This window comes from Plecotus auritus (assembly GCF_963455305.1).
Source record: "Plecotus auritus genome assembly, chromosome: 1".
Taxonomy (NCBI): Eukaryota; Metazoa; Chordata; class Mammalia; order Chiroptera; family Vespertilionidae; genus Plecotus; species Plecotus auritus.
Genome location: NC_137770.1, coordinates 137,316,879 through 137,461,057, shown reverse-complemented (window position 1 = coordinate 137,461,057; position 144,179 = coordinate 137,316,879). Strand labels below are relative to the sequence as shown.

General features: G+C 40.5%; 1 protein-coding gene and 1 pseudogene across 2 annotated transcripts; one reads left to right on the top strand and one right to left on the bottom strand.

The window, feature by feature from the left end:
* Window positions 1–48,747: 48,747 nt before the first annotated feature.
* On the bottom strand, window positions 48,748–125,253 carry SEC23A (SEC23 homolog A, COPII coat complex component). Its single transcript, XM_080661531.1, has 20 exons — window positions 124,961–125,253; window positions 115,604–115,845; window positions 112,819–112,876; window positions 112,524–112,610; window positions 111,393–111,629; window positions 109,065–109,144; window positions 107,724–107,868; window positions 105,600–105,758; window positions 101,719–101,834; window positions 93,020–93,143; window positions 91,606–91,686; window positions 90,486–90,575; window positions 88,616–88,722; window positions 81,275–81,428; window positions 77,835–77,912; window positions 63,263–63,424; window positions 61,021–61,107; window positions 57,641–57,796; window positions 55,871–55,936; window positions 48,748–50,157 (listed from the first exon to the last, which is right to left on the bottom strand). Exons 2-20 carry the CDS (start codon window positions 115,822–115,824, stop codon window positions 50,068–50,070), a joined length of 2,298 nt encoding a protein of 765 aa, XP_080517657.1. The 5' UTR covers window positions 115,825–115,845; window positions 124,961–125,253; the 3' UTR covers window positions 48,748–50,067.
* On the top strand, window positions 65,306–66,051 carry LOC308245023 (ras-related protein Rab-2B-like; annotated as a pseudogene). The gene has a single exon. The product of its transcript is annotated as a ras-related protein Rab-2B-like (transcript).
* Window positions 125,254–144,179: the final 18,926 nt, after the last annotated feature.

Genomic DNA, 144,179 nt, shown 5'->3' with positions numbered 1-144,179 from the left:
AACCAAAGGTGACTTTAATTTGGGATAAGAACATTTAATTTTAAAATACCTTCACTACAAATGACATCCTAATGAAGGTATAAGGAAGTATACCATCTGGTTTCTAGAGGTAAATACAATGCATCTATTTTAATCTGTGTCCCCAGAACAAAGCATTCCAATGGGACTGTGTCTGGTTTCACACTGAAACATGGCCCCTCATAACAGTGGGTAACCGAATGGTGCTCCAGCCATTTGAAGGTAAGGATCAGTTATTGGAAGGCCTGCAGTGGAGCTCACGCAGCTGCATGGAAACATCCTGGATGCTCCCCAGGGGTCAGGCACAGTTCCAGCAGCTTGATGTCCTTACTCTCTTTATAACTCCGAGTGACACAGCAGCACATAAAGAGTGCCCTCATTTTTCTAAAATAGAATGTTATGCCCTAACCAGTTTGGCTCAGTGAATAGAGCGTCGGCCTGCAGACTCCAGGGTCCTAGGTTCGATTCCGGTCAAGGGCATGTACCTTGTTTGTGGGCACATCCCCAGTAGGGGGTGTGCAGGAGGCAGCTGATTGATGTTTCTCTCTCATCGATGTTTCTAACTCTCTCTCCCTCTCCCTTCCTCTCTGTAAAAAATCAATACAATATATTAAAAATAAATAAAATAAAATAGAATGTTATGTTTATGTGCATACAAAAGACTCAGGAAAAATAAACACCAAAATATTAATAAAATTTCTGGGTATTCTTAGCATAAGTGAATAACTTTACTGTATTTTCCAACCTTTTACATCAAATACTTATTAATATTCACCCCCACAAAAAAGAGGGTTAAAATAGCTACTGGAAAGAGTAAAGTTCTGTTGTGCAAGTTTTTCCTGATCTTGTTGCCAATTACTTCCCTACTCACTCCTCAGGGGAGAGGGGAAAAGGGGTCATTGAGAGAGAGCACCGTTAGCAGCAAATTAGCAAAGTTCATAGGTCAGAACATAAAAGGCTGCATGAACAGTTGAGGAGTAATGATTAAATTGATGACAGGACTCTAGTGCCTTTTTTTGTGTTACTGATATTACCATCGGTTATGTTAGATACACTGTTAGATAAAGGCAAGGTACTAGAGAAATTCTGTTAAGTCTATCTGAAATCTGTGCCAGGTTCTTAAGAATATCACTTTGGAATGACGGACGTAAAGAAATCATGTTCATCTGTTTCAGAAGAACAAGGCAGAGCATCATTCAAATATGATTGTGTGTAAGTAACCAAATAACTCAATTCTCCATTTTAGAAAAGCCAGAATGTTTTACATCCAAGTAGGTATTTCTTAGTTTCCAGGGAAACCAATGTAAAGTTATCTGAAATAAAGACATTACAAGCAAACTTTCTTGTACTTGTACTTTATATTTGGTATTCTCACCATGTTTCTATGGAAATGTACTAATAGGCAAATGATGAAATTGAGATTTCTCATGTCACTTAAGTGAATGCCCACCAAAATTAAAAACGAATTGAAATGAAACTCAAACTATCATCTATATATATAAACAGGGAATATGCTAATTAGCCAGGTGTCATGACTGCTCAGGAGGAGGCTGTATCATGACCACTAAGGAGGAGCTGCGCTCACAGATGGGTGGGAGGGGACTGTGTGGCACCCCCAGCCCCAGCTGTGGTGCGGGAGGGGGGGGCGCGGGGGAATTGGGGCTGGAGCTGTTGTGTCCCCAGCAGGGACACAACACACAGAACACACAGGAGCGCCTGCCCCCACTCCAGCGGACACAACACAGTGGCCTGCGCTACATGGGTCAGGCGCGGGTCCTGGCCCCCCCACGGGGTGCCTCCTCGCACGGCGGGAGGCAGGCGCCTCCTCCCGCGATTTCAATAGTGCGCTGGGCCTCTAGTATTAAACATAAAAAGGTAAGTTCTACACTTATGAACTCCATTTTTTTCAACTTTTCTGATTTAACATGACTTCTTATAGGTTTATGCTTAATCCTTATTACTTGACCTGCCCTCTTACCAGCTTCTGGCAACGTTCCTCTATGTCCAGAGCACTGTCACTTCAATTGGAGGCCATAAAAAAAAATCTTTAAAATATATCAACTCGATAACCTGGTAAATTAATGCTGTTTCCTGACTTCTACTTTTAGTCTTATCCCTGGTAACAAATTTATGCACATGGGATGGAGTGGTAATTGTTGCTTCTGAATTGTATACATACAATAATTTCTAATGGAAATAATCAAGACTGGAGCAAGTTAAATAGATTCACTTTGTGGAGAGTTTATAACATATAGGCTGCATTCTAAAGAGCGCTGTATGCATCACCAAATTGAATTTGGCACATCTATCACCTGCATATCAGCCTCTCCTGTTCAGCAGCTGGTTACACAGTCGGTTCACATCTCGAAGTCTCAGTTTCTTCATCAGTAATAGAGGGAGAATATACATGGGCCTTCTTTGCAGTTAGAAATCAGTTGTAAATCTTTAAAGAAGTATATAAAGGTCCTATTTTGGTCTCTCTCCAACACTACCCATCTACTAACTGCTTTATAAAATCACGCAGAGAGAGGCACACCTTACAGCACCAAACAGAGTGAACAGAAGTTTCCACAGGTCCTCACTTGCATTGTGTTTAAAGGTACAATTCATTAATTCACATAATTTATTCACTTTTTCACACTATTTGAATATTCTGAACAAGGAGTACTTTTCCATTACAAAGCTATGTCCACCATTCAGGTGAATCCCCAGGCTTAATTATTCTAACTTTTAAAAAATTAAAAGCTCCTCTAGAGTTTGAATAGAGTAAGAGCTATAATGCGTTTTCTCTATGAAACAATGAAATAATCTCTGCCATTTAAATTAAAAATAAAATGGGCCAAAGGGGCTTTAACATCTTAGTAAATGTACGTTTTCTACTTTAAAAAGACAAAAACAAAACAAACAAAAACACACCACCACAGTCTTCATTAGTTACATTATTATCCAGAATTATTTTAAATCAAGTATTTCCTCTCTTCTCCCTCTTCTCCACTCATGTCCCCCCCCCCCCCCCCCCGCCCATGCTTCAGGCATCTGGTCTTTAGAATGTTCACCTCAACATTCTTACAGTTAAACAGGAATCTACAGCAGGAGGGGAGAGGATGGAGAGGGAGCCATGGAGACAAACCGACAAACATTGTTGTGCACCATCTGGAATCTCACCTCCCAAGACTTTATGTCACCAATTAAAGTTTACATGTATGTGTTCTCTTTGGAAATTTTTGACCAACACTCTTGTGAACCACCCACTCCTCCTTAGAACAAGCAATGTGACAGGGAAGTCTGTTAGGTCACTGAAGTAAGACTGAAGACATGCATGTGCCTAAGTGGACATATTAATCAGACTCCCTGGGTTCATCTTTGTGTAAAAATCAAACAAGCAACTATTTGCTGTAGGACTGGCAGTAACATTTCACATCATTCAGAAATTCTGAGTTCCCTCTCCCACCATTTCCTTCTGTGTTCAAATAATAGTTGGAAGGAGTAAACAGCTTCTATCCAGGCAACTGAAAACAGTCTACTTAAGAACACCATATAGGTTCTATGTCAGCTATCTATTTCAAATTTACAAAACAAACCCTAAACTCTTTGCAGCTGAACTGTCCCCAGTATCAACTAACTTAACAGGAAGAAACAAGGGTTTCACAGGCCCTACTGGTTCCTTCACTAAGAACCATATGGCTGGGTAAGGATAGGGAGATGGGATGGAAACTCTGCAGTCGGTGTATTAAAGATTTCATTGAGAAAAAGGAGAAAATATACCCAAAAGCCTTCATGGAGTCCCACGAGACATTAAACAGAGCCATGATCAGGAAGGGCCAAGGACTGCAGTGTTTCAGGCTGAGTTGGGATGGAAGAAAGAACACGGGGTGTTTGGGTAGTGAACAGGGAAAGAAACTGGCCAGACATGAAGGGAAAATAAGGGGTGGGGACGCCAGGAAGAGCCAGCTCTTAGAAAGCTGCCCCAGGCAAGGAGGAGCCTGCAGTGGTGGTGCCCATCTAGGGATCCTGGGGTCAGCAGAGCCCAGAGGTGTGACTGAGATCTGCGAACACCTGCCACCTCCTTACCTTGGGGCAATTGCAGGTCACTGAGGCGCAGCACAGGGCAGTCTTTGGTGAATAGGAAATCCAAGAACTCAAGATCCTGATCATCTCGGTCTGCCTTACGGTCATGGTCCGACTTAGGGGCCGGATGCACCGTCTCAGATTCCCGGCCCCGCCTGGGGCTGGCATTGGGCTTCAGGCAGCAGCAGGTGAGTTTGTTCCCCATGAGGAACCTCTACTCCTCGCTGCTGTCACTGCCTTCGCTCAACTGTCCCCCCAACCCACCCTCTCCCCCCAAAATGGCAAACCCAGTGGCCGCTGGGCTGCCAGGCCCTGGGCAGGGCTGAGGGCCTGGCCACGCCCCTGCTGCCCCCCGCACCCCCGCACAGCTGTCAGCCGCTGCCGCCTCCACTGAGTTGACTATCTGTGAGGACAGCCAGCAGTCTCACTCAGCTAAAAGGTGTGCTGATCAGGCAACTGCTGAGAATCACAACCACTGCAAGAAGAGAGCACAGCCGAAGCTCCACCGCCTGCCACAGCTGCTTCTCAACTGAAGGCAGGGCTCCTGGCTGGCCCCAGCCAATCAGAACACATTCTGTGGTCACCTGGTTACGAGGGACAAATCACAGCAGAGTTCGCTCCATGTACCCACCTTTCAGAGAAGGCAGTGGGTCAGAATGCTGGCCCTCCCTGCCCTGCAGCCCCTCCACCCCCTTTCCCAGCACACACATGTGGCCCAGTCTCGGGTTCCATACAGAATTTCCTAAACACAGTCAAATGTCAGGAGGGCAGGAAACCTACAAATGCCTTTGATGATCCAACTGGGTAAAGAGTGAACAGGAAGAGAGAAAGTGAGGAAAGCAACCGAGGGCTTCTCTTCCCAAACCTTTGGCTGAGAAGAGAGTTGTGGTGGTAGTTAGAAGGAAATACAGCTTTAGGGTTTTTTATTGTAAGATAAATAAATGTGAGTATATTTATGTTAAAGGGGAAGAGCCAAAGGAGAAAGAAAAAGTGTGAAGTTAGAGGAGAAGGGAGACTGAATGGAGCAAGACCCCCCAAAGAAGCAGCAGTGGATGCCCTCCAGAGCAGAGAAAGATTTGCTTTGGAAAGATAGAAAAGCAAGGAGGGAGGAGAAAGAAAGGTGGTTGCCAATGGGAAGGCAGACTGCAAGATAGTGTGTGAGTGAGAGAACAAAGGGAGAGTGTGTGGTCTCACGGGGAGTGTTTGTTGGTGAGTTGAGGGACAGCTATACACCAAGAGACTGTGGGAAACGGCCGGACAGGGTGCCCCTGACCAGGCAGCCCCCACTGCTGCTGGGTTCTCTCCCAGAGCGACCAGCTCTGACACGGAATCCACAACTACGGCACCCAACCAGCTGTGAAACGCGAGAACACCAGTTCCCAAGTGACACGAGCATGCGGATTCAGAGGAGCTCTGCAACCCCTCATGGAAAGGTCAGATTTCACCTGGGATAAGGTGAGGTCTGTGGTCCCAACAGGGGAAAAAAACGAGCACTGTGGGAGCTGGAGGACCTGGGGAACTCTGCGACCAGAAAAATCTGTGGCCTTTGGGGCTAGCATGATCCGTGAATATGGAAGAGGGTCTGCAAAGCTGCTAACAGAAGGGAACTTTAAAAAGCACCCATAGCTGAACTGGGCGCAAAAGGACAGCCTTAAAATTTTTAAAGTGTGCCGGCTGCTTAGACCCATGGGGAAAAAAGACTGCACAGACTTGCACGCAGCGCTGGAGTTCACACACTTACTCTGGCTCTTTTCTCTCTCCCTTTTTTTTTCTTTTCTGTTTAAATCTTTCTTTTTATTACTAAGCCCAATACATAGCAATACATAGGATCACCCAATTGGGGACACTCTAAGAGACTGCAGGGGAAAGTTGTTTTTGTGGAACCTGGGGATCAGAGCGGGAAATAACGATCAGAGAACCAGCTCTGGGGCAACCCATTCCCCCAAACCAGTATTAAGTGCCACAGGGAAAACAAAATATAAACACTAGCTAGAGAGGACCTATAGACCCGGAGGTCAATCCAGAAACTGCCACACAGAGGTTGAATCACAAATTGACTCTTGTGTAAACACAAATAAAGGAGTATAAGAAATAAAGATGTACTGCCTGCTTGAAAATCAGGACTGTGGCCTACAACACTGAGGAGCAGTGGAATAAATGGAACTTCAATACTGTCCTGACTAGGAAACAGGTGTGCCAAACAGAACAGTAGAGAAAGTGAATCACCTTCACTACTGCACTTTTTTTTTCATCTTTTACTTAAGAAACTAAATTTATTTCCTCACTTGATTTTACCTTTTTAATTATTACATTTTTATTTTCAACCAGTATTATTACTACTACTATTTTATGTTTTCTAAAAAAAAAAAAAGTGTCATTTTATTTTCTCTTTATTTTACTTTGGGATTAGTGTCCTACATTCTATTTTCATCTTTCCTTTGCATCATTTTGCTCTATCTCAACTTTACCTTTATGCCAACACTCTCCTCCTCACTTTTCCCCTTTTGTTGTCCTGTTTCTCTTACGCTATTCCTGCTTTAGATTTTCCCTATTCCTTCTTTTTAGCCCGTTAAAATTTCACCCTACTTACATAGCTAACTTCCAATCCCCTGCTCCAAGTCCATACATAATGCTCTCTTTTCTTCTTCACTATCCAAATTTTTTTTCCTCTCTGTCCTTTTGTTGTTGTTTGCTTGATTGTTGATTATATCGGTTTTTTTATGCTGGTTTGTAAGATTGTTTCACTTTTTCTTTTTGTTTTTTTGTTTGTTTGTTTTTTGCTTCTGTTTTCCCTCACCTCACTTGATATTAGTTGTTGTTTGTAGTTTGCATTCATCTCTAGGTATTTGTTGCTGGCATTTTTTGGGATTAATGGCTGTTCTATTGGAGTTTTCTCCCCATATAAATAGTTTTTTCCCCCTCTTCTTTCTTATTGTCTTTCTTTCTCTCTTACTTTATTTTCCCTTTCCCAATTTCATTGTTGCACTCCTTTTTTTTCTTCTTCTTCTTTCTTTCTTATCCTCTAATTTGCCTTTCTCTGGTGGTCACCTTTATTTGGGGTTATTAATATTGTGAATACATTTGTGTTCAGTGCCTTATGCGTTGTGCCTTGTTGTGTTGTATTTTGTGCATTGAAATCAACACAGAAGAGAGAGAACTACATAACCAAACACCCGGAGAAGAGCGATCATGGGGAGACAAAGAAAGAGCCTGCATATGAAAAAAAACAGGCATCACAAGAAAACGAAGTAAACGAAATGGAGACAAGCAACCTGTCAGAGAAAAAATTCAGAGAAATGGTCATAAGATGGATGAAAAGAATGGAAGACAAATTCAACAATATGTGTAAGAATCAAGAGGAAATGAAGAAGAACCAAGAAGAAATGAAAAATGACATTGCTGCTATAAAAAACTCAAAAGAAAGAAACAACAGTAGACTAGAAGAAGCAGAGGACCGCACCAATGAGCTAGAAGACAAGGTAGGAAAAAATACCCAAGTAGAGCAGCTTCTAGAAAAAAAAAATTAAAAAGCAGGAGGAGAGCCTAAGGCAGCCATGAGCAAACTACGGCCCACGGGCCGGATCTGGCTGTTCTATCCAGTTCTCTTGCCCTCCCCTCCGCTCCTTTACTTTGAATTTATATTAGTTCACACAAACATTCCATCCATGCTTTTGTTCCGGCCCTCAGGTCCAGTTTAAGAACCCATTGTGGCCCTCGAGTCAAAAACTTTGCCCACCCCTGGCCTAAGGGAACTTTGTGACAACACAAAACGAAACAACATCCGCATAATAGGGGTGCCAGAAGGAGAGGAAACTGAGCAAGGAATAGAAAACCTGTTTGAAGAAATAATGACAGAAAACTTCCCGGATATAGGGAAGAAGAAATCCACACAAATCCAAGAAGCTCACAGAGTCCCAAGCAAAATGAACCCCAAAAGACTGACGCCAAGGCACATCATAATTAAATTGGCAAACACCAACAACAAAGTAAGAACCTTAAAAACGGCCAGAGGGAGACAGAAAGTTACCTACAAAGGATCCCCCATCAGACTAGCAACTGATTTCTCAATAGAAACACATCAGGCCAGAAGGGAATGGAATGAAATATACAAAATCATGCAAAGGAAGGATCTGAATCCAAGAATACTGTACCCAGCAAAGCTATCAATCAAAATTGAGTGTGAAATGAGGAGCTTCACAGACAAAAAAGGACTAAGGGAGATTATTACCACCAAACCAGCAATGCAAGAAATGCTAAAGGGTCTGCTGTAAAAAGAAGAAATAGGAAGCAAAGAAGGAACACAGGGGTAAAGTACCTATCAATAAAAACTTTAAATGTAAATGGATTAAATGCCCCAATCAAAAGACATAGGGTAACTGAGTGGAAAAGAAAACATGACCCATATATCTGCTGTCTACAGGAAACCCACCTCAGAAAAAAAGACGCACACAGACTGATGGTGAAGGGATGGAAAAAGATTTTTCAGGCGAATGGAAATGAAAAAAAAAAGCTAGGGTAGCAATACTTATATCTGACAAAGTAGATCTCAAAGTAAAGGACATAAAAAGAGATAAGGAAGGCCACTTCATAACACTAAAGGGAACAATCCAACAAGAAGAAATAACTGGTAAACAAATACACACCCAATACAGGAGCACCCAGATACATAAAAAAACTCCTGGAGGATATCAAGGGAGAGATTGACAGCAATACAATCATAGTAGGAGACTAATACCCCACTATCACCATTGGACAAATCCTCTAAACAAAAAATCAGCAAAGAAACATCAATCCTAAATGACTCACTAGACCAGATGGAATTAATTGACATCTTCAGAACATTTCACCCAAAAGCCACAGAATATACATTCTTCTCAAGTGCACATGGGTCATTTTCAAAGATAGACCATATATTGGGTCACAGGCAAGGTCTCTTCAAATTCAAGAAGATAGAAATCATATCAAGCATCTTCTCAGATCACAATGGCATGAAACTGGAAATCAACAACAATAAAAACACTTAAAAAATTCAAACACTTGGGAGACTAAATAGCATGCTATTAAACAATGACTGGGTTACCAGAGAGATCAAAGAAGAAATAAAAAAACATCATGGCCAAAAACAACAATGAAAACACAACAATCCAAAATCTATGGGACACAGCGAAAGCAGTCTTGAGAGGGAAGTTCATAGCTCTACAAGCCCACTGCAAAAAAAAAAAGAAAGAAACAATGGTAATAAATTATTTAACCCTACAACTCAAAGAGTTAGAAAGAGAGCAACAAGAAAAGCCCAGTGTAAGCAGAAGGAAAGAAATAATAAAGATCAGGGCAGAGATAAATGACATAAAGACCAAAAAAAAAAACCAACAATACAAAAGATCAACAAAACCAAGAGCTGGTTCTTTGAAAGGATAAACAAGATTGATTAACCTCTAGCCAGACTCACCGAGAAGCAAAGAGAGAGTACCCAAGTAAACAAAATCATAAATGAAAGAGGAGAAATACCAACAGACCCCAAAAAAATACAAAGAATTGTTAAAAAAAATACTATGAACAATTCTATTCCAACAAACTGGGCAACCTGGAGGAAATGGACATATTCCTAGAAAAATACAACCTTCCAAAACTCAATCAGGAAGAATCTAAACATCTCAATAGGCCAGTAACTATGGAAGAAATTGAAGCAGTTTTCAAAAAGGTTCAGCAAACAAAAGCTTGGGGCCAGACAGCTTCACAGGGGAGTTGTACCAAACATTCAAGGAAGAACTAAAACCTATCCTCCTCAGACTATTCCAAAAAATTCAAGAGGAAGGAACACTTCCAAGCTCATTCTATGAAGCCAGCATTACCCTAATACCATAACCAGATTAAGGCAACACAATGAAAGAGAATTACAGGCCAATATCCCTCATGAACATAGATGCCAAAATCCTCAACAAAATTCTAGCAAATCGGATCCAGCACTACATCAGAAAGATCATACACCATGACCAAGTAGGATTTATCCTGGGGATGCAAGGATGATACAATACCCGCAAATCAATAAACGTGATACATCACATAAACAAACTGAGAGATAAAAATCACATAGTCATATCAATTGATGCAGAAAAAGCATTTGACAAAATCCAACACCCTTTCTTGATAAAAACTCTCAGCAAGGTGGGAATAGAAGGATCATACCTCAACATAATAAAAGCCATATATGAAAAACCCACAGCCAACATCATACTCAATGGGAAGAAACTAAAACCATTTCTCCTAAGAACAGGAACAAGACAGGGATGCCCACTCTCACCACTCCTGTTTGACATAGTACTGGAAGTATTAGCCATTGCAATTAGAGAAGAAGAAGAAATAAAAGGCATCCAAATTGGAAAAGAAGAGGTAAAGCTGTCCTTATTTGCAGACGACATGATATTGTACATAAAAACCCCATAAGACTCCATCAAAAAACTATTAGACTTAATAAATGACTTCAGCAATGTAGCAGGATACAAAATTAACGCCAAGAAATCTATGGCAATTCTATCCACCAAATGTGAACTTACAAAAAGAGAGACTAAAAAAGCAATACCATTTACCATTACACCAAAAAAATTAAGATACCTAGGAATAAACTTAACTAAGGAGGTGAAAGACCTATATGCGGAAAACTACAGGACACTGAAAAAAGAGATAGAGGAAGACATAAACAGATGGAAGAACATACCGTGTTCATGGATTGGTAGAATCAACATCATTAAAATATCCATGCTACCCAAAGCAATCTATATATTCAATGCACTCCCCATTAAAATACCAATGGCATATTTCACAGACCTAGAAAGAACTCTCCAAAAATTCATCTGGAATAATAAAAGACCTCGAATAGCCACAGCAATCCTGAGAAAGAAGAATAAAGTAGGTGGGATCTCAATACCAGACTTCAAGCTGTATTACAAAGCCACTGTTCTCAAAACAGCCTGGTACTGGCACAAGAACAGACATATAGACCAATGGAATAGAATAGAGAACCCAGGTATTGACCCAAACCACTATAACCAATTAATATTCAACAAAGAAGGCATGAACATGCAATGGAGTCAAGACAATCTCTTCAATAAATGGTGTTGGGAAAATTGGACAGATAATGCAAAAAAAAAAATGAAACTAGACCACCAACTTACACCATACACAAAAATAAACTCAAAATGGATACAGGACTTAAATATAAGACGAGAAACCATAAAAATACTAGAGGAATCCACAGGCAGCAAAATCTCAGACATATGCAGAAAGAACTTTTTCACTGATACTGCCCCTAGGGCAATGGAAGCCAAAGAGAAAATAAACAAATGGGACTAAATCAAAATAAAAAGCTTTTGCACAGCAAAAGAAACCATCAACAAAACAACAAGAAACCCCACTGTATGGGAGAACATATTTGCAAATGTTATCACTGATAAAGGTTTAATCTCCAACATCTACAGGCAGCTTATACAACTTAATAAAAGGAAGATAAATGATCCAATAAAAAAATGGGCAACGGACCTAAATAGAATCTTTTTGAAAGAAGACAGAGGGAAGGCCAAGAGACACATGAAAACATGCTCAAAGTCACTAATTATCCGAGAGATGCAAATCAAAACGACAATGCGATACCATCTCACACCTGTCAGAATGGCTATCATCAACAAATCCCCTGCCGGCCATCTTGTGCCAGCCATCTTATGGTGGCCAACTTGTGGCAGCCATCTTGTGATGACGTGAGGGTGTCGCACGAAGACCACCTAGGCTTTTATTAATATAGATACTCAATTGCCTTAGTAGTCACAGAATTGCAAATAAGAACAGTAACATCACTCCATCTGTTGCATCAGATTAGAAAAAAAATGATAAGGTCAGAAAATATCAAGGGACAGCAAGAATGTGGGGATAACAGCTGGCAAGAATGTAAACTAGCACAGCCATTGCAGATAATCTGGCAGTACTTGATGAAATTATGTACATGCCAGAGAGGGTTCTATAGGGGGGAAGGGTGATAGGAGATGAAGGGCAAAAATACAATAAAATGGTCTCGGCCAGTGTGGCTCAGTGATAGAGCGTAAGCCCACACACCTAAGCGTTTCCAGTTAGATTTCAGGCAAAAAGTGAGTACTTGGGTTGCAGGTTTGTTCCTGAGTGGCAGCATGCTGGAGGCAACCACTGGTCTAGTTCTCATATTCACCGGAATGAATTGCATGCATGTTAAATGATTACCATTTTGAAAATTCCAAAATATAAAATTTTGATCCTATTCAAAATGCTTCTAAACATATTAAAATAAAATTAATTCATTTCCTCATTGCCAACATTACAGCAATTCCTCCCCTAAACTTGATAAAACATCTAATCTGCACCCTGATTAGCCATCCAAAAAAGAAGTCAACAGTGACCAGACTTACCAGGAACTGAGCTAAATTCAAACCATGAAAAGAGCACAGAGATCCAAATAGAACCTCCACAAGTTAAATCAGAGCCATATTAAGAAGAGGAAAAAACTATTGTGAATGTCAACAGTAGAAGCTTGACAATCTTAGTCCATAGCTCCATTATCTTTTTTTTCACTAGATCAACTCCAGATTTTTACATCACTTCAACAAACCTCCAATTGCAAAAAAAAATAAAATAAAATAAAAAAATTGTTACAACACTCAGAACTATTTCTCAAAGATTCAAATTGCAGGGAGAAACCAAGATGGCAGCATAAGTAAACACCTGAACTTTCTGCCTCACACAACCACTTCAAAACTACAACTAAAAGACAAAACGGACATCATCCAGAACCACAGGAAGGCTGGCTGAGTGGAAATTCTACAACTGGAAGGAAAGAGAAAAGCACACTGAGACTCAGAGGAGGTGCAGAAGTAAAGTGCAGAGGTACAGAGGCGAGCGCAGGGAAAGGGCTGGCAACTGAGTACGCTGTTGTCTTTTTCAATCGGGAGGGAGACACAAGCTCCCAACTGCTCTGAACTCATTCTGGGCAAGACTCTGGGGACCCAGACTCATACGGGGAGAAATTGGACTATCTGGCATCGGGCAGAATTCGAGGGCAGCTTTCTCTCAGAGGTGCTTGCAGCAATTACCATGGGACACTGAGACCCAGGGGCCACTTAGGGCAGGGCTGAAGGTCAGCCATTGCTGTTTGCTCTGCCTTGTTGATTCCCTGAGACCCTGCCCTCCCAAGCTGTGCACAGAGGCTTTTGCATATGAATGGCCTGGCCCTTTACAATCCATATTTACCTAACAAACTGCAGCTGGGTCAGAGAGCCCCAGGACTTCCAAAAGAAGGCCCAAGGCTCCACAGCAGCTTGCATTGCTTCACAGCTGGGCCTAATCTAGGCACCTCCAAACCCCAAACAAAGAAGAGGAATCTGCAGATCTCTCCATAGCTCCTGCTGGGTGGCCTCAGGCAGAGGCTAAATCTGCACCTCCTTGGAGATCCAAGAGCCAGTATACCCAGTGGTCAGAGTGGGAACATCCAGATTACAAATCCTCAGATCCATAAGAAACACACACAGGGGGCAGACTCAGTGAGCACCAAAGCCCCAAAGATGCAAGTCTTGCCCCATAAGGGTGTCTCCAGCACAGAAGTTCACCCATCATAGACACAGCTGATTCTCACAGCCAATTGGTCTGGAGGTCAATTCCTCCAGTGATACCAACAGCAATCAAGGATTGACTACAACAAGACTGTGCACACAGCCCACAAAGGGGTGCACCAAGAGTGTCCACCTCAGGTAATTGGGGAGGCTGAGCCACTGGGCCCTATAGGACACCTAGCACACAAAGCCACTCTATCAACACAGGGAAGCAGCCAAAATGCAGAGACAAAGAAAGAGGTCACAAATAACAGAAATGGAGGAAAGCAAACTACTGGATATGGAGTTCAAAGCAAAACCACGGTTATAAGGTTACTCAAGAATCTTCTAGAAACCTCTGAGAAATTTAGTGAGACCCTTGAGGATATGAAAAAGGACCAATCAGAAATTAAGCATACACTGACTGAAATAAAGAATAATATACAGAGAACCAACAGCAGGCTAGAGGATCGCAAGAATCAAGTCAAAGAATTGAAATACAAAGAAGCAAAAAAACACCCAACCGGAAAAGCAAAAAGAAAAAAGAATCCCAAAGTATGAAGATAGCATAAGGAGCCTCTGGGACAACTTCAAGTGTACCAACATCAGAATTATGGGGGTGCCAGAAGAAGAGAGAGATCAAGATACTGAAAACCTATTGGAAGAAATAATGACAGAAAACTTCCCCCACCTGGTGAAAGAAATAGACTTACAAGTCCAGGAAGCAAGCACAGAGAACCCCAAACAAAAGGAATCCAAAGAGGACCACACCAAGACACATCATAATTAAAATGCCAAGGGCAAAAGACAAAGAGAGAATATTAAAAGCAGCAAGAGAAAAACAGTTACCTACAAGGGAGTACCCATATGACTGTCAGCGGATTTCTCAACAGCAACTATGCAGGCCAGACTGGAGTGGCAAGAAATATACAAAGTGATGAATAGCAAGAACCTACAACCAAGATTACTCTAACCAGCAAAGCTATCATTCAGAATTGAAGGTCAGATAAAGAGCTTCACACACAAGAAAAAGCTAAAGGAGTTCATCACCACCAAACCAGTATTATATGAAATGCTGAAGGGTATTCTTTAAGAAGAGGAAGAAGAAGAAAAAGGTAAAGATAAAAATTATGAACAACAAATACATATCTATCAACAAGTGAATCTAAAAATCAAGTGAATAAAAAATCTGATGAACAGAATAAACTGGTGAATATAATAGAATCAGGGGCATGGAAAGGGAGCAGACTGACAATTCTTGGGGGGAAGGGGTTGTGGGGGGTGCGGGAAGAGACTGGACAAAAATCATACACCTATGGATGAGGACAGTGCGGGGGGGGGGTGGGGGCGGGGGGGGTAAGGGAAGAGGGGGGGGTGGGAACCGGGTGGAGGGGAGCTTGGGGGGGGGGGAAGAGGAACAACTGTCATAATCTGAACAATAAAGATTTATTTTTAAAAATAAAATAAAAATTAAAAAAAGATTTCAAAAAAAAAGATTCAAATTGCTTTCAGGAAAGTAAGGACAAGAAAAAGTCCTTTATTTTCCTTTTCTGTGGCCATTCACAATTTATGAGAAGCACCTGGTAATTAAACCCCAAAATTGTTAGCTTCTCTGATTCAAACAGCCCCTCATTCAAACTGTAAGACAAGATAAGCTTCTCTCAATGCTGCATTTTTTTTAAAAAAAAAAAATACATTTTTATTTATTTCAGTGAAGAGGGGAGAAGAAGAGATAGAAACATCAATGATAAGAGAGAATCATTGATCTGTTACTTCCTGCAGGCCCCCTAATGGAGACTGAGTTGAAAACCGAAGCATGTTCCCTGACTGGGAATGGAACTGTGACCTCCTGGTTCATAAGTCCACACTCAACCACTGAGCCACACAAGCCAGCATCAAGGCTACATTCTTGCATCCACCTCCTCTTTGCTGTTTTCACAACTCAGGAATAATTCTCACCAAAGAGAAACTTCCCTTCCCCCTCACCTTCAAACAAGCCTTGTTTTGAACTCTTCACCACTTTTGCTCTAAGCCTGTTTTACAGGCTTGGGAAAATACTGATAAGACATTTCCCTAGGACATCTGCTGGACTGTATCCTGGAAAGGAAGCAAACTGTAACTTTTCAAGACAGTGCTTGGTGTCTGCTCAACTTCAGCCCCAAATCCTCCTCTCTTCCTTGTCACCTAGCAACAGAAGCCATCCTAGCTAATAAAGAGGTAATATGCAAACTGACCATCACTCCAACACACAAGATGGCTGCCACAGATGGCCAGCAGGGGAGGGCAGTTGTGGGCGATCAGGCCAGCAGGGGAGGGCAGTTGGGAGGGACAGGCTGGCAAGGGAGGGCAGTTAGGGGCAATTGGGCCAGCAGGGGAGGGCAGTTAGAGGCAATCAGGCTGGCAGGGGAGCAGTTAGGCATTGATCAGGCTGGCAGGGGAGCAGTTAGGCGTCGATCAGGCTGGCAGGCAGGCGAGCAGTTGGGAGCCAGCAGTCCTGGATTGTGAGAGGGATGTCCGTCTGCCTGTTTAGGCCCAATCCCAGTGGGCTGGCAACACTGGTGGGACCCCTTGAGGGGTCCCAGATTGGAGAGCATGCAGGCTAGGCTGAGGGACACCCCCCAATGCACGAATTTCGTGCACCAGGCCTCTAGTTACTCTATAAAAGTGGAAGCAGCTTTTTGTTCCCTGCCTTGTACTGACTGGAAGTACTTGGCCTTTTCTCTTCTATAAAGTAAACTTCTCTACATCTCTTCTTTTAGTTGTAAATACTTTTATAGCCCACCTCACTGGCCAAACCCTATCAGTAAACATATACTAGTAGTACATAGCCACTGTCTTTCTAAGACCATGTTTTGTCATGAGTAAAGCTAACCAGATGCTTTTACCACATATACTACAGCAAAAAGTGCTAAAGCTGTCCCTGTCTCTTACCTACCCTAGTCCTTTACAGCATCCTAAGTCCCCTGCTCTTTTCAAAGGAATATTTAGACCAATAGCCTTCTTTCCTCCCCCACACAAGTTCTTAGGCAGGAGCAGTAGAGGGCTATGCATATTCAAGTTTGCCTATTTCTAGTGGGGCCTTTTCTAGGGGGTGGAAGACCAGAGTATCAGTAGTAAGTATGTTTACACACCTACCAGACTAGAGCCTACCATGTGCCTAATACTCCTTTAAGCTATTCACTTGCATATTCAACTCATTTTACAAAGTTCAGTATTCCACTTAATTATTTAAATTAAAAACAAATTTGAAGATTAAATAGGTGACTAGCCCGAGTCTGGACAGCTATAAGCCTTCGTGAGAATGCTTACTCACTCGATTAAAGTTGTCAAGGTTGCAGAGAGTACTGGGAAGCCCACACTCAGGCAAGTCTTAATATGCTTGGCTCCTTACAACCACCCACCTTCCTATGCTCACACTCACCCAAGGGCTGGCAGCATTGGTGGCAGCTACTTTTCTAGAAGGAATGTCACCTGTGTAGATTCCTCCTCCCAATAACCATCAAATTCCCAGAGGATCACAGTTGTGTCCAAGAAAGGGTTTAGCAAAGCTCTTCTTCCCACATAGATGTCAGTGGAACCAAAATAAACACATACCAGCCACCTAAAGACCTTCCCATTTACATTCCTCCTCAGCCTTTAAAAAGTCCAGTGCTTTCTGCAAAACATCTCACAGATTGCAATCATCCTAACTAGTCCTTATTCTCCACTAACACTGCAACTCCGACACCTAAAACAGGTAATGCTTTTTATCCAAGCAACAGCTATGTTTTCTCATCTCATGCCAGAGGACAAAGCATAACAAGTATTTGCATGAAAGTGCAAAAGAGACATTGGAAGGCCAATGGACTTTGATAGTCAACAGGGCTGAATATCAGCACAAGTTTGCTCCTGCTGCGATTGCAATGGCTCCAGTCCATTTCCTGACCTGATCATCTTTACATTGTATACCAAACTTTACCTTTGATCTGCCTGTATGCATTGCCAAAGGGAAAATGTGTCTTCAAATTCAATAAAAAGCAAATGGGACCTGGCCTCGGTGTTCCTCTTCATGCAAGAGATTTCTACCTGGCCCCCCAATGCCTTCAAAATTCAGATTTCTTGTATAGTGTACTCATTGTGTCATCGGCCCTCCTGCAAGTCAGCCTGAACCCATGAAGGTCGCGGCAATCTCCCTTCTCACACAACCTCACCAAGCTATCCTTGGAACAAGCAAGCTTGAGGAACAGCTCCTACCATCAGCAGGGTTCATAAATGAGGCAGGGTGATAATCATGCTCTCCTAAGAGATTAGGAAGATATAAATGAGCATTCAAGAAAAAAAAAAATACAAAACATTTACATGCCTGATAAAGACCAATAAATCCACATTCTGGTCTCCTGACCACAAGGAGAATCAGAGAGCTTTTCAGTAGAAGTTATTTCTAAAATTACCAACAATTTCCTTCACTTTAAATTAAGCTGTTGTTTCCTTCCATCCAAATAATCTCACTTAATAAAACAGACTTAACTCACCAATTGCAATTCTTTCAAGCACAATTACAACAGAAACAGTCATAGAACATTTCTACCTTTGTCAGTGAAATGCTACAAGGAAAAAAAAAGTCTGAAATTTCCAAAAAGCAGAACCCAGAGCACCATCTAGTGGAAGTCCAGAAGAGGCAGAGATCCCAAGTTAAGAACACAGGCAAGTACTTGGTAAACAGCCTAAATCTCCTTCCAATTGCCCACACATCCAGAGAGATGTGGCCATCAGATGAGAGGCCTCATTTTCCATACAAATTAACAGGATAAAGTTTCTTTATGGGAATTTTTCTTGGGTGCTAGAAATTTTAACTTGTTAGGAGAGGAAAGATTTTAAATAGAGATTTTCACTTAGAACACTCAGTTTTGTTTTGTTTTGCCTGTGTATAAAAATAACTCATGTACATGTGATCAAATGGGTATGCAGAAGCTTGCTTGATGGTGGGGACCTTGCTGGGTCCTGGATTTAAATCCAGGATGGGTACAAAATCGAGTAGGAGTCCAGTAACCTGGACTTCTTTTGTCTCTCAGGTCTTGCGTTTATGTACCTGTAAAATGAACAAGATAAATACTATCTTGCCGGGGGTCTTATCCAGCATCTAGAAGGGTTCAGGAATCTGGAGCGGGGTAGGGGGGGGGGGGGCCTGGAGTAAATTATTAAAGAGTCTAGCAATGAAACATAATTTTGGAAGGCATTTTGGAGAGCCAGAGAAGACTTAGCTAAAGAAACCAATTCCTCCTGTCTCTCTGGACCCCTTGCTTTTTAATAATACAAATTATCCTAAGGCAAGGCAGATATATACATATCAAAGGCAAGGTTTAGTACACAGAATCCATTGTCAGATTAGGGGAACTGCCTATGGCTGTTCAGGTGTTTGGCCAGCAGGAGGCAATAACATGCCCTCAGCTAGCTGTCTGGCAGCAAGCAAACATTTATGCATCCTTTTCAGGTTTGGGAAAATGCCCTAAACCATTTCCAGCAGGCAATAATATATATTTTCCAGCCCTTGCTAAAGGCTCAAGGTCCACCAACCTTTTGATGAACTTCTTTCATTTATGACCTGCTGGAATTAGCATCTGGCACTACCTGCCTCTGGGAGGGGAGTAGGATAATAAATTTGACCCCAATCTTTGAGATTCTCAATTATAGTAAAAGACCTACATGGAAATACTAGTTTGTACAAGAGAGTGCACCTGGAAGGGGACACTGCCCCAAGAGTCCTCACTGTGCCATTACTGCTGAAAGGTGGTGACCTGCACCATTTCTCTTGTGAACAAAGGGTGAATGAAAAAGGTTACGTTAAACACGTCAAACAAAATGTAACAGCTATTCAAAGTGCTTCTTTATAAGTAAATCAAATCATAGTTAATTGCCTAGGACGTGTCTGCAAAGTGTTACTGCATGATCAGCAGGTGCAACCCTAAAACCCAGAGATTGTTTTCAACGAGGCTTTTTAAAAAACAAGTTTGAAAGCTGTGTATAAAATTAGAAGAAAAAAAAAAGTCATTCTACTCTCACCCAAGAGAGTGACAGAAACAAGGTCCCACCCCACAACCCTCACAAACCTGCATAGGCATTCCTTCCTCATCAGCACCCCCACGTCCCATTGTTATCCCCTTCACCCTGTCCCCCACTTCAGGGCAGACAAAGGTGAGTCACCTCCTTTCATCAACTTGTCATTTGAGAAAAAGCCCTCAAACAACTTCAGTTAAAGGCTGCTTTTAATTTTAAAGATAATAAGGAAGTACTGTTAATGTGTAAATCTCACTGCAAAGCGCCTTTATCCCAAAAATGTGTGATTAACACTTCCGAAGTAGAGACACCTTTCTCAATTAAAAGAAAAAGCCTAAGTAACTTAAAGCTACTATCAATGGGTACTTTTCTCTCCGGTGCCTGACTCTGCCTCAACTCCCAGGTTTTCCCTCCACCTGCACCCCCTCCCGCCCTCCTTTGGGCCCAGCCCCCTTGCCCGGGGTCCTTCGAGGTCCCCAAGGGGCCCCACTTGCCGCTGCTGAGGCCCCAAGCCCTCCCATCCCCTCGCCCGGCCCCGCCCCCAACTCTCCCGCGGATTTTGGGAGAAAGAGCCTCGAGGGGGGCGGGGGGCTCCGGGTGACTCCTCCAGGCACCCGAGCATCTGGGGGAGCAGATCCCACCGCCCGCACCGTGCCGGGTGCTACCATCGCACTGCAGCCCCGGCGCCCTGTTACCTGCTCCGGGCTGCGGAGGCCATGGCAGGCGGGCTCGCCGTGGGCCCTGCAGCCCCCGGTGGGGAGGCCAGGAGACAGATGGCAACAGGCCGCTGCACAGGATGCACAGGTAGGTGCCCTGGGTGCTGAAAGCAGGGTCCCAGCCCCAACCTCCAGCCCAGATAGTAACGGACTCAAAGCCCCTCGGCAGGGCGGGTCAGTGAGGGGCGGGGCCACGGTGGAGGGGGCGGGGCGGGGCCTCATCCCTCTGGGTGTGAGCCCTGGGGGACCCCTTGTAGGAGCCCTGCTGATACTCTGCCTTAGGGATAGGCATCTGGGGCTTGAAGACAGCCTGGCCACAAGGCTGTCTTGCTCAGTAAGAGAAAATAAAGCAGAGCCCTGATTGGTGACAGCTCTGTAGCCCTTCTCTACTTTCAATCATGGGAAACTCCGCCTCCACTCCCTTAATCCCTAGGTGGCAGCAGAGCAGGCTGTGGCTAATGGACCAGCCACCTACCTGCACAGAACCCTGGACACCCAGGTTCCTTTGTCAGATGTGAGCCTCCTTACCCTACAGCGGTTCTTTGGTTGGGGTATGAACTTGGTGAATAACAACTAATCTTGAACATCACTTGGATTTTGAGAAGTCTCCTGGGCATTTTTTTAAATGTTGCATAAGATTCAGAGGGAAATTGTCATATGCAAATAAAAGGCATAAAATGTTTCACCCTGGTAAGATTATGTGGCTTTATTACCTTTCTGTGTTCTGTATGAAGCTTGTATCGCTTTTATAATATAAAGAAAATGAGTAAGGTGCCAAGAATGGTAAAGGCAAACTTTTGAGGCTATTGGGAACTAATTATTCCACAATAGAAGAAAATACAGTAATATACGCAACAGCTGAGTGTCATAAAAATATGTTTTGATATCAGCCCCTTTCAGATCTCTTCCAGAACTTTGCAAATATGACTGAGGTACTTTCTCTTTCCTGATTAACTACCATTTATCCAACACATATTGTAGAATGCATTACATTGTAAACAGATCTTCCCCGACAGGAGGAATTTAGAATCCAAAATACTAAATAAAGTTTTAATCAAAAAAATTAGACAACAGACAGAAATTCAGAAGATATAAATAGGAAAACTCGGCCAATGCAAGGAATTATGAGAAAGGAATGTGACAGAGTTTCAAGATGGGACTCACACTTTGAAAATTGAAAGCGGGAGGGAGAAGGAGGGAGTTGAGGTGATTATCAATGATACACAGTTAAGTAATCTAAACTCCAGACCACATCAGCCAAGCCCCAAGTCAACATATCTTACCTGGGGACCACAGGCACTTAACTGTCTGGCTGTCTTACTATACTATTTGTTCTTGTCATTCTCATGAGGTTCTGAAATATGCTATTTTAAAGGAAGCACTTCTCCCAACAATTCTATAATTTAATAGCAGTAAAATAAAAATGGAGGGTTACAAAAACCAAACCTACGGAAGGAAAGGAATGTTCAGGTAAACATGAACTTGTAAAGAAGTAAGAACAAAAAACCGGACACAAAGACTAGGATAAATCCTCTTTTCTCTCTTTTCCCCTGAGAATAGGTAAATCTCTTTAAAGGACAGTAACCTCATTACCTAACAAATACTTTAGAGAACCCTTGTAATACATGGACTCCTAAACAATAGTCTGAAAATGTGTTCCAGAGTTTGCTAAGCAAGTAGCTTAGTGTGAAGATCCAATTATGCTTAAACATATAAGAAAAAAAGGCCTGGCTGGTTAGTTCAGTTGGTTAGAGCATTGTCACATACACTAAGATTTTGGGTTCAATCCCCAGTCGGAACATACAAGAATCAACCAAGGTATGCATAAATAAGTGGAACAACAAATCGATGTGGTTGTTTTTTTTTTCTCTCTCTCTTCTCTAAAATCAATAAATAAAAGAGAAAAAGAAAACAAGAGATGATAAGTTGAACTTACACCATTAGCAGGCTTATAAGGGAAGAGATCCAGAGCCACTAGGGAGAGCCAATTCAAGGGAATGCTGGGAATGTCAGAGTATCTCACAACATCCAGCTAGTAGTAGCCAGTGAATCAAAAGCAGCAACTAAATAGATTTTTAAAATAAGTTAAAAATGTAATCTTTAAAATATATGTCACAATGCTTCAAAGCCACTGGAAAGTAATATACGCACCCCAATAATAGAGTTTAAAAGTTAATTATATTTATCTTTCTCTGACTGGCTATTTCGCTTAGCATAATGCTCTCCAGTTCCATCCATGCTGTTGCAAATGGTAAGAATTCCTTCTTTTTTACCACAGCGTAGTATTCCATTGTGTAGATGTACCACAGTTTTTTAATCCACTCATCTGCTGATGGGCACTTAGGCTGTGGAATATAATGAACAACATAAACTGATTAACAAAAACAGATCCAGAGACAGAGAGCATCAATCAGATGGTCAAACCTCAGAGGGAAGGTAAGGGAGGGTGGGAGTATGGGGGAGAGATCAACCAAAGGACTTGTATGCATGCATATAAGCCTAACCAATGGACACAGACTGGACACAGACACTAGGGGGATGAGGGCATGAGTGGGGGATGTGGGGAGGGGCAATGGGGCGATAAGGGCACATATGTAATACCTTAATAAATAAAGGAAAAAAATTTTAAGTTAATTATAAAGATAGAAAGGTGTTGTACAGAATCCAATGGCAAAAATAAGTCAGTCCTCAGGAAATCAGGAGCCAGGAACAGAAAAGCCATGAGGATCTCAGCTGAAGTTTTCTCTATTTTCAAACCTGTCACTATCTACCATTCTGCTCTATTTTTCTCTGGGAAACAATTTTCCTAAGTCCATGAATCAGAGTAAAGCTACCCCCTCCACACAAATAGATTGAATCAACCCCACTGACTGAATCCCAAATTCTATAGAGAGAAAATATTATTGGCCCAGCCTGGTCTACAAGTTTGGGGAATCTTTTTTTCTCTTAGCTAAAAATACAGGCTTGATCTTGCTTATAAATTAAAGAAAAAACTGTCTAAAGGAAGGGAGGGAGGTTACCATGGTATCCCCAGTGGCATCACCAGCCCTGGCACCTAGCAAGTGCCCAGTGAGCATTTGTTAAACTAATTAATTTGTAACTTCTTTTAAAATGGGTGAGTTTTGACCCACCAGTTTGTACCTGAGCAAGAAGCATTTATTTGAACTACTAGTAGTGACTGTTGTCCATTCTATTTATTTCTGTCTATTCAGGAACTCTTCAAGTTTGGATTTTTTAAAAATATTTTTTATTGATTTCAGAGAGGAAGGGAGAGGGAGAGATAGAAACATCTATATATATAAAAGGCTAATATGCAAAGTGTCCCCTCAGGAGTTTGATGAGGAGATCGGGAGTTCGATCACTTGCTATGACGTGGAATGAAGTAAGGCCCCAATCTGCCCTGATTGCCAGCAGGCCTAGGGACCCTACCTGTGCACAAAGTTCGTGCACTGGGCCTCTAGTCAATGATAAGAGAAAATCATTGATTGGCTGCCTCCTGCATGCCCCCCCACACACACTGGGGATTGAGCCCACAATTGGGGCATGTGCCCTGCCTAGAAATCAAACCGTGACCTCCTGGTTCATAGGTCAACACTCAACCACTGAGCCATGCCGGCTGGGCTCACGTCTGGATTCTAATGCAAGTGGCAATTGGCTGCCTCTTCAAGGAAGTGTGTGTAAATTGCCTAATAACTCTGAGGAACAGGGATGAGGAATGATAGCATGGTATTGGGGTGTCTGAGCCTTAATTACCTGTGACCCATGCACACCTTTGTACACACCTGTTTGTGGGCCTCAGCATAGTATATTACCACATGTGTTATAGTTAAACAGTCAAGAATCTCTGTGATGATAAAAACACATTAAGAAGGCTGATAGTTGCTTAAATGCTAGTATGCTAACCTGAGGAGCCTCCACTTGTTCATGATCTAGTCTTTCTTACTCAAACTAGATGTGCCTTGCATATGTCCACCTGACTGTAATCTATATATATCTAGATAGATAAATGTAAAACTTAAAAGTTTTTCATGCTAAACCAAATTAGTCTCCATCCTCCCGCTTGCCCATGTCTGAAAAGCTATAAATTTTGAATAGTTTGATGTCGTTTCAAAACACTCTTCATGAAGGATTAAAAATGGCAGCAGAGTAAGTGGATGCTGCACGGACATGCTCCCAGGAACAAACTGATATTACAAGTAAAATACAGAACAAACTTCCTGAATAATCAATGGAAAACTCACAGGAGAGAACCCTGACACCTAAGGACCAAAAGTGGAGACTGCATAGAGACTGCTAGGAAGGGTGGAAGCATGAAAGGGCTGGCCAGGCACCCACAGACGGCAAATGAAGTCCCAAAGAGATATTTCAACTGTGGGGGGATACCACTGAGAACTCTGGGATCTAATTCCCAAGCTGAGCCACCCAGCAGAGAGCACCAGAACTGAGGAGGGTACTCACATAACATCTGGCTGTGAAAAGCCGTGGGGTGCTCTCTGCTAGGGAGTAATAGCTGGAAATTCTGGCACCCTTTTAAAGGGCCAGCGCACAAACTTCCCTGTGGAGCCATGCACCTTGTGCTCTGGCAAAGGGAGGGTGAAGTGGACTGAAGCTGTGAGGGCAGAAGCCAGGACTGGGGGACTCAAGGGATAGAGCTCAGAAGACAGACACCCCAAGTTTCCTGGGCTGAATCATTCCCTCATGCAGCAGAGGACATCTTTCCCACACAGACATTTGCCTAGCCTTGGGGGAGGACAGTTGACAGCTCTATTGGAAAACACCTTGCCCTGAGGCCACATAAGTGATTAAAAATAACAATTAGCCTCCAGGCAGTAGCAACTTCCCCACCCTATTGAAAAAAAAGAGTCACACCTGAGAACATTGCCTGGGGAGCAATTCAAGTAGCAATCCTATCAGACTGTAGGCAGAGTTGAAAATATCAATCAAGAAAACCAGAAAGAAAAAAAAAATTAAAAAATAGGAGTACAGCTTAAGGGAGATGTGGGACAATGTGAAACATAACAATATTAGAATAGCAGGTGTGCCAGAAAAGGCAGAAAGGGAGAAGGGCATAGAGAAAGTGTTTGAAGAAATAATGGCAGAAAACTTCCCTAACCAGTAAAGGAAAAGTTCAGGAGGCACAGAGAACCCCAAACAAGAAGAATCCAAACAGACACATGCCCAGACACATCATAATTAAAATGCCAAAAATTAAAGACAACAAGAGAATATTAAAGGCAGCAAAGTAAATGAAAACTGTTACCTACAAAGGAGTTCCCATAAGGCTGACACCTAATTTCTCATTAGAAACTCTACAGGCCAGAAGGGATGGCATGACGTACTCAAGGTAATGGAAAGCAAGGATCTGAGGCCAAGATTACTATATCCAGCAAGGCTATCATTCAAAATAGATGGTCAAATAAAGAGCTTTGCAGACAAAAAAAAAGGCTAAAGGAGTTCATCACCACCAAGCCAGCATTACAAGAAATGCTAAAGGGACTGCTGAGAAGAAACAGAGAGAGAAACCTAGCCATACACAAATAAAATAGCAATAAATAAGTACCTATCAATAATAACACTAAATGTAAATGGACTAAATGCTCCAATCAAAAGGTGTAGGGTAGCAGAATGGACACAAAAACATGACCCAATGATATGCTGTCTACAAGAGACCCACCTCAAAACAAAAGACACACACAGGATGAGACTGAAGGGATGGAAAAAAATTTTCCATGCAAATGGAAAGGAAAAAAAAAAAAGCTAGAGTAACAATACTCATATCCGACAAAATAGACTTTAAAATGAAGGTCATCACAAGAGACAACAAAGTTCACTACATAATACTAAAGGGATCAATCCAAAAAGAGGCTATAACCCTGGTAAACATATATGCACCCAACATAGGTGCACCTAAATCCTATATAATAAAGAGGTAATATGCAAGTTAACACTCACGCCCTCACAAGATGGCTGCCTACAACCAGGATGGCAGGAGGGTTAGTGAGGGATGACCAAACAACTGAACAGCAGGCTACGTGGGGCGACCAGGCCAGTGGGGGGGCTGTGAGGGGCAACCAGGCTGGTGGGGGGGGGGCAGTTGGGGTGACCAGGCCAGCAGGGGGGCAGATGGGGGCAATTAGGCTCACAGTGGGGACAGTGAAGGGTGACTAGGTCAGTGGGGGGGGGGGGCAGTTGGGGGCAACCAGGCTGGCAGGGGGGGGGGCAGTTAGGGGCTACCAGGCCAGCAGGGGGGGTGCAGTTGGGGGTGACCAGGCCGGCAGTGGGGGGGAGGTTAGGGGCAATCAGGAAGGCAGGCAGGTGAGTGATTAGGAGCCAATGGTCCATGATTGTGAGAGGGATGTCTGACTGCAGGTTTAGACCCGATCCCGGGGATTGGGCCTAAACCGGCAGTCGGACATCCCCCAAGGTGTCCTGGATTGGAGAGGGTGCAGGCTGGGCTGAGGGACACCCCTCTCTCCCGTGCATGAATTTTGTGCATCGGGCCTCTAGTATATTGAAAAAAAAAATAAAACTTCTAGAGGACTTTAACAGAGAGATCGACAATAATGCAGTCGTAGTATGTGACTTTAACACCCCTCTGACTTCACTGGATAGATCTTCCAGCCAAAAACTTAACAAGGAACCAGACACTCTAAAGGACACACTGGATCAGATAGATTTAATTGACATTTATAGTACATTTCACCCCAACGCAGCAGAATATACATTTTTCTCAAGTGCACATGGATCCTCACAAAGATAGACCACATGTTAGGATGCAAAACAAGTCTCTACAAATTCAAGAAAATTGAAATCATATCAAGCATCTTCTCAGAGCACAGTGGAATGAAATTAGAAATAAACTACAGTAAAAACACCCAAACACATTCAAACACATGGAGGATGAATAGCATGTTATTAAACAACTAGTGGCCCAGTGCATGAAATTCGTGCACATTAAAAGGGAATTAATTGGAGGAAATATTTTAATATTGCTATATGCCCTTTCGCTATAATAGAAGTTTCAGAGATGAAAGGAAATGAGTAAAATGTATGTGAAAATAATATAAGAATTTATTAATAAATAAACAAAAACAAAATAATATAACAACAAAGACATGATATAAAAATGATAAAAACATGATATCAAAACAACAAAAACATAATATAAAAATAACATTGATGCAAACAATGACTGATAAAGTGATTAAACTTATTCTAATATCTTCCTGTATACCACATTAAGAGTGAAAACACTTCCAGAGTGCTTGACTAATTTCCCTTGTGATGAAGTATTTACAACTTTAACTTTAAGGTCACATGCTCTTCAAACTCAAGAGAAAGCAACATATAACTGACCATGTCCGAAAATGAGTTCAGGTAGGAATATTCCTACTCTGTCTAGAGTTTGTCATTGTGATTTGTTAATAGTCATCACAAATGCTGGCATCACAGGAAACTGTCTTTGAATCAATTTAAATGGGAGGCCAGTGTCAGATGGGGACAAATCAATTCTTGGAATCAGAAAAATCTCTCCTTCCGCAGACCCTGTTAATACTTCAGCTTTGATAATGTTAGGTCGTAATCTTTTGATAATAAATCTAATGTTAAGATTTCTCAATAGCATGATGATTGCACCCACTTTCAATTTTAATTTATGACACAGCATTCCTGAAGGTGTAATACTATTAAGAAATTTGATGGGAAAATTTTCCTTTTCAGCATCATCTGTTGAGTCAATGGAATCATCACTCAAATATGTGTGAAAATCACCATTGAGTATAACCAAAATTTCTTCATTTAATTTTTGAACGAGCTCATTTTTTAGACAAAGAATCTCACGTTTAGATATATTTTTAATATTATCTACTAGAGGCCAATGCATAAAGATTTGTGCAAGAATAGGCCTTCCTTCCACTGGCTGCCAGCACAGCCTTTGTTCTGGCGGGAGCCGCCTTTCCACCTTCGCTCCGGCCCAGAGCCACCTTCCACCTCTCGCCTTGTCACGTCAATTTGCATATTCCCTTCTTATTGGCTGTGGGCGCTTCCACCTTTGTTGTGGAGTTATGGTCAATTTGCATATTCCATCTTTATTAGATAGGGTATATATACTATTTCCAAAGGTAGCTTTAATAATAGATCTGTTACAAATCATTTTACGGGGGATTTCAATAATATCTATTCCTAAATGAAAACTGCTATCAAGTTTGTCATCTCCAGGTTTTACTAACCATTCGCTATAAACAGAATCCTCTGATCTCATATTTGTTTTAAGAGACAACTTTCTGAAACATCTCCAAACTTTACATTACGTTAAACTCGTGTGCGCATAGCATGTGGCACAACACTGAGACATTGTCGAAAATCCCCTCCAAGAAGGAGAACTTTCCCACCAAATGCAACATTCAAATTCATAATTTCTCTTAGTAATTTGTCTATGGTGTTTATAGCATGACTGGAGGCCATGGTGCATTCATCAATAGTGAGAAGTTCAGCCTTTTTAATGGTTTTAGCAACTTCATTCTTTATATTGAGTCTAGAAATTGAAGTTTCATTTAATGGAATTGGTAATTTATATTGGGAATGAAAAGTTCTTCCAGGAGAAGTTAATTTTCAGCAACTCCTGTAGACGCTGTGGGTAAAACAGTACCACCATGACCTCTAATATAATGTATTAAAACTTTATACAGATATGTTTTTCCACTACCACCTGGACCATCCAAGAAAAAGCACTGGGAGTGTACAGTTTGATCTTCGATGGCTGAAGTTATAGTCTGAAAGGCTGCCAACTGTTCATCATTCAGAGAATTTATCAAAACCTGTGCCTGTTGTCACTCATATGATTCATCACATGTATTTGCATTCATTAATGAAGGATAGTTCAGAAGTTTGAAATGTGAACATTTCATTCCATGAAATGTGAATACCTCCTGAATTTTGTTAAGGGCATGCATTTCACAGTTCACACAGGCACCTTCTCTTCGGTGCAATTTCCAACAGAAATCTTCAATAAAATGAGATTTATTCTCATCCCATAATTTGTCTGCAGCAGAAAGACATCCAAACACACATATGTATGCAAAAAGTTGATGTAGTTGTTTGGGCATATTAAGGATGATTGCATCATCAATCGTATCTTTCCAGATAGTGTCGTCAAGTAATAATCTTTAGTGTTTAGCAGCTTCATGAAATGTATCATAAATTATACCTCCTACAGTTCTCAGATCCTCAAAACTTATCACACTTTTACATGCAGAAACAAACGTCTAAGGTAATATCGTTCTGGTTCTCTAAAGCTCACAGTGAACAGTCTACTTAATACTTTATTTCCACCCTTTTGGTGCTGCCATCTTGTGTTATGGGAACCCCTGCCTCCGCTGTGGGTGCAGCCATCTTGTGTTATGTGATCCCTGCCTCTGCTGTGGGGGCCACCATCTTGTTATGGCATGATGGTCAATTTGCATATTCCCTCTTTATTAGATAGGATGAATAGGTTACCAAAAGATCAAGAAATAAATAAAAAACTTCCTGGAAACAAATTAAGATGAACACACTATAACCCAAAATCTCTGGGACACAGCAAAAGCAGTCCTGAGAGAGAAGTTCATAGCACTACTGGCATACCTCAAAAAAATAAAAAGAAGCAATAAGCTATTTAGATCTTCTTACAACTTAAAGAACTAGAAAGAGAACAAGAAAAGCCCAATGTAAGCAGAAGGAAGGAAATAATAAAGATTAGAGCAGAAGTAAATAACATAAAGACTAAAAAACAATATTAAAAAATCAATGAAACCAAGAGCTGGTTCTTTGAAAGGATAAACAAAATTGATAAACCATTAGCCAGACTCATTGAGAAACAAAGAGAGAGGACCCAAATAAATAAAATCAGAAATGGCAGTGGAAGAGTAACCACTGACACCACAGAAATAGAAAGGATTGTAAGAAAATACTATGAACAACTATATGCCAACAAGCTGGACAATGTGGATGAAATAGACAAATTCCTAGAAAAATACGAACTCCCAAAACTGAATCAGGAAGAATAAAAAAATCAAAATAGGCCAATAACTGATGAAAGAGAAGCAGTAATAATAAAAAAAAAAAACTCCCGCCAAAAAAAGCCCAGGTCTGGATGGCTTCACATTGGAGTTTTACCAAAAATTCAAGGAAGAACTAACACATATATTCCTCAATCTATTTCAGAAAATCCAAGAGGAAGGAACACTTCCAAACTCTTTTTTTGTGGCCAGCATTATCCTAATTCCAAACTCAGATAGACACAACAAAGAAAGAGAATTAGAGGCCAATATCATTGATGAACATAGATGCTAAAATCCTCAACAAAATATTAGCAATTTGCATCCAGCAATATATTAAAAAGATCATCATGATCAATTTGGATTTTCCTAGGGATGCAAGGCTGGTACAATATTTGCAAATCAATAAATGGGATACATCACATAAAGAAATTGAAAGACAAAAATCACAAAGTCATATCTATAGATGCAGAAAAAGGATTCAACAAAATCCACCACCCATTTTTGATAAAAACTCTCAGCAAAGTGTGAATAGAGGGAGTATATCTCAACATAATAAATATATGACAAACATCATAATCAATGGGCAAAAACTAAAACCATTTCCCCTAAAAAGAGGAACAAGACAGAGATGCCCGCTTTCACCACTCCTCTTCAACATAGTACTGGAGGTGCTAGCCATAGCAATCAGACAAGAAGAAATAAAAGGCATCCAAATTGGAAAAGAAGAAGTAAAACTGTCATTATTCACAGATGACATGATATTGTGTAGACAGCGCCTGGGAAGGAACATGGGCATTCCTTAATTATTGTCAGCTGAACCCAGTGGCATCGGCAAAGCCATGCCCTGGGAACACACCTTGCTGAAAGGGCAAGGGTGTTGTCAGCTTGACCTTCATTTCAGCCCGTGGTGTGGGGAAATGGTTTTAATATCTAAATCCAGCCTAGCACCAGGCATGCTCAGGGCCTACTCAAGAATGAAAATAATCTCCTTTTGTCTTGACCTTTTGGTGAAACTTCCTGGTATTTGGAATATAAAATAAACTCGTTGAATTGGCTCTGGGTCACTGTCCCTGTCTCTCCATCAGAAGAGGACAGTGGTCCCACCCAGTCCCAGCTTTTTCCTTCTATCTCTGTGTCTTGTCTCTTTGTTTTATTTCTCAATCTGCAGCCACCCCTACTCAGGAACTGGACCTGCTCTCTAGCTGCCCTGGATGGGGAAAGAGAGAAATACCTACATTTGTCGCCCTGGAACAGGGACTGAGTACAGGGGTACTCACAAAAGTATAAGTCAGGCGAGGGGATCGCTCCAAGAACTGTGCGCGCCACAGATTTAAAGAAGTAAGGTAAGGAGTGGATTGTTGCAAGTTGTATTAACTGGGTGTAAAATATGGGTAATTCAGGGTCTTGGGAAAGAGATTTCTACTCTCAAATGCTTAAAACTATGCTCAAAGCTCAAGGATGCTCTGTTAAGCAGAGTCAGATTCCTGATTTCTTGTTTTGTTGACAAAACATGGGAAATGGTCGGAAAGCAGTTGTGTGACTGATACACAGCAAAAGGTCCAGAGAAGATTCCTATTCCTACTTTAATTCATGATGGCCTTGATCCAGCACAGGAAAGTTTAAGAATGTCTAAGTGGGATATGGCCACGGCCTTACAGCCTGCAGTGGACGGGTGTGAATCTCTAAGAATACCAGCTCCCCCCTCTGCTCCTCCTCCACCTCCACGTGTCACTCCTGTGACCGCAGTCAAAAGCCCACCGGATAAAGATTTATCTCATAATTATGAGCAGGGGCTAGAGTTTGAGGCAGAGTGGGACAAGCATCACTGTGAGCCGGATAAGAAAGGTTTTGCTCGCAGCTGCCCAGCCTTTATGGCTAGATGCAGGCGCTTGGCTGAAAGTGACTTCATATTTCATTTTGTTGGAGCCTCAAACTAATTGTATTAGGCTGAAACCAAGTAGAAAGGATTAAATGAATTTCTCAGCAACTGCCAATGATTCTTTTTTTTTTAAAATATATTTTATTGATTTTTCACAGAGAGGAAGGGAGAGGGATAGAGAGCTAGAAACATCGATGAGAGAGAAACATCGATCAGCTGCCTCCTGCACACTCCCCACTGGGGATGTGCCCACAACCAAGGTACATGCCCTTGACCGGAATCGAACCCGGGACCCTTCAGTCCGCAGGCTGATGCTCTAGCCACTGAGCCAAACTGGTTTCGGCGCCAATGATTCTTTATCTTAAAAAAATCCTTTTCTTTCCTTAAAAAAATAAAAATTAAAAAAAAATAAAAGTAAAAATAGTAGACGCAGAGGATCCAAGATGGCGGTGTAGGTAAACACCTAAACTGATGCCTCTCACAACAATTTCAAAACTACAACTAAAAGACAAAACGTCTATCACCCAGAACCACGGGAAAACTGGCTGAGTGGAAGTTCTACAACTAGAAGGAAAGAGCAAACAGCATTGAGAGGTGCACAAGCACTGAAAAGCTGAGGTACGGAGGTGCGCAAATCAGGCTGGCGACGGGCGACTGGGAGAGCTGCTTTTTTCAACCAGAAGGGAGACAAGCTCCCGATTACTTCAAACTCCAGTTTCTGGGGAGATGTGGGGGACCTAAACTCCTATGGGGAGAAGCTCGACTGTCTGCCGTGGGGTCGGAAAGTGAGGGTGGCTTGCTTGCAGGACTGCACACAGGAATAATTGTTTACTGTGCTGGGTCAGAGACTCAGAGCCGGCTTACTGGCAGCCATCGCTGTTTGCCATGCCCTAGCTTAGTCACGCCCTGAGACCCCGCCCCGCACAACCTACAAACCCACCCAAGCTCCAAGCAGCAGCTTTAGCATATGAATGACCTGCCCTATCGCAGCTTAACCTAGCAAACTTGCAGCCTGGGTCAGATAGCTCCAAAACCTCCAAACCCCAAGCAAAGAGGAGAAAACTGTAATTCTCGCTGTAGCTCCTGTTGGGTGGCCTCAGACAGTAGCTGACCTGCACCCCATTGGAGATCCAGAAGCTAGTGGTCAGTGTGAGACACCAGAATTCAACTCCTCACATCCATAAGTGACACATTCAAGAGGCAGACTCAGTGAGCACCGAAGCCCCACTGAAACAAGTCCTGCACCATAAGCGTGTCTCCAGTGCAGCAGTTCTTCCATTATAGACACAGCGGGTCCTCACAGCCAATTGGCGTGGAGGTCAATTCCTCCCAGTGTACCAACAGCAATCAAGGCTTAACTACACCAAGACATTGCACTCAGCCCACAAAGGGGTGTACCCAAGGCGTCCACCTCAGGTGATTGGGGAGACTGAGCTACGGGCCCCTATAGGTCACCTACCACACAAAGCCACTCCATCAACACAAGGAAGCAGTAAAATGCGGAGACAAAGAAACATGTCACGAATGAAAGAAATGGAGGAAAGCAAACTACTGGACAACATAGAGTTCAGAACCACATTAATAAGGTTACTCAAGAATCTTCTAAAAACTGCTGAGGAACTTAGTGAGACCTTTAAGGGTCTTAATGAGAATGCCAAGAAAATGGAAAAGGACCAGTCAGAAATTAAGCATACATTGTCTGAAATAAAGAATATACCGAAACTCAACTGTAGATCAACGTACCCCAAGAATCAAACCAAAGATCTGAAATATGAGGAAACAAAACACACCCAACCAGAAAAACAAAAAGAAAAAAGAATCCAAAAATATGAAGATAGTGTAAGGAGCCTCTGGGACAACTTTAAGCATACCAACATCCGAATTTTTGGGGTGCCAGAAGAAGAGAGAGAGCAAAATATTGAAAACCTATTAGAAGAAATAATGACAGAAAACTTTCCCTACCTGGTGAAAGAAATAGACTTACAAGTTCAGGAAGTGCACAGAACCCCATACAAGAGGAATCCAAAGAGGACCAAACCAAGGCACATCATAATTAAAATGACAAGGGCAAAAGACAAAGAGAGAATTTTGAAAGCAGTAAGAGAAAAACGGTTAGTTACCTACAAGGGAGTACCCATACGACTGTCAGCTGATTTCTCGGCAGAAACTATGCAGGCCAGAAGGGAGTGGCAAGAAATATTCAAAGTGATGAACAGCAAGAACCTACAACCAAGATTACTCTACCCAGCAAAGCTATCATTCAGAGTTGAAGGTCAGAGAAAGAGCTTCACAGACAAGAAAAAGCTCAAGGAGTTCATCACCACCAAACCAGGATTACATGAAATGCTGAAGGGTATTCTTTAAGAAGAGGAAGAAGAAGAAAAAGGTAAAGATAAAAATTAGGAACAACAAAATGACATCAAATACATACCTACCAACAAGTGAATCTAAAAATCAAGTGAATAAAAAATCTGAAGAACAGAATGGACTGGTGAATATAATAGAATCAGGGACATAGAAAGGGAGTGGACTGACAATTCACAGGGGTAAGGGGGTGTGAGGGGTGTGGGAAGAGATTGGACAAAAACCTTACACCTATGGATGAAGACAGTGGTGGGGGTAAGGGCATGGGGTGGGGTGGGGAATCAGGTGGAGGGGAGCTATGGGGGAAAAAAAGAGGAACACCTGTAATAATCTGAAGAATAAAGATTTATTTAAAAAAAAATAGTAGACGCCAGACCATTACTGTATTTTCTCCCAAAGCAAGAAGGAGGTGTTGGAAGGGAGACACGTGGCGATCCAATATGGATGCCCACTTCCCCAGAAAGCCATTTTAAAAGGTCTCATCCTCACCATGTTTTTTTCCAGCTAGTGACCTCTTTGCCATGTTACAGTATCAAATCCAAAAGGTTTTTAGCCTCAGAAATAGATAGTAATTTTGCATGTGAATAGCTACGGAATTGCTTCTTGACTTCCCCAGCAGAAAAGTTATAGTCATTTTTGAAAGTTAGCGGCTGGAGGGAGGAAAAATGGCGGCGGAATAGACAGACGTGTTCCGAGCCTTGTCCCGGAGTAGAAAGAAAGAACAGCTGAGGGTCGCACGAAGAGTGTTTGTTGGCAAGTTAAGGGACAGCTAAACTCCAGAAGAAGGTGGGGGACTGCTAGACGGGGTTCCCCTGACCTGACAGCCCCCACTGTGGCTGGGTCCCCTCCCGGAGCTGCGGGCTTGGACGCAGAGTCTGCGCCATCTTGAACAGGAAAGTGGAGCTTATCGGAATCCTGAGAATCCACAACTGCAGCACCCACAGAACATCTGCGAGCCCCAGAACACCGGTCCCCAGTTGGCGCAAACACGGAGATTCAGAGGAGCTCTACACTCCACCACGGAAAGGTCAGATTTTGCCTGGGATAAGGTGAGGTCTCTGGTCCCGGCGGGAGAGAGGAACGCGTGTTTTGTGGGAGCTGGAGGACCAGGGAAGTCTGAGCCTAGAAAGATCCGTGGCTGTTGGGGCTGGCGTGATCCGTGAATGTGGAAGGGTCCTCAGAGCTGCTAACAAAAGGGGTCTCTAAAAAGCAACCCATTTTGATCTGATGTGCAGGGACAGCCTAAGAATTTCAAGGTGTGCCGGCTGCTTAGACTTACGCGCAGCCCCCGAGTTCGCACACTTGGGCTTTTTCCTCTTGAAATTCTTGCTTCTGATTACTAAGCCCAATACATAGGATTGCCCAGTTGGGGACACCCTGGGAGACTACAGGGGAAAGTTGTTTTTCTGGAACGTGGGGATCGGAGCAGGGAGTGACCATCAGAGAGCCAGCTCTGAGGCAGCCCACTCCCACAAACCGGTAGTGAGTGCCACAGGGAAATTAGGCTCTAACACTGCCTAGAGAGGCCATATATAGATCCAGAAGTCATTCCAGAAACACTGCCACCCAGGTGCTGAATCACAAATTGACTCTTGTGTAATCAAAAATAAAAGAATACGAGAAATTAAGACACACCACCTGCTTCAAATCAGGACTGGCTTACATCACTGAAGAGCAGTGGAACGCAGGGAACTGCAATACTGTCTGGACTGAGAAACAGGCGTGCCAAACAGAACAACAGAGGAAGTGAATGACCTTCACTACTCCACATTTTATTTTTATTTTTTATTTTTTAATTTTCATTTTTTGCATCTTTTACTCAAGAAACTAATTTTTTTCTTTTTTCCTCACTTGATTTTACTTTTTTAAGTATTACATTTTTATTTTCAATCCGTATTGTTACTACAGCTATTTTATCTTTTTTTTTTAAGTGTCATTTTATTTTCTCTTCATTTTTACTTTGGGATTAGTGTTCTACATTCTATTTTCATCTTTCCTTTAGCATCGTTTCACTTTATCTCAACTCTACCTTTATGCCATCACACTCTTCCTAACCTTCCCCTTTTCGGTGTCCTGTTTATCTTACCCCTTTCCTGCTTTAGATTTCCCCTATTCTTTCTGATTACCCCCTGTTAAAATTTCACCTACTTACATATCTAATCTCCAACCCCCTGCTCCAAGTCCTTACACACCTCTCTCTTCGCTGTCTTAACTATCCAAAAAATTGTTTTTCTCTCTGTCCTTTTGCTGTTGTTTGCTTGAATGTTCATTATATCAAATTTTTATGCTTTTTTGTGAGATTGTTTTGCTTATTCTTCTTTTGTTTGTTTATTTTTTGTTTGTTTTGTGCTTCTGTTTTCCCTTGCCTCACTCAATATTAGTTGGTGTTGTAGTCTGATTAATCCCCAGGTACTTGTTGCTGGCATTTGCTGGGATTAGTGATTGTTCTATTGGAGTTTTATCCCCATATATGTAGTTTGTTCCCCTTTCTCTCATAGGCTCTTTCTTGTCTCTCTTACTTTTTTTTTCCTTTCCCAATTTCATTTTGACACTCCTTTTTTTTTCCTTTCTTTCTTTTTCCGCTTCTTTCTCTCCTATCCCCTAATTTGCCTTTCTCTGGTGGTCACCTTTATTGGAGGTTATTAATATCGTGAATACATTTCTGTTCAGTGCCTTGTGTGCTATACCTGGTAGTGCTGTATTTTGTGCCTTTAAATCAATGCAGGAGAGAGAGAACTACATAACCAGACATCCAGAGAAGAGAAACAATTGGGAGACAAAGAAACAGCCCGCATATGAAAGAAAAGCAGGCATCACCAGAAAAGGAAGTAAACAAAATGGAGGCAAGCAACCTTCCAGAGAAAGAATTCAGAGAAATGGTCATAAGGTGGCTGAACAGAATGGAAGACAAATTCGACAATATGAGCAAGAACCAAGAGGAAATGAAGAACAACCAAGAAGAAATGAAAAATGGCATCGCTGCTGTAAAGAACTCAATAGAAAGCATCAAGAGTAGACTAGAAGAAGCAGAGGACCGCATCAGTGAGCTAGAAGACAAGGTGGGAAAAAATACCCAAGTAGAGCAACTTCTAGAAAAAAAATTAAAAGGCAGGAGGAGAGCCTAAGGGAACTTTGGGACAACATGAAACAAAACAACATCCACATAATAGGGGAAAGGAAGCTGAGCAAAAAATAGAAAACCTGTTTGAAGAAATAATGACAGAAAATTTCCCTGATATAGGGAAGAAAAAACTCACACAAATCCAAGAAGCTCACAGAGTCCCAAGCAAAATGAACCCCAAGACCAATGCAAAGGCACATCATAATTAAATTGGCAAACACCAACGACAAAGTAAGAATCTTAAAAGCAGCAAGAGAGAGACAGAAAGTTACATACAAAGGATCCCCCATCAGACTAGCAACTGATTTCTCAACAGAAACTCATCAGGCCAGAAGGGAATGGAATGAAATATAAAAAGTCATGCAAAGGAAGGATCTGAATCCAAGAATACTGTACCCAGCAAGGCTATCAATCAAAATTGAAGGTGAAATCAGGAGCTTCACAGACAAAAAAGGACTAAGGGAATTTATTACCACCAAACCAGCAATGCAAGAAATGCTAAAGGGTCTGCTGTAAAAAAAAAAAAAGAAATAGGAAGCGAAGAAGGAACACAGGGGTAAAGAATAAAAATGGCGACAAATAAGTACCTATCAATAATAACTTTAAATGTAAATGGATTAAATGCCCCAATCAAAAGACATAGGGTAACAGATTGGATAAGAAAACACGACCCATATATCTGCTGTCTACAAGAAACCCACCTCAGAAAAAAAGACGCACACAGACTGAGGGTGAAGGGATGGAAAAAGGTTTTGCAGGCGAATGGAAATGAAAAAAAAGCTGGAGGAGCAATACTTATATCTGACAAATTAGATCTCAAAGTGAAGGACATAACAAGAGATAAGGAAGGCCACTTCATAATACTAAAGGGAGCAATCCAACAAGAAGAAATAACTCTGGTAAACATATACACACTCAATACAGGCGTACCCAAATACATAAAAAAAAAAACCTCCTGGAGGATATCAAAGGAGAGATTGACAGCAATATAATCATAGTAGGAGACTTTAATACCCCACTATCACCATTGGACAAATCCTCTAAACAAAAAATCAGCAAAGAAACATCAATCCTAAATGACTCACTAGACCAGATTGAATTAATTGACATCTTCAGAACATTTCACCCCAAAGCCACAGAATATACATTCTTCTCAAGTGCACATGGGTCATTTTCAAAGATAGATCATATGTTGGGTCATAGGCAAAGTCTCTTCAAATTCAAGAAGATAGAAATCATATCAAGCATCTTCTCAGACCACAGTGGCATAAAACTGGAAATCAACTACAATAAAAACAACCCAAAGAAATCAAACACATGGAGACTAAACAGCATACTATTAAACAATGATTGGGTTACCAGAGAGATCAAGGAAGAAATAAAAAACATCATGGCAACAAATGACAATGAAAACACTACAATCCAAAATCTATGGGACACAGCGAAAGCAGTCTTGAGAGGGAAGTTCATAGCTCTACATGCCTACTGCAAAAAACAAGAAACAATGGTAATAAATTACCTAACCCAACAACTCAAAGAGTTAGAAAAAGAGCAACAAGAAAAGCCCAGTGTAAGCAGAAGGAACGAAATAATAAAGATCAGGGCAGAGATAAACGACCTAGAGACCAAAGAAACAATACAAAAGATCAACGAAACCAAGAGCTGGTTCTTTGAAGGGATAAACAAGATTGATGAATCTCTAGCTTAGCTCACCAAGAAGCAAAGAGAGAGGACCCAAATAAACAAAATCAGAAATGAAAGAGGTGAAATAACAACAGATCCCACCGAAATACAAAGGATTGTTAAAAAATACTATGAAATTTAGCGGCTAGGCCAGGCCTGTCCGCTGGAAATTTAAAAACTTTGAAGTTTACTAAATAAAATGATAAAAACTTATATCTAAATATATTGAAATGATATAATACTGAAATGTTGATCTGAGTATGCCTCGTATGAAGTCTAGAGGATAGAATTTAATCTATTAATTGAATATGCCTTGTATTTTATTTGAAATGTATCCTTAAAAAATGTAAAAGTATTATTGATTTGAGAAATGCTAAGTATTTAATTTGCTACCTAAAATTTGAAGCTCTGAAAGTTTAAAATTCAAATTGAATTGGGAGAAATTATATAACTGTGTTAACTAAATGGCTAGAGTATAGCAATTTATTTTGAGAAAATAAAATGTTGTGTTTTCTCTGACAATTAGGAATTCAAAATATGTTATTATTGGTCTAATTAAAAAAGAAGATTAATTCTGTGAACCAGTTTAAATGTAATTGATATTCTTTAAGATAATAAAAAGTATTATAATCTTTAAATCATATATATATATATATTTGATGGTTTTTTCCATGTTAAAATTTCAAGGCTTTAACAGAGATGATTCTTGGAAAGCTCCAAGAACCCAGAGTAATGCAAGAAATTTATTCTCTCTTCTTAAAGGAAATATTTTAAATTTAACCAATCTAATATACTTGAAATTGCATGGAAAGCTTTATCAAATAAAAATTAATAACTATATTTTAAATGTTATGAAGGTTTTGGCCTCTATGAAGGGCAAAATGAAGTAACTAAATATTTCTTAAAATCCAACAGCAGAATTTAAAATGACAAAAAGCCAGTAGCCGCCTTAATTCTTAATTAAGCTAGAGGCGGGTCAACATTTGCAGCTTATGAATCAGATGTAAACATTTACTAAATTTGCTTTGCTTTTTAAATGAAGATCCTACTTTAATTACTTAAATAAATTAGCTTATTAAATTATAATCAAGGTTTTCAGCTAAATGAAAAGCCAATATTTTTATAAACAATTCTAATAAAGACCAGAAATGGCTAGAGAGATTTTTGTTTGTCTGCAATATAAATTTGACTGTCTTTTAAAAGAATGGATTAGACAGCCGCCATGATGGCCACATGGCTTGCTGCTCCCATGGGGGCCGCCATCTTGAAGCAGCAGAGGCCAGCCCCTTCCTTTGAATAAGTCAATGTCTTTGCAAGCAATTTGATTAAGTCTTCTAAGAAAGTTACTGAAGGCTTCCCATAATCCCTCTGTATATACAAATAAGCCTAAGGGGATACTTTTTAAATATATAATTATAATTTTAATAAAAAGAATTTTGAAATCTCTTTCACTGATATTTACAGTGTAAACTAAGATTTTTGTTAAAATATTAAATCTGACAGTAAATTAGTAGTCAACTTTAATGTAAAAGTGCTTGTGATATGGCTACTCAGATGTATGACCCAGTACTTATTATTGGTGTAAAGAAAGACAAAGATTCTTAAATAAAACTTTCTGTAGACTGAAAGTTATTTTAGAAGGAAATAAAGAGAGGTTTCCTTCAAACATCTGAAGAACTATAATTAAAAGTCTATATATTTGGCCTCTTAAACTAAAGTAAATAATATGTGTATTTGCTTCTCTGAGAAAATTTATGTAAAGTTAAAGATTAATAGCAGAAACTTAATGTCATTTACTGTCCATAACCTAGGACAAATAAAGTTAAAGTTAATAAATAAATTAACCTTATTTAAGAGTAACTTAAACTGGCTACTTGAAATAGATGAATATTCATAAAAACTTAATTGTACTGGACAAAAACTGTTCCTGAAGTATTAACTAAAATCTTTTACTGATAGTTCATCTCATAGTAAAATTGCTTAACACCCAATGAGTCCAAAGCAGTCATATTTCTGTGCAAAAGTAAAAAGTTATCAAGACTGCATTATAAAATTTCCAAAAGCCTCATAATATTTAAATCAAAAAAGGGGGTTAGTAAAATAATATCCTGTAAGAAATATCCTGTAAGTAAATTACATCAAGCCTTAATTGCTTTGAAATTTTTTACTTTAAAAATTATTTTTCATTTATAATGCTGATAACAAGACACCCATAAAATCTTATGGTATCAAAATAAGCCAAAGAAAAATCGTTTGGACGAAAATAAAAAGGATCCCAAGTCTAATTTATAGAAAAGATTTCTTTATTAACCTTTGGTCGAGAATATTTATATTAGAAAGGATATATGCATCAGTATGTTTATAGCAGCACAATTTACTAGTACAATAGCTACAATTTGGAAACAACCTAAATGCCCATCAGCAGATGAGTGGATTAAAAAACTGTGGTACATGTTCACAATGGAATACTATGCCGCTATAAAAAAGAAGGAACTTGCCCTAACCGGTTTGGCTCAGTGGATAGAGTGTCGGCCTGCGGACTCAAGGGTCCCAGGTTCGATTCTGGTCAAGGGCATGTACCTTGGTTGCAGGCACATACCCACTAAGGAGTGTGCAGGAGGCAGCTGATCGATGTTTCTCTCTCATCGATGTTTCTAACTCTCTATCCCTCTCCCTTCCGCTCTGTAAAAAAATCAATAAAAAAAAATATTAAAGTAGGAATAGGAATCTTCTCTAGACCTTTTGCTGTGTGTCAGTCATGCAACTGCTTTCCAACCTTTAAAAAAAAAATAAAAAGAAGAAGAAGAAGGAACTTTTACCATTTGCCACAGCATGAATGGAACTGGAGAGTATTATGCTAGGTGAAATAAGCCAGTCAGAGAAAGATAAATATCACATGATCTCACTCTTGTTTACCTTTCTAAGACCATTTCCTTATTTATAAGTGCAGGTATTAATCTACCCAAGAAATCACAAAGTGGGTGAGCACAAAGTGTAGAAATTTGGATTGCCAACATTTCAAACTCAGGAGATTTAATATAAAAGTCCAGTTTACCAGTTTCTATTTTTTTCTAAAGGACGATATGACAAGGGTCACCCACATTTCCATGTGGCAACCATTTTGAGGAGCTGAGACTTGTGCACCTTTAGAGCTTGCATGTGCTTTGTAATCTACCACATACTATGTCCAAATTGCATCACTCATCCACCTGGCCTCAGTAGGTATTTCCATTTCCATCTCATGAACTGGATTCTAAAGGCTTTTTGTTATTGTTGAAAGCTACTGTTTTAAACTCATATAAATTAAAAATAGATGTGGTAGCTCTGGCTGGGTTGCTCAGTGGGTTGGAGCATCATCCTGTACAGCAAAAGGTTTCAGGTTCAGTTCCCAGTCAGGGAACATTCCCAGGTTTCAGGTTCTAACCCTGGTCCAGTATGTATGGCAACAGATGGATGTTTCTCTCTCACATCGATGTTTCTCTCTCTCTAAAAAATCAGTAAAAACATATTCTCCAATGAGGATTATCCTATATAATAAAGAGGTAATATGCAAATTGACCCTCATGCCCTCGCACAAGATGGCTGCCCCCATGTGGTCAAAGATGGCCACCACAAGATGGCCGGCAGGGAGGGTAGTTGTGGGCGATCAGGCCAGCAGGGGAGAGCAGTTAGGGGTGACTGGGCCTGCAGGGGAGGGCAGTTGGGGGCAACCAGGCTGGCAGGGGAAGGCAGTTGAGAGCAACCAGGCCGGCAGGGGAGGGCAGTTGTGGGGAACCAGGCCTGCAGGGGAGGGCAGTTGGGGGCATCCGGGACTAAAGGGGAGGGCAGTTGGGGGCAACCGGGTCGGCCGGGGAGGGCAGTTGGGGGGAACCAGGCCTGCAGGGGAGGGCAGTTGGGGGCAACTGGGTCAGCAGGGGAGGGCAGTTGGGGGCAATCGGGACGGCAGGGGAGCAGTTAGGCGTTGATCAGGCTGGCAGGGAAGTGGTTAGGGGTGATCAGGCTGGCAGGCAGGTGAGCAGTTGGGAGCCAGGAGCCCCAGATTATGAGAGGGATGTCCCAGATTGGAGAGGGTGCAGGCTGGGCTGAGGGACACTCCCCCCCCCCCCCAGCGCACGAAATTTGTGCACTGGGCCTCTAGTAGATAAACAAACAAAAAAACAAACATATATGTTGTAGGGAGCAGAGACAAAGTTCTCATACAGGATTCCAAATAATTTGTGTAGATGCTCCACCCTCAGGAAAGTGGCACATACCTCCCTGCTCCTTAAGTGTGGGCTATGTAAGGACAGGGGAGTGAACAGGAGTAACTTTACAGTGGAGAGACCCAGCTAGCATTACCTCAGCTGGGTGATCAAGGCCAACTTCAATAGTGATCCCAAAAAGCCGTAACTCCAATCTAATCACGAGAAAAACATCAGAGAAATTCCAATAGAGGGGCATTCTCCAAACACTTGACCAGTACTTCTCAAAACTGCCCAGATCATAAAAACCAAGACAAGTCTGAGACTATAACAGCCAAGAAGCTAAAGAGATGTAACAAGTAAATGAAATATGGTAGCCTAGATGGGATCCTGGAACAGAAAAAGGACATCATGTACAAACTAAGAAAATCTGAATAAAGTATAGACTTTAGTTAATAACAATGTATCGATATTGGTTCATTAATTATAAAAATGTACCATATTAATGGAAGGCATTCGTAGTAAGGGAAACTAGGTGCAAGGTATATGAAAACTTGTACTACCTTTGTAATTTTTCTGTAAATCTGAAACTGTTATCAAAAATAAAGTTTAGAGGAGAAACCAAGATGGCGGCATAGGTAAACACCTAAACTGCTGCCTCGCACAACAATTTCAAAACTACAACTAAAAGACAGAACGGACACCATCCAGAACCACAGGAAAGCTGACTGAGTGAAAATTCTACAACTAGAAGGAAAGAGGAAAGCTCACAGAGAATTGGAGGTACGGCAAAGGGGCTTTGTGCGCGCAGAGAGGAAGGGCGGCTGAGAGCCTGGCTGACTTTCTCTGGCGGAAGGGGGAAGGAAGCCTCCGACCGCACTGAACCCCAGTTCTGACTGCACTGAACCCCAGTTCCGGGCGAACCCCTGGGGACCCACGCTCTTGTGGGGGGAGTCTGGACTCTCGGGCGGAGACTCGAGCTGGGAAAGGCAGAAGTCTGAAGGCGCACGCGGGCCAGTGCGCACAAAGGCTGCGGAGGTTGCCACAGGCTTTCCCTAGTGGAAGGGAGTCAGAGGCTCCTGACTGCACTGAGCCCCAGTTCTGACTGCAGTGAACCCCAGTTCCAGGCGAGCCCCTGGGGACCCACGCTCTTGTGGGGGGAGTCTGGACTCTCGGGCGGAGACTCGGGAGCCGGGGAAGGCGGAGGACTGAAAGCGCACATGCGTGCAAGGGCAAGGCTGACAGGAAGCCAAAACTGAGACTCCACCCCATCCAAGCTGAGCACAGAGGCTATTGCAATTTGGCAAGTCTAATCCTATAAGGCTGTCTCCAGCACCGAACTTCTCCCAGCATAGACACAGCTGATCCTTACAGCCAACTGGCCCGGAGGTCAATTCTTCCCAGTGATACCAACAACAATAAAGACTTAACTACAACAAGGCTGTACACACAGTCCACAAAGGGGTGCACCAAGAGTGTCCACCTCAGGTTAACTGGGGAAGCAGACCCACTGGGCCATATTGGAAACCTAGCACAAATATCTACCTTACCAACTCAGGGAGTCAGTGAAAATGCGGGGTCAAAGAATCAGATCACAAACGAAAGAAATGGAGGAAAACAAACGACTGGATATAGAATTCAAAACCACGGTTATAAGACTTTTTAAGAATATCCTAGAAAAGGCCGATAAATATAACGAAACCCTCGAAGATATGAAAAAGGACCAACTAGAAATTAAACATACACTGACTGAAATAAAAAATATTATACAGAGACCCAGAAACAGAATAGAGGAACCCAAGAATCAAGTCAAAGAATTGAAATACAAAGAAGCAAAAAACACTCAACCGAAAAAGCAAAAAGCAAAAAAAAAAATCCAAAAAGTTGAAGATAATGTAAGAAGACTCTGGGACAACTTCAAGCGTACCAACATCAGAATTATGGGGGTGCCAGAAGAAGAGAGAGAGCAAGATACTGAAAACCTATTTGAAGAAATAATGACCGAAAACTTCCCCCACCTGGTGAAAGAAATAGACTTACAAGTCCAGGAAGCCCACAGAACCCCAAACAAAAGGAATCCAAAGAGGACCACACCAAGACACATCATAATTAAAATGCCAAGAGCAAAAGACAAAGAGAGAATATTAAAAGCAGCAAGAGAAAAACAGTTAATTACCTACAAGGGAGCACCCATACGACTGTCAGCTGACTTCTCAACAGAAACTATGCAGGCCAGACGGGAGTGGCAAGAAATTTTCAAAGTGATGAATAGCAAGAACCTACAACCAAGATTACTCTACCCAGCAAAGCTATCATTCAGAATTGAAGGGCAGATAAAGAGCTTCACAGATAAGAAAAAGCTGAAGGAGTTCATCACCACCAAACCAGTATTATATGAAATGCTGAAAGGTATTCTTAAAGAAGAGGAAGAAGAAAAAAGTAAAGATAAAAATTATGAACAACAAATACATATCTATCAACAAGCGAACCTAAAAATCAAGTGAATTAAAAACCTGAGGAACAGAATAATCTGGTGAATATAATAGAATCAGGGGCATAGAAAGGGAGTGGACTGATAATTCTCAGGGGGAAAGGGGCATGGGGGGTTCATGAAGAGAATGGACAAAAATCATACACCTATGGATGAGGACAGTGGGGGGGAGGTAAGGGCAGAAGGTGGGGTGGGAAATGGGTGGAGGGGAGCTATGGGGGGAAAAAGGAGAAATAATTGTAATAATCTGAATAAAGATTTATTTAAAAAAAATAATAAAAAATAAAGTTTATTTTTTTATTGTATGTATATATACATACATATAAAAGATACAGAAGTATTTCAAGGGATCATGGAAGATTTGGATGCCAAGGATGAGAAGTCCAGTCAACAGCCGAATCTTTCCTATATAGCACCACCTTTAGTGTGGCTCAGCTCTGTCTTCTGTCACAGTCTCTCAGTCTCACATTTCAAATTCTTCAAGGACAAAAGCCCTTTGCTTCAGTCTGGAGAGGCATCAAGGCCCAGATCATCATTCTGCCCAGGGTTCAGAGGTACAATCATAGCAGGTACACCCATGCCTGTGTATAAGTGACCAGTTTGATAAAAAGGGGAAGAGCTGTGAGCCCCAACAGGTCCTTCTCAGCTGTGAATTGCTGAATAAGATGGTCTAGAGAAGAGGTTTAGCTGATAAAATCAACGCTCTAAAACTTAAGGCCACAGATTCTCTAACAAAGGAGCACCATTTACATTTGTCATTTCTACATGCTAGGAAAGCTCTCAAGCTGATCATGAAATTGCATGAAGTTGAGGTTTGTAAAAATTGTTTTCTGTAAAATTTGTTTAGATGCCAAGTCCTCAGGTCAACTTTCCTGACTTCTACCTACTTCTGGCAAAGGGATCAGTCCAATGCAGACTGGCTAGGAGGCATGGGATAGTTAACCAGCTAAGGGCTGCCACTGTCAGCCCATGCAGTTGGTGCCTTGGCAAAAATTGGGAAGACTCTCTCCCTTAAGACACTTCACTTCCATTTGTTGGAAAATTGACACAACATGCTGCTTTTGTTAGAACAAGACACTTCCCTAACATGTCAGGAATTTGTCAGAAAATTACTAATGTGTGTGACCATGGTTGCCTGTGTACTGCACAAGCTGTACAACCACATGCTGCCACTCTGGGTGCCACTATTATGAGCAATGTCATCTATTTAGAGCCTTGCCAAGCCTGAGCTTACTTTCATGTCTCACTATATATAACTAGAGGCCCAATGCACGAAACTCGTGCAAGGGGCTCAGCCCTAGCAGCTGCGGTGGCTTGCCTCAGCCCTCGCAGCCCCAGCTTCGTCCAGAAGGTCATCCAGACGGTCGTTCAGCTCTCTAATTAGCATATTATGCTTTTATTATTATAGATTATTATAGATTCTCCCAACGGACTGGGCATTCCAAGTGTCAAGGGTAATCATTATTTTGTTTACCTTGGATTGAAATAAAGAATCCCTCTTGGCCTGATCCTATCATTGCAATTCCCTTAACCATAACAGTGGGGTACTAATATCCTTTGTGTCTACGTGTCACAACTGTTAAGTGAGAACGTACATAAAAGCACTGTGCACAGTTCCTGACAGATCATGAGGCCTCCATCAATACTCAGTTCCTCCTTCTCTACTTAAAAATATTACAGGCCCACTACACCAAGTCAGGAATCTCTGTTGAAAAGATCACAGGGTTATAAAAGGAAAGAGAAAAAAAAAAGATCATAGGGTTATTATAAAATGCTCAGATACATAGCCCCGCCTTTCTGTGTGCAGGAAGATAGAATAGCATTTACCTGCCATGCTTAAGTGAAGTCAAATCTAATTATCATACACCTGTAGACAGTGTATTCTTCACAAATTATATTGAAAAAAGTTTATGCTTATGAACTAAAGAACCAATTTCTAAATGTAATATGATGAAGCTTTAGAGATTAATTTCAAAGACATTTCTTTCTTGAAAAATATTTCTTTGCTTCATTTGTTCCATCAGCAGTCTATTTAAATAGCTAGCAATTTAGTAATAACTAAAACTTATACACAAAAATGATCCAGGGTGATCTCTTTCAAATGGTAGCCTAAAAGGATAAAATGACATATTTGTTCATCCTTATCCCATTACTTTAACTGAGAAGCAGAGGATAATTTAGGGGTAATATATTCTTAAAAGACATAGGTAAGGGGCCAGGCAAATTAAATATCTATTATCATCACAGAGTCTTTCCTCAATTCAAAACATGTTAACTTCAAAACACAATTCCTTATAGCAAAAATGAATAACTATGTGGGGAGGGATGACAATGCTCTAAAAGTGATTATAGTGATGGTAACACAAGTCTGAATATTCTCAAACCCATTGAACTATACACTTTAAATGGGTAAGTTGTAGAGTGTGTGAATTACATCTTGATAAAGCTATCATTTTAAAAAATGAATGACTTTCATCTACTAATAGACTTTAAATGGTCTACAATTACATTAGGCAACTCAGGGTTTACTAGATTTCAAAATAAGCAGGAAAACAGAGAAAAAGTATATTTTATTGGTATTTATGCCTAGCACAATTCAATTCAAATAAAATGGAACAGATTAATTTATTTAATTTAATTAAGTATAACATATAAACTATTTTTTAAAGTGTCTGTCTCTTTTACCATCATATAATTGTGTTCATGCAAGCACAATCATCAAAACTGTCCTAAGCATGTATCATAGCACCACCTCATTTTTGCAGTACTTGATGTAAGTTCATTGTTAAATATATCTGACTTTAGCAATGTAAACATTTGTTACAAGTAAACTTTAAAAGGTAAAGGTGAATGATACTAATGAATAAATCAAAATAGAACTGAGCATCACATGAGACAATTCAACAAAATATTATATAATACTGTTTCGATAAGAATTACAACTTAATAAATTTCACAAAATGGAAGGAGAAACAAGAAGTAATGTGTAAACTTGCAAAATAGTGTTAAAGTACTGAGGGATTTACTAGTAGTGTAAAATTTACCTCAGAAAAACAAAGGGAAAAAACATAGCCATGTAGAGAAAACCAAATTTGTTTTAATAATTACAAGTCATTTCTTAGTGTAAAGGCTTTCTAAAATGTACTCTCACAAAATGGTTTATTTTCTATCTCCCTTTTAAAAAAATCATGTTTAATCACGTAAGTTGGGTATGTGTGGGAACTTCATATTTATTATTAGATTGGGGATTGTTACCAAAAAAAAATTTTCATCTCTAAACTATTTTTCCAGATGACCAAAAACATTAAATTATCTTCATGAAAATTACCATATATAGTCAAATAATTTCTAAACAAATCATCATAAAAATAATTTGCCTTAACAGATTAAGTACAGAAATACTGTATACATAAGTGATGAAAATCACAGAAAAATATTCAATGAACAGGCAAAAATGTCCATATTTATTACTGTTGATGATTTTGTTTACTTTCAAGCTAAAATTAAGAAACAAGTTTTCAAAAGTCAGTATAGATATTCAGTGCCACTTGGTCTGCAATATATAAATGAGTTGTGTCTCTTTTGTACAAGACAAACTCTATTCTTACTCTTTAACATAATTAAGTTATAAAGACCTCAATTTTCCAAAACCAGTTATAATACTGTGGCAAGCAAAGTAAGTTTGTTCGTATTGCTCTTATATTCCAGCTTAATCTACAAACATGAATATTTTAGCATATGTTGCCTCAAACCATACTAAAACAAAGAGTGTAGAGATATCTGTTGATTTCCACAGATTAATTGAAAAGAAAGAAAAAGAAAACTGAAATATTATTTCATCTTCTTAAATGTCTTTAACATGTTTAGCATTTCAAGCAGCACTTGACACAGCAAGTTTCTTCAAATGATCCATGAACACTTGTAAACTAACATCATCTGTGAGAATAGGTGCTCCAGACTCCTAGGAAAAAAGATATTAGCTATTTAAACAGTGTGATACCATCAAATTTATAAGCAGTGTATAAGCAAATGCTTAAAACAAACAAGTAAATCATTTTAAGCACAATAATGCCTCTTTTCCTGCTATGTAATAAAGAATGTGACTGGCCTTTGTCCCTAGGTTCCTGAGAGGGGATTCTGTATCTTTGGAATGTCCTAACACCAGTGTCTTTGTTCTTCATGAACCCCTCAGATCACACCTGAGTTTATGCTATGAGATGAGAAGATTCAGGATGGAGGCCAGTCATCATAAAGATCAACCACGTGATTGGAGTGTTGGGGCTTTAAGACAGGCAGACCTCCAGGGAGGGGGAAGGAGAGGAAGAAAGGGGAAAACCATGGGTTGCAGGGAGTTGAAGATTGGGTTCAATGCGGCAACAATGATTCAATCAATCACACCTAAGGAAAGGAGGCACCCAAAAAAACCTCTGGATACCAAAGCTCAGTGGAGTTTCCTGTCTGACAAACACATCAATGTGCTGGGAGGATGTCGCACACTGATTCCATGGAGAAGTGGAAGACCTCTGTATCTGGGACCCTTCCAGGCCTTACTCTGTCTCTTCATTTAGCTGGTCCTAGTATGTAACCTTTATAATAAAGCTATAATCATAAATAAGGTACTTTCCTAGGTTCCATGAGTTGTTCTATCAAATTATTGAACCTAAGGGGAGTCATGGGAACACCCCCTAAACACACACTTAGCTAGTTGGTTGAAAGTGTGGGTAGCCTGGGATCCTACTTGCAGCTGGCATCTAAAGTGCAGGCAGTCTGGTATGGACCATGTCCTTTAACTTGTGGGGTCTGAATTGACTCCAAGTAGTCAGCATCATATCTGGTGTTACAAGAGTTCCATATTCCATTCTACTGGTGTTAAAAATAGCTCCATATCCAAGTTAAAATAGTGTTAATTTTTTTTAATGAACTGGTGCTTTTATCTCGTTTAAAGAATAAGTCTCCTTATTGCTGCCTGTTTACTAAAATTGTATGTATTTAAACAGAAATGCCAGCTATAAGGAAGCAAACATTTTTAAATAAACTATGCTTATAAGTGTCCAAGTCATTTTAATTTATTTTGTAGATTCTACTAGTAAGTTATTCACAAGAGTTAGGGAAAATTCCTAATTTCTATTTGAATGAAAACAATATGGACAGAATGACCCTGGCAACCCAACACATCAATAATGAATTTTTATTACAGCAAGAAAAAGATTTCCTATATTAATTTTTAGCCAGCAGTTGGACATCCTTAGCACTGCCGCCACTGCCACTGCACTTGCCAGCCATGAGCCCGACTTCTGGCTGAGTGGCGCACCCCCTGTGGGAGCACACTGACCACCAGGTGGCAGCTCCTGCGTTGAGCATCTGTCCCCAGTGGTCAGTGCACATCATAGTGACCGGTCATTCTGCTGTTTGGTCAATTTGCATATTAGCCTTTTATTATATAGGATTTTTTTTTATTTTATACATATTTTCCCCCATCTCAATTCACTCAAACTCTGATCTATTTTTCCTAGTCAAGACAAAATATAAATATGGATTTTCTAAATTATATTTTAGAAGATCTTATTTGAAATTATAAATATAAATGTTCAACTAAATCTTATCAAAAATTTGAAGCTAGTTGATCTCAATCTTTCAAATGCACCCTTTTTCTCTTTAAAATACAACCAATATTAGGCAGAAAGGCCAAGCTTTATGTGATTTAGTATAAGAAGCACTACAGCAAGACGGCAGCATCTTGTCACAGAAGCAGTGTTGCAGTGGTGCCCTCTTCAGGCCAGCCATAGATACTGGGTACTTGTTTTCTGGCAGAAAGAAAACTAAGGTATTAGAATCCATATTTTTTAGTAAAATGCCTGGCTACCAAGTTAATTACATAAACTGCAGTCATCAATTTAGCTTAGTGATTAAAAATTCAGATTCTAGAGTCAGACTGGCCTACGTTCAAATCTGGACCCTGCCACAATTTAACTATGTGATCTTAGAAAGCTTTAATTTCCTTTTCTAAAGTATAGGGTTAATAGTACCCACCTCACAGAAGTGTTTTAATAATTAAATAGGAGCTCATAAAAAGCTCAGTATAGTAACCAAAACATAACAGTCAGTTGTTTACCTTTGCTCTAAATTATTCTTTGATGTACCCATCTTTCTTAACTTCAGTTCCAAATTACCCCCAAAGTCTTTCACCTTTCAAGCAATATCTGAACTACAAAGCATAGTTAACAAGCATTATGGAAGCATGCTCTATAAATTGTTAGTAAATAAAAAGGGCCCTCACCACTGCTGTAAAAGCCTCTTATTCACCCTCTGTTGATCTCTTATACTTCTTGTAGTTATTTTTAATCTTTTTTATTTTCTAGCTTTAACCTCAGCATTTCTCGCTCTTAGCAAGTAATTTTCTATTATTGAAAAGAAACAGGCAATTATCCCAGATGAGCTTTCCCTCCTCAAACTCTATCTTCAGCCTTCTCACCCTTTGCTTATGGAGAAATACCAATACTACACTCCCACGTATGTAGTGCTGGTGATCACACTGTCTCCTTTTGAGGATCTTAAACATCTATAAGCTATTCTTTTGTGTGTCCCCCATATTAGCTCCTTAAACTTGGTCTACAAATAACTTCTGTGCCCTAATTCTAATAATCATCCTTTCTATCCTACTAAACTCAGGGTATTTTTAGAAAAAAATAATTTTTACTTATACTCACTAATTCCTTACAAACTTCTACTCAATCACTATATTAAACCTGCTTATCAAAGGCAACAAATGACTTTCTAGTCACCAAGTCTATTTGCCTTTTTTCAGTCTTTACCCTCCTTTAAATGTCTGCAGCATCTCAATGTTTGTTACCTCGTCTTCTTCCTTTTATAAAGTCCTCCCTCACCTATTATGACATGGTATTCTTTTCATTTTCTTATAAAATTTTCCTACCACTCATACGTCAAGGTTTTATCTGACACCTCTTTTGCCTCTTTACTCTCTCCTTGGACAAGCATCCACTGTAATGACTTTAAGTATCAAGTTTCCACAATCAACTTTCACATCCTTGCCCTGATCACCAAACCAAAATTTCCAACAGCAGGCTTAATATGGACATCTAAATGGTACCTCAAACTCAATGTGTCTAAAATCAAAAGTTCTTTCTGGTCTCCCACTCACTGACACATGTTCTCCCAGTTACCTAGGCCATAACCCCAAATTACTTTGTTTTCCCTCAGCTATTTATTTTCTAAAAATTCAAACCTACAGAAAAGTTTTTTAAAAAGTACAATGAACAGCCACATACTATATAAATTCACTGATTAATATTTTGCCACATCTGCTTTATGTTTCTATATAATTTTCCTTTTCATTTTCTTCTTGAATCATTTCTACAAGTTGAACACATCATGGCATTTTACCCCCAAATCCCTAAGGATGTATCTCCTAAGACCAAGGACAATCTCCTACATAACCACGACACCATTATCACACTCAAGAAATCAGACCACATACTGGTATCTGACATATATTCCATACTCAAATTTCACAAATCACCCCAATTATGTTCTTTCCCTCATATCTCTCCCTCTAATCCAGGATCCAATCAGAATTCAGATTTTGTGTATAGCTGTCCTGCCCTGGAAAAACTTTAACATTCCTGCAACTTCTAACCAAGTCTCATGGTGTCTACTTTGGAGTTATGTCCCAAATCAGTTCCTTTTCACCATCTTGCCTTCATTCTCTCTCACTTGGATTCCTTCAGTAGATACAGTTTCTTTTTTGTTTGTTTGTTTGTTTTGTTAATCCTCACCCAAATATTTTTTCCCCATTGAGTTTTAGAGAGAGTGGAAGGCGGAGGGAAGACAGAGAGAGAGAGAAATATCAATGTGAGAAAGACACATCGATTGGTTGCCTCCCACATGCACCCCCACCCAGGTCAGGGATTGAGCCTGCGACCAAGGTACATGCCCTTGACCAAAATCAAACCAGAGATTCTTCATGAAGTCCTCGGGCTGATGCTCTAACCACTGAGAAAAACCGGATAGGGCAGTAGATATAGTTTCAAGCTACAGGCTGCTCCCAATAAATCTCATCATGCGACTATATTATCTAAGACTCAAATTCACCCCTCTGTCTAAAAACCTCTCATAGTATTTTATTGCTTAACAAACAAAGACTCGCCAAAACCGGTTTGGCTCAGTGGATAGAACGTCGGCCTGTGGACTGAAGGGTCCCGGGTTCGATTCCGGTCAAGGGCATGTACCTTGGTTGCGGGCACATCCCCAGTGGGAGGTGTGCAGGAGGCGGCCGATCGATGTTTCTCTCTCATCGATGTTTCTAGCTCTCTATCCCTCTCCCTTCCTCTCTGTAAAATGTCAATAAAATATATTTTTTAAAAAAAACAAACAAAGACTCATCTCCTCTGTCTTCAGCCTGGCATTCAAGGTCCTCAACAATTTGGATGTACGATGCATTTCTAGTTTTTATGTTCTACTATTTGTGCCTAAATGTACTCTGTACCTTAACCCTTACTACCCTCTACCTAGAATTCCCTTCCTTAGGTAATTTCCACCTACTGAAATAATAACCATTCTAAAAGGAAATGTCCCCTTTTCTGATCACACACCCTTCTGCTGCAGGCGGTGGCAGCGCTGTGGCAGGTGGGCGGGGCATCCCTCTACAGGCGAGATCCATCGTGGAGCCCTGGCCGGGTGGGCAGGGCCTCCCTTTTTGGGGAGATCCATCATGGAGCCCTGCGATTGATAGACCCACAGAGGAAGGCCTAGGATACCTGGCCAGTGGCACTGCAGCAGGTGGGCAGGGCCCCCCTCTGCAGGGCGATCAATCACGGGGGCTCCCAGACTGTGAAAGGGCACAGGCTGGGCTGAGGTACAACCCCTCCCCCCCCAGTGCACAAATTTCGTGCACCAGGCCTCTAGTAGATTATAAGCTCTTCAAAGGCAGCAATGTCTGCTGTGTACCCTCAAGTACAAATATCGAGTCCTGCCTATTGTATACTTGATAAATGTTGATATATGTACCAAGAGGTTAAACTTTTACCAAATTAAAATATATTAATAATGATTTCCAGGTCTCAAGGCTCTCCTGCTCAGCTATAATCCCTGATCTCTCCTGGCTTACTGTGTGTAGCCTTTTGTGGGTCATGGCCTAGCATTAAGTTTAAATCATCACTTCTGCCCAGCTGGTGTGGCTCAGTGTTTGAACATCAACCTATGAACTAGGACATCACAGTTCGGTTCCTGGTTGGGGAGCACATACCTGGGTTGAGGGCTCATCCCCAGTGTGGGGCATGCAGGAGGCAGCCAATCAATGATTCTCTCTCATCAATTATGCTTCTTTTCTCACTCCCTCTCCCTTCCTCTCTGAAATCAATAAAAATATATTAAGAAATTAAAATAAATAAATAATCACTTCTATCTTATGTTATACACCTTTTTTCTCAAGGGTGTGGTGCTAAATTTGGAATATGAAAGGGTTCTATCTATCTGATATGATCACTTTTTTATTTTCTATGGTGTCACCAAATACTAATTCTATTTTCTACTCCTATTTTTTCATTACTTTTCCAACAGAAATTGTTATCAAATATAGGGGAAATATAGTTCTCACGAAAATAACAAAATATAAATACACAAAGAAATAACTTCCAAGATTTGTTATTTACACTTACCTGTCCCCAGGCATACATATTATTATGAGTCTGTGAAGGGTTGACTTTTGAAAGCAGAAAACGGGCCTTAAAAGCAAAGAAGACATAACATTATCCATCAAAAACAGGTTTAGTCATATTAAGTTGAACAAATATATCATGCCATCTAAAATCAATTTTATTAAAATGTAACTGTTTAAAAAATGAACTATATTTTGAAATATGTAGGCCAATATACATTACAAATAAATAATAAATGTACCCTCTTCTTTCCAAATCATACATTCATAACAATAGCAAATAATAAATTGTTGAGTCTAAAACTCAGCATATAAAAATTATGTGTGCAACCATTATGACAAGGTCAGTATGAAATTTATTAAACACTTGGTCTGAAACATCATCAGAGGTTTGACATTCCAAAATATGATAAAAATAAAAATCATAAAAAGAAATATTAATAAAAATAATAATTGTGAAAACCTACATATTGTTACTTTAAACAATAACTCTCAAACTTTTTAAACTGTAGGTTATTCTATGAGACAAACTACCCAACACTTTACCCATCTATCCACTATGCCTTATCATCATGAAAAAGCCAGAATAAAAGAGGAAAACAGCACTGCCACGGTGAAACATCAATGAGACAACCAGTCATAAATGATTATTTTATATTGGAAAATCACAGGCTGTCACATTTTTTGAAACTTAGTACCATACAAAATCTTTTTTTCTAATCTATAAGTAAACAGTTTAACACAAGACAACTGGCTCCACAGTCAGAACATCTAGATTCAAATCCCAACTCCTACATTTACTATGCTGTCTAGGCCACAAGTAACCTAAGTCCCAATTTTATTATCTGTATAACAGAGATAACAAAAAGACTATTAGGAGGATCAAATGAGAGATGGTGTGTAAAGTTCTAACTATTAGCTTTGCAAATTCTCAATACACAGTAGCTATTACATAAAATGCTAATAATAATTGCTATTATTTCTGAATATAGTAAAATGCTAATAATAATTGCTGTTATTTCTGAAGAACAGTTATTGGTATTTACTCCCTACTTTGTAATACTAGGCATAGGAATGCAGCCAAAAAAAAAAAGTATGATCACTGCCTTTAACAAGCAAATGAAACAGACTTTATTTAAAATAATTTATAACTAATTTATTATAACTGAAATAAGTACAGTAAAATGTATTTTAATAATGTAAGTTAAGGGGTCCTAGCCTAGACTTCTGAAAGGATCAAAAGGGCCATGTGTATATGTACATGTTATCTTATTTAATCCTCATGTAACTGTAAATACCACAAAACCTTTTTTAATACCATAATGCTTCCCTTTACATGACATTTTCTAGAAAGCTAGAATGATAGAATGAGGAAAACAGAAAAACTATGTGACCACAAACTTCATATTCACAGACTTAATCAGTAAATAACAGCTTTAAGAAAAGTACACTAAGTTATTTCCCACACTGCCACGTCTTCTTGCTCAATTGGAGCTGGCATACCACCATAACACTATCCTGGCTCTGTTATTGGAGCTGGGCTGGAGGCAGAAATGGGAGAAACTGCCAGCATTAGTCCACTAGTCAATAATCGTATAGCTCTGCTCTCAACACTATGGCAAAAAGTAAGTATACATACTCTTAGATATCTTCTCTTGCCATCTCCTTCCTATTTGCCTGGTAGACCAGTTTATTCAAATTAAAGTCAGAAGGCAAATAGGAACAATTCATTGCAAAAGCAGCAACAAACACACAGATTAACAGTGCTTACCTGGCTGCCCCCATGTTCAGTATCGATGTATCTCGGCATTGGAAACCTGGAGTGAAGAATCTCCTGGGCGTCATCCACTGGGGCTTGCAGAAGGTGGCGGAAATTTTCATATTCTGGCATGTCCTGGTATCCTGACTTGCGCCACTGGGCTATGGTCTTATTTTAAAACAATTAACAGAATTATTATTTTTAATTTCTTGTGTATCTAAAAATTTTAAAGACATTTTTTTCAACAGAAATAATCTTCAGATAATAAGAAAATTATAGATTATTCCATTATCTCTATTTTTAAAGCTAAGAATATGAATTTCAGTGTTCTTGAATAAATAGATACACAATCAGGATATTTCTTCTCCTTTAAAACAATACATTTATCAAATTAATGTTACTAAAAGCTATCTACCTAAGCTTATGATAAATGAGGGAAGTTTTTATTACAGAAGATTTCCCATAGACTTCTAGATGATCTATTATTATGAAGTCTTTACCAATGGAGTTACATTCTGGCAAGATAAGTAAACATAAAGACTTTAATAATAACAGTAATACTATTATCAAGATAATATACCTGTAAAAGAGCATTTCAATCAATTCTTTCATTAAAGTAAATGGCTCCAAATTATATCATCCAAAAATTTAAACCTGGCTTGGTTTCTAAGTTAACTGAATCAGTCAACATACTCTATAGTTTTATATCATCTACCTTTATGATTTTTTCCTTAAGCACATTAACAAGTGATTTGAAGATATGAACATTATTTTTAAAAAAAACAACACAAAGAAATATGCAAAAACCTAGCTCTATCATGTTATAGGAATTATTCTTAAAAAGTAAAGAACATTAATAATAATGTTGCTCAGTGAATTGTTAGCCCAACCAGTGACAGGAGGCAATCAGTTCTGCCTAAGAACTGTTTGTGCCCTGGCCAGTTTGGCTCAGTGGACAGTGTCGGCCTGCAGACTGAAGGGTCCTGGGTTCAATTCCGGTCAAGGGCACAAGCCTGAGTTGCAGACTTGATCCCCAGTAAGGGGCTTGCAGGAGGCAGCCAATCAAGGATTCTCTTCATCATTGATGTTTCTATCTCTCTTCCTCTTTGAAATCAATAAAAGCATATTTAAAAAAAACTGTTTGTGAGGTTATTAAAAACATGGAAAAAGGGTTGTTAACAGAACTCAGTAAAACATCCACAGATAGGAGAAAAGATGAATAAACTATTTGTTAACTCCTAAAAATAATAACAATAAAGGGCATTAATAACTGGTATCAATTAAAAATAATCCTAAATCTTTTAAAAGTCCCAAATAATATCACTTAAAAAGATATTTTAAGCAATGCCTTTGCTATTATAGTGCAAATAAAAAATCATTTACAATTTTAAAAAAATTCTGACTGATAATAATACACACATTATTAGAATATTAGACTATAAGCTTAGGTGTGAGTCTGTGACTAAAGAATGTCTATTTTCAAAGCACCCAGGTACAGTGCTTTTTTATACAGAGGAATCACTTAAATATTGGCTGGATGAATAAATGCAGGAATGAATAAGAGTTCTGCTCAGTACCTTAAAGGCTACTCAAATATTCTGCTCTTTTCAATAATTTACCATTCCAATTAAGTGAAGTTATAAATTTTAATTCACTTAGGCTTTCAATGAGTTTTCAAGATCATGTGGGTTATTGTTTAAACACTTTAGGTTAAAGGGTGCTGCTTCATCTGTGGAGTTGTCTGTCTCACTACTTCACTAATAAACTCACTTTCACTTTAAACAAAAACAAATAAACACAAAAACCTTTACTAGTAACTACTTCATCTGGAATACATTTTTAAATGATTACACCTAGCCAGAGTGGCTCAGTTAATTGAGGGTCATCCAGTGCACCAAAAGGTTGCTGGTTCAATTTCTAGTCAGGACACATACCTGGGTTTTGGGTTTGATACCTAATCAGAACACATACAGAAGGCGATCTATCAATGCTTTTCTCTCTTTCTCTCTCTCTCTCTCCTCCTTCCCTGCTCTCTTTTTCTCCCTCTCTCTCTCCCCCTTCCTCTCTCTAATCATGTCCTTGGGTGAGGATTTAAAAAAAAAAAAAGAACATTTTATGCCCTAGCTGGTTTGGCTCAGTGGATAGAGCATCAGCCTGCAGACTGAAGGGTCCTGGGTTCAATTCCAGTCAAGGGCCAGTCAATGACTCTCTCTCATTATTGATGTTTCTATCTCTCTCTCCCTCTCCCTTCCTCTCTAAAATCAATAAAAAAATATATTTTAAAAAATTAAAATTAAAACTATGTTTTAAAAAAAGAACATTTTAAATGATTACATGAAATAATGAAAAGGAAAGTCTGCCCACTGACGAAGGCTGATTCTTCCCCTCTTAATGCCTTTTGGTAAAACCCAAAAGTATGATCTGCCTATGTATATATCAATGCTTTTACTTTCACAACACTATGCTTCTTATAAATCTACTAGAGGCCAGGTGCATGAAATTCGTGAACGGGGGCGGGGGGGGGAGGGTTGTCCCTCAGCCCGGCCTGCACCCTCTCCAATCTGGGATCCTTCAGGGGATGTCATCCTAAACTGGCAGTCGGTGCTCTCACAATCCGGGACGCTGGCTCCTAACCACTCACCTGCCTGCCTGCCTGATTACCACTAACAGCTTCTGCCTGCCAGCCTGACTGCCCACTAACCGCTCCCCTGCCAGCCTGAATGATGCCTAATTGCTCCCCTGCCAGCCTGATCACCCACAACTGCCCTCCCCTGCCAGCCAGATCACCCACAACTGCCCTCCCCTGCCAGCCTTGTCACCCCTAACTGCCCTCCTCTGCCAGCCAGATGGCCTACAACTGCCCTCCCCTGCTGGCCTTATCGCCCACAACTGCCCTCCCCTGCCGGCCTTATTGCCCACAACTGCCCTCCCCTGCCAGCCTGATCGCCCCCAATTGCCCTCACCTGCTGGCCTGATTGCCCCCAACTGCCCTCCCCTGCCAGCCTGATTGCCCCCAACTGCCCTCCCCTGCCAGCCTGATTGCCCCCAACTGCCCTCTCCTGCAGCAACCTGCCTCCTCCGTCGGGCCCTGCCTTCCCTGCGCATGCGGCCAACTTGTGATGGCCATCTTATGATGACTTTAGGGCGTGATGTGTGAGGGCATGACGACCACTTAAGCTGTTATTAGTATAGATTTGTCTAATCATGTGTGGACAAAAAGATAAAATTATCACAGGTGAGTCAACTGCAAATGAAGTAGGAAGAACCACATTTTATACATATTTTATAGAAATGGAAATAAAAGTTTATCATAGTGGAAAACACTAGCTATATAGTGAAAGAAAAGACTACTGCACCTTATGTACACAGCTTTAAATGTCATGGAATCTTACCTCACCATGATAAATCAAAATCTGGAAGAATGTGTCCATCAGAAGAATACGATCTGCAAGAATGCTGCTGCTATCAAGAAGAACCGGCTAAGGTGAACAAAATGAAAAAGGAAGAAGAAGGAAAAATAAATTAAAGACACACAAGATCTTTCCAGGATCAATTTAAACTTTTTAAGTTTTAAATTTGTATCATATTACTTAAAACCTTTTGCTATTATGAATTCTCATGACATATTTTATTTTCTCAGAAATCTCTAAGCTGAGGTTAACAATTGAAAAATGAGTAAAGAAGAAATCAAGGATGACTCAAGCTTGATGATGGCACCACTGAGTAAGAGAGGAAAAGCTTGGGATAGAGCAAATTTGGAGCAGACTGGAAGTAGGGGTTATGAAATGAAAGGGAGTGGCCTGAACTAATGACATAAATTTAGATATAACATGCATGAAGATGGTAATTAAACCTATGAGATTAGACTGCATCACATAGAGAGAGGGAAGACAGAGAAGAAGTCAGAGTCCTGGAGCAGAACTTAGAGGTCTGAAAGGGAGAAGGCAACAACAAAAGGAACTTGAGAAGGAACAGGCATAAGTAAGAGGAAACCTGGCAGGTAACTATAGGTGTCAGAGAAGCCTAGAGCAAAAGGTTTGCAAGGAGTCCTCACTAGGAGAGTTCTGGCAAGATGTAGGGTAATGTTATGAGTTGTTTCAGTATGATGTTAGGGATAAGAGTCTGACTAATACAGGTAGAGAAGAGAATATGAGGTGAGAAAGTATAGACAAGTAAATTGTGAATTTGGCTGTGACCAGAACCAAGGAGATGGGGTGTCAATTAGAAAAAAATATCAAGTCAGGGGTTTTTGTTTGTTTTAACATGAATGCCTTTTTTTAAAAATTAAATTTATGCCTGGCCGGCATGGGTCAGTGGTTGAGCCTCAACCTATGAACCAGGAGGTCATACTTCCATTCCCACCTGGTTGCTGGCTTGATCCTCAAGGGAGGAAGGGGAGAAAGGGGCGTGTAGGAGCCAGCTAATCAATGATTCTCTCTCATCATTGATGTTTCCATCTCTCTCTCCCTCTCCCTTCCTCTCTGAAATCAATAAAAACATATTTTTAAATTAAATTTATTGGAGTGACATTGGTCCACAACTATGAGTGCTTTTAAGGTTTATGTTAATAAGAATAATCCAGATGGAGAGAAAATATGATAATGCAGGAAAGAAAAGAGGAAAACTCAAAAGCAAAGCCTAAGAAAATGAAGCTAATAGGACTCATGGACTAAATGGAAAAGCTGGAACTTGACAGAAGCAGGTACTAGAGATGATAGGGTTCCAATTTTCTTCTAAACACTATTCTACTTTTTCCAATGTCTATAATTTACATATATTACCCTGAAATTTTTAAGTTATTTCTAAACTTTCTCTCTTGATTCAAAGAACTACAAGAGCAAATACATAGTTAGGTAAACATTAAAAACATATATTTTCACAAAAAAAGTAGAAACTATGAGATAAATACTAAAACAATTATAGTAACAAAATAAAACATTTTATCCACATTTTTTTTACAAAATAGTAAATAAAGACCTCATGAGGGATCATTAATCAATCAGTATTGTAAGTATCCTCTTTATACTGACCTTTCTTAAAATATTATTTTCAAATATGGTCATAACATACGTTTACATGATAAAACAGACAATTTTAACTACAAGATGAAAAAACTGTTTACTTGATAAGTTAAAATTAAGTGGGACAGTTTGTTAAAGAAACTAAATGGATGGCTTTTATCCCTTTTCTAAGTACATGTCTATATAATCAACTGTAGCTTATATTCAAAAAAGACCAGAGGAAAATGAGATATTAAAGCAAGAGGTTTTGTTAAGACACTACATTCTGGAATAAACTACAGATTCTAGAATCATTATCACTGCTAGACATTGTTAAAAATAAAAGAATCATAAGCACTAGAGAATTTGATCAACCAAATGACTGGACAAAATGATTTTAAAAGTCTCTTCTATCTCACTATCTCATTATTTGTTTAATGATTTCCTAATATGACCTAGCATGGACTCTAGCACATGGTAAGCACTCATAAATATTTTAAATAAATTAATAACTTAAGACAATTATTCTTGAATTAAATTCTTATATTTAGTACTTTCAAGAAAACGTTTGTTGTTTTCACTTTCTAATGGCACACATCACCTAAACAAAACCAATTTTTTATGCCCCTCTTACCTCTGGTGGTCCACTAAAAGAATATGCATACAGAATAGGTTGAATCATGATTAGAGACTGGGTCAGGTCTTGACGCATAAAATGGTGACGATAGTATGAACTCTCATCAGGGCTATTGTTAAAAACTTGCAAGAAAGGAGACCTTCTTAAGTGAAACATAAACTACAAGATAAAACATGTGAGACAGTTTTTTAATGATTTTAATATTGCAATAGAAGTTTACTGTTACAAAAAGCATTTGATTACAACTACTAAAACCACAATAAAACAAATGATAACAGCATTGAGAATTATATTCCTAAGAATCTTACTCATATTTATCAGTTACTTGAAAATGTAATTCAACAATTAAAAGATTAAAGTAAAAGAGGTGACTCAAAAGAAAAACAAAATTAGAGACAAAAACCTCTAGCTCAGATTTAAGTTTTTCAGAGGCTGATGCCAGGTGATGCACATCAGCATTCTTTGTTTTTATCCCTCATTTCTCTGACCACATCTCTGGGCTTTTTTATTATTATTATTCATTAACACCATCACAATACTCTAAGAGGACATAAAAACAGATTAACAAATTTTCTGCTTTTTGTGTAACTCCCACAAATTGCACTGGAAGAGTCTGCACTGGTTTTTAAAAGACTTACATACACACACTTGTTTCTTAATATTGAAGATCTTCCTTATCTCTAGGTAACATTCCCTACAGTGTTTCATTTATTCTTTCCCCTTCCACTCACTCTTCATATGAAAGATATCAGAGAGGGGGAGAGTTAAACCTGAATGAAGGACAGCTCCACTGTCCTCTGACACAATCAAAGGGTCTTTGATACAATCAATAGGATCGGTTCCAAAGTACTCCCACCCATTTATCTTTCAGTTACTTCTCTCACCTTCCTTCGGCCCTCAGGTCTCAAGTGTCTACACGTTGCTCCTGAAAAAAACACTCCACATTTCTTTCTCCCAACACAGGCCACTCACTGAAATTCTCACTCCTTTTCCTAATGTACTGAGTCGTTCTCTCATCCCTTACCACTTCACTCACTCCTGTTTATTCAGAGGAATGAGCAAATGATAAAAAGACCTCCATTAAATTTAGTCTGTGTCACCTTTTAGATCATCAGCTTTGAAAACCCAAAGCAGAAAAGTCTTTCTGGGTCTTCTGGTCTATATTTCCCACAGAGGGGAAAAGACGGGATGCCCAGATTTCTCAGAATCTAAAAGCCTAAAGAGAAGGTGTAAAGTAGGGAGAGAAGAGAAAGCAAAGAAAGTGTGGAGAATTTAGTCAAATGCTTAAGCTAATGCTCTCATTTCCTTTTCCATTAGTTTCTGCTATGAAGATGAGGCCTGAGAATTCCCAACAAAGCAAGGGTCTTTGCCTGCCTTAAGACAAGAGGACTCTGCTTTTTCCCAGTTCTTTAAAACTTCACCAGAAATTTAGGGAAGTCTCTCTCTGTAAACATGGAGTTTCTATGTTACAGATCAATAAAACATTTTCCAAAAAATGTAAGAGGAGCTCTGGAAAGTTGAGGCTTTAAACAAGTTTTCATAAGCAAAAATTTCTACTTATTACTATTAATCATCATTCCAGGCTGAGCAAAAAAGCCACCTCTTCTATAAATATGTAACTAACTGCCCTAGCCTATTTGGCTCAGTGGATAGAGCATCAGCCTGCACACCAAAGACTCCTGGGTTCCATTCCAATCAGGGGCACATACCTCAGTTTCAGGTTCCTCCCCAGCCTAGACCCTGGTCAGGGCACCTGCAGGAGGCAACCAATCCATGTGTTTCACATCTTTATTTCTCTCTGTCTTTCCCTCTCTCTTCCACTCTCTCTGAAAATCAATGGAAAAACATCCTCGGGTGAGGATTTAAAAAACAAAACAAAAAACATAAATATGTAACTAACTGCCCATTTGGAAGGATTCCTTCCAGTTTCCTTTAAATTCTATATATCTCTCATACCGTTTCTCGTTTTCAGTTCTGCAATCTCACCCTTCAGATTGAGAGCTCCTTAAAAATGGGATCCACAACTGCTCCCAGGCCACATGAAGGCTAGAATGTGCATCCTCCTCTTTTAGGTGTGGGGAAGTCATGTCTCCTCCTGCAGTTTACAGACAAGCGGTTCCAGCCTGTCCACAACCTCACCATAGGTGTGGAGTTTGGGGGCCATATGGTCAACATTGATGGAAAACAAATCAAACTGCAAATCTGGAATATGGCTGGGCAAGAATCCTTCCGTTCTATCACCCGTTCCTACTACAGGGGAGCAGCTGGAGCACTGCTGGTGTATGACATTAGAAGACGTGAAACCTTCAACCAGCTGACCTCATGGTTAGAGGATGTCCGGCAGCACTCTAGTTCCAACATGGTTATCATGCTGGGAATAAGAGTGACTGAGAGTCCCACAGGGATGGGAAGAAAGAAGAAGAGGAGACCTTTGCTCAAGAGTATAGACATATATTCATGGAAACTTCAGCCAAAACAGCCTGCAATGTTGAAGAGGCCTTCATTAACACAGCCAAAGAAATACATAGGAAGATCCAGCAGGGTTTATTTGATGTTCACAATGAGGCAAATAGCATCAAGATTGGTCCTCAACAGTGTATCTCAACATCAGTGGCACCCAGTGCCTCCCAGCGGAACTCTGGTGACATAGAGTCCAACTCTGGCTGCTGCTGAATATTTCACCTGGACGTTTTTTTTTTGTTGTTTTTTTCTTCCAGGAACAGCTTCAGATCAATAGGCTTACAGAGGTCTTACTAACTTTGGCTGAGAAAAACCTCTTTTGAAGATGTGATGTTATGCCTTTCCACTTAAAGACTGGGGAAAATTTGGGCCCTAACTGACCTGTCCATTCTTCAGGGATGTGAGCATTCCTTATAGATTAGGGCTCTTTTTATACTCCTACTTTATTTTTTTTTAATTTCTTTATTGATTAAGATGTTACATATGTGTCCTTACTCCCCCATTACCCCCACATCCCCCCCATGCATGCCTTCAACCCGCTGATGTCTGTGTCCATTGGTTAGGCTTATATGCATGCATACAAGTCCTTTGGTTGATTTCTCCCCCATACTCCCACCCTCCCCTACCTTCCCTCTGAGGTTTGATGGTCTGATCGATGTTTCTCTGTGTCTGGATCTATTTTTGTTCATCAGTTTATATTGTTAATTATATTCCATAAATGAGTGAGATCATGTGATATTAATCTTTCTCTGACTGGTTTATTTCACTTAACATAATGCTCTCCAGTTCTATTCCATGCTGTTGCAAATGGTAAGAACTACTTTTTTATTACAGCCGCGTAATATTCCATTCTGTAGATGTACCACAGTTTTATAATCCATTCATCTGCTGATAAGCACTTAGGCTGTTTCCAAATCTTAGCAATGGTGAATTGTGCTGCTATGAACATAGGGGTGCATATATCCTTTCTAATGGGTGTTTCTGGTTTCTTGAAATATATTCCTAGAGGGGGAATCTCTGGGTCAAATGGGAGTTCCGTTGTTAGTTTTTTCAGGAAACTCCATACTGTCATCCACAGTGGCTGAACCAGTCTGCATTCCCACCAGCAGTATAATTTTCTCTGCATCCTCACCAGCACGTGTCTTTTGTTGATTTGTTGATGATAGCCACTCTGACGAGTGTAAGATGGTACCTCACTGTCGTTTTGATTTGCATCTCTCGGATGATTAGTGACTGAGCATATTTTCATATGCCTCTTGGCCTTCCTTCTGTCTGCTTTCGAAAAGTATCTATTTAATCCGTTGCCCATTTTTTTATTGGGTTATCTTCCTTTTGTTAAGTTGTATGAGTTCCCTGTAAATGTTGGAGATTAAGCCCTTATTGGTGAGAACATTGGTAAATATGTTCTCCCATGCAGTGGGCTTTCTTTTTTGTAGATGGTTTCTTTTGCTGTGCAAACGCTTTTTATTTTGATTTAGTCCCATTTCTTTATTTTCTCTTTAGTTTCCATTGCCCTAGGAGCAATATCAGTGAAGAAATTGCTTCAGCATATGTCTGAGATTTCTCTGCCTGTGGATTCCTCTAGTATTTTTATGGTTTCGCGTCTTATGTTTAAGTCCTTTATCCATTTTTAATTTATTTTTGTGTATGGCGTAAGTTGGTGGTCTAGTTTCATTTTTTTGCATGTATCTGTCCAATTTTCCCAACACCATTTATTGAAGAGACTGTCTTGACTCCAATGTATGTTCATGCCTCCTTTGTCAAATATTAATTGAGCATAGTGGCATTGGTCGATTTCTGGGTTCTCTATTCTATTCGATTGATCTATATGTCTGTTCTTGTGCCAGTACCAGGCTGTTTTGAGAACAGTGGCTTTGTAATACAGCTTGATATCTGGCATTGAGATCCCACCTACTTTTTTCTTCTTTCTCAGGACTTCTGCAGTTATTCGGGGTCTTTTATTATTCCAGATGAATTTTTGGAAAGTTCGTTCTAGGTCTGCGAAATATGCCGTTGGTATTTTAATGGGGAGTGCATTGAATCTATAGATTGCTTTGGGTAGTATGGACATTTTAATGATGTTGATTCTACCAATCCATGAATATGAAATGTTCTTCCATCTGTTTATATATTCCTCTATCTCCTTTTTTCAGTATCCTATAGTTTTCCGCATATAGGTCTTTTACCTCCTTAGTTAAGTTTATTCCCATGTATCTTAATTTTTTTGGTGCGATGGTAAATGGGATTGCTTTTTTAGTATCTCTTTCTGTAAGTTCACTATTGGTGTATAGAAATGCCATAGATTTCTTGGCATTAATTTTGTATCCTGCTACATTGCTGAATTCATTTATTAAGTTTAATAATTTTTTGAAGGAGTCTTTAGGGTTTCTATGTACAGTATCATGTCATCTGCAAATAAGGACAGTTTTATTTCTTCTTTTCCAATTTGGATGCCCTTTATTTCTTCTTATTGTCTGATCGCAATGGCTAGTACTGCCAGTTCTATATTGAACAGGAGTGGTGAAAGCGGGCATCCCTGTCTTCTTCCTGTTCTTAGGGGAAATGGTTTTCATTTTTTGCCCATTGAGTATGATGTTGTTTTTTTTTTTTTTTTATTAAGGTATTATATGTGTACATATCTTACCATTGCCCCCCCACCCCACTCCCATACATGCCCTCACCCCCCAATGTTTTGCATACGTTGGTTACTCTTATATGCATGCATATAAGTCCTTCAGTTGATCTCTTATTTTCCCCAACTCTCCCTAACCTTCCCGCTGTAATTTCAGTCTGTTTGATGCTTTACTGCCTCTGTATCTATCTTTTTGTTCATCAGTTTATACTGTTTTTCATTATCCCCAAATGAGTGAGATCATGTGGTATTTTTCTTTCATTGACTGGCTTATTTCACTTAGCATAATGTTCTCTAATTCCATCCAGGTGCCTACAAATGGTAGTAATTCCTTCTTTTTTATGGCAGCATAGTATTCCATTGTGTAGATGTACCATAGTTTTCTGATCCAGTCATCTGCTGACGGGCACCTAGGCTGTTTCCAAATCTTAGCTATTGTAAATTGTGCTGCTATGAACATAGGGGTGCATATATCCTTTCTGATTGGTGTTTCTAGTTTCTTAGGATATATTCCTAGGAGTGGGATTACTGGGTCAAATGGGAATTCCATTTTTAGTTTTTTGAGAAAACTCCATACTCTTCTCCACAGTGGCTGCACCAGTCTGCATTCCCACCAGCAGTGCACGAGAGTTCCTTTTTCTCCGCATCCTCGCCAACACTTGTTGTTTGTTGATTTGTTGATGATAGCCATTCTGACAGGTGTGAGATGGTATCGTATTGTCATTTTGATTTGTATCTCTCGGATAATTAGTGACTTTGAGCATGTTTTCATGTGTCTCTTGGCCTTCCTTCTGTCTTCTTTAGAAAAGATTCTATTTAGGTCCGTTGCCCATTTTTTTTATTGGATCATTTATCTTCCTTTTATTAAGTTGTATAAGCTGCCTGTAGATGTTGGAGATTAAACCTTTATCAGTGATAACATTTGCAAGTACGTTCTCCCATACAGTGGGATTTCTTGTTGTTTTGTTGATGGTTTCTTTTGCTGTGACAATGCTTTTTATTTTGATGTAGTCCCATTTGTTTATTTTCTCTTTGGCTTCCGTTGCCCTAGGGGCAGTATCAGTGAAGAAGTTCTTTCGGCATATGTCTGAGATTTTGCTGCCTGTGGATTCTTCTAGTATTTTTATGGTTTCCCATCTTATATTTAAGTCCTATATCCATTTTGAGTTTATTTTTGTGTGTGGTGTAAGTTGGTGATCTAGTTTCATTTTTTTGCATGTATCTGTCCAATTTACCCAACACCATTTATTGAAGAGACTGTCTTGACTCCATTGCATGTTCATGCCTCCTTTGTCAAATATTAATTGCGCATCGTGGTTTGGGTCGATATTTGGATTCTTTATTCTATTCCATTGATCTATATGTCTGTTCTTGTGCCAGTACCAGGCTGTTTTGAGGACAGTGGCTATGTAATACAGCTTGAAATCTGGTATTGAGATCCCACCTACTTTATTCTTCTTTCTCAGGATTGCTGTGGCTATTCGGGGTCTCTTTTTATTCCAGATGAATTTTTGGAGAGTTCGTTCTAGGTCTGTGAAATATGCCGTTGGTATTTTAATGGGGAGTGCATTGAATCTATAGATTGCTTTGGGTAGTATGGACATTTTGATGATGTTGATTCTACCAATCCATGAACATGGTATGTTCTTCCATTTGTTTACATCTTCCTCTATCTCTTTTTTCAGTGTCCTATAGTTTTCCGTGTATAGGTCTTTTACCTCCTTGGTTAGGTTTATTCCTAAGTATCTTAATTTTTTTGGTGTGATGGTAAATGGGATTGCTTTTTTAGTATCTCTTTCTGTAAGTTCACTATTGGTGTATAGAAATGCCATAGATTTCTTGGCGTTAATTTTGTATCCTGCTTCATTGCTGAAGTCATTTATTAAGTCTGTTAGTTTTTTGATGGAGTCTTTTGGGTTTTTTATGTACAATATCATGTCATCTGCAAATAAGGACAGCTTTACTTCTTCTTTTCCAATTTGGATGCCTTTTATTTCTTCTTCTTGTCTAATTGCAATGGCTAATACTTCCAGTACTATGTTGAACAGGAGTGGTGAGAGTGGGCATCCCTGTCTTGTTCCTGTTCTTAGGGGAAATGGTTTTAGTTTTTGCCCATTGAGTATGATGTTAGCTGTGGGTTTATCATATATAGCTTTTATTATGTTGAGGTATGATCCTTCTATTCCCACCTTGTTGAGAGTTTTTATCAAGAAAGGGTGTTGGATTTTGTCAAATGCTTTTCCTGCATCAATTGATATGACTATGTGATTTTTATCTCTCAATTTGTTTATGTGATGTATCACGTTTATTGATTTGCAGATATTTTACCATCCTTGCATCCCCGGGATAAATCCTACCTGGTCATGGTGTATGATCTTTCTGATGTAGTGCTGGATCCGATTTGCTAGAATTTTGTTGAGGATTTTGGTCTCTATGTTCATGAGGGATACTGGCCTGTAATTCTCTTTCATTGTGTTCTCTTTATCTGGTTTTGGTATTAGGGTGATGCTGGCATCATAGAAGGAGCTTGGAAGTGTTCCTTCCTCTTGAATTTTTTTAAATATTCTGAGGAGGATAGGTTTTAGTTCTTCCTTGAATGTTTGGTAAAACTTCCTTGTGAAGCCGTCTGGCCCCGGGCTTTTGTTCAATTTCTTCCAAAGTTAAAGGCCTATTGAGGTTTTTAGAATCTTCCTAATTGAGTTTTGAAAGGTTGTATTTTTCTAGGAATATGTCCATTTCCTCCAGGTTGTCCAGTTTGTTAGAATAGAGTTGTTCATTGTATTTTTTAACAATCCTTTGTATTTCTGTGGAGTGTGTTGTTATTTCGCCTCTTTCATTTCTGATTTTGTTTATTTGGATCCTCTCTCTTTGCTTCTTGGTGAGCCTGGCTAGAGGTTCATCAATCTTGGTTATGCTTTCAAAGAACCAGCTCTTGGTTTCATTGATCTTTTGTATTGTTTTTTTGGTCTGTATGTTATTTATGTCTGCTATGATCTTTATTATCTCCTTCCTTCTGATCACTCTGGGTTTTTCTTGCTGCTCTCTTTCTAATTCTTTGAGTTGTAGAGATAGATGATTATACCACTTTTTCTTGTTTTTGGAGGTAGGCCTGTAGCACTATAAACTTACCACTCAGGACTGCTTTCATTGTGTCCCATAGATTTTGGATTGTTACGTTTTTATTGTCATTAGTTTCCAGAATGTTTTTAATTTCTTCTTTGATTTCTTTGGTAACCCAATCACTGTTTAATAGCATGCTATTCAGCTTCCAAGTATTCAAATTTTTTGGGCTGTTTTTATTGTAGTTTATTTCTAATATTATGCCATTGTGGTATAAGAGAATGATTGATATGATTTCAATCTTCTTGAATTTGGGGAGACTTTGCTTTTGACTCAATATGTGGTCTATTTTTCAAAATGTCCCATGTGCACGTGAGAAGAACGTATATTCCGTGGCTTTGTGGTGAAATGTTCTGAAGTTGTCAATTATGTCCATCTGATCTAGTGATTCATTTAGGACTGCTGTTTCTTTGCTGAATTTTTGTCTAGAGCAGCCGTGGGCAAACTACGGCCCACGGGCCGAATCCGGCCCGTTCGGCTGTTCTATCCGGCCCACAGAGCCCAAAGAGCGGAGAGTTCTCTTGCTGTCCCCTCCGCTCCTTTACTTTGAATTTATATTAGTTCACACAAACACTCCATCCATGCTTTTGTTCTGGCCCTCCGGTCCAGTTTAAGAACCCATTGTGCCCCTCGAGTCAAAAAGTTTGCCTGGTCTAGAGGAATCATCCAGTGATGTCAGTTGTATATTTAAGTCCCCTACTATGATTGTATTGTTGTCAATCTCTCCCTTGATATCTTCCATGAGTTTTTTTTTTATGTATTTGGGTGCTCCTGAATTGGGTGCATATAAGTTTATCAGTTGTTGTATCAATCACTTTAGTATTATGAAATGTCCTTCTGTATCTCTTGTTATGGCCTTCACTTTGAGGTCTATTTTGAGGCCAGATATAAGTATTGCTACCCAGCTTTTTTTTTCATTTCCATTTGCCTGAAAGATTTTTTTTCCATCCCTTCACTTTCAGTCTGTGTGAGTCCCTTGTTCTGAGGTGGGTCTTTTCTAGACAGCATATATATCGGTCATTTTTTTTTTATCCATTCAGCCACTTGATGTCTTTTGATTGGAGCATTTAGTCCATTTACGTTTAAAGTTATTGAAAGGTAAGTGTTTGTAGCCATTTTTATATTTTGTGCCTGTGCTCTTTTTTACCTTTTCATTTCTTCTTTTTACACCAGTCCCTTTAGCATTTCTTGCATTGCTGGCTTGGTAGTAATAAATTCCCTTAGCCTTTTTTTGTCAGTGAAGCTCCTTATTTCCATTTCAATTTTGAATGATAGCCTTGCTGGATAGAGTATTCTTGGATTCAGTCCCTTGCTTTGTATCACTTTGTACATTTCCTTCCATTCTTTTCTGGCCTGATGTGATTCTGTTGAGAAATCATTTGATAATCTAATGGGAGCTCCCTTGTATGTAACTTTCTCTCTCTCTCTTGCAGCCTTTAAGATTCTCTCATGTTGTGAACATTTGCATCGTAATTATGTCTTAGTGTGGGTCTTTTCGGGTTCATCTTGCTTGGGACTGTCTGTGTTTGTGTGACTTTTTTCATCCCCACATCAGGAAAATTTTCTGACATTATTTCTTCAAAAAGGTTTTCTAACCCTTGTTCCTCTTCCTGTTGTTCTGGCACCCCTATTATTTGTATGTTGCTTTGTTTCATGTTGTCCCATAGCTCCCTTAGGCTCTCCTGTCTTTTAATTTTTTTCTGCAATTGCAGTTCAGTTTGAGTCGTGTTTTGCTTTCCTGTCTTCTAATTCGGTCCTCCGCTTCTCCTAGTCTACTGTTGAAACTTTCCATGGTGTTTTTTATTGCAGCTATATCACTGTTCATTTCTTCTTGATTCTTACATAAGTTATTGATTTTTTTTCATCCATTTCTTCTTGATTCTTACATAAGTTGTTGATTTTTTACTCCATCCGATTTATGAACTGTATGACCTTTATTCTGAATTCCTTTTCTGACATATTCCTTGCCACTGTTTCGTTTAGCTACTTTTCTGGCAATTCCTCCTTTTGGGGGTTTCTTTGTCTACCCATTTTTTATCTCACTGACTGATCTAGATGTCAAGTCGTGCAGGGGCCGTTCCTTGGGCAGCAGTAGCTCCTCTGGCTGTGGTTGCTGCTCAGGCGGTCACGGAAATGGCTGCTCCTCAGTTGGAAGCAGCTCCTCTGGTGGGTGCTATTCGCAGCAGTGGTGTCTCCTCTGGCTGGTGGGGGAGGCTGCTCGCACAGCTGCTGTTCTTTGGGTGGGGGTGGGCTTCTCATGTGGCTGCTGCTCCTCAGACAGGGGCAGACTGCTCACATGGATCTGCTCCTCAGACAGGGGACAGGCTGCTTGCACGGCTGGTGCTCCTCAGGCGGGAGTGAGCTGCACATGCGGCTGCTGCTCCTCGGATGGGGGTGGGCCTCTTACCCAGCTGCTGCTTGTCAGTTAGGTGCAGGCTGCGTGTGGCTGCTGCTCCTCGGACCAGTGAGGGCTGTGCAAGATTGCCGCTCCTTGGATGTGGGCGGTCTGCTCGTGTGGTTGCTGCTCCTCGGTCCAGGGCGGGCTGCTCGGGCAGCTGCAGCTCCTCGAATGGGGGTGGGCTGCTCCCGGTGCTGCTGTTCCTCATATGGGGGTGGGCTGCTCACACAGCTCCTGCTCTTCGAATGGGGGCAGGCCGCTCATGCGGCTGCTGCTTCTCCAACATGGGCAGGTTACTAGCGCAGCTGCTGATCCTCAGACAGGTGCAGGGTCCAGGCTGCGCACAGCTGCTGCTCCTCGGATGGGTGCAGGCTGTGCGGGGCTGCCGCTCCTCAATCGTGGGCGGGCTGGTCTTGTGGCTGCTGCTCCTTGGATGAGGCATGCTACTCTCATCATTGCTGCTCCTCGGACGGGGGAGTGGACCACTTATACAGCTGCTGCTCCTTGGACAGGGGCAGCCCACGTGAGGCTGATGCTCTTAGGCCTGGGACGGGCTGCTTGCAGGGCTGCTGCTCTTTGGACAGGAGCAGGCTGCTCACTTGTCTGCTGCTCGTGTGGTTGCAGTGCCCTGGGCTAAAGCAGGCTGGTCAGAGGGGACCGTGCTTCAGAATTCACAGGAGCCTGCGCCCAGGGTGGCTGGAGACTCGTTTGCCATGGGACCACAGCCGAGGTAGCAGGTCCCTGGCAGGGGTGGCTGTAGCATCCCAGGTGTTCTCTGAGGGCACCCTGGGTGGAGGTGAGGCTGGGCTCCCAGTTACAGCAGCTCTCCCCTTCAAAAAGGCTAGGCCTCTGAGGACAAGCCGGCCTCCTGGTACTGTTTGAAATGGTAGCAGAGGCTGCCTAGTTAGGCGAGCTGGTTAGCCTGCACCTGAAGGTCCTGTGGGATCTAACTGTGCCTTACTCACATACACACACACACACACCCCACATGACCACACAATCCTCTTTTGCTCCCTCCCTCACTCACACTCTCTCCCTCATTGCCGCCTTCTTCCTGCCTCTGTAGTTGCATCTGTGGTGTTATTGACCCGTTTGTGGATGGAGTTTCCTCTCCAGGTGTCTGGTTAATGTGGCTCGCTCTCTAGCTCCTGACCAGACAGGATAAAATTCACCTCGACAAGACACAACACAAAGGGAACAAAGCACGAATATACTTACGACACCTACGACCCCACTATAAGTAACCACCTGAGAAAAGAGAATTAGGGGAGAGAAAAGAGAGCACAAATGATATCGAAGACAGAGAAAAAGACAAGAGAGAAAAGAAAAAGAAAGAAAAAGGAGAATATATATATATGTATATATGTATATGTGTGTGTGTGTGTGTGTGTGTGTGTGTATATATATATATATATATATATATATATATATATATATATATATGGAAAACACCACAGAACCAATAGATAAACCAAAAAAATACAAACACCAAACACGCAGCAAAGAGGTTGGGGGCAGAATCTGTAGAGGCTGAGCTTATATCCAGAAAATAAGGTTAAGAATTGGATGAATAGCCCTAGCCAGTTTTGCTCAGTGGATAGAGCATCTTCTGTGGACTGAAGGGTCCAAGGTTCGATTCCGGTCAAGGGCACATGCCCGGGTTGTGGGCTTGTTCCCCAGTAGGGGGCGTAGAGGAGGCAGCCGATCAATGATTCTCTCTAATCATTGATGTTTCTACCTGTCTTTCCCTCTCCCTTCCTCTCTGAAATCAATAAAATTATATTTAAAAAAAAATAGAATTGGATGAATATGGGGAGGTCCTCAGTGCAGTGTAGAGGAAGTAGAAAGGGGATGGGTGGATAAGTAGAAAGAGAATGAAAACAAGAAGAAAATAATCTTACCTAATAATAGACAAACATGTAAATTGACCATACCTCCGCTACGCCCACCAGGCAATCAGGAGTAAGTATGCAAATTAACCCACCAAAGATGGCGGTTGATTCGCATACGCAGGCACAGAGCGAAGACTGAAGTCTCCTCCCGTGGCCAGAGCCAAGCCTGAAGGCTGCAGGCTTGGCTCCACTGTGGCCCAGGTCCCGGGTGCTGGAGGAAAACCAGTGCTGGCAGCCAAGGGAAGGAACGCCTATTACACAAATCTTCGTGCAACAGGCCTCTAGTAATAATAATAATAAATTTACAAAAAAAATTGATTTCAAAAATGGTATAAAAAATAACAAATAAAAATAAAATAAAATAGAGTGATGGCAAAATAATTCAAAAAGAAATAGAAAATAAAGCAACAAATAAAAACAGGGAAACAAAGGAAAAAGAAGAAAAAAAAAGAGGTAAAATAATAATAAAAATGAAAAAGTGTCGTTCCTCAAGTGGCTGGCTTAAGATCCCAGTCTTCTGTACTGTCTTTAGGCCAGTCCTTTTGGACTCTCAGGGACTATTTAGATTTTATTTTTTAAATCGTTTGTGCCATTCAGGGTGGCATCTGGGTGTGGCTGTATTGGTTGCCTGGAAACTGGAGGGAGGGGCTATCTCTTCAGGACAAAATGGCTGCCCAGATCCTAGGCTGAGGTATGACTCCACGCCAGACTCGCTGCCACTTCTCCTGGGCCCCCCACTCTCCCCAGACTCCAAGAGTCTGCACCTTCTCCCTCACCTCAGCCACGGGTAAGTGTCTGTATCCGAAAGGTCCTATGAACTAGGTTCAGTGAGGAAAGGCTCAGGCCACAGAGAGGGGAAAGACTGGGTCTCTGCAGGCTCCTCTCCTGCTGGTGTTGCGCAGTCTGGCCAGCCCTTTAGGCTGCACCCTCTGGGTTCAGCCTTTTGTGACTATGGACCCAGTTCTAGAATCCCGTGCGGTCCAGCAGTCCTGTGTCCCTTCTTTCCACAGTCAGACACTGTGCCTGTCCCCAGGGACGCGGCTCGGTGATGTGCGGGTTCCCTCTGACCCTCTGGGCTCAGAGGTCTGGCAGACTCTTCTGCCCAGATCCTTGATTTTACCTTTTTCAAGGGATCCTATGCCCTTCTTGGCTGCAAACTGTTATACTCCTACTTTAATTACTAAAATGTTAGTATCAAAGTTGATTGTCATGGCAATGAAAAAATAATTATTTTAGAAGTATAAAAAAATGGGATCCACATCAGTCATCTTTATTCTCCTAAAGTTCCTTGCACAGAGTACTTAGTTGAATAAATGTTATCTGTTACTCATATAAATAACCCAGACTTTTAAAAATATCTATCAAGCCGAAACTGGTTTGGCTCAGTGGATAGAGCGTCGGCCTGCGGACTGAAGGGTCCCAGGTTCGATTCCGGTCAAGGGCATGTACCTTGGTTGCGGGCACATCCCCAGTGGGAGGTGTGCAGGAGGCAGCTGATCGATGTTTCTCTCTCATCGATGTTTCGAACTCTCTATCCCTCTCCCTTCCTCTCTGTAAAAAAATCAATAAAATATATTTTAAAAATATATATATCAACACAATAGAGGGATAGATTCCACTGCCCAAATGAAAAGCTTCTGAAAGATAAATCAAATTAGCTTCTTTTCTATTTATCTGGTATATCTTCATAAAACTGTTCTTGGGTGCTGATACCATGCTGTAAGACTAGTTGATTGGTTGAACCACTTCAGGTGAAGTTCTTTTGGTACCTCTGTAATTAGACCCATTATATCTACCTCTAATTCTACTCCATAATAGGGTTCTTGTGTAGATTTCTATTCACCACAAATAAATGACTATTTTCAAGGGCAACATAAAAATACTATATACTTTTTTTCACTGACTACTCACAGCACAGTATTAATTTCTTAGCTATCCCAAAACTTACCTAACCAAAAGAATAACCCAATACAAAAGGCTTTGTAAGTTCAGTAATAAAAGTCAATAAGGAAAGTGAGACCCAACACTATTATCAACACAAAGAACACAGACCTTTTATTTACTCACCTGTGGATAAAGGGAGAAAGTTTCTGAAAATCTGAAGGAACTTGGATCATCTTTGTGATACTCTCCAAATTTCTGACACTAAATCAAATAAAACATGTTAGTAACATAATTCCTGGCATAGAATTAAAACTGTGGCCTATATATATTCTATTTTAAAAAGCTATTATCCTTTAGGAGGCAGATATTTGATATAGGCTAAAATTGGAATATTGCTTATAGACTTACTAAAAGACTTATTATAACCAAAGGAATGTATTTGAATTTCAGAAGTACTATATCATTCACATGTTTATCTATGCCTTAAAGGGCATATAAAAAGGCATAATTGATTTTATCACATTTTTGGCTTCCAGGAAAAATCACTTCAGACCCACTGTTATCCAAAGAATAGAAATGCTATAGTTGTAGAGCCAATCCTTAGAAAACAAATCTTGCTATTTGAAAATCAAGAGTACGGCAGACTCCAATGTTTCCTTATTATACTTCACTGGTGAAACTTATAGATTAATATAATAATCTTCACTGTCCAATATGATAGTCACTAGCTACATGTGGTAATTTAAAGTAATTAAAATTTTTTAAAAATTCAGCTCCTCAGTTGCACTAGCCATACAGGGGTGGGCAAAAGTAGATTTATAGTTGTAATAAAAATAAATAACACAGTAATTAATAACTAACTCAAGGATATACTGTTTCACATACTCACAACTATAAACCCAATTTTGCCCACCTCTGTATTGGAAGAGCTCTATAGCCACATGTGGGTAATAGTTCCATATGAACAGTGCAAACTATAGGTATTTTCACCATTGCAGAAAGTTCTCTTGGATAGTGCTGATCTAGAATATCTAATACCTTGAGAAGATGTGAAAAAGCCAATATGTCAGGCATTATTCAGAACAACAAATCACATTATATTAAATATACATATTTTATATTGTACGTAGGATTCTATTAAAATAAAACATTAGGGAGAGAAACCAAGATGGTGGCATAGGTAAACACCTGAACTTGCTGCCTTGCACAACCACAACAAAACTACAACTAAAAGATAAATTGGACATCATCCAGAACCACAGGAAGGCTGGGTGAGTGGAAATTCTACAGCTAGAAGGGAACATAAAAGCACACTAAGATTCAGAGGAGGTGCGGAAGTAAAGGGCGGAGGTACGGAGGTGTGTGCGCAGAAAGGGCTGGCAACTGAGGACGAGGTTGTCTTTTTCAATCGGGAGGGAGACACAAGCTCCCGACTGCTCTGAACTCCAGCTCCGGGCGAGACGCTGGGGACCCAGACTCATACAGGGGGAAACTGGACTGTCTGGCATCGGGCTGGAACACAAGGGCGGCTTTCTCTCAGAGTTGCTTGCAGCGATTACCGTGGGACACTGAGACCCGGGGGCCACTTAGGGCAGGGCTGAAGGTCAGCCATTGCTGTTTGCTCCGCCCTGTTGATTCCCTGAGACCCCCCCCACCCAATTTACAACCCCAACCCAGCTGTACGCAGAGGCTTTTGCATATGAATGGCCTGCCCCTTTGCAATCTAAAATTACCTAACAAACTGCAGCTGGGTCAGAGAGCCCCAGAACTTCCAAAAAAGGCCCAAGGCTCCACAGCAGCTTGCATTACTTCACAGCTGGGCCTCATCTGGGCACCTCCAAACCCCAAACAAAGAAGAAGAATCTGCAGATCTCTCCATAGCTCCTGCTGGGTGGCCTCAGGCAGAGGCTAAATTTGCACCTCCTTAGAGATCCAAGAGCCAGTGTACCCAGTGGTCAGAGTGGGAACATCCAGATTACAACTCCTCAGATCCATAAGAAACACACTCAGGGGGCAGACTCAGTGAGCACCAAAGCCCCACTGAAGCAAGTCTTGTCTCATAAGGGTGTCTCCAGCACAGAAGTTCTCCCATCACAGCTGATTCTCACAGCCAGTTGGCCTGGAGGTCAATTCCTCCCAGTGATACCAACAACAATCAAGGCTTAACTACAACAAGACTGTGCACACAGCCCACAACAAGGTGCACCAAGAGTGTCCACCTCAGGTAATTAGGGAGGCTGAGCCACTGGGCCCTATAGGTCACCTAACACTCAAAGCCACTTTGTCAAGTCAGGGAATCAGTGAAAATGTGGAGACAAAGAAACATGTCACAAATGACAGAAATGGAGGAAAGCAAACTACGGGATATAGAGTTCAAAACCACGGTTATAAGGTTACTCAAGAATCTTCTAGAAACCGCTGATAAATTTAGTGAGACCCTTGAGGATATGAAAAAGGACCAATCAGAAAGTAAGCATACAGTGACTGAAATAAAGAATATACAGAGATCCAACAGCAGACTAGAGGATCCCAAGAATCAAGTCAAAGATTTGAAATACGAAGAAGCAAAAAACACCCAACCGGAAAAGAAAAAAGAAAAAACAATCCAAACATATGAAGATAGTGTAAGGAGCCTCTGGGACAACTTCACGCATACCAACATCTGAATTATGGGGGTGCCAGAAGAAGAGAGAGAGCAAGATATTGAAAACCTACTTGAAGAAATAATGACAGAAAACTTCCCCTACCTGGTGAAAGAAATAGACTTACAAGTCCAGGAAGCACAGAGAACCCCAAACAAAAGGAATCCAAAGAGGACCACACCAAGAGATATCATAATTAAAATGCCAAGAGCAAAAGACAAAGAGAGAATCTTAAAAACAGGAAGAGAAAAACAGTTAGTTACCTACAAGGGAGTACCCATACGATTGTCAGTTGATTTCTCAACAGAAACTATGCAGGCCAGAAGGGAGTGGCAAGAAATATTCAAAGTGATGAATAGCAAGAACCTACAACCATGATTACTCTACCCAGCAAAGCTATCATTTAGAATTGAAGGTCAGATAAAGAGCTTCACAGATAAGAAAAAGCTAACGGAGTTCATCACTGCCAAACCAGTATTATATGAAATGCTGAAAGGTATTCTTTAGAAGAGGAAGAAGAAGAAGAAAAAGGTAAAGTAAAAATTATGAACAACAAATACATATCTAGCAACAAGTGAATCTAAAAATCAAGTGAATAAAAAATCTAATGAACAGAATAAACTGGTGAATATAATAGAATCAGGGGCATAGAAAGGGAGTGGACTGACAATTCTCGGAGGGAAAGGGCTGTCGGGAGTGTGGGGGGTACAAGAAGAAACTGGACAAAAATGGTACAGCTATGGATGAGGACAGTGAGGGGGGTAAGGGCAGAGGGTGGGGTGAGAACCTGGTGGATGGGAGCTATGGGGGGAAAAAATAGGAATAAGTGTAATAATCTGAATAATAAAGATTTATTAAACATAAAAAAAAATAAATGTGTGAGCTTTTTCCAAAAAAAAAAAAAAAAAATTATCAGCAACAAATATTTACTACAGATAAAGGCATACACAGATTTAGAAAAGCACAATGTTCACTACATACCAGTCGAATGAGCTGTCTGTCTAGCCATCTAAGCACATCTGGCCCTTCCTCTGTTTCTGCTCTATATATTGCCAGCCTGGCCATAAGAATGGCAGCAGCCTCCTGGTCAAAAGATGCAGCAATGTTCTGGATCTGAGTTTGAGCATCTGCCCAGCTAAAGACAAGAAGAAAGCACATAAATGCTGCTAAATTATTATATTCACAATATTGTAGTTGGGCTATCACACATATTTTAATTTAAAAGGTACATAAAATTACTCCAATATTTTAAAATTCCAATATTATCTAGATGTCCCCTGACCAGGAATCAAACCCACCACTTTTTGGTGTATGGGAGGACACTCCAACCAACTTAGCCACACCGGCCAGGCTACAAAGTGGTGTTTTTGTTTGTTTGTTTGTTTCATCCTTTCACCTTTTTCACCCAGCATCCGAACCCCCTCCCCTCTGACAGCCATCAGTCTGTTCTCTGTATCTATGAATCTGTTTCTATTTTCTTTGTCAGTTTATTTTGTTCATTAGATTTCACATATAAAAGAAATCACATGGTATTTGTCTTTCTCTGACTGGCTTATTTCACTTAGCATAATACTATCCAGGTCCATCCATGCTGTTGCAAAAGGGAAGATTTCCTTCTTTTTTACAGCCCCATAGTATTCCATTGTGTAGATGTACCACTGCTCATCTACTGATGAGAACTTGGGATGATTCTAAACCTTGGCAATTGTAAATAATGCTGCAATAAATATAGTAGTGCATATATTCTTTTGAATCCGTGTTTGAGGAATCTTCAGATATATTCCCAGAAGTGAAATTGCTGGATCATACGGCAGTTAATTTCATTTTTAATTTTTTGAGGTAACTCCTTACTGCTTTCTACAATAGCTGCACCAATCTGCATTCCTACCAACAGTGCACAAGGGGTCTCACATCCTCACGAACAGTTGTTTATTGATTTATTGATGACAGCCATTCTGACAGTTGTGAGGTGATATCTCATTGTACTTTAATTTGCATTTCTCTGATGACTAGTGACATTGAGCATCTTTTCATTTGCCTATCGGCCTGTACGTGCTCTTTGGAAAAGTATCTATTCAGGTCCTTTGCCCATTTGGTATTTAATTATAGATGTGTTGTTTTGGTGCTGAGTTCTATTAGTTTGTTATAAATTTTGGCTATGGACCCTTATCAGATGTATCATTGGTGAATATGTTCTCCCAATCAGTGGGGTGTTTTTTCCTTTTGTTGATGATTTCCTTTGATGTGCAAACTTTTTAGTTTGATCCAGTTGAATTTGTTTACTTTTTTCCTTTGTTTCCCTTGCTGGTAGCAATACATAAAATATATATATATATCGCTACGAGAAATGTCCAAGATTTCACTGCCAATGTTTTTTTCTAGGATTTTTATGGTTTTGAGTCTAACATTTAAAGTCTTTAATCCATTTTGAGGTTATTCTTGTGTATGGTGTGAGGAGATGGTCCAGTTTCATGTTTTTCCATGTTTATATCCAATTTTCCAAACACCATTTATTGAGACTATAGTTACTCCATTATATGTTCTTTCCTACTTTGTCAAATATTAATTGACCAGAAAGGCATGGTTTTATTTCTAGGCTCTCTATTCTGTTCCACTGATTTATACGTCTGTTTTAATGCCAGTATCATGCTGTTTTGATAACTATAGCCTTGTAATATAGTTTGATATTAGGTAGCATGATTCCTCCAACTTTATTCTTTTTTCTCAAGATTGCTGTGGCTATTCTGGGTCCAAATTTTTGGAATATTTGTTCTAGTTCTGTGAAATATGCCATTGATATCTTGTTATGAATTGAGTTGAATCTATAGATTGCTTTGGGTAGTATGGGCATTTTAATGATGTTAATTCTTCCTATCCATAAACATGTTATATGTTTCAACTTATTTCTATATTATTCAATTTCTTTGTTCTGTGTCTTAATTTCCAAGGACAGGTCTTTTACATCCTTGGTTAAATTTATTCCTAGGGATTTTTTTTTTAATGCACTTGTAAATAGGCGTTTTTTTGTTTTTCCTTAGTTTCCCTTTGGTGTATATAAATGCAACTGATTTCTGGATAATTATTTTGCATCCTGCTACTTTACTGAATTCATTTAGCAGTTTTAGTAGTTTTTCAGTGGAATCTTTAGGTCTTTCTTTATACAGTATCATGTCATCTCCAAATAATGAGTTTTCTACCTTTTCAATTTGGATGCCTTTTATTTCTTGTCTAACTGCTGTGGCTAGAACTTCCAGCACTATCCTATATAATAAAAGTGTAATATGCAAATTGACCAAAGAGCGGAACAACTGGTGGTTATGGTATGAACTGACCACCAGGGGGCAGATGCTCCACACAGGAGCGAGGGGCCCTGGACTGCGAGAGCCCCGGACTGCAAGAGGGTACAGGCCGGGCTGAGGGACTGCCCCCCCACACACACCCAGTGCACGAATCTCGTGCAATGGTCCTCTAGTGTTGAATAAGATTGGTGAAAGTAGACATCCCTGTCTTGTTCTGGATCTTAAGACAAACTCTTGTAGTTTTTACGCACTGAGTATGATGTTGGCTGTGGGTTTGTGTATAGCCTTTATTATGTTGAGGTATGTTCCCTCTTTTCCTACTTCGCTGAGAGTTTATATCATAAATGGGAGTTAGATTTTATAAAATGCTTTTTCTGCATCTATTGATATGATCATGTAGTTTTTATCCTTCATTCTGTTTATGTGGTGTATCAAGTTTATTGATTTGTGGATATTGTACCAATCTTGCATACCTGGAATAAATCCCACTTGAGCATGGTGTATGATCTTTTTAATGTCTTGCTGGATCTGGTTTATTAATATATTTTTGAGGACTTTAGCATCTATGTTCATCAAGGATATTGGCCAATAATTTTCTTTCTTTGTAATGTCTATATCTGATTTTGGAATTAGCATCATGTAGACCTCATAAAAAGACCTTGGAAGTGTTTCCTCCTCTTGAATTTTTTGGAATTGTTTGATAAGGATGGGTTAGTTCTTGAGTGTTTGGTAAAATTTACCTTTGAAGCCATCAGGTCCAGGATTTTTGTTTGTTGGATTTTATTACTGCTTCAATTTCACTAGTTATGCTCTGTCTATTCAGATTATCTGATTCTTCCAGATTCAGTTTTGGAAGACTGTACGTTTCTAGGAATTTACCCATTTCACACAGGTTGTCCAATTTTGTTGGCATATAGTTGTTCATAATATTTTCTTACAGTCCTTTGAGTTTCTTTAGTGTCAGTTGTTACTTCTCTTTCATTCCTGATTTTATTTATTTGAGCCTCTCTCTTTTTTTCTTGATAAGTCTAGTTAAAGGTTTGTCAATCTTATTTGTCTTTTCAAAGAAACAACTCTTGGTTTCATTGATTGTTTCATTGCTTTTTAGACTTTATTTATTTCTACTCTGATCTTTATTGTTTCCTTTATTCTACTCACTTTGGGCTTTGTATGTTCTCTTTCTAGTTCCTTTAAGTGTAAAGTTAGATTGTTCTTGTTTTTTTATATATAAGCATGACTTTATTATTATATACTTTTTAATCTTTATTGTTGAAAGTATTATATAGGTCCTCCTTTTTCTCCCATTAACCTCTTCCAGCCCACTCCCATTCATCCCAGCCAGGCCAACACCACTCCATTGTCTGTGTCCACAAGTTATACATATATGCATACATACATATATGCATACAAGTTCATTGGTTGATCTCTTCCCATCCACCCTCCCCTGCTTTCCCTCCGAGTTTGACAGCCTGTTCATGCTTCTATGTCTCTGGGTCTATTTTTGTTCCTCAGTTTATTTGGTTCATTAGATTCTACATGAGTGAGATCATGAGATACTTCTCTTTCTTTGACTGGCTTATTTCGCTTAGCATAACACTCTCCAGGTCCATCCATTCTGTTGCAAATGGTAAGAGTTCTTTCTTTTTTATTGCCACCTAGTATTCCATTGTGTAAATATACCATAGTTTTTTATCCACTCATCTGTTGATGGGCACTTAAGCTGATTTTAATCTTAGCTATTATAAATTGCACTGCTATGAATATAGGGGTACATATATCATTTCTGATGAATGTTTTGGGTTTCCTAGGCTATACTCCTAGAAGTGAGATCACTGAGTCAAATGCAGGTTCCATTTTTAATTTTTTGAGGAAACTCCATACTGTTTTCCATAATGGCTGCATCAGCCTATATTCCCACCAGCAATGTACTGGGGTTCTCTTTTCTCCACAACCTCTCCAACACTTGTTGTTTGTTGATAATAGCCATTCTGACAGGTGTGAGGTGATATCTCATTGTCATTTTGATTTGCATCTCTTGGATGATTAGTGACTTTGAGCATTTTTTCATGTCTCTTAGCTTTCTGTATGTCCACTTTGGTGAAGTGTCTATTTAGGTCCTTTGCCCATTTTTAAATTGGATTGTTTGTCTTCCTTTTGTTAAGTTGTATGAGTTCCCTATATATTTTGGAGAATAAAAAACCCTCATCAGATGTATCATTGGCAAATATGTTCTCCCATATAGTGGGCTCTCATTATTTTGTTCATGGCATCTTTTGCAGTGCAGAAGCTTTTTATTTCAATACTAGAGGCCCAGTGAACGAATTCGTGCACAGGTGGGGTCCGGCCAGTCCAGCCCAAGGGCCGACCTGTCGGGATGAGGAGACAGCAGGAGGTTGACCAGCCAGCCCGCCCTGATCGGCCCAATCAGGGCCAGGCTGATTGGGGGGTGGGGCTGCAGGCGATTGGCCGGTGGGCTCTACCCCTGATTGGGGGGGCGACTGGGGGTGGGGACAGCTGTGGGGAGGGGCTGTGGGCAGTAGGCCAGCCTACCCTGCCCCCAAATGGAGCGGGGGTGGAGCAATCGGGGGTCAGCAGCTAGGGGAGGGGCCATGGGAGGTTGGCCAGCCAGCCCCACCCCCAATTGGTGTGGGGGGGCGACCAGGGGGTGGAGCTGGCTGGGGAGGGGTTGCAGGCAGTTGGCTGGTGGCCCTGCCCCTGATTGGGGTGGGGAAGCTGATTTGGGGTGGGTCTGGGTGGGGGGAGGGGCTGCAGGAGGTTGGCCACTGGCCCCGCCCTGTATTGGAGTAAAGGGTGTGATCAGGGGCAGGGACAGCCTGGGGGAGGGGCTGCAGACCAATGGGCTGGTGGGGGCCCATCGGGGGAAGGGTTGGCCAGGGAGAGGGGCTGCAGGAGGATGGCCAGCTGTCCCCGCCCCTATTGGGGTGGGGGGTGGGGCGATCAGGGGCAGGGCCGGCCAGGGGGAGGGGCTAATAGGGGGGTTGGCAGGCCACCCAGCCCCCCGATTGACTGGTTCACTGGCCACAGTGGGTGTCATAGCCACTGGTCATTCTGGTCGCTGGCTTTTTATATGTATCGATAGTCCTATTTTTTTATTTTCTCCTTAGTTTTCCTTTGTCCTAGGAGATGTATGGGTAAACATACTGCTATAAGAGATGGCTGAGATTTTACTGCCTATGATTTCTTCTAAAACTTTTATAGTTTCACATCTTACATTTAAGTTAAAGTTAGATTGTTTATTTGAGATTTTTCTTGTTTCTTGAGATAGGCCTGCAATGCCATAAATTTCCCTCTTAAGAATGCTTTCCCTGTGTCCCATAGATTTTGGGTTTTAATGTTCTCATTTTCATTTGTTTCAAGGTATCTTTTGATTTCTTGCTTGATCTCATTCTTTACCCATTCATAGTTTTAGTAGCATGTTATTTACCGTCATTGATCTTTAATTCAATTATCACTGGTAAAAATTACCTAATTAAAATTACTATGTTTTTTCTCCATGTGAATACACTGACTAAAACCATTTAAAAGTGAAAATTTTAGTCTAAGGGATCAATTTACTATCATGTATACAATAGTAATTTATTAAATTAACATGCTCTATAAATCCAATCTAAACCTGGGTAGACACAGCAATAGTTTTTGTTTGTTTTGTTTGTTTGTTTGTTTTAGTATTTCACTGACAGCATTTTGTAATACTTCAGCTGAACCCAGTTCTAAAGTACTTAACTTTGAGCAAGACTGGCAATATTTATAGACTTCTTGAAAAGCTGAATCACTTTTACATGACTCAAAGATGTAAAAAGAGATCCCAAGGAAATTCAGGCAGTAACATGTTCAAAATTCTTCTTCCTCTATTTTTAATATTTTTCTCTTTTTTTTAATTCATTGATTTGAGAGAGAAAGGGGGAAAGAGAGAAACACAGATCTGTTGTTCATCGAACCTGCAACCTTGGTGTATCAAGAAAACACTTTAACCAACTGAGCTACCTGGCCAGGGCTTTAATTTTCTTCAAATCGACTAGTAATTTTTTTAATATTTTCCAAATAATTGCCAACTGTGTTATGTCAGTCTATGCCTAATTACTGTCTTTTGGAAACTGTTAACTATCTCAACAAATATAGGATATAACTTTGCTACACAAAACACTACCCTATAATATTAACTATTAAGAGACTTTGCTTTGTGGTCTCGACCAGTGCCAGTCAAAGTGTGGTATTTGAACCCAGTGCTAGTTCATCACGAGCTAAAAATTGAAAATGAGAGTATATGTTTATAAACTTCTGAGCAATTTAACAAAATAATTTTATGTCTGATGAATCTGACAAAAAATAGTGACTTGTATTTTGAATTATTTTTTATAATTTCATTTTCCTAGTAATTCATTTTCTTATGTTTAATAAAAGTATTAGTCTACAAAGGATTGAGGGAAAAATTTTTTAAAACTGGCTCTTCACCATAGATATTTTGAGGACTGGTCTATCCCACATCATCATATAGCAGACCAAGTATGTTCACATCATTTGCATTCTACACCCTCTCCCAAAAGCACCCAGTCTATAAAGCAGATGCTAAATAAAGGTTTCATAAGTGAATTAAATGACTAACACTTGAAAATAAATATGATAAAAGTAGCTAAGAACTTTATTATCAATTGAAAAGTAATGCTATTAATTATTATATGGTTATTATATAGGTATATACATCATACATATTATTTATTATTTATAACAGGATAATATTAGCTTTTCTCCTCCTCTCAGGAGAATAAGATAAATAGGAGAATATTTTATAGAATGTGTCTTAGGAATAGATTTTTTAATTGCTTTACAATTCTTAACAATGAGTATTTTAGCAAATAAGCTGGGCTAGAAAGAAATAAAATGCTATTAATCATAAATGTTCATTTTCTAGTCATGGATTTCACTCAAAATAGGAACCCAGTTTGGGAGCACAATTCAGAATAGAGTTGATATGTAAATTAAATCTCTAACAAATACAACTTACTTCCTTGCAATGGTGGTCACTCGAATGCGTCTCTGCCCACTTGAATGCTGATACTGAGTCACAAACTGAATTGCACCACGCCCTCCTTGAGGAATTGGAGCATTATGCTGTTTTAAAGTAAGAGTGAAAAAAAGCAAAATCTATTATGTTGTTGTCATATAGTCATTGACTGCATATCCTAGCACTAATAAAATAAATTCTAATATCGATACAGGAGTCCTCAAACTTTTTAAACAGGGGGCCAGTTCACTGTCCCTCAGACCGTTGGAGGGCCGGACTATAGTTTAAAAAAAAAAACTATGAACAAATTCCTATGCGCACTGCAGGCCCGGGATGAGTCGGCTGCTAAGCAGGACAGGCAGCGGCACCCAGCGGGCCAGATAAATGTCCTCGGCGGGCCGCATGTTGGCCTGGGGGCCGTAGTTTGAGGACCCCTGGAAGGATGTTTTTTACAGTACATACAAAACAGTTGTAATATGTCACATAAAAGAGAACTGGATTTGGCAAAGGGGAAAATGATGAAGGATAGGAGTGAGTCCAAGTAGGATATCAATTTCATATAATACATAATTCAGAAGGATATGAAAGAAGAAATTAAGGGAGAAGTGTAAATAAATTAACGAATAAGGAAAGGGGTGAGGCAATTTTGCCTAATAGTAATTGGAAAGAGAAACTGAACTAAGTCATACTCCCCTGTGTGTGTAAAATGAAAACAGAACTTTTAGGAAGATAATCACATGATGAACACATGACCAATAGAAAACTATTAATGAGAATAAAGTAATGATTATAGTAATGATCCTCAGAAAGAAATAGCAAATAGTTAAAAGGAAAACTTCATGCCCTTTGACAATAGATATTCTTGCTTTAATTTTGTTTGTTTGTTTTGGTCAATAACAGCCATTATCTTTTTCCCAAACTTTACTTGTTAGAAAAAAAAAAAATCTTGTACCTATCTTAAAAAGGCTGACTATTAATAGTCTGTGGTTCATTTTATGCCTAATAACTACTGGTATATAAATCAGTAATTTATACATTAAAAATCATTCTTTAATATAACTTCATCCTGTAGCAAAAAAAAAATCTTTCCAAATATCGGAATCTTTTTTAAATTTTTACTTTATTGATTTTTAGAGATGAAGGAAGAGGGAGAGATAGAAACATCAACAGTGAAAGAGAATCATTGATTGGCTGCCTCCTGTACACCCCCTACGAGGGAATGGAGCTCGCAACCTGGGCATATGCCCTGACCAAGAATCAAACCGTGACCTCCTGGTTCATAGTTGATGCTCAACCACTGAGCCACACCAGCCAGGCCAAATATTGGCATCTTTACCTAGTAATTTTTTTCTGTGTTTTGACATATTAAACTTTCTTGTGCTCGCTTCAGCAGCACACATACTAAAATGGAATAATACACAGAAGATTAGCATGGCCCCAGTGCAATAATGACACACAAATTTGTTAAGAATTCCATATTTTAAAAAATATATGTGGAACTTTCTTGTCGGACTCATATATCATTACAGATATATACCTTGTCACAATTAGGAGCTAGATAATATCAAATTACAAAAATGCATAACTAGAACAAAATTTAAGATTTTACTTATGCTTCAATTTTATATTTAAAAACAAAAACGAAGACTAAATTGGGTTGCCCAAGGTTGGGCATTTGCCAGTTTCCCTGACATCTCTTTCTATTATAGTATGTCCTCTCACAAGAAGTATAGCTTTGAAAAATAGAAAATAAGAAAAACTCCAAAATAGAATAAGCTTTGGGTTATATTTACTATTGGAAGAAAAAATCATGGCCTAAATTAAGTACTTGTTTAAATATACGTTTCAATATTCCAATATAAAGTCGTACCTGATTGACAACCTCAAAATATATGGCTAAGGTTGTAGTGGGACTAAGTCCGCATATCTTCCATTGACAAGTGCCACCTGTTCCTATCTCCTGTAGAAATAAAATATGTTTGAAAACTAGACAACATAATTTATTACTATAATATATACCAAGGTGAAAAGAGGGGGAATAAAACCTCCAGTAAGAAAAAATCCATTTCAGGTTTCTAACAAATTCATCGAATATTAAAAACTTAAAAATTTTAAATCATATAAAATATACATCAAATAAAATTAAGCAACTTTTACACAATAAAATTATAAAATAATTCACATTTTTGCTAAGTAAATACGAAAGTGTTGATATAAGTTCTCCATATTATAGACTTTAAAAAAGTATATACCATTTAATGAAGTAATTACAACTAACATCCTTCTATCGAACTATTTGATATGTGTAAAGAAATATTGATTTAACACATAATATATGCACATAAGAATACAGGTTCTCAAAAAAAAAAAAGAATACAAGTTCTCTGGATCAGAACTGCTAAGCAGTCTTATTCCCAAGAAAAATTTTAAGAAATAAATCATCATGTAAACTACTTAAAATTAATTTTCAACTCAGTCATTTTAAAGATGTTTACCCACTTTGTGTTATTTATCCCATCATCCTCTCTACAGTAACAGTACATAATTCTACCATTTTTAAGTGCATTATACATCCACTAAATGGAATAATAAGTATGGAATTGAAACGTAAGTCTGTCTAATTTGTTTACTTTGTTGTAGATTCTACTAACAAAAAAAATTCAGAATTAATTTTGATTTTCAGAAGTCTCCAAATTTCCAAATCATAGTTGTTGTTTTTTAGGCACACTGGGGTAAGGAATAACTTAGGTGTAAAAAATAGAAGACTGGTGACAGTACAAAAGTTTTAATTTAGGAGTGGGTGGGAAAAGGGGTATTCGGACATAGCAATTACAAACAGAGGTATACCGATAGAAGCTGAGCCACATTCTACTAAAAAACTGAGTCCACACAATATTTTTAAAGCAATGCAATAAGCTGCCACCCAGGTCTCTGTTGGTTCTGTCCTGAGAATTAAACTGTACTTTATTTTTAGAATAAAGGCAACTTACATTTTCAGACACACAGGGTCCTTTAGAATTGAGAGACACACAGGGTCCAATAGCTCCTGAAACTTTTATTTCCCTTGAGGTCTGCAAATAAAAACATAGTACACTTTGGTGTGCTCAAAGATAAGCTCAAACATTCAACCATAAGTATATAGGAATAAATATTTTCTTCCACATTTAAAGTTCAATGAAAATATACTAATGTTAAAATAATTAATCAGTGAGCACTTCTATGTTAACTTCCAAATTTAAAATCTAGCCTTGACCTAACATTAATCCTCTATTTCAGTTGCCCAGAGGAGGTCTCCATTTGTTAACTCACCCTCAATTAAATATCATACCATACCCAAAATATGTCCTAACTCAAAAACCTTAGACACCAGCTTCTATTTTTCCTTAACCTTCAATAGCTGCTTCAGCCTACACATGCATCTCCAAACTGCAATCAACACACAGAATTAAACTACTTCCCTTACATTCCAATACAAAGCATCCACTCTCACTGGGCAGTTTCCCCAAATATACTGTGCTGATTCTCACCTCTGTGTCTCTCCTCACACTGGGCTCCTGACTAAAATGCATTCTCTTCAATCAACTTAAATTCTGCCATTTTCAAAATCCATTGTAAGTCACGATAAAATTGTTTATTTTCTAGGATAAACTGTATCCCGGATGCATTCACCTTTCATTCCTAAACCTTTATAGCACTTTCATAATCTACTATTATTTAAATTTATTCCATATTAAACTTGTCTTTCTATCAAAACTAAATCTGTTTATAAGAAGACCTGTGCTTTAGATATCCCTTATGATCTCTACAATTTCTTAGCTTAATGCTGGACATTTAGCAAGCATTCAATAAAACAGCAAGAAATATTTAATGAAAATTCAGTATCGATGTGCTTTCAATGCACTTGTTACTAGCACTAAACCTTTGGGTTTTTAAAATTAAAATTTGAAATGAAGGATAGAAAATAATATCAACAACCTACCAACTATAAAACAATTACTGATTATTCAAGTAGAACAGAACAGGTTTCTCTTAAATTAGATAAAAATTACTGCAATTTTAAAAAATCTAGCACTAGCATAAGCAAATTCAGCCCTAAAAAAGATCAAATGCACTAAAAATGTTAAACCCTACATAAAGAAAAAATAAAGTTAAAGCAAATTTTAATATCAAAGCAAATATAATATCTTCTTTTCTAGCAATTATGCAGAAATGCTCAAGTAAACTTTCATTGTACATTTCATAATGACACATCTTTCTAATGAACAAAATATCTAACACTGAGTTTCAATATAATATAACCACCATTTTTAAAGCATATGTTGTATGTAATTAATGGTAAAATTATGATCAAGCCTACAAATTTATCTTGATAACATACCACACGTGTCAAGTTTTGCTTCTTACCTTTATTTCTAATGTACCACCAAAACCCATTTTAAACTGCCCATGCATATCTTTGGTGAAGACTCTTTGAAAAGTTTGCTTGAATAAGGAAGTATTAAAAGAATCACCCATTACCATGTATCCTCTGCATGAAAGAAAAAAAAACAAAAAACAATGTAGGTGACACAAGTGTCTAAATATGTGTTAAAACCAAAAATATAAATTACGTCTTAGTACTACTAACAAATTTTAAAATACTTCCTAAAATGTGCTACATTACCATTAATTTTTAAAACAAACATTTGATACTCACTGCGCAAATAATCTAAATCCTGAGGGAAACTGCATTTGTCCTCGGTAATTTTTAAAAAGTCAATTTTTAAAAAGTCTTTTTTAAAGAGGTAACACATCCACACATAATAACATTCAAAACATGCAAAAGAGTACACAGTAACAAACGTGTTCCTCCCACCCAACCCACCCTATTCTCCATATTGGTGAAGATACCTGACTATTTACAGTCTGCATTCTCATTCTTTTTTTTTTTTTTAAATATATTTTATTGATATTTCACAGAGAGGAAGGGAGAGGGATAGAGAGCTAGAAACATCGATGAGAGAGAAACATCGATCAGCTGCCTCCTGCACACCTCCTACAGGGGATGTGCCCGCAACTAAGGTACATGCCCTTGACCGGAATCGAACCCGGGACCTTTCAGTCCGCAGGCTGACGCTCTATCCACTGAGCCAAACCAGTCTCGGCTGCATTCTCATTCTTAATAATAAATAGATATATATGTGTGTATGTCTATATATGCAAAATTGTCCCTGTGTGTGTCATATAAAAGTTTGTGTTATACCCGATGAATGAGAGTAGGACATTGAGGAACCATTTTCATTTTATGTACTAACTAAAGGCCCGGTGCATGAAAATTCATGCACTGGAGGGGAGGTCCCTCAGCCTGGCCTGCCCCCTCTCACAGTACGGGAGCCCTCAGGGGTGGGAGGTGACCTGGCAATCAGGGGAAGGTGATGCCCCCATCACACCTCTGCTTCTGCCACTGCCGGCAGCGCAAGCCTCGGCCGGCCCTGGTAACCTGAGCCTTGGGTGGCCCTGGGAAGCTGGGCAGCTGCCATCCAAGGCTTGCCTGTGCCTCGGGCTGGCCCTGGGTGGCTGGGGGCTGAGGGGACTGGGGGACTCCGGAGGCAGGCGCATGGAGCGGCTGAACCCGCCTGGGGGCAGGCCCGGCCATGACACACACCTGCCACCCCAGCGGGGCTGAGGGGACTGGGCACCACCATCTTGAGGACATGGCAGTCAATTAGCATATTCCCTCATTGGCTGTGGGCTCCGCCATCTTTGTGAGGGTGTGATGGTCAATTAGCATATTCCCTCTTTATTAGATAGGATGTACTGTTAATCCTTTTTTTCAGTAAGCATGTACCTATTTTAACTTTTTAAAGTTTTAAGAAACAATAACTGTCAATAACTATTCCAAGATTCTTCGCTAATCAGCAAAAATCAGTTTGACAACATATTCTGTTGAAAATGCTATGGAAAAACAGGCAGTCTCATACATTGCTGATGGAATAAAAAGTGTGCAACCCCAATGCAGAAGAACTTGACGATATCTAACAAAATTACATGTGATGTGTAGTTTCTCTTTAATCCAGCCATCCCACTATTAGAAATCTATCCCACAAATATTCTGGAAAAAATAAAAAATAAAAAAGCAAAGTATACACATAAGGCTATTCACTGAAGCACTTTTTGTAATAATAGAATATTGGAAACAATCCAGATTTCCATTTATTAAGAGACAAGTTGAATAAAATATGGCACATCCACACAATGGAGTCATACACTGCTATAGAACAATTTCTAATACAGAAGTGAAAAGTGGGAGGAAGATGTGTAGATTTCCTATTTATATAAAAAGGGGGATACAAACACCCACATACACATATGCATACAAATATTCACATATATTTGATCATATTCTAAAAACACTGTAAGTAGTTTTAAACAATAAAAAATTAAAATAAGCAAAAGAATAAAACTGATGTGCTATAGTTAATAATAATTTTACTTTTGATAATGTTAAAGTCTTGATTTATGCTATCTCTGATGCCATTATAGATGGTATCTTTTTAAATTTTATTTTCCTTATGTTACTGGTATCTATAATAATAATCTATAATAATAAAGCATAATATGCTAATTACACTTTATTATTATAAGGACTGGATGTCCTTCCAGATGTCCTTCCAGACGACCTTCTGGACGACGCCAAGGCTGCTAGGGAAGCCCGGGTCCTGGGTGCCTGCCGGCAGCCAGAGGGAAGCCTGGGTCCTGGGGGGCTGGAGCGAAGCCTGGGTCCCAGGGGCCAGAGGGAAGCTGGTGCTGGCAGCCAGGGAAAGGAAGGCCTACTACTGCACAAATTTCGTGCATCGGGCCTCTAGTATAAAAATATAGTTGAATTTTGTACACTGACCTTGACCTAGAAGTCTTGACAATTTAACATATTAATTTTAAAAGTCTGTACATAGTTTGTATATATTCTTTCAAATTTTCTAGTTTTACAAACATGTCATCTATGCATCCTAGATTAATGACAATTTACACGGCCCCACTTATCTGCTTCCCTTAACAGCAAACCTCTCTATTCACTTACTTCTCACTGTGGCTCTTGCTCAAGCAACATTAGCATCACCAAGGATCTTGCTTGAAAAGTAGAATTTCAAATCTAGGTATACTCAACCCAGAATCTGTATTTTAACAAGATACCCAGCTGATCTGTGCATGTGAAAGTATGGGAAGTTCTGGTCTATAACAGCTGCCTCCAATCCCCTCTGCTTGTTCTTTTTCTAATTCACTCTACATCAACTTTCACTGCCCTTAGGAAGGTTACCATGACCTTTACAGTATTATATTTCACAATTTTACAATCTCAACCGTATTTATAGTTTTAAAAAAATCACTAATATTCTGACAACTCCCATATTCAAATTTCCATCCCAAACCTGTCTCTTGCATTCTAGGTTGCACATTATATCTGAGTGCCTACTAGACGCCTCCTCATGGATGTCTACTGGCAACTTAAACCAAACATGTTAAAAAATGAACCACCAAACTTTTCCCCAAATACTTTTCCTCCCACAGTCTTATTCATTTCAATAAAGGGTAACCCAATTCTTCCAGTAAACTCCTTTGGTTTTCCCAAGCCCCAGATGCAATCTATCAGCAAATCATCTACCTTCTAGCCCTAACCGGTTTGGCTCAGACGCAGGGGTCCTCAAACTACGGCCCGCGGGCCACATGCGGCCCGCCGAGGACATTTATCCAGCCCGCCGGGTGCTGCTGCCTGTCCTGCTTAGCAGCCAACTCGTCCCGGGCCCGCAGTGCGCATAGGAATTTGTTCATAGTTTTTTTTAAAAACTATACTCCAGCCCTCCAACTGTCTGAGGGACAGTGAACTGGCCCCTTGTTTAAAAAGTTTGAGGACCCCTGGTAGAGCGTCGGCCTGCGGACTCAAGGGTCCCAGGTTCGATTCTGGTCAAGGGCATGTACCTTGGTTGCAGGCACATTCCCAGTAGGAAGTGTGCAGGAAGCAGCTGATAGATGTTTCTCTCTCATCAATGTTTCTAACTCTCTATGCCTCTCCCTTCCTCTCTGTAAAAAATCAATAAAATATATATTTTTTAAAAATCCTCTACCTTCTAAATATATTCAAAATCCAACCACTTCTCACCACCTGTCATGCTACCACCTGGTATTTCCTGTATTTCTATACAGTAAGACCTCATTCTTGAAAACTGAAATTTTAAGTGAAATAACCTATAACAAACCAATTTTACCACAGGCTAATTGATATAAACACAAGTTAAGTTCCTATGGCATATTTCTGATCACAAAAATATCATCAAACTTCTAAATAAAGACCCAAAACACTTATAATGTTAAGCATGGAAATAAATGTGAGTTATACATACATTTAAGAAAGATTAATAAAAACAAGGAAGATCATTTTTTTCCAACCCACTTATTCCAGTTCAGAGTCGAGAGTGGCTGGAGCATATGATAACAGTTCAAGTATAAGGCAGACACCACCCTAGACAGGAAGCCCTCGCACTGCAGCATACATTCACACACACACACACACACACACTCACTCAGTCTGGGACATTTAGTCATACCAATTCACTGAACATCTTTGGGATATGGGAGGACACTGGGTTCCCTGGAGAAAAGCCATGCAGACATGGGGAAAACATGCAACTCCACAGACAATAATACCAGACAGGAATCAAATTTTTTTCCTCACCAATCCTTATATAATAAAAGGCTAATATGCAAATTGTCCCCTCAGTAGTTCAACGACCAAGAATTTGACCGCTCGCTATGATATGCATTGACCACCAAGGGGCAGCATGGAACGAAGGAAGGCCCCGGCTGGCAGCTGGCAGCTGGCAGCTGGCAGCAGGCAGCAGGAAGGCCCAGGCCAGTAGCTGGCAGCCGGGAGGAAGAAGGCCCCAGCCGGCAGCCAGGGGAAGGAAGGCCCCAGCTGGCAGCTGGCAGCTGGCAGCCCAGGGAAGGAAGGCCCCAATAGGCCTTGATCACCGGCCAGGCCTACGGACCCTACCAGTGCACGAATTTTGTGCACCGGATTTCTAGTTATAATAAAACAAAATGATGTTATCAAAGGACCTGCTGTACTCTTACTGAAGGCAACTGAAGTCAGGTGACCCTTTTAAAACAGTAAGTCAGATTATATCATTCTCTGCTAAAAACTCTCTAATGATTTTCCAACTCAAAGTAAAATCCAAAGTCCTAATAATAGTCAAGGACCCTCACAATCTATCCTCCCTCACTTACCCTTGTTATTTCTCCAACACCCCAGGTATGTTCTCAACTTTGCACTTCCTATTCCCTCTGCTTAAAACACTCTTCCTTCATATATGCACATGGCTCACTTTCTTACTTCAAGTCTTTGCTAAATCATCACCTTCATTGAGGTCATTCCTTCTTCCCTATTTAGAACTGCAAACCCCTATCCTCATTTCCTGACTTATTTTTCTCCCTAACATTTATCATTATTTGACATACTATCTACTTTACTTGTCTCATCTCCTCTTACTAGAACTGTGCATCCCATGCCGAAACCGGTTTGGCTCAGTGGATAGAGCGTCGGCCTGCGGACTGAAAGGTTCCGGGTTCGATTCCGGTCAAGGGCATGTACCTTGGTTGCGGGCACATCCCCAGTAGGGGGTGTGCAGGAGGCAGCTGATCGATGTTTCTCTCTCGTCGATGTTTCTAACTCTCTATCCCTCTCCCTTCCTCTCTGTGAAAAAATCAATAAAATATATTAAAAAAAAAAAAAAAAAACTGTGCATCCCACACGTGACTAATTAAATTAAAATGTAAATTAACTAAAATTAAAAACTCAGTTCCTCAGTCACACTTGCTACATTTCAATGGAACAATGCAGAGAATATGTCCAATAAAAAATTATGCTGCCGAGACCGGTTTGGCTCAGTGGATAGAGCGTCGGCCTGCGGACTGAAGGGTCCCGGGTTCGATTCCGGTCAAGGGCATGTACCTTGGTTGCGGGCACATCCCCAGTGGGAGGTGTGCAGGAGGCAGCTGATCGATGTTTCTCTCTCATCGATGTTTCTAACTCTCTATCCCTCTCCCTTCCTCTCTGTAAAAAAAATCAATAAAATATATTTAAAAAAAAAATTATGCTAAACAGTCCTGCAATAGAAGCTCCATGAGTGAAGATTTTCATATCTGGTTCACTTCTGTATCTGCAGTACCTTAAACAGTTTGACACACATTATATTTTCATTAATATTTATTAGATGAATACATTAAATAAATAAACCTGAGAAATGAGTTGACATGCCTAATTGAGTTTTTAACACCTAATTAAATTATCCCCAAAACATGTAATGTTTTTTCACTTCCTCCCTCAGACCTGCTTTGCTCCCTCCCCCATTTCTTCCTTCTTCTCATTCTCCTGCAAATGGAAGAGAAACACTTCCTAACTCATTCAATAAGGCCAGTATTACCCTGATACCAACAACAAAGATATCACAAGAAAGAAACTACAAATCAAGATAGATCCCTTATGGAAACAGATGCAAAAATCCTCAATAACATGCTAACAAATCAAATCTGGCAATACATAAAAAGAATTATTCACAAGTTAGATTTATCCTAGGAATGCAAGATTGGTTTAATATACAAAAAAATAAAACCACTGTAATACAACATATAAATAGAATGAAAAACAAAAATCACGTGACAATCTCCATGGCTGTAGAAAAAGCATTTAATAAAATCCAACACCGTTTCCTGAAAACAAATTTCAACACACTAGAATTAGATGGGAAAGTCTTCAACCTGACACAGCATTTACAAAAACCCATAGCTAACATCATACTTAATGGTGAAAGATTACATGGTTTCCCACTAAGATCAAGCATAGGCAAATACAAAGAGACAGAAAGATTAGTGATTGTCTAGGCTGAGAGGGGAAGAAAGGAAGAAGGGGGAGTGACTGCTAATGGGTACAGAGTTTCTTTCTGGGGTAATGCAGATATTCTAGCATTAAATTATGGTGATGGTTGCTCAATGTGTGACTATAGTAAAAAAAAACACAAAACATTAAATTGTACACTTAGATGAGTAAATTTTATGGTATGTGAATTGTATTTCAAAAAATTTGAGCGTAGTTCAGTGGTTGAGCATCGACCTATGAATCAGCAGGTCACAGTTTGATTCCCTATCAGGGCACATGCCCAGATTGCAGGCTTGATCCCCAGTAGGGAGCATGCAGGAGGCAGCCAATGATTCTCCCTCATCACTGATGTTTCTATCTCTCTCCCCCCATCCCTTTCTGAAATCAATAAAAATATTTTTACAAAAGGGGAGCACACATATGTAATACTTTCAACAAAAAGAATTATTTTTTAAAATGTGCCTTTATAAGTGTATTTTAGAAAACATTTAAAGTAAAAGAAGTATCAAAAACTGTTAACATCTATTGCCCTGGAGTAAGATGATGATGACTGAATTTTTTCATAAACTGTCATTGCTGGTTAATATTTGTAAAATCTCCTTATTAGTTTACTAGAGGCCTGAATTTTGTGCACGGTGGGGGAGGGGGGTGGGGGGGGTTCCCCCAGCCCAACCTGCACCCTCTCCAATCTGGGAGCCCTTGAGGAATGTCCAACTGCCAGTGGGATTGGGCTTAAACTGGCAGTTGGACATCCCTCTCACAATCCGGGACCTCTGGCTCCTAATTGCTCACCTGCCTGCCTGCCCTAACCATTCTGCGGCCTGTCTGATCCCCCGAAATGCACTCCCCTGCTGCCTGGTTGCCCCTATTAACTTTTTTTTTTTAAATCTTATCCCCTTCACACACAATTGTATTTGACTTCCTTATTGGCTTCTCCCTCTCACACAATTTTTCTCTCCCCTTTATGTAACACTTTTTCCTACTGACTCATCATATATAAACTTTTCTTTCCTCCTTATTTCCTACTTCTGTTCCACCATCCTTCTTCCCATATTTCTCCTACCCTCCCTCCCTCCCCACAGTCCTTCTTTCCTTTATCAGTACCCCTCCCTCCCTCCCCTTTTCCTTCCTTCTCACCTTAATTTTTTTCTTCACTTCCTCCCTCAGACCTGCTTTGCTCCCTCCCCCATTTCTTCCTTCTTCCCATTCTCCTTTTAAGCTCTACCAGCTCCTCTTTAAAACTTTTCTTCACTCCCTCTTTCTCTCTCATCCTACCTTTCCCATACATTCTTCTCTTACTTCCATTGTTTTAATATCTACCTGCCTAATTATTCACTATCTCATTTATCTTTCTTCTTTTCTGACTCCTACTTTTAAAATCTGTCCCCAGTACACATACTTGATTTTCATTATAGCTCCTACAGTTCACTCATACAACCTCTTTCCTTCTTTAACTTTGCTCTCTGCTGACTCCTTTATAAAGTTCTTCCCTCCTTCCTTCCCTTCTTAAAGCTTCTGTTGGGGGAGGGAGGCACGTTAACCTCCAGGCCAGGGCTCAGTCCCAGCCAGGTGTTTGCCATCCCCCCTTCCCTGGCCTCCCCGCCACTGTCCTGCTCCCATTCCCTGCCTGGGATGCCTGGCCCAGCGAGGGTGGCCGAGGCCCATGCAGCCCGGACGCTGCTGCCGTGAAGCAGGAGTGCCTCCACCAAGAAGGCCTTGGACCGACATCCACTCCGTCTCGGACCCGTGGGCACCTCCCTGCCAACGGCTGCCACCACCCTCCTCCCGCCTCTGGGTGGGGCTCCCCACTCTGCACTGCCTGCACCTGCCCCTCGCCAGGCGCACCTGCTCAGCACCCGCACCCCGCACCCCGCCCCCCGTGGTTGCCACCCCCTCCCGCGTGCAGCCCCGCGTTTCCTTCCCTTTTCCATTCCTGCATACTTTTCTTGTTCCCTTTCTGTATTTCAGTTTCTCCTCTCAGCCTGTCTGCATGCAGGCCTGCCTTCCTCTCCCTCTCCTTTCTTATCCCCTCCTATGGTATCCTATCCTACCCCAGGGGGGCTTGCAGCTACCTGAGCAGAGGGCAGGGACACAGCCTGCTGATCTGGTCCTGATGTGATGCTGTAATGGATAATTTGCATATTTCTCTATTATTAGTATAGATAACTACAAAAATTATAAAAATTTAAATACATACCCAGTAAGGTTGGGACAGCATTTCATCTCCAGGAGACCTGTCTGATCTAATGCGCATGCATAAATATCAATAACGTGACCAGTTGTGGCAGCTCGATTAGCCAATGCTTCAAAATGCTACAAAAGATTTTTTTAATCACAAAACATTAATGAATAAACTAATCATCCTATAATTATTTTCCCCATTAATAGAGTAAAATAATCTAAGAAATGCTAAAAGAAAAATCCACAATAATTTTAATGCAATGTATTATAACTTAATTTTAATGTTATAAAATAATATAATAACTTCTATAAATATGCTACTTTCACATTCTTCTTTAAAAGCCATTCTGCCCAGTTGGTTCAGTTGATTCAGTTGGTGAATGTTGTCCCATGCCCCAGAAGGTCACCTGTTCAATTTCCAGTCAGGGCAAAAGGTTGCTGGTTCAATTCCTGGTCAGGGCATATACCCAGGTTGGGAATTCCATCCCTGGTCAGGGTATGTACGGGAAGCAACTGATCAATGTTTTTCTCTCACATCAATGCTTCTCTCTTTCACACACACACACACACACACACACACACTCTCTCTCTCTCTCTCTCTCTCTCTCTCTCTCTCTCTCTCTCTCTCTCCCTCCCTCTCTCCCTGCCTAACTTTTCCTCTCTCTTTACTATCAATAAAAACGTATATATTTTTTAAAGCCATTCTTTCTAAATACAGTGGTCTCCGCTTATCCATGTTCCAAGACCTCCAGTGGATGCCTGAAACCACGAATAGTGCTGAACCTTATATGTGCTATGTTTTTTCCTATACATACATTCCTTTTCAATTAAAGGAAGCATTTTATTGCTTTTCTTTGGCATATTCAAATTGCCATCACCACTACTCTTGCAGTTTGAGGCCATTATTAACTAAAAGTTGAACACAAGTACTAGGATAGTGACAGATTTGAACACAAGAACTAGGATACCATGACAGAAATGGTTACTAAGTGACTACTGGGCAGGTAACATCTACCGTGTGAATACGCTGGGAAAAGGGATTAATCATGTTCAGAGATTATTCTGTCCCAACAGAAGTAAGCAATTTAAAATTTATGAATTGTTTATTCTGGAATTTTCCATTTAATATTTTCGGACTGTAGCTGTCCATAGGTAACTGAAACTGCAGAATGTGAAACCACGAATAAGGGAGGACTACTTTAAACTCCTAAATTAGGCTAACCTTAAAGAAAGGCACACTGAACAATTTACTCTTTATACATAAAAATTGTAGAACAGCACAGAACTCTTTTTCCTGGTTAAATCCACACCCAAGTAACAAAAACATCAAAATAGACAATAAAAAAGCAGTATGATAAACAAACATAAAACATTTTTTGAAGTTCTAAGAAAAATTCCAAGCACAAAAGGAAAATTAAATGGCAGGGGGAAAAGGCATTTATAGTGCCAAAAATTATTTGTTATTAAATACACTTAAAATTACATGATAAATAGCCTGGCCAGTGTGGGTCAGTGGTTGAGCATCTACCCATGAACCAAGAGGTCATTGGTTCAATTCCCAGTCAGGGCACATGCCCGGGTTTCGGGCTTGATCCCCAATGGCGAGTGTGCAGGAGGCAGCCAATTGATGAGGTTTCTCTCGCCTCAATGTTTCTATCTCTCTATCCTCTCTCTTCCTCTAACTCTAAAATCAATAAAAACATTAAAAAATATATATGATAAATAATGACTACCAAAAAGGACATATGATATAATATAGTACAACTTAAATTAAAATTATAAACTCTAGAGAATTTTTTTTAAAGGGAAGACATTAGCCCTGGCCAGTTACTAAGTAGTTAGAGTGCCAGCCCAGGCACAGAAGAATCAAGGGATCGATTCTGATTAAGAACACATACCTAAATTACAGGTCCGATCCCTAGCCCCTGTCAGGAGACAAAACAACTGATGTGTCTCTTTCACATCAATGTTTCTCTCTCTCTCTTCCTCCCTGCCCCCATTCCATACTCTATACAAATTAATGAAAAAAAATATATCCTTAGGTGAGGATTAACAAAAATAAATAAATAAATAAATAAATAAATAAATAAATAAATAAATAAATCCTATATAATAAAAGCCTAATATGATATGTGTCCGGTTGTCCAGTCGTCTGTTCAACCAATCAAAACGTAATCTATATATATATAAAAGCCTAAGCGACCATCACAACAGAACGGATGACCAAACAGGCTGCGTGGGGCGACTAGGCCGGCAGGGGGGTGAGGGGTGACCAAACAACCAAACAGCAGGCTGTGTGGGGCTACCAGGCCCACGGGGGGCGGGGGGAGCAGTTGGGGGCGACCAGGTCAGCAGGGGGGCAGTAAAGGGCGAACAGGCCAGCAGGGGGGCAGTTAGGGGTGACCAGGCCGGGGGGGCAGTTAGGGGCGACCAGGCTGGTAGGGGGGCAGTTGGTGGCAACCAGGCCAGCAGGGGGGGCAGTTAGGGGTGACCAGGCCGGTGGGCGGGGGGCAGTTGTGGGCAACTAGGCCTGCAGGGGGGGGCAGTTGGAAGTGACTAGGACAGCAGGGGGGCAGTTAGGGGCCATCAGGCAGTTAGGGGCGATCAGGCAGGCAGGCAGGCAAGCAGTTAGGAGCCAGTGGTTCCGGATTGTGAGAGGGATGTCCTGGGGACCAGGCCTAAACTGGCAGTCAGACATCCCCCAAGGGGTCCTGGATTGGAGAGGGTGGAGGCTGGGCTGAAGGGACCTCCCCCCCAAGCACAAATTTCGTGCACCAGGCCTCTAGTATGCTAATGATATGCTAAGGGCGCTCAACCGCTTGCTATGATGAGCACTGACCACCAGGAAACACAGTCGACCAGTCGGTATGACATGCACTGACCACCAGGGGGCAGACGCTCAACGCAAGAGCTGCCCCCTGGTGATCAGTGCGCTCCCACAGGGGGAACGCCGCTCAGCCAGAAGCCAGGCTCATGGCTGGCGAGCGCAGCAGCAGTGGCAGGAGCCTCTTCCACCTCTGTGTCAGTCGGACATCCCCTGAGGACTCCCAGACTGTGAGAGGGTGCAGGCTGGGCTGAGGGACCCCCCTCCCGAGTGCACGAATTTCATGCACCAGGCCTCTAGTAAATAATAAAAAGGGAACATTAACAAGCAAAACCAATACAAGGGAGTCAAAAAATCAACATTAGTGAAAAATGTACTGGCACATATACAAGTAAAACTAAAGTTACATGAACAGAAAATAACTCACAAAAAAATGATAGACTGTTCAAGCCATGAAAAATATACATATCTAAAGTACAGCCTCTTGGAAATAAAAAATGTTTAAATGCAAGAAATTTTTCCTGAAGGGAGAGACATTCCTTAACATGAATATTAAAAAAGGCACATAGATGTAGCTCAGTCGACTGGGTGTTGTCCTGTGCACCAAAAGGTTGCTGGTTCGATTCTTGGTCAGGACACATGCCCGGGTAGCGAGCTGGATCCCTGCTAGGAGGCATGCAGGAAGCAGCCTATCAATATCTTGCTTTCACATTGATGTTTCTCTCTCTCAAAACAAAAAGAAAGCCACACATGCAGAGCTTCTCTCAGGAGTAATCTTTAAAGAGATACCTATTGGTGCATACTATTAAATTTTTAAACATTTAAAACTAGAATAATTATAACATAAGTTATCAAAAAAGTTAGAGACTATTTCTCAATTCTGAACAGTAATTACAGTATCATATTTCACAATATCAGATTTATCATAAAATATTTGTACTCTTCCTCTTTTTTTTAGTTGTTTTTTAAGGTATTACATATGTGTCCTTTCCCCCATTCCTCACACCCATACTCTTCCTCTTTTATCAAATAAATTTTTCTAATAAGGCAAAAAGAATAAAAAACAAAATTACCTTAGTTCCCTTTTTAACATATTTGGCATTGTCTTTTTCAATGTCATGCCATGATCTTATAGGTGTCTTCAATTCATCTCCGACCACCATTCCTGGCCCCTGAGTGGCTGGACCACCAATGAACATCATGATACGGGCACCAGTGTTGGGAAAAGTACACTATCAGATAAAAATAACTCATCAAAATAGTTTAAAGGAAAATATATGAATGTACATTTCTGATAATAAACTGTGATATAGTCTTTCTAGAAAACAGGCTACCAAACATTTTTCAATAAATAAAATAATCAAATGTTTAAAATGAAATTTAAAAATAAGATGTTTGTTTGAATACTTTTCTTTTAAAACCTTCTTCTAAATAATAGTGCCTTCCTAATTTTAAAATAAAACCTGGCAGAAACCACCTTAACCAAGTGATCAAAGCTAACTACCATCAGCAGTAGTAAAACAAGTCAGTATTATGAGCCTCCTGATGTGCTGTACTAAGAACACAAATCAGTTCTGTAACATTCCTAAAAAAGGGTATAACCTAAATCTACTCATGAGGAAAGATCAGATAAACCCAAATTTAGACTTATTCGACAGAAATATATCAATGTCATGAAACACAAGAAAAACTGAAGAACTATTACAGAATAAAGGACACTAAAGAGACATATCAACTGAATGTAATGCATGTTCCATAATTTTCTTTTGCTGTAAAGGGTATTGTTGGAATAACTAGTGAAATGTGAATTGAGTTTATAAATTAAAAAAATTATGTTATATCAATGTTAATTTCCTGATTTTAACTGAACTGCAGTTATAAAAAAATTACTTCTGTAATTAAGAAATACACACTGAAGTATTTAAAAGTAAAGGGGCATCATGTTTGTAACTGACTTCCAAATAGTTTTCTAAAATTTACATGTGTGTGACATATAAATAGACATATACAGAGAGACATATATAACTACTGAGAGAAAGGTAAAACAAATGTAATAAAATATTACCATGAGGAATTTGATAAAAGTTCAATTAATCTTTGAATCTTTCTCATAACTTTTCCATATGTTTAGAATTATCTCAAAGTAGAAAGTTAAAAGAATAATGATAGTAACAGAATATAATTCACTATATAAAATAGGAAACCATGAGTCCATAGTGACATTAATAAACAAATGAATAAATTGAAAGTTTGATGAGTAAGGGAATATTTGCATGGTTTCAAAGCTCCTCACAATTTAATATTGACTAATTACAAAGAGAGGGGAAATAATACTTTTATAGTGGAGAAACCTAGGAGATACAACCTTAATGAGTGATCAAAGTGATTATCATCAGTGATGGGACAAATAAAAATCATGTGCCACCTGATAGAATGCAACAAGAATAAAGCATTACTTCTGTGATGTATGTAAGACCTGAATCTAATTGTGAGGATACATCAAAACAAACCTAAGTTGAGAGACATTCATAGAATAACTGGTCTGAATCTTCCAAAGTGTCAAAGTCATGAAAGACAAGGAAAAGCTAAGGAACTGTTCCAGAATGAAGGACACAAAACAGACTTAACCACTAAATGTATGCCTCTGAACTAAATCCTTTGAATGAAAAAAATTACTGGAATAATCAGCAAAACTTGAATGAGGTCTGAGAATTACATGATAGTAATGTATCAGTGTTAATATTCTGATTTTAATAGTTGTACTGTTGTTATTTATATAGGAGAATATCCTGGTTTACAGGAAACACAACCAAAGTATTCAATGGATAGGGAACATCATATCAGCAACTTAATCTCACATAATTCAAAGGGGAAATTCTTTGCAACTTCTCTGTAAATTTGATAGCATTTCAAATTTTTAAAAAACATTTTAAAATAACTCTTCCCTAAGCGATGTAGCGTAAAAATTTCAAACTCTACTTAAAAGTAAAATTGACCTTATCCTACCACTGTTAACATTCAGTGACCATCATTCCAGAAGCCTCTTTATACACAAAAGGATACAGTGCAGATCAAGCTTTAAATAAAATCATATACTCGCTCAACTATGACCTCATTTATTTCACTCAACATTATCTTGTACATATCATCCCATACACAAATACATTTACATTGCAAAATGAAGTTACTGTCACTACCTCAAGTAGTCCTACAGCTATGGAAAGTGCCACCCCAGAAGAACGCAAAGGTCTCTTTCCCTGTGGTACAGGCCAAGGGTCTCGCTGCAATTCCCCCAGAAGATCTGTGAGATTCATGTCTATTTTCTGTACTGGCTGCAAGAACCTGCAAAACAAAATTAAATAAAAAGCCATTTATTTGTGGGTGAGTGTTTAAGAAACAAACTATCCATTTTCTTGCTTTTTTAATTTTAGAGAGAAAGAGGGAGAGAGAGAAACATCTATTAGTTGTCTCTGTGCCCCAAACGGGGACTGAACTCACAACCTAGGCATGTGCCCTCGGGAATCAAACCAGAGACCTTTTGGTATATGGGATAATGCTCCAACCAACTGAGCCACACCATCCAGGGCCATCCATTTTCTTAAAAACACAGAAAAGGAATTTGAATACAGGATACACCAATGGTTCTCAAAACTATTATGTACATCAGAAGCAGTAGGAGGGCTTGTTTTAACACACTTTGCTGTTTTAACACACAGAGTTGTGCCCTAACCTGTTTGGCTTAGGGTATAGAGCGTAGGCCTGTGGACTCAAGGGTCCCAGGTTCGATTCCAGTCAAGGGCATGTACCTTAGTTGCGGGCACATCCCCAGTAAGGGGTATGCAGGAGGCAGCTGATTGATGTTTCTCTCTCCCTCTCCCCTCCTCTCTGTAAAAAAAAATCAATGAAATATATTTAATTAAAAAAAACCACACACAGAGTTGTTCAGAAAATCTGGGGTGGGCCCAGGAATCTGCATTTCAAACAAGTTCCCAGTTGATGCTGACACTACTGGTCCAGGAACCACACTTTTAAGTACAACTGCTATAAATGAAACAGTCAAGCCAAATATTACTTTAGGACTATATCTTTCATTTACCAATTTATTAAGTACTAAGGTTATTGAAATAATTATGAGAAGAGATGTCAACTCAATTTTAGTAATACCTCCTCTGATTTGAGAGTTTAGGGGGAAAAGCAACCTCTAAGGCTAAGAAGGCAAAATGAAAAGCTTTTGAGGCTATAGTTTTTTTTGCCTGCCCTCAACCACAAAATTCAGTTTTTCCAAACTTAAAAACAGAAACTCAGGAATATATCAAAACAATAGTAAATCCTTACATTATAATGATGAGAAACCAACCATTTTACTAGTAATGATGGAATTCTGTCTCAACTCTTTTAAAAATATACTAATGAAATCTACTTATATTCCAAAAAATATTTAATAGTATCATTGAATGTCTATGTTCAAGTTAATGGTAAGGGATGCTTAAAATAGCTGTATGAATTGTCAAATTCTCTTTGTCATATTTAATTATTACCTATTAGAAGGAGGTGGCTGCTGTACCTGAGGACCACGTGTTGCTTGAGTAACGGGTACTTTAGAGAGCCCCAGCATTTCCTGTAAAGAGATTATTTCTGTGATATCCATATCATTACTCCTAAAAGATGTCTCAACAATTTACCATGTGCAAGGTTCTATGTTAGGTATTAGGAACCCAAAAATAAAGAACAAAGTCTCTTTCCTCAGAAAGCAAAATGCCATAGGTGACCTCTGAAAATGGTTCACTATTCACTAGACCCAGAAAACCCCACGAAATCATACAAATCAAGAGGCTCAAATCTCCATGTTCACTTTAAGAACACTTGTGAAACTGCCCAGGCCATCAGGGCATGCATATTCGAAAAGCCACCAAGTATCTGAAGGATGTCACCTTAAAGAAGCAGTGTGCCATTCCGTCATTACAATGGTGTTGGTAAGTGTGCCCAGGAGAAACAGTGGGGCTGGACACAGAGAAGAAGGGTGGAGAAAGGGGAAGAGAGAGAGAGAGAGAGAAACATGGATTTGTTGTTCCCACTTATTTATGCATTCATTGGTTGATTCTTGTGTGTGCCCTGACTGAGGATCGAACCCACATCCTTGGTGTATGAGGTGCTCTACCAACTGAGTTAAGTGGCTAGGGCTAAGACCAGACTCTTTTCAACTTGATAGTTAGTGATAAAAGATAAGAACATTTTAATGGAGGAGAAAAAAAAGTTATAAGAATTTACAGCCTGTTGCAAAAAGGCAGATTTTTTTGTGTTACATATTTATTATGTAACTTAAGTAAAATATACTCTATACTCAGAACTAACATTAAGCCACTTTAAATTAACAATTTAAAAATAACAACAAATACATAAAGGCACAATCTATTTCATTCTTATGACCGCCCCGTAAGGTAATTACTGTTCTTATCTCCCTTTTACAATTGAAAAAATAAGGCACAGAGAGGTTATAACTTGCCCGCTTTCTCTCGTCTCATGTAAGATACTCTACTTCCTGTGCTCCTGAAGGAATCCCTACCACGTCTTCTGAAACCTCACTCTCCTCATCTCGCCCTGCTTTCACCCACCCTCTTTAGTCTTTTTCCCTTCTGTGTATAAACACATTCAAATGTCTCTCCTAAACAAAACCTTTGTCCCTCCTAAACAAAACCACTTTAACTCAGTTCTCTCTCTCTCAAACCTCCACCCTATCACCTTCCTTACCTTCAACAACAAACCTCAGGAAAGAACACATATTCTAATTTTCTCCATGTCCTCAAATTTTATTCACTACTCATTCACTACCTTATTCACTATTCACTATCCTCCCCATCCAAACCTGCAAATTAAATTCCTCCAGGATTTTCTATCTCAATTAACTGTAGCACCACTTCCCCAGTCTGCCGAGCTCCAAATAAGAATCATCCTTAAAATCTTTTCTTTTTCATTGTGGGCTACCTGGATGAGTCCAAAGTCTGATTTCAGGTCTGTCTACTTTAGGCCAGGCTTATCTTTTAGGGTAACTATTCTCAACTGGGGGTTGTATTAGAACCTCTTAGAAAATTTTTGAATACTTACATGAGCAATATACCCTTCCAACCACTTCCCAATACAGCACATATTAACTCACTCTCTCATGGTCTATCAAAATCTCTGGGCAAAAAAAAAAAAAAAAAAAAAAAAATCTGCCCTAACCGGTTTGGCTCAGTGGATAGAGCGTTGGCCTGGGGACTGAAGGGTCCCGGGTTCGATTCCGGTCAAGGGCATGTACCTTGGTTGCGGGCACATCCCCAGTAGGAGGCGTGCAGGAGGCAGCAGATCGATGTTTGTCTCTCATCGATGTTTCTAACTCTCTCTCCCTCTCCCTTCCTCTCTGCAAAAAATCAATAAAATATATTTTTTTAAAAAATCTTTTGAAAAATATCCCAGATGATCCCAGTATGCTACCCATAACTCCCTGGCCTTGAAAGCTTCATTTTGCCCAGAAGATAAAAATGTCGTCCTAGCATAAAAGAAATACATATACCTATAGTTCTTATATTAAAAATTCTCCTTAAAATGTCTCCTTTTGCCAAACCTAATAAAAGCATTTAGTTCCTAAGTGATAGATATCAAGAAACAAAAGCTAATATTCTGCAGTTGCTTTTGCTTGTCTTCAGTATGACACTTCTATAAGGCCTTCAAATCTCTAGTAAAATACTTTGTTTTACTCTAAATGTTAAAGATGCCATTAAAAGTGAAAGATCTTTGATCTGTATGATAAAAATGTAAGGCAAATAAAAGAAATGTATGGCTTTTTCAGACATATCTAGAATGATGCTCACAGATAGGCTGCTGTTTACCTGCAGTTGTTTGGCAGACAGATCTTTTGTTCCTCTGAACACATAACTTTTTGAAATGCCCTCACATCCAAGTTCATGAACCTGCACCATTCTCCCAAAAGTAATAAGTCCAACCAAGGCTGTAGGTGGTAAAAGACTTAATGACATCTGCATAGATTCCTTCAGAGCTTGTAAATCTTCATCTTCCATGCAAGTATCAACCACATAGAGGAATATCAAAGGCATCTGAGGGCCACGCTGTTAAAACACATTGCCATCAGAAAAAAAAAAGTTGTTTTAAAAGTATTAATACTTCAGTGCAATATATAAGGATAATCAACAGTACATTCATACAATGGAGCCCTAATAAAATGAAACAGGTTATATACGCAGGGAGAGACATCCAAGACATATCATCAAGTGAAAAATTATTCACTGTAAAAAAAAATATTATTTACAGTTACATAGAGGAAACATTCACTCTCATTCTCAATTTTATTTAACTGCATGAGGTTTAATATCTTATAACAAGTATTTACTCCTTTTAAAATAAAAAAAATAGTAACTCTAAAGCTTAAAAACATGTAGTGAATTTATAAAATAATTGTCTAAACCTGAATTAGATTGTGAGAGAACTGGACACTAGCCAGGTTGAACACATTACTGACTGGCTCAAGTGAACCATATTCTGCTTTCTCTACAATATTCATAAAGGATATTATCATTTTCACTCTTAAATATAGAAACAACTAAGTAAAGCTATTCAGAGAGGGAAGAAAAACTGATTTTCCTAGGAAGAACCAATACAAGAATAATTTCATTAACTAACCTTGGGGATATATCATCAGGCTCCATCATCAGATTGACTAAGTATTTGTAAACTAAGCAAGAGTGATACTTTAGTGTTTAATGATTTACTCAGTTTAGCAAAGCACACCATCCCATCCAATATCCTGGCCACCCATCAAATAACTACAAAAGAGAATATTACCTTGCTTAAAATGACTAAGAAGTCTTATCTTTGAAATGCTTCATCAATTCAATGTGAAAATCAAGAATGCCGCCTTTTAAGTCATCTCCATTTAACAACTATTTTGGTATAAATTATTAGATATTTAAAACTTCATTAAAGATTTACTCTTATGTTCTTACCAGAACTACATATTCAATGCTAGAAAACTGAGGTAAAAGTTCAGCAGGCTGATTCAGTTCAGATATACCAGCGTAAGTAGGTGGAAACTACAGATATAAAAGAAACAAAAATATTTAACAAATTATTTGTCAGAAAGAGTAATGAAATTTTAAACAAAAAATAAATATTTCCTGATCATATAATAATGAAAAAATCAGTATTTTCATCATATGACAACAATTTCATCTTTCTTTTTAAGTATACATATTTAGACCAGTATCACAGCATTAACATCTGTAATGGGGATTTTCTTACCTGATTTCTTTGATAACAAAAGTTGCAAGCCCAGAGTTTTGCTCGATAATCCACTTGACTGTTTTAAGAAAAGATACAACAGCTCATATTTCAGTTCTATTTTACAAGAATCCTAATATCAATAAAATTAATTTCTTTCTAAAATATGAATGCATTCAAATATAGTCAAAGTGATCTTCAAAAGCCATCTATTTTTAAATGCTACCAATATCTAATCCATACTTTTAACATATACAAGTTTACTTATAAATATAACTTTTAGTGTATAGTAAATATTAATGAAATTAAGATGACTACTCAGATGTAGGCAAATCAAAAATGTATTTATTGAATGCTTAACATGTACCAGCTATTTTTCTAAGTGCTGGTGATAGTGAACAAGACAGTAAAGGTCCCTGGTCTCATTGAGTTTATATTCTAGAAAAGACAGACAATAGACAAGTAGATACATAAGCACAGAAGATACTTTTTATTTGTTTGTTTGTTTGTTTGTTTTTAGAGAGGAAGGACAGAAAGGAAGAGGGAGAGACATGGATGAGAGAATCACTGATCTTCTGCCTCCTGCATGCCCCACACTGGGGATCGAGCCGCAACTGGCATATGCCCCACCTTCTGGTTCATAGGTCAACGCTCAATCACTAAGCCACACTGTCAGGGCACTTTTTTTTTTTAAAAAAAAAAGATCAATTTTTTAAAATATATTTTATTGATTTTTTTACAGAGAGGAAGGGAGAGGGATAGAGAGTTAGAAACATCAATGAGAGAAACATCAATCAGCTGCCTCCTGCACACACCCTACTGGGGATGAGCCCACAACCAAAGTACATGCCCTTGACTGGAATCGAACCTGGGACCCTTGAGTCTGCAAGCCAACGTTCTATCCACTGATCCAAACCGGTTAGGGCTGTTGGAACACTTTTTAAAAAATATATTTTTTAATTGATTTTTGAGAGAAAGAGGAAGGGAGAAAGAGAAAAGAGAAACATAAATGTGAGAGAGAAACATCAATAGGCTACTTCTGCCACGCCTCCTGCTGGGGATTGAGCCTGCAACCCAGGCATGTGCCCGGATTGAAAATTGAGTGGACAACCTTTTAGTGCACAGAATGACACCCAACCAACTGTGCCACACTGGCCAGGGCTAAACACAGACGATACTTTTAAATAGTAATAATAAAAATTAATGAAAACAAAGCAGGATGTGAGAATGTGTTTGTGAGGGCTACCTTAAAGGAAGGCCTTCTTAAACAATTGAAATATAACCTAAGTGAAAAGGAACCTGTCACAGGAAAATCTGGGGGTAGAGCAATCCAGGCAGACTACATAACTATTACACAAGTTCCAAGGTAGAAATAAGTTTGGTATATTCAAAAATCAGAAAGAGGGGCCCTGGCCAGGTAGTTCAGTTGGTTAGAGTATCGTCTGATACACCAAGGTTGGGGGTTCAGTACTGGTCAGAGCACATACAAGAATCAACCAATGAATGCATAAATAAGTCGAACAACAAATCCATCTCTCTCTTTCTCTCTCTCCCCCTCTCCCTATCCTCCTCTCTAAAATACATACATACATTTTTTTTTAAGTCTGAAAGGGGGTAAGGTATAAAGTAGATGAGCCCAGCCAGTGTTCCTCAGTGGTTGAGCATTGACCTATAAACCAGGAGGTCACAGTTCAATTCCTGGTCAGGGCACATGCCTAGGTTGTGGGCTCGATCCCAAGTGTGGGGCATGCAGGAGGCAGCTGATCAATGATTCTCTCTCATCATTGATGTTTCTATCTCTCCCCCTGTCCCTTCCTCTCTGAAATCAATAAAAATGTTTTTTAAAAAATAAAGTAGATGAGAATTAGATAAACATGATATGAGGGCAGAAATATATAGAGGGTACATCATATAGGGCTTTAGAGGACTTTCTAAGGGGATTTTTTATTCCAACTCTGATAAGAAGCTATTGGAGGATTTTAATAACCTGATACCCATTTGTAAAACTCTAGCTTTTGGGTGGAGAATAGACTGCAGAACGGTACAAACTGAAATAGAGAGACCAATTAGGAAGATAATGAAATTGACCAGAAAAAAGATAGTATATCTTCAAGTAGAATGTATTAGCAGAGACTGAGTATGAGACAGAATCAGTAATGTTCTAGAGATAGGATTGATCAGATTTACTAGCAGATTGGGTAGGAATGAGGGAGTGGAAAAAAGAATAAAAATGATTCCTGGTTTTCTGCTTATGCAACAAGAAATCATATTTTCAAACACCATGCAATTCAATTATGACTGTCCTAATTGACAAAAGATGTGTTGATAAACAGCCAGTACCAGTATCTAGAAAATACTGATAGAACCTAATGATTTATATAGGAACCATTTAACATTTGGTATCTTATTACCTTACTACTCCTAAAATCTCCCTAGCTGGTTTGGCTCAGTGGATAGAGCGTTGGCCTGCGGACCGAAGGGTCCTGGGTCCAATTCCGATCAAAGGCACACGCCCAGGTTGCGGGCTCAATCCCCAGAAGGGGAAGTGCAGGAGGCAGACGATCAATGATTCTCTCTCATCATTGATGTTTCTATCTCACTCTCCATGTTCCTTCCTCTCTGAAATAAATAAAAATATATTTTAAAAATAAAATAAAATCTTATAGCTCTTTGGATCTGACTATCCTCATTTGAAAAAAAAATAACTATAAACAAAAAGAAAGACTATTTTATATAAATGAGTGAGAAAGAAACTACATTTCTAAATCATACTGCCATATTCGTTTTTTCCATATATATTAATTACCATAAAGGATTCAAAACTGCACGGCAAGTGGTCCTACTACACAAAACAGGTTCATATTGAATTGGTGGTAAATCAGGTCTCTCCTTCAGTGGTGTAAATAGGGCTGCTACTGGAACAACCATTCTTGTAGCTTCTAGCCGACTTGATGGCCAAACATTCCAACTAAATCGTACTCCATCTCGTTCTTCATTTTGTTGTATGAATTCCAAATAAGTTGTCATTGTGGAGCTTGAGTCTTATTTCTGTAAAAGAATTAAAAGATATTCTCAGAGACTTCCCTCCGAGAGAAACCAAGGTGGCGGCATAGGTAAACACCTGAACTGCTGCCCCGCACAACAATTTCAAAACTACAACTAAAAGACAAAACAGACATCATCCAGAACCACAGGAAGGCTGGCTAAGTGGAAATTCTACAACTAGAAGGAAAGAGAAAAGCACACTGAGACTCACAGGAGCTGTGGAAGTGCAGAGGTACTGAGGCACGGGTGCGGAAAGGGCTGGCAACTGAATACGCAGCTGGCTTTCTCAATCAGGAGGGAGACAAAAGCTCCCGACTGCTCTGAACTAGAGTTCCAGGCAAGACTCTGGGGACCCAGACTCATTCGGGGAGAAACTGGACTGTCTGGCAGTGGGCTAAATTCGAGGGTGGCTTTCTCTCAGAGGTGCTTGCAGCGATTACCGCAGGACACTGAGACCCAGAGGCCTCTTAGGGCAGGGCTGATGGGAAGCCATTGCTGTTTGCTCCGCCCTGATATCCAGCCCCATGAAGCCATTGCTATATGCTCTGCCCTGAGACTCCCCCACATCCAAGCTGAGCGCAGAGGCTTTTGCATATGAATGGCCTGGTCCTTTGAATTCTAAACTTACCTAACAAACTGCAGCTGAGTCAGTGAGACCCAGAACATCCAAAAGAAGGCCCAAGGCCCCACAGCAGCTTGCACTGCTTCACAGCTAGGCCTCATCTGGGCACCTCCAAAACCCAAACAAAGAAGAGGAATCTGCAGATCTCTCCATAGCTCCTGCTGGGTGGCCTCAGGCAGAGGCTAAATTAGCACCTCCATGGAGAACCAAGAGCCAGTGTACCCAGGGGTCAGAGTGGGACCATCCAGATTACAACTCCTCAGATCCATAAGAAACACACTCAGGGGGCAGACTCAGTGAGCACCAAAGCCCCACTGAAGCAAGTCTTGTCTCATAAGGGTGTCTCCAGCACAGAAGTTCTCCCATCACAGCTGATTCTCACAGCCAGTTGGCCTGGAGGTCAATTCCTCCCAGTGATACCAACAACAATCAAGGCTTAACTACAACAAGACTGTGCACACAGCCCACAACAAGGTGCACCAAGAGTGTCCACCTCAGGTAATTAGGGAGGCTGAGCCACTGGGCCCTATAGGACACCTAACACACAAAGCCACTTTGTCAAGTCAGGGAAGCAGCCAAAATGCGGAGACAAAGAAACAGGTCACAAATGACAGAAATGGAGGAAAGCAAACAACTGGATATAGAGTTCAAAATCACGGTTATAAGGTTTTTCAAGAATTTTCTAGAAAAGACCGATAAATTTAGTGAGACCCTTGAGGATATGAAAAAGGACCAACTAGAAATTAAGCATACACTGACTGAAATAAAAAATAATATACAGAGATCCAACAACAGACTAGAGGATCATAAGAATCAAGTCAAAGATTTGAAATACAAAGAAGCAAAAAACACCCAACCGGAAAAGCAAAAAGAAAAAACAATCCTAAATATGAAGATAGTGTAAGAAGCCTCTGGGACAACTTCAAGTGTACCAACATCTGAATTATGGGGGTGCCAGAAGAAGATAGAGAGCAAGATACTGAAAACCTATTTGAAGAAATAATGACAGAAAACTTCCCCCACCTGGTGAAAGAAATAGACTTACAAGTCCAGGAAGTGCACACAACCCCAAACAAAAGGAATCCAAAGAGGACCACACAAAGACACATCATAATTAAAATACCAAGAGCAAAAGACAAAGAGAGAATATTAAAAGCAGCAAGAGAAAAACAGTTAGTTACCTACAAGGGAGCACCCATATGATTGTCAGCTGATTTCTCAACAGAAACTATGCAGACGGGAGTGGCAAGAAATATTCAAAGTGATGAACAGCAAGAACCTACAACCAAGATTATTCTACCCAGCAAAGCTATCATTCAGAATTGAAGGTCAGATAAAGAGCTTCACAGGTAAGAAAAATCTAAAGGAGTTCATCACCACCAAACCAGTATTATATGAAATGCTGAAAGGTATTCTTTAAGAAGAGGAAGAAGAAAAAGGTAAAGATAAAAATTATGAACAACAAATACATATCTATCAACAAGTGAATCTATCTAAAAATCAAGTGAATAAAAAATCTGATGAACAGAATAAACTGGTGAATATAATAGAATCAGGGGCATAGAAAGGGAGTGGACTGACAATTCTCAGGGGGAAAGGGAAGAGACTGGACAAAAATGGTACGTACTCCTATGGATGAGGACAGTGGGGGTGGGGGGGGTAAGGGCAAAGGGTGGGATGGGAACCGGATGGAGGGGAGCTATGGGGGGAAAAAGAGGAACAATTGTAATAATCTGAACAATAAAGATTTATTTTTAAAAAACAAGATATTCTCAAACTCTCTTAAGAAAATTAAAAATAAGTATGTTTTTCCTACTTTCAACAATATTAATCCATTAGAAATCATTACCAAAGGAAATATTTATCTTGGAAAAAATTAGCAAGCAATAATAATCCCACTTATAACAAAATAATAAATGACTCTTAGACCCAAAAAGTAGTAAATTTACTACCAGGGGGAGGAGGATGCCATCCTGATTAGGGGACAAAATCAAGCAATATCTCCACCTTGTTACCTCTAACTGCTTATCTAAGATGTCAGCTTTCCTACCTAGGCAACAATTCTATCTCATGTTGTCAAACTGCAACAGTGGTTAGTGATAGAAAAAAATCAATAAAAAAATATTAAAAAAGAAAAAGAGCCAACTTGGATGCTGAAGTTGCTAAGAACAATGATGGGATGAGGAACTGATTCTCAAATATAAGTGAGGGAAGAAAAAATATAATTCAATAAAAGTATATTATAGCCCTAACTGGTTTGGCTCAGTGGATAGAGCATCAGCCTGCAGACTGGATGGTCCCAGGTTTGATTCCAGTCAAGGGCATGTACCTTGGTTGCAGGCACATCCCCAGTGAGGGGTGTGCAGGAGGCAGCTGATCGATGTTTCTCTCTCTCATCGATCTTTCTAACTCTCTATCCTTCTCCCTTCCTCTCTGTAAAAAAAATCAATAAAATATATTTATAAAATAAAAATATAAAAGTATATTATATATAATTTTAATTTTAGAAACATTTTCAAATAAATTTTCATAATACAAATTACAGAAAGCGAAGCTTAAGAAATATAAGTATCTTAAGCAGCTAAGAGCTTCCTCTACTTTAAAAGAAATAAGATGCCAATTATACTTCAATTAATAAAATTAAAATTAAACAGTATTTCCTCCTACCAGAATCTGAGACAAGAACAGAATCTTCTGGTAAACAAGAGCAACCATGGGTTTTACAAAGGATGATAAAGAATAAAGAGAAATTCTAAGATAACTAAATATATTTAGAAAAAAAATATTTTGAAGGTACAGTTTATATAGGAGATAGCTTTGAGAAGGATGATATGAACTCTCAAGAAAAAGAGGTTGTTGAAAGATAATGGTAAAACAAAGGCCTGAGATAGTCAAAGGGGAGTTAAAAGGTGTGACCTTTCTAACACAGGCCACAGTAGGAGAAACAATCTCCTCTGGGAGAGAAATCCAGTGTTTAGCAACAGCTTCCATGCTACAGATGTAAACATAAATTCTAGGACTATGCAATCCCTCCTATTATATCTACAGAAAAAAAGCAAATGAAGTTTTCTGTTCATTACTTAATTAAATCTTTAACCTAAGATGTATCTAAAATGCATCACCAAAAAGTATTAAAATATTCACTAAAATATACCAGACCAATCAGGATTGTTCATCTGAACCACAAAACACACAAAAAAATGTTTTAAGTGACTTCTTCCTCCATTTTCCAAGAATGGTACATTATTAGTACTTAGGTATTTGTCATACATTTTCTCAAAACGGATGAAATAAGCCTGTCACCTGGAAAACAATTGACAGTATTTATTGCCAGTGATAAAATATGAGCTTTCAAGCAAATATTAAAATATTAGAAAACTTGCATCCACTACCGTTAGCTTCACAGCTTCCTAATTTGTAAAGAGTTTTCTGGTGATATCAATGTGATTTTTAAAATATATTGTATAGCCCTGGCCAATTTTGCTCACTGGTTAGAGTGTCGGCCTATGGAATAAAGGGTCTCAGGCTCAATTCCCAGTCAAGCCAGACATGGTACCTCCATGTACCTTGGTTGCAAGTTCAATCCCCAGCACTGGTTGGGGTGGGATCGGAAGACAACCAATCTCTCTCTCACTCTCTCTCTCTTTTTCTCTCTTTCCCCCACCCCCTCCCTTTCACTCTCTCTAAAAATCAATGGAAAAAATATCCTCATTCCTCAAGTGAGGATTAAAATTTTAATACATATTTTTATACTATATACATATATATCTTATATAATAAAAGCCTAATAGGCAAATTGACGGTCACTCCAACATACAAGATGGCGGCCCCCATGCGGTCAAAGATGGCCGCCTCCATGTGACACAAGATGGCTGCCACAAGATAGCCAGCAGGGGAGGGCAGTTGTGGGTGATCAGGCCAGCAGGGGAGGGCAGTTAGGGGTGAGCAGGCCAGCAGGGGAGGGCAACTGGGGGGGAACCAGGCCTGCAAAGGAGTGCAGTTGGGGGCAATCAGACCTGCAGGGGAGGGCAGTTTGGGGGGACCAGGCCAGGAGGGGAGAACAGTTGGGGGGGACCAGGTCTGCAGGAGAGGGCAGTTAGGAGTGATCAGGCAGGCAGGTAAAGTGGTTAGGGGTGACCAGGCAGGCTGGCAGGGGAGCAGTTAGGGGGCAACTAGGCCGGCAGGTAGAGTGGTTAGGAGTGATCAGACAGGCAGGCAGGCGAGCAGTTAAGAGCCAGTGGTCCCAGATTGCGAGAGAGATGTCCAACTGCCGGTTTAGGCCCCATCCCACCCGGATTGGAGCAGGTGCAGGCTGGGCTGAGGGCCTCCCCCACCCCGTGCACGAATTTCGTGCACCGGGCCTCTAGTATAGGATAATATAACAAAATGTCAACATTTGGAAGATAAACATTCTTCATGAAGCAGAATCTCCAAGTTGAGATAGTATAGCGAGATGGGCCCCAGGAATGGAAATATACCAGATGGCCAAAAAATGTCTAAACCACTGTTCCACATATGCAGTTGATCAAGGTTTGGCTGCTACAGGACCTTTCTGGGGTGACAATAATGAACAACACTATAATCTTGCCCTCACAGTGCATTTGGGAGAGACCGTTGCCAAGGAACCCAACATAGAAATTTCTACTCTCTGAAATCTTCACAAGCCCGATTTTTCACTCAAGCCCCCTTTATCCCCAGCTTATAAAAGCAGCCAAGCAGTGCCATCCCCCAGCCAGTTCTTTCCTCTGTGCTGCCTCCCTTGTGCTGGAGTATAACCTTAAATCTATCTGGAAATTCTCTGGGGTTTCCTCTCAATTTTCATCTTCGGAAACCCAAGAACCCCAAAGGGTGGTAACAAAATGATGAAGTCATGATATAAAATTGTGCATGATCCATTCAAAGTGCAGGATAGACCAAGGGTTTTAATGCAAAAGAGTACAAAAAGTTTACTTCTAAGTGCAGACTCCACACTGCAATTAACCATTGATGTCTTAATTAAAACTGTTCACTTGTTTTTCCCCTAGCTGGTTTGGCTCAGAGGATACAGCGTGGGCCTGCGGACTAAAGGGGAACGGAATTGATTCCCATCAGGGGCACATGCCCAGGTTGTGGGCTCAATCCCCAGTGAGGGGCATGCAGGAAGCAGCCAATCAATGATTCTCTCTCATCATTGATGTTTCCATCTCTCTCTCCCTCTCCCTTCCTCTCTGAAATCAATAAAAATATGTATTTTTTTAAAAACTGTTCATTTTTGGTGAGTATGCAAAATTATTTGAAAACCTATGAAAATAACCCATCTTTTTCCAGCTACATACTTATGAGCCAGATTTCCTTCATACAATTCAACTAAAACAATGTATCACAATAGACTGAATATAGAAGTAGATATGTCTTTTATTAAGCCAGATGGATTTTTGTTTTTGTATGGGATTCTCAAAAATCTTATCTAATAAAAGAGTAATATGCAAATTAACCGTCACTCCATTACACCCACAAAGCCATGCCCACCAGCCAATCAGGAGTGAGTATGCAAATTAACCCAACCAAGATGGCTGCGGCCACAGAGAGAGCAGGAGGGAGGCTTGGGTTTGCCCAGCGATGGAGGAAGCCAAGCTTTCCGCACACCCTGGCCGGCCCAGGCCTCCACTCCAGGCTACAAAGTTTCAATTATAGAAGATAAATAAATCCCAACAAAAATGGCAGCAGCCACGGAGCTGGAGAGAGCAGGAGGCTAGGGTTGCCCCCGGCAATGGAGAAAGCCAAGGTTCTGCAGCCCTGGCCTGCCTTGGCCTCCGCTTAAGGCTACAAAGTTTCAATTATAGAAGATACATAAATCCCAGATACCAGGGCCTCCGCTTGGGTCACCAGGGGGTGTGGCCGGCCTGCAAACCACCACAGGCCCCTCGCCCAGGCCACCCCACACCCCAAGGGAACCCCCACCCTGATCTGGGACACCCTTCAGGGCAAACCAGCTGGCCCCCACCCATGCACCAGGCCTCTATCCCAGTGGTCGGCAAACTGCGGCTCACGAGCCACATGCAGCTCTTTGGCCCCTTGAGTTTGTGGCTCGCGAGCTGCGGTTTGCCAACCACTGCTCTAAAGTATCACCCAAATCATTGTCCTAAAGCAGTGGTTGGCAAACCACAGCTCGCGAGCCACAAACTCAAGGGGCCAAAGAGCTGCATGTGGCTTGGGAGCCGCAGTTTGCTGACCACTGCTCTATCCTATCTAATAAAAGAGTAATATGCAGATTGACCATCACTCCAACACACAAGATGGCTGCCCCCATGTGGTCAAAGATCCTGCCCCCATGTGGGCACAAGATGGCCACCACAAGATGGCCAGCAGGGGAGGGCAGTTGGGAGGGACTAGGCCTGCAAGGGATGGCAGTTGGGGGCGATCAAACCTGCAGGGCAGGGCAGTTAGGGGTGACCAGGCCAGCAGGGGAGGGCAGTTAGGGGTGATCAGGCCTGCAGGGGAGGGCAGTTAGGGGCAAACAGGCTGGCAGGGGAACAGTTAGGCATCAATCAGGCTGGCAGGGGAGTGGTTATGGGGTGATCAGGCTGGCAGGCAGAAGTGGTTAGGGGCAATCAGGAAGGCAGGCAGGCGAGCAGTTGGGAGCCAACAGTCCTGGATTGTGAGAGGGATGTCCAACTGCCCAGGTTGGATCGGGCCTAAAAGGGCAGTCAGACATCCCTTGAGGGGTCCCGGATTGGAGAGGGTGCAGGCTGGGCTGAGGGACACCACCCTCCCGTGCACAAATTTTGTGCACCGGGCCTCTAGTGTTTAAGAATAAAGGGTCCTGAGAACCACCGCCATTAGGACATTAATTCAATCAGGGAAACTAGTAGAGAAAGGCTCTGAGACTTATCATTTATAAAATGGCATGATTTGATAAGCACTCTATCCTCTAATGTTTGCATAAAAGCAAAAAACCAAATGATATGACTCAGACACTACATTAGCATGCAGACTTAACATATTAGTCACTATACGTTTATTAAATGGTACAAAACACAAAAGACCATTCTAAACAAATGTCTCATTTTTCAGCACAATGTATAATCAGTGGGAATTATTTTAGTTAAATAATTTCTCATGGTATAACTAAAGTAAAGAAACAAAGTAGTATATGACTTTAACCTAGCATATCAAACATGTATCCACAGTACTTTTTAAGGTTTCACGTATGATAGTTTTTCAATATTCCCGTATTAACCATTTTATAGATAACTAAGTGACAAACATCCTAACTTGCAAGCAAAATTGAATTCGTCCCAATATCAGATGCATTTAACTGAAAATTTAATGTGCCTCCTACTTTTCAGTTGTAAGATCCTCAATGAAGTGTTCTCAACCACTTCCGCTGACAAGCTTTATATTAGACAAATAGCTTAACCTCTTGGTTCCTCAATTTTTCATCAATAAGATAAGCGATTTGGGCTAAAACTACAAGGCCCTTTCTAACTTTAAATTTTTAGTCAATTAAAAATGGTTTGGCCAAAACCGGTTTGGCTCAGTGGATAGAGCGTCGGCCTGCGGACTGAAGGGTCCCGGGTTCGATTCCGGTCAAGGGCATGTACCTTGGTTGCGGGCACATCCCCAGTAGGAGGTGTGCAGGAGGCAGCTGATCGATGTTTCTCTCTCATCGATGTTTCTAACTCTCTATCCCTCTCCCTCTCTGTAAAAAATCAATAAAATATATTTTTTTAAAAATGGTTGGAAGGACAAGGAAGAAACTTAACGTTTATATTTATATCGATATTTAAATATAAAAGTTTTTTTAACCAAGTTAATTTGTCTTTGAGGGTGTAGGTCGAGGAAGTTCACCTGGATACATTAATTCGACAAACACACTCCATTAATTCGACAAACACACTCCAGTGGTTACATATAAGTTTTCTATGACTTTTCCTTTCCCATCAAAACGGGAAAACACTAGGGCGGTAAGATAGGTCCATTCTGAAAAGTGAACTCTATTTGTAATCAAGCCCTAAGGCAACAGTTTGATCTGACTTTTCTCCTTTTCCCCTTTAACTCCCAAGGCCGAACTACGGGTGACGAAGTCACCTCGGTTCAAAGTCTAGGGCACTTCAGATCTGGCAAGAAATGAACCAAGAAGTCAAAGTGCCCAGAAGCGGTGATGGCCTGTGGTGGGGAAGGCAGGTAGCTCCGGAGGCGGGTTGGGGTGTGGGGCCAGAAGCCTTTTCTCACTCGACTCCCGACACCTGATCCAGGGAAGCTGGGTGAGGGAGCCGGGCCCCCAAGCCCGGAAAGAACGAAGCAGAGGGTGGGGGGGAGATGGTGACAGGTTCAGGGTTCAAGGCTGCCCCGCCGGACTGGCGTGCCTCGCCCATCCCCAGGCACTGAGAGGGCAGAGCGGGCACCACCCGAGAGACCCCGGCCCGCCCGCCCGCGAGGCGCCCTCCCCGCCGCCCCTCCCCCGCTTCCCACAGAGAGCCAGTCCCCGCAGGCAGCCCTCGTGTGACTCCTTACCACAGTGTCCTCTCTATGAGATCCGCGCCTGTCGCAGCCTCCGGCTGACGAAAATCCGTCCTAAGCACCGGGCAGAAGCAGCCGTGGCAGTGCGATCAGGACCCGCGCCGCCCCGCCCCCGGCCGCCGCGCAGAACTCTGCTGGGCCAACATGGCTGGTGCCGCCTCTGCCACGTCAAGGGGAGGGGGCGGGGCGTACGTGAGGAAAGGGGCGGGACCTGAGCCGAGGGACGGGGCCACAGGCCGGAAGCCTAAAGGGGAGATCCTGGACAGAGTTGGAATCTTCTGCGGAGTGGGCGGGACTAGAAGGAGAGTTGAGGAAGGGGCAGGGACGGAGCCGGAGGGGCGGGGCGACGGAAACTAACCAAACGGAGGCGCGTGGGTGGGGCCCTCACCCGATGGAGCCGGAACTGAGAGTGCGCTGCCCAGTGGAGCGCCTTTTCTCCCTTCCTTGGGGTTGCAAGAAAGGTGGGAACTTCCGTTGCCACTCAGACTCCTCAGGTCCTGAAGAGAAATGGAAACCCTCTTCTAGGGCATCCTGCCCTCTAGGGCCCTGGTTGATTCCTAGACCGCAAACATTTCCCCTTAAACAAAGTGAGAAGTTGTTCTTTGGAGGCAGGATAGTAAGAAACTAGGAAAATTCCTTGGTAAGTGGAATGGGGAAACAATGTATGCAAACTGGCCTTATCCAGCACCCTGGCTCACTTGCCTCCTCCCCTGCAGGGCCGATACCTTAAGCATTAAGCACTCAGGGCAATGAGTGTCTGACCAGCACCAAATAATATTTGGAACAAAGCCTCAGATCTGTTGACCACAGAGAAAGCGTTTTGGTCTTCTTGTAAGAACTAATATTTCATGAGTTATTTTTTTCTTAAATGTCTTCTAAGAACAAAGAGAAAATTTATTTTAAAAATAGAATACAGCTTGTTCTATTTGTAATTACCATATTGGATTCTTTCTTGTAAGTCTAGGATTCATCATGAAACCTTAGTGATCTTATTTTTCCTATATCTGGAAACATTCTGCTACTTCATTATCATTGGCATTATTTCATCATTACTCACCAAAATTATTCCAAACTATGCTTTAAAAAAACTAAAAGGAGTAAGAAAATGGAAGAATGATGGAGTTATCAAAGATGATACAATAGTGAAATAAATCATCACTATTGCATTATTTTTCCATTTTCTTTTTGCAATGCTTGTAGTACTGTACCATCTTTCAAGATCTTTGTATTATGCATTTATTTCTTATATATTTTTATTAAATCTTTATTATTGACTAGAGGCCCGATGCATGAAATTCGTGCAAGGGGCTCTGCCCTGGTGGCCATGGTGACTGCCTAGGCTCTCGCAGCCCTGGCTTCCTCCAGAAGGTCATCCAGACGGTCATTCTGCTGTTTGGCTATCCAGTCTCATTAGCATATTATGCTTTTATTATTATAGATAGTATTATATATGTCCCCTTTTTTTCTCCCATTGACCCTTTATAGCCAGCCCTTGTCCCCCACCCCAGGCCTCCACCATCCTATTGTCTGTATCCATGGGTTATGCATATATGCATACAAGTTCTTTGGTTGATCTCTTCCCACCCACCCACCCCACCTTCCCTCTGAGATTCCACAATCTTTTCCATGCTTCTATGTCTCTGGATCTATTTTATTCATTAGATTCCCCATGAGTGAGATCATGTGGTACTTGTTTTTCTCTGACTGGTTTATTTTGCTTACCATGATACTCCCCAGGCCCCTCCATGCTGTCTCAAAGGGTAAGAGATTCTTCTCTTTTACTGCTGCATAGTATTTCATGGTCTAATGTACCACAGCTATTTTATCCACTCATCTACTGATGGGCACTTGGGCTGTTTCAAGATCTTAGCTATTATAAAATATGCTGCTATGAACATAGGGCATTGAGCTATCACAAACTATAGCTAAGAATTCAGAATTCAGAAGATGAATGCAGAGACAGAAAACAGCACAATAGATCCTAATAATGACAGCAAAATCTTAGACTATGAATCTTTAAATGACCATCTCCTAGATGAATTTCTCAAACTCAAGAATTAATGAGTTGCCTGGTGGTGTAGCTGCTCAGTGGTTAAGTGTCGACCTATGGAACAGGAGGTCACCAGTTCAATTCATTGTCAGGGCATATGCCTGAGTTGCGGGGATCAATCCCCAGTGGGGGTATGCGGGTAGCAGCTGATCCATGTTGATGTTTCTCTCTCATCGATGTTTCTATCTCTCTCTCCTTCTCCTGTCCTCTCTGAAATCAATTTTAAAAATATATTAAAAACAAAAATACTTTAAAATTTTTTAAATCAATGAGTTAACAATAAATATAATGATGAAAAGAAAATATGGTATTCTCATCCAGTTAGTCATTCAAAGAGAATAACTTCAGTACACAATATTTTGCCAAAGAATCTGGACAATCTCATTTTGCTAACACACATATTATAGTATTCTTTCATCCTTTATGATGTTTATAGTTTTACTTGATCTGATTCTAAAGTAGACAATTAGTAATGGTCTATACAAAGATGATAGGAAGTAAATAGATAACCTAGAAATTAAAATGTATTTGGGCCTGGCAGGTGTGGCTCAGCATTTGAGGGTCGACCTGTGAACCAGGAGGTCACAGTTCAATTCCAGGTCAAGGTACATGCCCAGGTTGCAGGTTCAATTCCTAGTGTGGGACATGCAGGAGGCAGCCAATCAATGATTAGGGAGAATCATTGATGTTTCTATCTCTCTTTCCCTGTCCATTCCTCTCTCTAAAGAAAATCAATAAAAATATTTTTTTAAAAATACCTATCCCTTATAAAAAAAATAAAAAATTATTTTTATTTGGATTGATCATTTATAAAACTAAAAATACAAATATTTTTCAATTAGGGAGCAAAGAAGATGGCTGTCTTCTCTTCAACAAAATTATAAATCTAAAGGCTTTAAAAAATTTCTTCAAGTCCGGTGTTTTGATGATGCAAGTGCAAGAAAAACCAGAAGAAACAATGAGCTAGGGAGGATCCAAGATAGCGGCATAGGTAAACACCTAAACTGCTGCCTTGCACAACAATTTCAAAACTACAACTAAAAGACAAAACATCTATGACCCAGAACCCCGGGAAAACTGGCTGAGTGGAAGTTCTACAACTAGAAGGAAAGAGAAAAGAGCATTGAGACGTGCACAAGCGCTGAAAAGCTGAGGTACAGAGGCGCACGATCCAGGCTGGCAGCAGGCATTGCTCTTTTCAACCTGAAGGGAGACGAGCCCCCGATTACTCCAGTTTCTGGGGAGACGCGGGGAACCCAAACTCCTACAGGGAGAAGCTGAACTGTCTCCCATCGTGTCTGAAAGTGAGGGTGGCTTGCTTGCAGAGCTGTGCGCAGGAATAATTGTTTACTGTGCTGGGGTGCGGGACGCGGGGATGCGGTCGGAGACGCAGAGCCAGTTAATTGGCAGCCATCGCTGTTTGCCACGCCCTAGTCTAGTGACGCCGTGAGACCCCGCCCTGCACCACCTACAAACCCACCCAAGCTCCAAGCAGTGGCTTTAGCATATGAATGGCCTGCCCTATTGCAGCTTAACCTAGCAAACTTACAGCCCGGGTCACACAGCTCCAAAACCTCCAAACCCCAAGCAAAGAGGAGAAAACTGTAGTTCTCGCTGGAGCTCCTGCTGGGTGGCCTCAGACAGTAGTTGACCTGCACCCCTTTGGAGATCCAGAAGCCAGTGTACCTAGTGGTCAGTGTGAGACACCAGATTTCAACTCCTCACATCCATAAGTGACACATTCAAGAGGCAGACTCAGTGAGCACCAAAGCCCCACTGAAACAAGTCCTGCACCATAAGCGTGTCTCCAGCGCAGCAGTTCTTCCATTATAGACACAGCGGGTTCTCACAGCCAATTGGCCTGGAGGTCAATTCCTCCCAGTGTACCGACAGCAATCAAGGCTTAACTACACCAAGACTTTGCACTCAGCCCACAAAGGGGTGTACCAAGAGCGTCCACCTCAGGTGATTGGGGAGGCTGAGCTACTGGCCCCTATAGGTCACCTACCACACAAAGCCACTCCATCAACACAGGGAAGCAGCCAAAATGCGAAGACAAAGAAACATTTCACAAATGAAAGAAATGGAGGAAAGCAAACTACTGGACGACATAGAGTTCAGAACCACATTTATAAGGTTACTCGAGAATCTTCTAAAAACCGCTGAGGAACTTAGTGAGACCTTTAAGGATCTTAATGAGAATGCCAAGAAAATGGAAAAGAACCAGTCAGAAATTAAGCATACACTGTCTGAAATAAAGAATATACAGCCGAAACCAGTTTGTCTCAGTGGATAGAGCGTCAGCCTGTGGACTGAAGGGTCCCGGGTTCGATTCCGGTCAAGGGCATGTACCTTGGTTGCGGGCACATCCCCAGTGGGAGGTGTGCAGGAGGCAGCTGATCGATGTTTCTCTCTCATCGGTGTTTCTAACTCTCTATCCCTCTCCCTTCCTCTCTGTAAAAAAATCAATAAAATATATTAAAAAAAAATAATAATATACAGAAACTCAACTGTAGATCAAAGGACCCCATGAATCAAACCAAAGATCTGAAATATGAGGAAACAAAAAACACCCAACCAGAAAAACAAAAAGAAAAAAGAATCCAAAAATATGAAGATAGTGTAAGGAGCCTCTGGTACAACTTTAAGCGTACCAACATCCGAATTTTTGGGGTGCCAGAAGAAGAGAGAGAGCAAAATATTGAAAACCTATTAGAAGAAATAATGATAGAAAACTTGCCCTACCTGGTCAAAGAAATAGACTTATTAGTTCAGGAAGTGCACAGAACCCCATACAAGAGGAATCCAAAGAGGACCACACCAAGACACATTGTAATTAAAATGCCAAGGGCAAAAGACAAAGAGAGAAACTTGAAAGCAGCAAGAGAAAAACGGTTAGTTATCTACAAGGGAGTACCCATACGACTGTCAGCTGATTTCTTGGCAGAAACTATGCAGGCCAGAAGGGAGTGGCAAGAAATATTCAAAGTGATGAACAGCAAGAACCTACAACCAAGATTACTCTACCCACCAAAGCTATCATTCAGAGTTGAATGTCAGATAAAGAGCTTCACAGCCAAGAAAAAGCTAAAGGAGTTCATCACCACCAAACCAGGATTACATGAAATGCTGAAGGGTATTTTTAAGAAGAGGAAGAAGAAGAAAAAGGTAAAGATAAAAATTATGAACAACAAAATGACATCAAATACATACCTACCAACAAGTGAATCTAAAAATCAAGTGAATAAAAAATCTGAAGAACAGAATGGACTGGTGAATATAATAGAATCAGGGACATAGAAAGGGAGTGGACTGACAATTCTCAGGGGGAATGGGGTGTGAGGGGTGCGGGAAGAGATTGGACAAAAATCTTACACCTATGGATGAAGACCGTGGCAGGGGGTTAGGGCATGGGGTGTGGTGGGGAATCAGGTGGAGGGGAGCTATCGGGGGGGAAAAAAAGAGGAACACCTGTAATAATCCGAACAATAAAGATTTATTTAAAAAAACAAAAAAACAATGAGCTAGGATATAGTATTGATGTATTTGAATTCTGCAATCACTGTTAATAAGATGGGTATGTTTCAGACTCATGCATCACAGGTAATGAGCAGGTCTAGTTGCATTTATTTATTTATTTTTATATATTTTTATTGATTTTAGAAAGTAAGGGAGAGGGAGAGATAGATAAAAACATCAATGATGAGAGAGAATCCTTGATCAGCTGCCTCCTGCATGTTCCCTACTGGGGATCGAGCCTGCAACCTGGGCATGTACCCTTGACCAGAACTGAACCCGGGACCCTTCAGTCCAATCTGCAGGCCGGCACTTTATCCACTGAGCCAAACCAGCAAGGGCTCTGGTTGCATTTAGAAGGCACTTCCCATGTTGAATATATCTTCAAACCAGGAAAATACAGGATGAAAATTGAGATTTGCTAAGTTTAGATATTCATTTAAATTTCCAATAAAATTGTTTTTCATTATTCCTTTACTGTTTTATCATAACAGTTTTTTTGACTATCACTTTAATCTATGTAAATTGCTCCTGAAATAACATAAAGATATAAATATTTTAAAGGGCCCATTGGACTCAGATGGTAAATAGTGAAGACTTTTTTCTGATATACTGAAAGTTAAGAGGTTTTGATCTAAGGAAGAGTAGAGAAAGCCTGGGAATTTCCTTAAGCTCCTGAGAAAGGAGAGTCAGACTAAGAATTGGAGATAGGGCAGGATCTCAAAAAACAAACTTCTATTGCATCCTAACCTAAATTATAGCCATCCCTGGACCCAGGTACTTAAGATCAATCTGTGTTGTGAGGATGTTTGTTAAACATTTACCAACAGGCAACTGATTAGAATTGTTTGCTTTCAATTACACCACCTTATGTAGGTTCTGGCACAAAATTATTGTTCCCTATATATTCATGAGTAAGCATGAAAACCTAAACAATCATAATAATAAAAGACCAAGAGGCATCACAACCGAAATGACCAAACAACCGGTCACCATGAGGGGACCCCCGCCACAAGTGGGGGCGTGGCCAGCCTGCAAACCGCTGGCAGCACCTCGCCCAGACCAGCCCAGCACCCCAGAGGGGACCACCTCCCAGATCCGGGACTCGGCCAGCCTGCCCCATGCGGGTGGAGAGGTTCACACGACGCCAGTTAACTTTGCTGATGAGGCCAGTGGGGCTCCAGTGTGTTTGGGAGCAGTCTGTTTATGCTGGGACTTGGGTGCACAGCCACACACACACAGTGGGCATGTGGTGGGAGCGTGGCGCAGGCATCATATGGACATTTGTGCCTCAAAAGCTGTACATACACGTTTGTGTGCATAAATACATTTGTTTCAAGAGACAACCAAGATGGTGGCATAGAACCACAGGAAAGCTGGTTGAGTGGAAGTTCTACAACTAGAAGGAAAGAAAAAAACGCATTGAGACTGGTAGGAGGTGTGGAAGTGCGGAAATGCGGAGGTACGGAGGTACGGAGGCTGGCAACTGGGTGTGCTGTTGTTTTTTTCAATTGGGAGGGAGATACTGGAGTTGCTTTGAACTCCAGTTCCGGGTGAGACTCTGGGGACCCAGACTCATATGGGGAGAAACTGGACTGTCTGGCATCTGGCCAGAATGCAAGGGCAGCTTTCTCACAGGTGCTCTCAGCAATCATTGTTCCTGCACGGGGCCACGGGACACAGAGACCCGGGGACCTCACTGGGGCAGGGCTGACTGGCAGCCACTGCTGTTTGCTCCGCCCTGGTGATTCCATGAGACCCCGCCCCAACCAATTTACAACCCCACCCAAGTTGTGCACAGTGGCTTTTACATATGAATGGCTTGTCACTTTGCAACCTAAATCCTAACAAACTGCATCTGGGTCAGAGAGCTCCAAAGCTTCCAAAAGAAGGCCTAAGGCCCTGCAGCAGCAGTCTGCCTTGCTTCACAGCTGGGCCTCATCTGGGCACTTCCAAACCCCATACAAAGAGGAGGAATCTGCAGATCTCTCTGTAGCTCCTGCTGGGTGTTCTCAGGTAGTGGCTGACTTTGCACCTCCTTGGAGATCCAAGAGACAGTGTACCTGGTGGTCAGTGTGAGATCATACCAGATTACAACTCTTCACATCCATAAGCGACACATTCACGGGGCAGACTCAGTGAGCACCAAAGCCCCACTGAAGCCAGTCCTGCCCCATAAGGGTGTCTCCAGCACAGCAGTTCTCCCATTGTAGACACAGCTGTTCCTCACACCCAATTGGCCTGGAGGTCAATTCCTCCCAGTTATACCAACAGCAATCAAGGATTAACTACAAGACTGTGCACACAGCCCAGAAAGGGGTGGATCAAGAGTGTCCACCTCAGGTAATTAGGGAGGCTGAGCCACTGGATCCTATAGGACATCTAGCACACAAGGCCACTCTATCAACACAGGGAAGCAGCCAAAATGCGGAGACAAATAAACATGTCATAAATGAAAGAAATGGAGGAAAGCAAACTACTAGATATAGAGTTCAAAACCACAGTTATGAGATTACTGAAGAATCTTCTAGAAACCTCAGAGAAATTTAATGAGACCCTCAAGGATATGAAAAAGGACCAATCAGAAATTAAGCATACACTGACTGAAATAAAGAATAATATACAGAGATCCAATAGCAGACTAGAGGATCCCAAGAATCAAGTCAAAGATTTGAAATACGAGGAAGCAAAACACACCCAACCAGAAAAGCAAAAAGAAAAAACAATCCAAAAATATGAAGATAGTGTAAGGAGCCTCTGGGACAATTTCAAGTGTACCAACATCTGAATTATGGGGGTGCCAGAAGAAGATAGAGAGCAAGATATTGAAACAGATTTGAAGAAATAATGACAGAAAACTTCCCCTACCTGGTGAAAGAAATAGACTTACCAGTCCAGGAAGCACAGAGAACCCCAAACAAAAGGAATCCAAAGAGGACTACACCAAGACACATTGTAATTAAAATGCCAAGGGCAAAAGACAAAGAGAGAATCTTGAAAGCAGCAAGAGAAAAACAGTTAGTTACCTACAAGAGAGTACCCGTAGGACTGTCAGCTGATTTCTCAACAGAAACTATGCAGGCCCAAAGGGAGTGGCAAGAAATATTCAAAGTGATGAAAAGCAAGAACCTACAACCAAGATTACTCTACCCAGAAGTGCTATCATTTAGAATTGAAGGTCAGATAAAGAGCTTCAAAGATAAGAGAAAGCTAAAGGAGTTCATCACCACCAAACCAGTATTATATGAAACTAGTGGCCCGGTGCATGAAAATCGTGCAGGGGGGCAGGTGTCCCTCAGTCCAGCCTGCACCCTCTCCAATCTGGGACCCCTCGGGGGATGTCTGACTGCCGGTTTAGGCCTGATCTCTGTAGGATTAGGCCTAAACCGGCAGTCAGACCTCCTTCTCACAATCTGGGACTGCTGGCTCCTAACTGCTCACCTGCCTGCCTGCCTGATCGCCCCTAACCACTCTGCCTGCCAGCCTGCTCACCCCCAACTGCCCCTCCACTGGCCTTCTCACCCCCAACTTCCCCCCCTTGCTGGGCTGATTGTCACCAACTGCCCCCCCCCCCGCCAGCCGGATCACCCCCAACTCCACCACCACCAGCCTGCTCGCCCCCAACTGCCCCTCCACTAGCCGTCTCACCCCCAACGGTCCCCCCCTTGCTGGGCTGATTGCCCCCAACTGCCCCCCCGCCAGCCAGATACCCCCAACTCCACCACCGCCAGCATGCTCACCCCCAACTGCCCCCCCCCCGCTGACCTTATTCCCCCCAACTGCACACCCTGCTGGCCTGATATCCCCCAACTGCCCCCCTGCTTATCTGCTTGCCCCCTACTGCCCCCGCCGCCGGCCTGCTTGGCCCCATCTGACACCACCCTGCTGGCCTGCTCACCCCCAACTGTCCCCCCTGCCAGCCTTCTCACCCCCAACTGGCCCCCCACTGGCCTACTCACCCCAACTGGCCCTCCCTGCTGACTTGCTCACCTCCAACTTCCCCCACTGTCAGCCTGATCACCCCCAACTGCCCTCCCCTCCTGGCCTGATCACCCCTAACCGCCTCTGCCTTGGCCCTGCAACTATAGCTTTGTCTTGTCGGCAGCCACGGAGCCGGCTGGTGCAACCAAGGAAGCCAAGCCGGCCAGAGAGCGGGCAGGAGGCAGAGGCTTGGCTTCCTTGGTCACCTCCCGCCACTCACCCGCTCTCTGGCCAGCTTGGCTTCCTTGGTCACTGAGGCAACCAAGGAAGCCAAGCCTCCGCCTCCCGCCTGCTCTCTGGCCGGCCTGGCACCGTCATCTTTGTCACGTCAATTTGCATATTCCCTCCTTATTGGCTGTGGGTGCCGCTATCTTTATCATGAAGTGACAATTAATTTACATATTACTCTTTTATTAGATAGGATGCTGAAGAGTATTCTTTAAGAAGAGGAAGAAGAAGAAAAAGGTAAAGATAAAAATCATAAACAACAAAGTGACAAAAAATACATATCAACAAGTGAATCTAAAAATCAAGTGAATAAAAAATCTGATGAACAGAATAAACTGGTGAATATAATAGAATCAGGTGCATAGAAAGGAAGTGGACTGACAATTCTTGGGGGGAAAGGAGTGTGGGGGTTGTGGGAAAAGATTAAACAAAAATCTTACACCTATGGACAAGGACAGTGCGGGGGGATAAGGGCATGGGATGGGGTGGGAACCGATGGGAGGGGAGCTATGGAGGGAAAAAAGAGGAACAACTGTAATAATCTGAACAATAAAGATTTATAATAAATTGGCCTGACCGGTTTGGCTCAGTGGATAGAGTGTCGGCCTATAGACTGGAAGGTCCCAGGTTCGATTCCAGTCAAGGGCATGTACCTCAGTTGCGGGCACATCCCCAGTTGGGGGTGTGCAGGAGGCAGCTGATCGATGTTTCTCTCTCATCGATGTTTCTAACTCTCTATCCATCTCCCTTCCTCTCTGTAAAAAATCAATAAAATATATTTTTTTAAAAAAAGGTTTAAAATAAATAAATAAATACATCTGTTTCTCAGAAGCGAACCTGGAAAGGTGCTTTATCTGTAATAGGCAGTTTTCAAAATGTAATCCAGAGCAAGGGATCTGTAGCGAAAACACGCACACAAGAAAAGTTTTTTGATACTAAACACAAAGCTGTAATTGAAGTGTTTATGCACAAATGTACCGTGAATCAAACATATGATGATATCTATCATCTGGTGGGTCTGTTTGAAAGGTTTGGTCGGTCGGTTCTCATTTCACAAAAATAAAATAATGTAACTAAGTTATTACTAAATATATACTTCTAAGGCAAAGTAGTTTACCCACTTTGTGTACTTTTTGCATGTGTGCAGCACATCAAGGCTGTTTATAAAGTATAACTTGGATGATGGACAATATGGTTAAGGAAGGGGTGTGGCCAGTTGTTTTTAAAAATTAGGCACCTCACAGTTTTTAAGACAAATGTGTTAACCTAAAATCTTCAGAAGGCAGGGTCAGAGGTCTTTTAAGACCTTTGTATAGGCTTAAGACATAAAAAAGCAGCTACCTTTTTAGGATGTGGCCTGAAAAAAACCTGTTATTTTCAGTTATTATTATCTTCAAAGTAAAATAACATTTTTGCAGCCTTTTTATGTGAGGGTTTGTTTTTTGTTTCATACTTTCATTACAATATTTGAAATAGGTATTGTCATTATTTTAAAGCAATAGTATTTTCCTCTCAATATCAGAAACCTAAATTTTCACACACACCCCAAAAATGTTTATTTGAAGTAACATGCATCTGGACTCCGGCTGCCCTAATAAGCTCAGTGATTAGACAGATGCTTTTATAGCCAAGGTCTAAGGCTCTTTCCCCTGATTAGCCCTTGAGTGGGGAGCAGCTAGAGGCTCTCCTGACCAGCATAGGGACAGGGGGGAGGGGCAGGAAAACCACTAGAAAAGGAGTGGGATTGGAAACTCCCTCCCAACCACATGTAAGAGAGTTCAAACGCTGCAAGCAGCTGGGGGCAGGTGGATGGGGCTGGGCCTCTAATATAAAATATTATCATCAACATTTTTAGGTATTTGAGATTGACTGAAAACATAAATCTGATGTAAGCCCCACCCCCATCCAAAAAAAAATCCTTTTTAAAAGCAAATACTCCTAAGATCAGTTCTTCCTCAAATCGGCCTTTTTCCAAATGCCAAAGAATATTTTAAAAAGTGAGAGAGAGCATAAATAAATAAACAAACAAACAGTGAGGGAGAGTTCTATGGTCAAATAAACTCAGGAAATAGCAGTTAAATTATGTGAAATAGATCTCTTGTCAGGGGTTTTAATACATTAATATTCATTGTGGATCTTTAAGAGTGGGCTTTTAGTACATTTCCCAAAGATATCTGTCCTTGGAACTTTTTTTCTAAGACTATCTAGGGGCAAGTATTCTAAACATCCTATGACTTTATCTTAATTCATTAATTACCTTAAGTACTAGTTAATGTGTAACAGCCAGTAATTTCCTTCCTACTTCTGAACCCATAGATGTTTCTAAACTGGAGATGCCAGTAATACACAATCAGTTGAAGCATGATAATGTACATTTCTTAAAATTTTATGTGGTCACCACCAGATAGAGTTTTCACCTCTACTTTTTTGTTGTCTTTGGTTTAATTTGTTATTTAATATAAATGAAGCACCTGCAGTGTGTGTGTGTGTGTGTGTGTGTGTGTGTGTGTGTGTGTGTGTGTATACTAGAGGCCTGATGCATGAAATTCATGCAAGAGTAGGCCTTCCTTCCCCCGGCTGCCAGCACTAGCTTCCCTCTGGTACCCAGGCCCCAGGCTTCCCTCGCAACCCCAGCTTCATCCAGAAGGTCGTCCAGTCTAATTAGCATATTACGCTTTTATTATTATAGATAATTGATTTCAGAGAGGAAGGGAAATGGAGAGAGAGATAGAAACATCAATGATGAGAGAGAATCATTGATTGGCTGCCTCCTGCACTCCCCACACTGGGGATCGAGCCCACAACCCGGGCATGTTCCCCAACCAGGAATCAAACTGTGACCTCCTGGTTCATAGGTCGACACTCAACCACTGAGCCATGCTGGCCAGGCCACTTGCAGTTTTTTCAACATGGGTTCTCTTCCATTTGTTCAGATGGTGACTTTATAAGGCACAGGCCAATTGCTTTTGGAGTATTCACTGGAAAAAGCAGTACTCAGATTCTGACTTTGAATTTTCAGCATTAATAGTGTGTCAAGTCCATATACATAGCATAATATCATTCTGATGTAGTCACACAATGACTACAATCATATTAGATAGAATAATAATAAATAAGGCTAATTAATAAATCACACATGAGAGTTATAGAATTATAAACTCAAATACACCTTAGTAATCATTTAGTCCAATCCCTGTATGTAATGAATGTGAAGATAAGAGAGGTTACGTACATAGCATATTCAAAGTCAGGGTTACTAAGAAGAAAAAGGTAAAGATAAAAATCATAAACAACAAAACTTACACACCATTTTTATTTCATGCCTGTCTTTTCCCCTTTAATGCTGACAATACTTGGTATTAAAAATTTTAGTTCTTGTTGGAATCTCCAGTTTAGAAATTATACAAATGAAATAATTTGATCTGCTCTTAAACCATTTATAGTGGCCCAAAGAAATACAACATGGTTATTTCCTGACAGCTATTTTTCCTTTTCTTTTTGTCTAACGTGTATTTGATTTATAAAGAACATAAGAATTATTAAAATCTACATGGCAAAGACGGAAACTCCTACTTTATTTATTTATTATTTTTTTTGGAAACTCCTACTTTAAAAGGAAGAAGCTAGATTTGTATTTCACTTTAAAGAAGTAAACTCTTGTTTTGTGTTCTATAATTAAATTAGACCTTGCCTTGATTTTCTGGCATCAATTCAGTGTTCTAGTTCTCATTATGGATCTGGACCACAAAGGTTGAGGACAGTGTTCTTAGATAAAAGAGACTGCTCATGCCCACAGGGCATGGACTAAGACTAGGATCTCCTTCCATTTATCTTCATTGCCTTTTTCTAATTTATGACCAGAAGGTCATAGAAGGTCTCATTATGTAGAGCAGGCCCTCAAATGCCATCCTATATAATAAAATCAACCAAACAGCGGAACAACCAGTTGCTATAACATGCACTGACCACCAGGGGGAACTCAATGCAGGAGCTGCCCCCAGCCCACAGGCACCAGGCGAGCCAAGGTGGGTGCCAGTGGTGGTGGGGCAATAAGAGGGCGGGGCCGGTGAACGGGCAGCACTAGGCCAACCAAGGCGGGTGCCAGCAGGTGCCCCCCAATCACCCCAACAGTCTCTCCACAGGTTGGCCCTGATTGCTGGCCAGGCCTAGGGACCCTACCCATGCACAAATTTTGTGCACCAGGCCTCTAGTCTCATTATAACCATGATGAGGAGGGAAAAACTGATTCCTGGCCAGGGTCACTATCTGTGTAGAGTTTGCACATTCTCCCCATGCCTACATAGGTTTCTCCAGGCACTCTGGTTTTCTCCCACATCCCAAAGATGTGCCTGCAAGGTGAAATGGCATGGCTACATTGTCCCAGTGGGAGTGAGCATGGGTGCATGTAAGTGGCCAGGCAATAAAAGTGAGTCCTGTTCATGGTAGATTCCTGCCTTACCAGCGCTTCCAGAACAGGCTCTTGCCACCTAACCCTGAACTACAATAAGTGGGTTGGAATAGAATTATTTTACTTGTTTTTTGTTGTTGTTTTGTTAATCCTCACCGGAGGATATTTTTCCATTGATTTTCAGAGAAAGGGGAAGGGAGGGAGGGGGAGAAAGAGAAACATCAGTGTGAGAGAGACATTTTGATTGGTTGCCTCCTGCATGCACCAGGGGATAGAACCTGCAACCCAGGGATGTGCATTTGTCAAGAATGGAACCTGTGACTCTTCGGTTTGGGGACTGACACTCTAACTACTGAACCACACTGGCCAGAGCCTTACTTGTTTTTATTCATCTTTTTTATTTTTTTTTTTTTTAATATCTTTATTGATTTCAGAGAGGAAGGGAGAGGGAAAGATAGAAACATCAATGATGAAAGAGAATCATTGATTGGCTGCCTCCTGCACCTCCCCCAATGGGGATCAAGCCAGCAACCCAGGCATGTGCCCTTGACCGGAATCGAACCCGGGACCCCTCAGTCCGCAGGTTGATGCTCTATCCACTGAGCCAAACCAGCCAGGGCATTTTTTTTTATTTCTTTATTGATTACGGTGTTACATATGTGTTCTTATTCCCCCAATACTCCTCCTACCTCCCCCCTCATGCCCTCACCTCCCTGTTGTCTGTGTCCATTGGTGAGGCTTATATGCATGCATACAAGTCCTTGGGTTGATCTCTCCCCCTTATCCCCACCCTCCCCTACCTTCCCTCTGAGGTTTAATGGTCTGATCAATGTTTCTCTGTCTCTGAATCTATTTTTGTTCATCAGTTTATGTTGTTCATTATATTCCATAAATGAGTGAGATCATGTGATATTTATCTTTCTCTGACTGGCTTATTTCATTTAGCATAATGCTCTCCAGTTCCATCCATGCTGTTGCAAATGGTAAGAACTCCTTTTTTACCGCAGCGTAGTATTCCACTGTGTAGATGTACCACAGTTTTTTAATCCACTCATCTGCTGATGGGCACTTAGGCTGTTTCCAAATCTTAGCTATGGTAAATTGTGCTGCTATGAACATAGGGGTGCATATGTCCTTTCTAATTGGTGTTTCTAGTTTCTTAGGATATATTCCTAAAAGTGGGATCACTGGGTCAAATGGCAGTTCCATTTTTAGTTTTTTGAGGAAACTCCATACTGTTCTCCACAGTGGCTGCACCAGTCTGCATTCCCACCTGCAATGCACAAGGGTTCCTTTTTCTCCGCATCCTCGCCAGCACTTGTCATTTGTTGATTTGTTGATGATAGCCATTCTTTTTTTTTTTTTTATTTTGCATGTTTCTCTTTTATTAGTGTAGATGCCTGTCAAAATGTACTGCTTAAAATGTGTGCAGTGATTATAATCATATGTAGAAACACATACCCATTATAATTGGAAGATATACATAATCTTAAATTTTAATGATATTTGTTATATAAAATTACTTAATTGCCTATTTAAAATATCCACTGTATTTGTTCCCATGCCCAAACTCTTAAATTCTAATTCTTCTTAGCACCACAGGAATTTAAAACAAGAAAGACCTCCCTTCCTAACCAGGACAGACAAAGAAGGAAACAAAACACAGAGAGGTTATGTAATTCTTCCAAGAAGATCTAACTACTTGCATGGACTAAACTCAACTTCATTGGTTTTTCCCCAAAATCACTATTGGGAAGGAAAAAAAGAACAGTTCCAGGGTCCCTTACCTGTACAGAGAAGTCCATCTTTGTAATAAAGTGCATACACTCTGGCACTGTGTCCAATTAATGATGAGGTTTCAAAGGCTTCATAGTCCTCCAGTTGCTTCATTCTCAAATAGCCTTCAAATAAACCTTCTTCCAGCCAAAACCGGTTTGGTTCAGTGGATAGAGAATCTGCCTGTGATTTGTAGGGCCCCGTGTTCAATTCTGGTCCAGAGCATGTACTCAATTACAAGCACTCAATCCCTGGCTCTGATGGGGACCGTTCGGAAGACAACCAAGTGATGTGTCTCTCTCACATTGATGTTTCTCTTTCTCTCTCTTAAAAAAAAAAATAAATGGAGCCCTAACCGGTTTGGCTCAGTGGATAGAGCGTCGGCCTGCGGACTCAAGGGTCCCAGGTTCAATTCCGGTCAAGGGCATGTACCTTGGTTGCGGGCACATACCCAGTAGGGGGTGTGCAGGAGGCAGCTGATTGATGTTTCTCTCTCATCCATGTTTCTAACTCTTTATCCATCTCCCTTCCTCTCTGTAAAAAATCAATAAAATATATTTAAAAAATCAATGGAATAATATCCTTAGGTGAGAATTAACCAAAATAACAAACAAACAAACAAACAAAGTGTTTCAGGTCTTTATTTAGAAGTTTGGTGATGTTTTGTGACTGTGCCATGGGAACTTAACTCTTGTTTATACCAATTTTGCTGAGATTGGTATACATCATTTTGCTGAAAGTCAGTTTCCAAGAACCTATCAATGATGTGAAGTGGGGACTTACGTACTTATTTTTACTAAGCTGTGTCTTGTGAAGCATAGTGATTTAGAGCAATGGCTCCTAAGTCTGACCTCCCAGGACAGAATCTCAATTCCATCCACTTCCTACTTGTGTGACCTTGGCATGGCATGTAACCTTTCCTGAGCCACAGTTTCTTCATCTGAAAATGGAGATAACAATAGTACCTACCAATTAGGATAACAATATATTGTGATGATTAAATGAGATAATCTATATAAAACATTTAGTCCTGACAAAGAGAAAAGAAGCCTCTGAGAGTCTGAAATTGGCCTGGCTCCATCAACTCGGCCTACCTGTTGATAGGAGCTGCCCTCGCTCTCACCATTAGGCCATGTTGTTCTCCTGTTGAATAGAAATCATTCCACAGCACACCAGCATCAGACGACGCCACTCAGTAACCCTGAAGGATAAAAACAAAACCCCTCTGTAATCATGTCTGAACTCAGACAAAATCACAAAGATTGTCCAAACCACAAATGACCAAATACTTCCCTAACCTGGCTAATCTGAGTGACTGCTACTTCTTTACCAATTAATGCCATTAGCTTCCCTTCTTCCTTATACCTCTACATAAAAATGATAATGATAACTAATCATAGAATTTGTCAAGTGCTCAGAAAAGCTGGAGAGAGTCCTCGCTGTCAGTTGTTAAAATAGGCAATGAAAGCAACAACAAGCCAAAATTTGGAGGTAACAGTGAAGCCTCTAATCAGTTATTGCAATTGCATAAGCAAGAGTCTAAACCTGGTGAAAGCACTGAGTCCCGCTGTTCCATTTTACACCCATGAAATGGCATGTTGGTTGATGGTCAACGGACTGGCACAAACATGAAGGTCTGGAGGTCTCCATGAAGGAGGTTGGAATAGAATTATTTTATTTGGTTTTTGTTGTCGTTTTTTAAAATAAAATTTAAAAACAATACAAAAGGCTCCTGCTGATTTATGTTGGGAGTGGACAAGTACTGGGTGCTAAGTCAGAGTGGGAAAGTTTCTGAATAAGGAGACCTCCAAATAGAGAGGGGGGTGGGGGAAGAAGGGGACAAGAGGGACCTGAGTCCTTGACTACAACTTCCTTCAGAGACTGCCTTCCGTTGGCTGGGTACACCAAATCTGGTGTGGAAAGGGCAGTTTTTTCTTGTGAAGCTGCCAAGTAAAGCCTTGGTAGTTGCTTATGGTCAGGCCTGAAACATCACACATGGATTTTTAATGAGTAACCGTATTCATCAGAATTATCCTTATTTCCTGACAGCAAAGCTCCACTCTTCCCAAATCATATTATAAAGCTCAAATCCTATAATAAATGTTACTTCTAGTACCCTCTTAGTGAGACATCTCCCAAGTTTCAGTCATCATGTGACTACAGGAGTGTTCTGGTAGTAAGAGACTGCTCCATAAATACCAGGTGGGATAAAGTAGGATTACAGTTGTATGAGAAACACAGAGTTTATTCTTGTATTACTGTTTATTCATTATTGTATCATTTTCCATAGAAACAACTATAAACCTACTTTTGCTCCAGCCTGTATTAACTATACACAGCTACATTTCTCATAACTCTGTTCAACACTATTCATCCTCTACTGTCTATACATCAACATACTGACCTTTATCGAACTTTTCCAACATGACATACTTCCTTAAACAATAAGGCCTTGAATGAACTCTTTCTTCTACCTGCCGAGACTGGATATACAAATGGACAATGGCCTGACCATAAAGATAAAAATAGGACTCTGGCGCTGGCCAGGTACCTCAGTTGGTTGGACTGTCTTCCCGCACATCCAAAGGTTTCAGATTTGATTCCCAGTCAGGGCACATACTTAGGTTTCAGGCTCAATCCCTGATCAGGGTGCATACAGGAGGCAGCCAATAATGTTTCTCTCTCTCTCCCCCTTCCTCTCCCTCTAAAATCAATAAAAACATATCCTCAGGTGAATATTTAAAACAACTAGGACTCTGATCCACAATCTACAGCAACCGTCCCAGGAAACCAACCTATTATTCTATTGTAACTAGCCTGGGAAGCCTTCTATAAGTCAAACTTGTAGGAAGTTCGACTGCTAGGACTAGCAACAATTCAAGAAGCCAAATAATAATCCCTATAATAATTGTCCCAAAATAATAGTTTTCCTAATTTTTTCCATTCTTCCAATTTAGGACCAACTAAAGAAAACCAAATATGCACCCCTAACCAATATGATAGGATGTCACACTTCTAGGTAGAATAGGGGTTCAGAGCATGCCACCCCCAAATTAGCCACTTTGCATATTAATTATTTTGAGTTAAAGGCTGTTTGAAAATGGCAGATGCAAGAAGAGCACTCAGAACTTCCCTTTTCTTCCTCAGAGCAGGAGATAAAACTCCCATCTGAAAGGTGCACCTCCCTATGCCAGGAGGAAGACATTCTTACCATCAGAAATGGGGACTCAAGGCCAATATAAATCTGTACAAAA

What these genes read in the sequence shown, in the direction of transcription:
- SEC23A (XM_080661531.1), bottom strand. Translation starts at nt 115,824, where the DNA reads ATGACAACTTATTTGGAATTCATACAACAAAATGAAGAACGAGATGGA. An exon ending in TGCTGTCCCAACCTTACTGG is followed by an intron (nt 93,144 to 101,718) that starts GTATGTATTTAA and finishes TCTTTCATGCAG; the next exon opens with AGGATACATGGTAATGGGTG. An exon ending in ACAGACAGCTCATTCGACTG is followed by an intron (nt 77,913 to 81,274) that starts GTATGTAGTGAA and finishes TATTTGATTTAG; the next exon opens with TGTCAGAAATTTGGAGAGTA.